The 132207-nt window shown below is 63.5% G+C and overlaps 14 protein-coding genes and 1 pseudogene across 16 annotated transcripts in view; 6 read left to right on the top strand and 9 right to left on the bottom strand.

Annotated features, from left to right (window-relative positions):
* FXR2 (FMR1 autosomal homolog 2) overlaps positions 1–10950 on the bottom strand; it is a 22526-nt gene extending 11576 nt beyond the window's left edge. The window contains exon 1 of the mRNA XM_045001381.1: positions 10846–10950. Coding sequence (XP_044857316.1) covers positions 10846–10899 — 54 coding nt within the window. The 5' untranslated portion in view covers positions 10900–10950. The remainder of the gene's footprint in view (positions 1–10845) is intronic.
* A 6494-nt stretch (positions 10951–17444) lies between these two features.
* On the top strand, positions 17445–28112 carry SLC12A9 (solute carrier family 12 member 9). The gene is given in 15 exon segments (XM_045001380.1): positions 17445–17671; positions 18649–18891; positions 19287–19421; positions 19658–19789; positions 20138–20428; positions 20745–20852; positions 21283–21394; positions 22019–22176; positions 22273–22355; positions 22887–23011; positions 23636–23828; positions 24716–24890; positions 26330–26476; positions 27154–27758; positions 27760–28112. Coding segments are annotated over 14 exon segments (2703 nt in total). The 5' UTR covers positions 17445–17671; positions 18649–18668; the 3' UTR covers positions 27976–28112.
* Positions 28113–29540: 1428 nt separating this feature from the next.
* On the top strand, positions 29541–32936 carry UFSP1 (UFM1 specific peptidase 1 (inactive)). Its single transcript, XM_045001402.1, has 2 exons — positions 29541–29580; positions 30786–32936. The coding sequence occupies exons 1-2, from the start codon at positions 29567–29569 to the stop codon at positions 31477–31479; spliced, it is 708 nt and encodes a 235-aa protein (XP_044857337.1). The 5' UTR covers positions 29541–29566; the 3' UTR covers positions 31480–32936.
* Positions 32937–37015: 4079 nt separating this feature from the next.
* On the bottom strand, positions 37016–39232 carry LOC123361367 (N-acetyllactosaminide beta-1,3-N-acetylglucosaminyltransferase 4-like). Its single transcript, XM_045001382.1, has 2 exons — positions 38500–39232; positions 37016–38105 (listed from the first exon to the last, which is right to left on the bottom strand). The coding sequence occupies exons 1-2, from the start codon at positions 39170–39172 to the stop codon at positions 37642–37644; spliced, it is 1137 nt and encodes a 378-aa protein (XP_044857317.1). The 5' UTR covers positions 39173–39232; the 3' UTR covers positions 37016–37641.
* Positions 39233–45305: 6073 nt separating this feature from the next.
* On the bottom strand, positions 45306–56103 carry LOC123361375 (annotated as a pseudogene).
* A 6446-nt stretch (positions 56104–62549) lies between these two features.
* On the top strand, positions 62550–64327 carry LOC123361370 (UDP-GlcNAc:betaGal beta-1,3-N-acetylglucosaminyltransferase 9-like). Its single transcript, XM_045001386.1, has 2 exons — positions 62550–63238; positions 63625–64327. Exons 1-2 carry the CDS (start codon positions 62677–62679, stop codon positions 64086–64088), a joined length of 1026 nt encoding a protein of 341 aa, XP_044857321.1. The 5' UTR covers positions 62550–62676; the 3' UTR covers positions 64089–64327.
* Positions 64328–67570: 3243 nt separating this feature from the next.
* Positions 67571–69992, top strand: LOC123361372 (acetylgalactosaminyl-O-glycosyl-glycoprotein beta-1,3-N-acetylglucosaminyltransferase-like). The gene is made up of 2 exons (XM_045001388.1): positions 67571–68246; positions 68521–69992. Exons 1-2 carry the CDS (start codon positions 67688–67690, stop codon positions 68982–68984), a joined length of 1023 nt encoding a protein of 340 aa, XP_044857323.1. The 5' UTR covers positions 67571–67687; the 3' UTR covers positions 68985–69992.
* A 9054-nt stretch (positions 69993–79046) lies between these two features.
* Positions 79047–80959, bottom strand: LOC123361368 (acetylgalactosaminyl-O-glycosyl-glycoprotein beta-1,3-N-acetylglucosaminyltransferase-like). Its single transcript, XM_045001383.1, has 2 exons — positions 80204–80959; positions 79047–79512 (listed from the first exon to the last, which is right to left on the bottom strand). Exons 1-2 carry the CDS (start codon positions 80784–80786, stop codon positions 79049–79051), a joined length of 1047 nt encoding a protein of 348 aa, XP_044857318.1. The 5' UTR covers positions 80787–80959; the 3' UTR covers positions 79047–79048.
* A 3131-nt stretch (positions 80960–84090) lies between these two features.
* Positions 84091–85654, bottom strand: LOC123361374 (UDP-GlcNAc:betaGal beta-1,3-N-acetylglucosaminyltransferase 9-like). The gene is made up of 2 exons (XM_045001391.1): positions 85026–85654; positions 84091–84783 (listed from the first exon to the last, which is right to left on the bottom strand). Exons 1-2 carry the CDS (start codon positions 85597–85599, stop codon positions 84251–84253), a joined length of 1107 nt encoding a protein of 368 aa, XP_044857326.1. The 5' UTR covers positions 85600–85654; the 3' UTR covers positions 84091–84250.
* Positions 85655–90543: 4889 nt separating this feature from the next.
* LOC123361371 (UDP-GlcNAc:betaGal beta-1,3-N-acetylglucosaminyltransferase 9-like) lies at positions 90544–92112 on the bottom strand. The gene is made up of 2 exons (XM_045001387.1): positions 91447–92112; positions 90544–91132 (listed from the first exon to the last, which is right to left on the bottom strand). The coding sequence occupies exons 1-2, from the start codon at positions 92006–92008 to the stop codon at positions 90669–90671; spliced, it is 1026 nt and encodes a 341-aa protein (XP_044857322.1). The 5' UTR covers positions 92009–92112; the 3' UTR covers positions 90544–90668.
* Positions 92113–98841: 6729 nt separating this feature from the next.
* On the bottom strand, positions 98842–101374 carry LOC123361373 (acetylgalactosaminyl-O-glycosyl-glycoprotein beta-1,3-N-acetylglucosaminyltransferase-like). 2 transcript variants are annotated; one of them, XM_045001390.1, is made up of 2 exons: positions 100842–101374; positions 98842–99546 (listed from the first exon to the last, which is right to left on the bottom strand). In XM_045001390.1, exons 1-2 carry the CDS (start codon positions 101368–101370, stop codon positions 99083–99085), a joined length of 993 nt encoding a protein of 330 aa, XP_044857325.1. In that variant the 5' UTR covers positions 101371–101374; the 3' UTR covers positions 98842–99082. The 2 variants fall into 2 exon arrangements, with proteins under 2 accessions (XP_044857325.1, XP_044857324.1); XM_045001389.1 differs by lacking the exon at positions 100842–101374 and adding an exon at positions 99788–100656.
* A 2289-nt stretch (positions 101375–103663) lies between these two features.
* LOC123361369 (acetylgalactosaminyl-O-glycosyl-glycoprotein beta-1,3-N-acetylglucosaminyltransferase-like) lies at positions 103664–106241 on the top strand. The gene is made up of 2 exons (XM_045001384.1): positions 103664–105131; positions 105726–106241. Exons 1-2 carry the CDS (start codon positions 104558–104560, stop codon positions 106187–106189), a joined length of 1038 nt encoding a protein of 345 aa, XP_044857319.1. The 5' UTR covers positions 103664–104557; the 3' UTR covers positions 106190–106241.
* A 670-nt stretch (positions 106242–106911) lies between these two features.
* On the bottom strand, positions 106912–121252 carry SRRT (serrate, RNA effector molecule). 2 transcript variants are annotated; one of them, XM_045001393.1, is made up of 20 exons: positions 121179–121252; positions 120572–120703; positions 119970–120098; positions 117096–117245; positions 116824–117015; positions 113656–113825; positions 113174–113343; positions 112854–112955; positions 112596–112704; positions 111788–111963; positions 111641–111702; positions 111439–111517; positions 110786–110977; positions 109990–110160; positions 109710–109863; positions 108680–108873; positions 108441–108597; positions 107946–108035; positions 107280–107376; positions 106912–107174 (listed from the first exon to the last, which is right to left on the bottom strand). In XM_045001393.1, exons 2-20 carry the CDS (start codon positions 120688–120690, stop codon positions 107099–107101), a joined length of 2589 nt encoding a protein of 862 aa, XP_044857328.1. In that variant the 5' UTR covers positions 120691–120703; positions 121179–121252; the 3' UTR covers positions 106912–107098. The 2 variants fall into 2 exon arrangements, with proteins under 2 accessions (XP_044857328.1, XP_044857327.1); XM_045001392.1 differs by having other exon boundaries at positions 116824–117012; positions 121179–121239.
* Positions 121253–122477: 1225 nt separating this feature from the next.
* LOC123361381 (stress-associated endoplasmic reticulum protein 1-like) lies at positions 122478–124235 on the bottom strand. The gene is made up of 3 exons (XM_045001401.1): positions 124084–124235; positions 123580–123655; positions 122478–122905 (listed from the first exon to the last, which is right to left on the bottom strand). Exons 1-3 carry the CDS (start codon positions 124165–124167, stop codon positions 122865–122867), a joined length of 201 nt encoding a protein of 66 aa, XP_044857336.1. The 5' UTR covers positions 124168–124235; the 3' UTR covers positions 122478–122864.
* Positions 124236–130805: 6570 nt separating this feature from the next.
* The window catches only part of LOC123361386 (ephrin type-B receptor 4-like), a gene marked incomplete at its 3' end in the record, with an annotated part of 8508 nt that continues 7106 nt past the window's right edge, over positions 130806–132207 (top strand). The window contains exons 1-3 of the mRNA XM_045001405.1: positions 130806–130831; positions 131480–131635; positions 131685–131694. The remainder of the gene's footprint in view (positions 130832–131479; positions 131636–131684; positions 131695–132207) is intronic.

Genomic DNA, 132207 nt, shown 5'->3' with positions numbered 1-132207 from the left:
GTCTATATTTGTCTCAAGCAGGCAGGCCGGTCCCCTTTAAATGCAGTTGTGCCTGAGGCTATATACGGAGTCAGCCTCATTCCCGAGTTCGCCAACTGACTGGCAACCGGCATCTCATTTATCATTCATTCAGCGTGAAGCAAATCCGCTCCCCTCTCATACCGAAGTGGCACATTTTATCTCCACTTTCCACTCGGCGCCCCCCCCCGCTTCTCAACGCACCCGCTGGGGTCTAAAATAAACAGCGCGTCTCAGCCTCTCTCAGGCAGCAACCCTATGTTGCAACAGGAGAGAGTTTCGGGACAGACCATGAAAGTTTCAGGCGCTTCCCATCTCATCTAGCCATGGAGAACGGGAACATTGTCCTGCTAGTCTCCCACATCCTTCTCCAGGTGGCCAGGACCCCCGGTTTGAGAGCCCATTAAACAAACTAAGCAAAGGTTTCACGCCACTGGCTCTATTAACCAGACAAGTTTCAAACCCTGCAAGATCAGGGTCACTCGGAGAGACCAAGACCGCGTCCAGTTCTTGCGTCCACCTTTTTAAAATAAAGGTTGAACGCTGGACAGCAAAGAACCACACAAATTATTTCAAACCTGGAAAATAAGTGAGACTGAAGACTAGAGAAGATTAAATAGTTGACTTGATCGTGGTGTTTAATACCTGGTATTTTCTCCAAGCTAAAGGGCTTTGTAACCTAGCACGGAAAGGCAGAACAAGAACTAACGGCCAGGAACTAAGGCCGAACAGATTCAAGTTAAAAAAAAAGGCACAAACTCTTAAACAGTGAGGGCGATTAACACCGGAACAAAGTCCCAGGCGGTGGATTCTTCGCCTCCTGAGGTCTTCGTATCGAGAACGGACGGCTGTCTTTCGGGAAGAGATGCTTTAGTGCACCACAGATTATTGGCCTCAGTACGGGAGTCCCCAGATAGCTTGGCTTCCTGTATTTTATCTCTAGTGGTCCCATCTAGCCACAAAGATCTGTTGTGCAGCTCACAATCTGTGAGGAGACATCAGGGGAAATTATGGACCAAAGGACGGTGAGGGCAAACTAGACCTTGGTGCTTCACGCCCGGTAGCCTCCACTCGCCACCCGTCTAGCCGCGCGCGGTCAGCATTTGTTCAATCCCTTCTGGTCTTAATCTTTCTCCAGTCTGTCCTCCTGTGCAGCAGACAGCTGAGAATTTCAGCCAGCGATTCCTCCATCCATCCCAACACATTTGTGGTTGGACTAAAAACATCTCTTTTAGAAAGATATTCCGTCCCGTAAAGAACGGCCATACTGGGGTCAAACCAAGTATCCTGTCTTCTGGCAGGGAACAGTGCCAGATGCTTCAGAGGGAATGAACAGAATGGGGGCATTTTCGAGTGATCCATCCCCAGCTTCTGGAAGTTGGACGTTTAGGGAGCACGGGGTTGCATCCCTGACGGTCTTGGCTCACAGGCATTGATGGACCTGTCCTCCATGAACTGATCTAGTTCCTTTTTGAACCCAGTTATACTTCAATTTAAAAATTCCAAGAGATGGACCAAATCCGCCACAGAAACAGAAACGCAGTGCTGGAAGGGACCTCAGCCAGTCATCAAGTCCAGTGTTCCTCAACCTTTGCTGCCTTCCTAAACTGGGTCGGCGAGATCTCAGGGGACCGGCCCATGTACGCCAGCCCCCCCGTGAAGCTGCTCCAATGGGTAATGACCCTGATGGGCTAAAAACCTGCACCCCGTTTCCAGTTGGGATGTGTCTAGCTTCAGCTTCCAGCCATCGGATCTTGTTCCACTTTAGTCTGTAGGATTGAAGAGCCTTCTGCGCTCAGAGAAGTCACCATACAGAAAGCGGGATTGTCGTAGTTTAACAGAGTTGAGGGCCAGGGAGGGGCGTTAGGCTGTATGATCTAATGCAGGCCACGGAAACCCACCCGCATACCCCTAACCTTGGAGCCCAATTTTAGCTTAATCGAAGCATATCAGTCCTCGGGAGACTAAACTCAGTGAGAGAACAGGAGAGGCCAAAACGCCACCAGTGCCCATGGCCCCTGATACGGCAGGAAAATGATTAGAATCATAGACTCATAGAATATCAGGGTTGGAAGGGACCTCAGGAGATCATCTAATCCAACCCCCTGCTCAAAGCAGGACCAATCCCCAGACAGATTTTTGCCCCAGATCCCTAAATGGCCCCCTCAAGGATTGAACTCACAGCCCTGGGTTTAGCAGGCCAATGCTCAAACCATACCCAGTTGGCCCCAGAAGGCCAACCCCACCCCCCCCTCACAAAAAGTCCCTGCCAATCTGATCTGAGGGAAAGTTCCTTCCTGACCCTAAACGTGGAGATCAGTGAGACCCCGAGCAAAGGAGTAAAACACACCAGCCAAGCCACTAGAAAGGCCTTTCTTTATCACCTCTAAGCACTGGCCCACCCCATCCAGTGTCCTGTCTCCAGTTGCAGCCAATCTCTGATGCTTCAGAGGAAGGCCAAAAAAAACCCCAACCCTGAATAGGTCTAAGCTAATTGTGCTTCGAGGAGAACAATTCCTTCCTGAGCACGTTGACGCACCGCAGGCAAACCTGTACCTAACAGGGACGACACAGGAGATAGCTGTCCCACTCTGGAGGGTCCGCAGCTGCAGTGCTGTGTCCAATTCCGCGTGCCCACACTTTAGGAAAGATGTGGAGAGTCCAGAGGAGAGCACCATAAACGATCAAGGGTTTAGAAAACTTAACCTCAGCAAAGATCAAAAAAACTCGGCATGTTTAAGCCTTGAGAAAAGAAGACTGGAGGGGCGGGTGGGTGAATACCTGATAGGAGTCTTCAAATGTGTTCTACAGAGGACGGGGGACCAATTGTTTTCCATGTCTACTGAAGGTAGGACAAGAAGCAACGGGCTTAATCTGCAGCAAGGGAGGTTTAGGAGCGGGAAATAACCTTGGAAATCTTAACAACTCTCACTCGCAAGACTCCAGAGACCCTTCAACCTTAAACGGGAACGGAAGTCGGCCGGGAATCAGAGACCCCCTACGCATGAAAGGGAGGGACGGCAGAAGCAGCAAGTCCGCTGGGAAAAAAGCCCTCCTTCCCCCTTTCTAAGCAGAGCATTAGCCCATGACGACTTTTTTACACCTTTGATCTGCAGACCCGCTGATGCCAGACCCTTGTTGGTGTTCGACTGTTTCCCCGCGGGGCAAGACAGGTCTAAAATTAGCCCTGTGGCAAAGCGGAGACAATACCACACCCCCCTTTGGTCCAGATCAGGTTACTACAGTCCTGCAACATCCCATTGCTCTCGCCTTTTCCGCACGTCTGGTGCTATTCACAGACATCCAATTCGCGTCTTTGCTTCGCTGTTTCCTGAGGACGGCACCGATCCTCCAATTCCTACAACCAGGGACCCGCGCAAAGCGTTGCCAGATGTCACTAAGAAAAAAGTTATTTCCTTCCCGAGACCCTGGAGAACACGTGTCGGTGCTTAACACCACCCCAGTTTCAGAGAGGCAAGTTTGTCCCTTAAAAGCCCCTTGGTTAATAAAAACCGAGAGCACGTGTGGAGGGTCTGATGCGAAATCTACCTTTTTTACACCGTAAGAAAGTACAAGAAAGCTACAGACCGTCGCAGAAAGCACCTAAAAGTTACTCTTTTTGCACAATACACACCTAGAAGCAAACAACGGATTGCGGATCACAGTGGTTTTCCAACCTTTTTTCATTTGTCGACCCCTAAAAAACGTCAAATGGAGGTGCGGAACCCTTTGGATATCTTAGACAGTCTGCAGACTCCCAGGGATATTATTACAGCAGCACTTACTAAGATCAGGGCTTCGGTGCGCTAGGAGCTGTACATACATGCAATGCAGGAAGAAACAGTCCTGCCCCGAAGACCACCTCATCTAAATTGGCAAGGCAAACAAAGGATGTGCATCCCAAATAGACAAATGAGGCACAGAGACGGAATGACTTGGCCAGAGAGAAAGCTGGGTAGGTGACGTGAGAGAAGGTACAGGTTTCTACAACGGGTCAATCCTTGCGTTCTTCCAATATAGGAAAGAAACACATCCCAAGAGCTAAAATTCCTGACATCTTGTTCTAATTTAACGGAAAGCTTAGATCCAAAATATCCGGGGCTGCAAAAGACACACGACAAACATTTGTTAAAGCTAAAGCAAATTTCAACTGGAACTCGATTGAAAGCTTCGACACAACAGCAAAATGCTAACCTAGGAGAATCTGTTAACGGAACAGATTAGGATCAACCATGAAATGAACCAACCTGGCGTTGCCCGCCCTGAACGAAAGACAAGCCCCTCTCCAAGTTACTCAATTATGAAACATGGACCTGCCGCATTAGCCAGACTAGGGACAGTCTGTCTTTTTCCTCGCAACTGTTTGGACAGGAAATCGACTGAGATTTGCAATCAAAGTGGACATAGGGTTTGGACCAAAATGATGGGTGATTTCAGGCGCTTCAATTCTTGATGTCCCCCTGATTTTCATATGATGGACACTCATTCTTCTAAAAAGACTGTTGAAAAAAGCTGGACAGGGTTACAGAGAAGAGTTACAAAAATGATCAGAGGGACTGGAAAATATGCCTTGTACTGAGAAATGTAAAGACCTCAGGCTGTTTAACTTACCAAAAAGATCAAGAGACGACATGATTACATTGTATAAGTGCCTTCAAAGGGAGAAAATACTGGGTACTAAGAGAGTCATCTAGCGGACTAATCTATTCTAGTCCTACCCTATATTAAAAGCTGTGAAGGGCCATAAAAATAAAATATGTCAAATAGATTGTAAATTCATTGTGACATTTGTACGGCAGTTAACACAAGCTAGGTCTGTCATAGGAGCCCAAAATCAAGATGTTTTTCAAAATATTTTGCTTCAAGCTGCTAACCTCAACATGTTTTGATTTTGGAGCAAACAGGAAAGGAAATATTGAGGGGTAGAGTCCCTGATATTCTCCCGGCGTTTCGCTTTCTGAAGCATTCATTGCTTCACAATCTGAATACGGGAAAGAGCAACTGTCCTAACAGGTTTCATAAACCAATTCCCCATGACCTGTTCGAAAAGAGCTGCAGCTGAAGACAACTAACCCTGTTGAACTTCCTGGTAGTCAGTTTTTGGGCAAATTTACTGTTAAGATGGGTCAGAAAGGAGTCAACGCGTGTCCAAGCCGAGGAGTCTGGGGCTACGAACCGAGGTTGGGCTTGTAGCTAAAACACTGGACTGGCGGATAGAGCACCGGAGAGCTGGATTCTGTTCCTGGATGTGGGGCTGGGTGAGCTTGGGCAAGTCATTTACCCTATCTGGGCCTCAGTTTCCCCATCTTTACAATAGGGAAGATGCTGACACCTACTCTGTAAAGCGCTTTGACTGACGAAAAGCCGGATATATTAAAACACGAATACCAGTCTGAGACGCAGCTCCCCGTGTGTGCAGCAGGGAAAATAATCACCCCTCTAGCTGGTCTATTGAGACTGGGAGCTCTTCAGGGCAGAAATTGTCTTGTATAGGTACACACAGCGCCTAGCATCATGGGGCCCCACTCTTGGTTTAATGACCCTAAGTCACATTATGCCACGTCCGCAATCTCAGTGGAACGAGATCAGACAGGATAACCACAATGGCTTCGGGAAGAGACCGGACAGGTTATTACAGCCGAGAGCATGAAGGGAACACACATGACGGCACTGGGACGCTGGGCCAGCTGTCACCGTGACGGTCTCGCGGCAAGAGACCGGCTTAGGAGGAAATGGGGAAAACTTTAGCCGGTGGAACCCGCTGCCACGTGATATTGCTGATGCCAAGAGTTACCAGGATTGGACATTTATATAGATGACATGAGCATCCATAATCGCAACAGCAAGGACCTGGGGGTTACAGTGGACGAGAAAGCTGGATATGAGTCAGCAGTTGCCCTTGTTGCCAAGAAGGCTAACGGCATTTTGGGCTGTGTAAGTAGGGGCATTGCCAGCAGATCGAGGGATGTGATCATTCCCCTCTATTCGACATTGGTGAGGCCTCATCTGGAGACTGGGTCCAGTTTTGGGCCTCTCACTACAAGAAGGATGTGGATAAATTGGAAAGAGTCCAGCGGAGGGCAAGGAAAATGCTGAGGGGGCTGGAGCACATGACTTATGAGGAGAGGCTGAGGGAACTGGGATTGTTTAGTCTGCAGAAGAGAAGAATAAGGGGGGATTTGATAGCAGCCTTCAACTACCTGAAGGGGGGTTCCAAAGAGGATGGAGCTCGGCTGTTCTCAGTGGTGGCGGATGACAGAACAAGGAGCAATTGGTCTCAAGTTGCAGTGGGGGAGGTTTAGGTTGAATATTAGGAAAAACTTTTTCACTAGTAGGGTGGTGAAGCACTGGAATGGGCTCCCTAGGAGGTGGTGGAATCTCCATCCTTAGAGGTTTTTAAGGCCCGGCTTGACAAAGCCCTGGCTGGGATGATTTAGTTGGGAATTGGTCCTGCTTTGAGCAGGGGGTGGGACTAGATACCTCCTGAGGTCCCTTCCGACCCTGATCTTCTCTGATTCTAAGGATGCAGGGTCTGTAAGACAACCTCTCCTGGCAGTTATCTGGAGGCTGCAGGGTTTCTTGCACCTGCCTCTAAAAAGCAGCTGATACGAGCCCGTCAGAGACCGGAGATCGGGCTAGAGATCAGCTGTGCCAGGGAGATACACATAGTAAGAGGACAGTGCGTGCTCTGCACAGACAGGACAAAGGAAGAAATAGCCTCATTTCCCAGATGCCCAGAGATTAAAGCGATATTCTCAAGGTCCTGCAGAAAGTGTGTGGCAGAGGCAGGAACCGAAACCAGCTCCCCAGAGTCCCAGCTTTTACCACAAAGACCATCTTCACCAGCTGAACTATAAAGCACTTCAATGAGGAGACCAGATTTTTAGACGACACGAGAGGGTCTCCTGCCGCTGGCTCTGCCACGGAGGTGCCGGAAGTGCACAATTGTAGGGTTCGGTCTGCCTGCTAATTGGCCAATCTGACTCAACAACCCTGAGTACTCTGTAACGAAACTCGTTATCATCGGCGTATTTAAACCCGCCACCGAGAGGAGCTTGCAGGAAACGAGACTGTCCGATACCACTACCCGGATCCATTAGCCTGTGCGAAGGCAGCACGATACGGGGAACAGTCGAAAGCCGGTCATAAAACTTAAATAATTCCCGTGGTCCCGCTAAGGCATGGGAAGCCAATAGGATGTAAGAATTCAGTGCTGCAAAGTACATCGAAATCAATCCTCATGCTTTGCCCTACAATCAGCGTATGTTTGCACAGAGGGCTCTGAACCTGGGTGCTGCTGCAAGAGAAAGGAATCGGGGTTAAAGACCCTGACTGCGCGACCACAGGCAAGTCACAAATCCGAGCCTGCCTTTCCCCATCTGGGAATCACAATCCTTCCTGGCTGGTCGGTTTCAGTTGTGAGCAGGGACGCCTTTCCTATGTTTTGGTCAGCCCATAGCATAAGGGGATCCGACCGGCCAGAACTGCGATGCCAGGCCCGCTGGGGGAACAGCAGATTTCGGTTACAAATCTAATACCTCAAATCAGGAAAGGTGCCACCTAACAACGGGCTCTGCCTCTGAGAAACAAGGCCGAGTCTCAAAGGGATTTAGCCTCCCAACGTCCACTGGCCCCTTGGAGGATCTGGACTTAAGTTAGTGACGTTAACCCATCAGGCACCAGAGTCCGATGCAGACACTAGGAATACCCATCAAGGTTCCAGCGGCAACGTTTTGATGGTTTACACAGGGTCATACGTTTACACCCACCCTCCTCCGCAAGACGAGGATGGCGCTCGAGAGCACGCTCCTCGGAGTTCCCCGGCGAAGAACGGCATCTGCGCGTCGCCTTTGGTTCAGGAGCCCGCGGAGAGATTTTACAGGCTTCGATATTCTCAGCCTTCAAAGGCGAAAATAACGCAGCTTGCCAAACCCTTCTCCCACCTTGTTCCGGGGCGGTAAAGGAAAAGCCCCTCTCCTGAATAAAATCGACACCCAGCCACCACCGTGCGAATTACGCCCAAAAGCTACACTTGCGAGGTGGCAAGGGCCAGCAGGAAGTGGACTCGGAGGTACCACCCTGATGTGTGGTTTGGGCAAATCCCCTCACTGCTCAGAGGCGGGTTTCCTCCTATGCTAGGTCTGTTTAGAAAGGGACCGTGCTTGCTATGACTGAGAGTGCCGGACAATGGGGCCCAACCCTGATTTTCAAGGCTCTCTACGGTGGGTACGACCCACATTTTTGAGAGGAGGGGGAAATCACGGTATTTCTCTCCCCACCAGGCGAGAGAACTCAAATCCTCGGTTTCCAGTCCCCTCGCAAAAAACACAGACCGGGGCGCAACCTGATGTCATCAAGGGATCTCACGTCAGAAATCAAGACTGTAGCAAACTGATTAGGCATAAGAAATTGGGGGAGCCAGACGGAAGAGCCACAGCGCAAACGCAAGACTTCTAGGGTGCAGAGGGAAAGGAGGAAAGCGGGGGGCCCCTATGTGGAGCTTAGAGATAAGGGTGAGGTAGGCACAGGGCACCACAGGCTACATTGGGATTCCCCACCCCCACGTGACACTGCATTCTCAGCCCCCCATCGGCACCCTTCTCCAGGTATTTGATCGCCCCACTCACAGTCAGGGCCCCCAAAAGGATCGGGAAGCGGGGTCGCTATCCTAAGGATGCTTACCCAGCTCAGTGACCCTCCGCCCCATATTAGGGAGCGTCCGATCCCCAGTGACCCTGTAAGAGGCTGCATGGGATCCCTAGGAGAAGAAATCCTCATTGCTAATGAGGGGGGGGGGGGCTTCCATCCCCCCTCCCACAGGTCCCTACAGATTTATGCAGAGTCCCAGATCCTTCAGTCACACCCCAGGGGACATCAAGCACCCCAGCCTCTCCCCCATAACCCCCTCTCCCAACATCTTTCCTCCAATCCCCCCATACCTCATGTCCTCCTGTGAGCCCCCACATACCCCCTTCCCCCCACATCTGACCCCCTAGTTACAGCCCTCTAGTCCACTCTGTGCCTCAAAAACCTTCCTGGTTCCTCACTTCCCCCTAACTGACCCCCAAACCACATAGCCCCGCTCCCCAGTTACTGCCCCATAATCCCCCACATCATACCCCAAATTACCTCCCCCTCCCTCCAGAGCACCATGTGCCCACAGCCCCCCCATAAGCCTACCCTCATCATATCCCCCCCATCATAAACCCACAGGCAAGTAACTCCGGTCCCCCCACAGCCCCCACCATAACCCCATTGCCTCAGCCCCCCATCATACCACCCACTTGCCCACAATTTACGCCCCTTTCCCAAGGCCTCCCCAGCCCCCCATTACCTCCCAGCCCATCGCCACCTCCACCCCCCCACTACCTCCCACCCATACATCTCCCCTCCCGCATCCAACCCTCTCTGCCTCCCCTCCCTCTCCCCACCATGCCCCCATTACCTCCCCCTTCCACCACTATGCCCCTTTGTGCCCAACTCCTGCCAGACGCCCCCACACCAGACCTCCATTCCCTCCATCCCCACTTCCCCCAGTTACCCCCTTGCCCCCACCCAGCCCCCTCTGCCTCACCCCATCGCCTCCCCTTCCTTGCCCCCCCTTTTACCTCCCCCTTTGCCTACACCAAGCCCCCCATTTTGTTTCCCCCTGCACCCTATTACCTGCACAACCCCACACCTGACCCCTCTGCCTCACTCTGTTACCAACCTCTGACCCTCCCTCAGCCCATCACCCACCTTCCCACACCCCGTCATACCCCCTCCCCCACACCCCCTTCCATTACCTCCCTGTAACCCCCATAGCCTCCACTCCCCCCTCCAGACCCACCTGTATGACCTCCCTGCTCCCCAGCACCCAACCCCCCACCCCTCAGTGGGACCTGCCCATTCCCTGCCCCCTCCTCCATCATGCCTCTCCCCCCACCCCCTCCTTATCCCCCAGTGGCACCTCCACTGCCCCCCCTTCATACCCCTGGGCCCAAGCCCCTCCCCCACCTTGGGACCTCCCCATTCCTCTCCACCCCACCCTCACACCCCCGCCCCCAGCGGGACCTCCCATGCCCCCCCTTCATACCCCTGGCCCACAACCCCTCCTCCACCCCCCTCATGGGATCTCCTTGTTCCTCCCCCCCACACCCTCACTCCCTCCCTCCCCCATGGGACCTCCCATGTCCCCTCCTTCTTAACCATGGTCCCAAACCCCTCCCCCACCCCCCTCATGGGATCTCCTTGTTCTTCCCCCCCACACACACACCCTGACACCCTCTCCCCAGCGGGACACCACTGCCCCCCCTTCATACCCCTGGCCCCAAACGCCTCCCCCTCTCTCCCCTACCCCACTCATGGGATCTGCCTTTTCCTCCCCCCCCACCCTCACTCCCTCCCTCCCCCATGGGTCCTCCCATGTCCCCTCCTTCATACCCCTGGTCCCAAACCCCTCCCCCACTCTACCCCACCACAGAACCTCCCTGTTCCTCCCCCCCCCACCCTCACACCCCCTCCCCCAGCGGGACCTCCACTGCCCCCCCTTCTTACCCCTGGCCCCAACCCCCTCCCCTACCCTGCCCCACCCCGGGATCTCCCTGTTCCTCCCCCCCCACCCTCGCACCCCCTCCCCCAGTGGCACCTCCACTGCCCCCCCCCACCACGCCCCTGGCCCCAAACCCCCCCAAAGGGACCTCCACGGCCCCCCCCATGATGCCCCCCCCCGCATAGGACGTCCACGGCCCCCCCCCTTCATACCCCTGGCCCCCCCCCCCTCACGGGACCCCCATGCTCCCCTCCCCTCCCCCCCCGCACCGCGCGCGGCGGCCCCGCCCCCCTCACCTTGTAGAAGGCCCCGTTGGAGCCCCGCACCTCCACGGGCAGCCCCCCCTCCATGGGCCCGGCCGCCGCCGCCGCCGCCCCCCCGCCCCGCCGGGGAGGGGCCCGGGCCCCGCCGCCGCCGGCCGGAGCCGCCCGGCCTGGGGGGAGCCCCGCAGCGGGGGGGGGGGGATGGGAGGAGGCGCCGCCCCGGGCCGCTCCGGCTCCGCCACCGTGAGGCCGGGACCGACCCGACCCGCCGCCGCCGCCGCCTCACACCGCAGCGAGCGCGCGCGAGCGGCCGCCCCCCCCCCGCTCTCTCTCCCGCGCGGCGCGAACACACACACACACGCGCACAGCGCGCGCGCAGGCGCGGCCAGGAGGGGGGAGGGGGGAGGGGCGCGCCCGGCCAGCCAATCCGCGCGGAGCCCGCGGCCCAATCGGAGGACGGGGGTCCCCCGCGGGGAGGCGGCCAATGGGAAGCGGAGGTGGGGGGGGCCCAATCGGGGACGACGTTGCGTTGCTGGGCGCGCGCGCGTCCCCGCGGCCAATCGGGAGGCGTCGGTGGGAGCACGAGGAGAGCGGGGCTGGGGGCGGGAGCCAATGGCGGCGGCGGCGGGATCGCTACGCAAGCGCCGCTCCTTCCAATCCGAGGGCGACGCCCCCTATCGAGCCTCGGCCCCGCCCCTTCACCAATCATGAGGCCGCCGTCTGCCCCCCGTTGACCAATCAGGAGGCGCCTCTCTCTTCTGACCAACGTTTGGGGGTGCGAGACCCCCCTCCCCTCAGCCGCTTGCCTCGGCCCGTCCGAGATCGAGGGCGGGAAACGCCCGACGGCTGGGCCACGCCCACGCCTGCCAATCACCGGCCGAGGGCCCGCCCCTGTCGTTCTCCCCCAGTCTCCTGATTGGCTGCGCCGGAATGTCAACCAAAAATGACAGTTGGGACACAATCCCCGCCGCCCCCCCCCCCCCCGGGCACCTCAGGTCACAGGTTCGAATCTCCCCACGCCAGCACGAGGGGGATTATGGGATATGGGGAAAATGGGGCCCGAGCCACTGCTCCATATCCCATAATCCCCTGGGCCCCAAGTGCCCCCGTATCCCATAATCCCCCTGGGCTTCCCCATATCCCACAATCCCCCTGGGCCCAGAGCACCCCCAGTATCCCACAATCCCCCTGGCCCTGAGCACCCCCGTATTCCATAATCCCCTGCCCCCCAATATCCCATAAACCCCAAGCACCTACGTATCCCACAATCCCCTGGGCCTGAGCATCCCATATCCCACAATCCCCTTGGCCCCCATCCATAATCCACCCAAGCACCTCCTTATCCCACAATCCCCTGGGCCTGAGCATCCCCATATCCCACAATCCCCTTGAGCACCCCCATATCCCACAATCCCCTTGGCCCCCATCCCATAATCCACCCAAGCACCTCCTTATCCCATAATCCCCTGGGCCTGAGCATCCCCATATCCCACAATCCCTCTGGCCCCCCCCTATCCCACAAACCCCTGGGCCCGAGCACCCCCAGTGCCCACAATCCCCTTGAGCACCTCCATATCCACAATTCCCTTGGCCCCCCCCATCCCATAATCCACCCAAGCACCTCCTTATCCCACAATCCCCTGGGCCCCAAGTGCCCCTGCATCCCACAATCCCCTGGGCCTGAGCACCCCGTATCCCCCAATCCCTTAGGCCCCGAGCACCCCCGTGTGCCACGGTCCTCCAAGGCCTGAACGGGTGTGAGAGAGAGGACTCTATGGTCCCATGAGGGGCGCTCTAGCAGCGCGTGGCGGGGTAGGAGGGCGGTCTCTATGCTTCCGACTGATCCATTTTAGCTGAAACGTCCCCCCCCCCCCCAAATTTCAGCCGGAGGCCTGGAAAATGTCACCCCAGACGATTACATTTGGACAAAGCTCCAGGGAACCGAAAACAGGGTCTCACGGCGACCATAACTACAGGCGTCGCCTAGCGTCACCAATTCGCCCTGGTGCGTCTCCAGGCACCGCTGGGAGGCCCTGGGGTAGGGTGGTGCTCTGGCACTAAGCGATCCCATTGGTCCCCGCTGGCCTTGGGCTCGATGACGAAGGAGAGAACAGTGTGAAAACGTGACCGGAGGGCCCCCTACAGGATCACAAGTACAGCCGGCCGGGAAATGGGGGTTGGTCCCCGTGTAAAGAAAGGTTGACAAAAAACAAACAAGCAAAGAGACGTTTGTCCCACTTTTCGGTGGGAAAATTTTGGTTTTTGGCAGATGTTCAAATAAGGAGAAATCTACCCGTCCCCACGGACGCACGTTTGTGTGTCCCCGTGCACGACTGGCTATCCCCGTGCACGACTGGCTATCCCCATGAAACGTCTGTCTGTCCCCATGCACGGCATTCAGTCTATCCATCCCCACACACATTCCTCCGTCTGTCCATCCATCCATCGCCACACCCCTCTGTCTGTCCATCCATCGCCACACACACCCCTCTGTCCGTCTGTCCCCACACACACCCCTCAGTCTGTCCGTCCATCCATCCCTACACACACCCCTCTGTCCGTCCGTCCATCCACCCACCCCCCCCATCCACACCCCTCTGTCTGTCCGTCCATCCCCTCCACACACCCCTGTCTGTCCATCCATCCCCCCACACCCCTCTGTCTGTCCATCCATTGCCACACACACCCCTCTGTCCGTCTGTCCCCCCCACACCCCTCTGTCTGTCCGTCCATCCATCCCTACACACACCCTCTGTCTGTCCGTCCATCCACCCACCCACCCCATCCACACCCCTCGGTCTGTCCATCCATCCCCCCCCACCCCTCTCTCTGTCCATCCATCTCCATACACACCCCTCTGTCCGTCCGTCCATCCATCCCCCCACACCCCTGTCTGTCCGTCCATCCCCCCCCCACCCTTCTGTCTGTCCATCCACCCCCCCACACACCCCTCTGTCTGTCCATCCATCGCCACACACACCCCTCTGTCTGTCCGTCCATCCATCCCCACACACACCCCTCCGTCTGTCCATCCATCCCCCCCCACCCCTCTGTCTGTCCATACATCGCCACACACTTCCCTGTGTCCGTCTGTCCCCACACACACCCCTCCGTCTGTCCATCCACCCCCCCACCCCTCTGTCTGTCCATCCATCGCCACACACACCCCTCTGTCCGTCTGTCCCCACACACACCCCTCAGTCATTCCGTCCATACCACCCTACACACACCCCTCTGTCCGTCCGTCCATCCACCCACCCACCCCCATCCCCCCCCCGCTGTCTGTCCGTCCATCCCCTCCACACACCCCTGTCTGTCCATCCATCCCCCCCACACCCCTCTGTCTGTCCATCCATTGCCACACACACCCCTCTGTCCGTCTGTCCATCCCCACACCCCTCTGTCTGTCCGTCCATCCACCCCCCCACCCCCATCCACACCCCTCCGTCTGTCCATCCATCCCCCCCACCCCTCTCTCTGTCCATCCATCTCCATACACACCCCTCTGTCCGTCCGTCCATCCACCCCCCCACACCCGTCTGTCCGTCCATCGCCCCCCACCCTTCTGTCTGTCCATCCATCCCCCCCCCCACCCCTCTGTCTGTCCATCCATCGCCACACACACCCCTCTGTCTGTCCGTCCATCCATCCCCACACACACTCCTCCATCTGTCCGTCCATCCATTGCACACACACCCCTCTGTCGGTCTTTCCATAGCCACACACACCCCTCCGTCTGTCCATCCAACCCCCCCCCACCCCTCTGTCTGTCCATCCATCCCCACACACCCCTCTGTCTGTCCGTCCATCCACCCACCCACCTCCACCCACACCCCTCTGTCTGTCTGTCCATCCATCCCCCCCACACCCCCCTGTCTGTCCATCCATCCCCCCCACACCCCTCTGTCTGTCCATCCATTGCCACACACACCCCTCTGTCCATCCAGCCCTCCCCACACCCCTCTCTCTGTCCATCCATCCCCATCCACACCCCTCTGTCTGTCCGTCCATCCACCCCCCCACACCCTCTGTCTGTCCATCCATCCCCCCACACACCCCTCCAGGGCCTTTGTGTGTGTGTGTGTGTGCACAGAGCAGTGTGTGTGCGCACAGAGCTCTGTGTGTGTGTGTGTGTGTGTGTGCGCGTGCACACAGGCTGTGTGAGCACAGAACAGTGTGTGTGTGCACAAAGCAGTGTGTGTGTGCACAGAGCACTGTGTGTGTGTGTGTGTGCACAGAGCACTGTGTGTGTGTACACACGGGCTGTGTGTGTCCACAGAGCACTGTGTGTGTGTGTGTGCACAGAGCAGTGTGTGTACACACGAGCTGTCAGTGTGTGTTTGCACAGAGCAGTGTGTGTGTGTGTGCACAGAGCACTGTGTGTGTACACACGGGCTGTGTGTGTGGTTGCACAGAGCAGTGTGTGTGTGTGCACAGAGCACTGTGTGTGTACACACGGGCTGTGTGTGTGTGTTTACACAGAGCAGTGTGTGTGTACACACGGGCTGTGTGTGTTTGCACAGAGCACTGTGTGTGTGTGTGTGTGCACAGAGCACTGTGTGTGTACACACGGGCTGTGTGTGTGCAGAGCACTGTGTGTGTGTTTGCACAGAGCACTGTGGTTGTGTGTGCACAGAGCCCTGTGTACCCCCACGTGCTGTGTGTGTGTTCACAGAGCACTGTGTGTGTGTGTGCACAGAGCTCTGTGTGTACACACGGGCTGTGTGTGTGTGTTTGCACAGAGCAGTGTGTGTGTGTGTTTGCACAGAGCACTGTGTGCGTGTGTGCACAGAGCACTGTGTGTACACACGGGCTGTGTGTGTGTGTTTGCACAGAGCGCTGTGTGTGTGTGTGTGCACAGAGCAGTGTGTGTGTGTGTGTGTACACACGGGCTGTGTGTGTGTGTTTGCACAGAGCACTGTGTGTGTGTGTGTGTGCACAGAGCACTGTGTGCACACATGGGCTCTGTGTGTGTGTGTGTAGACACGGGCACTGTGTGCGTGTGTGTTTGCACAGAGCACTGTGTGTGTACACACGGGCTGTGTGTGTGTGTTTGCACAGAGCGCTGTGTGTGTGTGCACAGAGCAGTGTGTGTGTGCACAGAGCACTGTGTGCACACACGGGCTCTGTGTGTGTGCGTGTGTGTGTAGACACAGGCACTGTGTGCGTGTGTGTTTGCACAGAGCACTGTGTGTGTACACACGGGCTGTGTGTGTGTGTGTGCACAGAGCACTGTGTGCACACACGGGCTCTGTGTGTGTGTGTGTAGACACGGGCACTGTGTGCGTGTGTAGCGCAGGCTGCATCTGGCGGCGGCAGGAAGCAGAGGAGGCAGGAGGAGGATGGGGAAGGGCTGGGGGAGGAGGCGGGGGGGGGGCAGGATCTGAGCTCACAGCGGCCCATTAAGTCACACCCAGGGCGGGGGGGGGGCGCTCGTCACATGAGCAGCCTGTGACCCGGCAGCCGGTTCCGGGGAGCCCTGCATGGAGCTGGGGGAGAGACCCAGACCCCCCCCGCCCCGATCGGCCCCCCCACCCCCAGCATCCCCGCTAGAGGTTTGTGCATCTCTGGGCTGGGAGCCCGGACTCCTGGGTTCTCTCCCCGGCTCTGGGAGGGGAGTGGGGGGCTGGTGGGTTAGAGCAGGGGGGCTGGGAGCCAGGACTCCTGGGTTCTCTCCCCGGCTCTGGGAGGGGAGTGGGGACTGGTGGGTTAGAGCAGGGGGGCTGGGAGCCAGGACGCCTGGGTTCTCTGCCCGGCTCTGGGAGGGGAGTGGGGGGTCAGAGCAGGGGGGGCTGGGAGCCAGGACGCCTGGGTTCTCTCCCCGGCTCTGGGAGGGGAGTGGGGGCTGGTGGGTCAGAGCAGGGGGGGCTGGGAGCCAGGACTCCTGGGTTCTCTCCCCGGCTCTGGGAGCGGAGTGGGGGGCTGGTGGGTTAGAGCAGGGGGGCTGGGAGCCAGGACTCCTGGGTTCTCTCCCCGGCTCTGGGAGGGGAGTGGGGACTGGTGGGTTAGAGCAGGGGGGCTGGGAGCCAGGACGCCTGGGTTCTCTGCCCGGCTCTGGGAGGGGAGTGGGGGGTCAGAGCAGGGGGGGCTGGGAGCCAGGACGCCTGGGTTCTCTCCCCAGCTCTGGGAGGGGAGTGGGGACTGGTGGGTTAGAGCAGGGGGGCTGGGAGCCAGGACTCCTGGGTTCTCTCCCCGGCTCTGGGAGGGGAGTGGGGGGTCAGAGCAGGAGGGGCTGGGAGCCAGGACGCCTGGGTTCTCTCCCCAGCTCTGGGAGGGGAGTGGGGACTGGTGGGTTAGAGCAGGGGGGCTGGGAGCCAGGACTCCTGGGTTCTCTCCCCGGCTCTGGGAGGGGAGTGGGGGGTCAGAGCAGGGGGGGCTGGGAGCCAGGACTCCTGGGTTCTCTCCCCGGCTCTGGGAGCGGAGTGGGGGGCTGGTGGGTTAGAGCAGGGGGGCTGGGAGCCAGGACGCCTGGGTTCTCCCCCCGGCTCTGGGAGGGGAGTGGGGGCTGGTGGGTTAGAGCAGGAGGGGCTGGGAGCCAGGACGCCTGGGTTCTCTCCCCAGCTCTGGGAGGGGAGTGGGGGCTGGTGGATTAGAGCAGGGGAGCCCCCCCAGGGGAGCCAGGACTCCTGGGTTCTCTCCACGGTTCTGGGAAGGAGGTGGGGTCTGGTGAATTTAGGGCGGGGCAGGAAATCTATTTAAGCCCCTCCTCTCACCTGATTCCCACCTGGTGGCTAAGTCCCGCCCCCCCCCCACCTGTCTATAACTAACCTCACCCCCTCTATAAATTCCTCCAGCCTCCCCTTTCCCCCTTTCCTGTGCCCTGGGGGGGAGCCTGACCCACTGCGGTAGCTTGTCTCTGGTGAGCATCATTCTCCAGGACTTGGGAACAGTGGGGAACCTGGGGGGTCCCCCTGTCCCCCATCTCTGTGATGGGAGGGAAGGCTGGATTTTGAGGGCCCAGCCCCCCGCTGCTTTGGCTGTTTCTGAGCTGGGTTGGAGCTCCCTTCCTGTTAATTAGATTCATTCCCCCCCTCCGTTTTTAGGGTTCACACCCTGGTTTTTGAGCTGTTTCTCAGGTGGGTTTTGAACCTGTCCACGTATCTTCCCCCCCCACTTTAATTATAAGACTGGGGGGGATAGTTTCTTTGCTCCCCAGCCGGATTTCAACCTGCTTCATGCATCAAAAACCCGGATCCTTCCCCCCCCCCCCATTAATTCAAAGGAGCAGGGTGGGTTTTTAGGGTTCACCCCCCCAGTCTGCAGGCAGGTTCGAAGCTGGGCGTGGCCGACCCCCTGATTTTTCCCGCTGCATCGGTGTCGTTTCGGGGCAGGTGTTGGGAGCATTTAAGGCCGGAGGGAGACTAGCTGGTTAGGTTTTCTTTTCGGGGGGCCAAAGCCGAGTTTTGGGGCCGTCTCGGGGCACCGGTCTGCGTGCACCCTGGGAATACGTTGCTCTCTGGTTCTGTTGTAATTTGGGATCGGGGGGGGGGTCTTCTGTTGGTTCATGGTTGGGGGGGGCGGAGCTGGGGGGGTTGCAGGTGAGGCTGGGGGAGGGGCTGGGAATTTGGGGGGGCTGGGGAACTGATGGGGAGGGGTTGGAGGGGGTGCCTGGAGTTGGGGGGCTGAGGAGACGGTGTGGGGAGGGCTGGAGTGGAGAGCAGGTGAGCGGGCTGAGGAAATTTGGGGTGGGGAAGGAATTTGGGGTGCAGGGGTTGGGGGGAGGAGAGGAGGGAATTTGGGGGTGGGGGGTTGTAGAGAGGGTGGCGGGGTCTGTGGGGGGCACAGGGAGGGGATAACAGGGGTTCCTGCTTGAACCCCTCCTCCCCCCCCCGCCAGGGTGACCGGGCCCCCCTGCCATGTCCACCGAGAGCTCCCCCCTCCTGAGTTACCGGCTCTTCAGTGTGGTGGATGAGGGGGAGATGCCGGGGACCCAGGAAGAGGCCCCCCTGGTGGGGGGGGACATGGGAGGCGCCGCGGGCCCCCCGCACCCCGATCCGGCTCGGCGGCTCTCCACCTTCTTCGGCGTCGTGGTGCCCACCGTCCTGTCGATGTTTAGCATCGTCGTCTTCATGCGTGTGGGTGAGTGACCCCTGCCCCCCCCGGTTTGGGATTCTCCCCCCGTACCCCTAGGGAAATCGCCCCCCGCCCAGGATATACCTGCAAACCGCCATCCCCTGTGGTGGCACGATTCATTTCCAGCCAAAATCATGGAGCGGGGAGGTTCCCCCGGCTATTTCCAGCCGAAATCATGGAGCGGGGAGTTCCCCTGACTAATGGGGGGGGGGGTTAGGCCCATGCTTACCCCCTCTCCTCCTCCCACCCAGCTGTTTGGCCAACTCCTTCCTTGCATTAGCGGCCGATTCATCCCGATCGGGCGGTGCAACTGCAGGGAAACTTAGGCTCCAGCAAAATCATGGGGCGGGGAGTTCCCCTGGATCCTGCCCGACCCGCCGCCCCTCTCTGTCGCCCCCTAGGGTTCGTGGTGGGGCACGCCGGGTTCCTGCAGTCGCTGCTCATGCTGGTGGTGGCGTATGTCATCATCCTGCTGACCGTCCTGTCCGTCTGCGCCATCTGCACCAACGGCGCCATCCAGGGGGGCGGGGCCTACTGTATCCTTCCCCCAATGGGAATTCGGGGGGGCCACGGGGTGCGGGTGGGGGGTGTCGGGAGAGCTCTTGATGGAGGGGATCTTTGGGGAGACACTGGGGGATTGGGGGGGAGGGGATTTGGGGGCTGTCTCTGGAGGGGCAGGGGCTGTGGGGAGCAGTGGGTGGGGGGTGTCGGGAGATCTGTTTATGGAGGGGGTCTTTGGGGTGTTTCCTTAACGACCCCCCCCCCCCTCCAGTCATGATCTCGCGGACGCTGGGCCCCGAGTTCGGGGGCAGCATCGGCCTCATGTTCTACTTGGCCAATGTTTGCGCCTGCGGGGTCTACATCCTGGGGCTGGTGGAGGCCGTGCTGGACGTCTTCGGGGCAGGTGGGCCCGGACGCCTGGGTTCTCTCCCCTGCTCGGGGAGGAGGGGGGGGGGGCTGGTGGGTTGGAGCAGGGGAGGCCGGGAGCCAGGACTCCTGGGTTCTCTCCCCGGCTCTGGGAGGGGAGTGGGGACTGGTGGGTGAGAGCAGGGGGGGCTGGGAGCCAGGACTCCTGGGTTCTCTCCCCGGCTCTGGGAGGGGAGTGGGGGCTGGTGGGTTGGAGCAGGGGGGCTGGGAGCCAGGACTCCTGGGTTCTCTCCCCGGCTCTGAGCAGGGAGTGGGGCCTCTGACGTGGCTGAAGCCAGGATGCCTGGGTTCTCCACAGTCCTGATAGTGACCCCCCCCCCCGCAGAGGGAACGGACCCCCCCGGCGCCCGCGCCCTGCCCCAGGGGTATTTCTACAGCTTCCTCTACGGGTCGGTGGTGCTGCTGCTCTGCCTGCTGGTCTGCCTGGTGGGGGCCCGGATCTACGCCCGGGCCGCCTTCCTCATCTTCCTGGTGGTCAACCTGGTGCTGGTGGCCATTTTCGTCAGCTTCGTGGCCGTGGGGCCCCGCCAGGTCCCCGTCGCCCGGGACGCCAACCACACCTTCAACGCCAGCTTCACCGGCTTCCGCCTGGCCACCCTGCGTGCCAACCTGCCGGGTCAGCGGGGCGGGGGTTGGGGGGGTCCTGAGGGGTGGTTGGGGGGGCTGGGGATGGGGGGGGGCAGAGGGAGACAGGGAGGGGTGGGGGTGTTGAGGGGGGGCACCGGCTGGGGTGATGGGGGGGGCACGTGGCCAGCAGGGGGTGGAGGAGCAAACCCTGGGGGGTGGTGATGGGTTCTGGGGGGGGGGCGCACAACCCGGGGGGGGGCGAGGCCCAGGAGGGGGCTATATGGGGGGGTCTGAGCAGACAGAGGGGAGGGGTCCATGGGAAAGGGGGAACGACCCCCCCGCTCACTTGTCGTCTCCCCCCCCAGCCATGTACTCCCGTGATTACACCACCAACAACGTCATGACGTTCGCCACCGTCTTCGCCGTCATGTTCAACGGCTGCACCGGGATCATGGCCGGCTCCAACATGTCGGGTGAGCCCGGATGCCTGGGTCCCATCCCCGGCTCTGGGAGGGGAGCGGGGGCTGGTGGGTCAGAGCAGGGGGGCTGGGAGCCAGGACTCCTGGGTTCTCTCCCCGGCTCGGGGCGGGGCGGGGGGCGGGGGGGTTAGCGCAGGGGGGGCTGGGAGCCAGGACTCCTGGGTTCTTTCCCCGGCTCCGGGAGGGGAGTGGGGGCTGGTGGGTCAGAGCAGGGGGGGCTGGGAGCCAGGACTCCTGGGTTCTCTCCCCGGCTCTGGGAGGGGAGTGGGGGCTGGTGGGTCAGAGCAGGGGGGGCCGGGAGCCAGGACTCCTGGGTTCTCTCCCCAGCTCTGGGAGGGGAGTGGGAGCTGGTGGGTTGGAGCAGGAAGGGGGGTTCAGGCCAGGACTCCTGGGTCCCATTCCGGCGCTGGGCTGCCGTTTGCAGGGGAGCTGAGGAACGCCAGCAGCTCCATCCCCAAGGGCACCATCATCGCTGTGGTTTACACCTTCATCATCTACTTCCTCCTGTTCCTCATGACCAGCTTCACCTGTGAGAGGTGAGGGGGGGCAGGGGGGGAGTTGGAGATGCTATTGGCACCAAGGGGCGGGGCTAAAACAAGAGGGGCGGGGCGAGAGGTGGGGCTTAAGGAGGAGCTGGTGAATGGGGTGGAGCTAAGGGAGCAGGGGGCGGGGCTAGGACAGCAGGGGGCGGGGTTGGGCGGAGCTTGGGGGCGAGGGGCTGCGGTGAGGGCAGGGTGGGAGGGAAGGTGGAGGCGGGGCTATCAAGGGAGGGGGGGTGACCAGGGGGCGTGGCTAATGAAATAGGGCCAGGTTAGGATTTGGGGGGCAGGGCAGGGCTTGGGGTGGAGTTAATGTGCAGAGGATGAGGAGGTGGGCGGAGCTTAGGGGTGGGGGCGGGGCTATGGATGGGTGGGGCTAGGGGGCAGAGGTGGGGTTCAGGCAGTGAGCTAGTGGAAAAGGGCGTGGCTTGCAGGAGGGGGCGTGGTTTATAGGGAGGGCGTGGCTTGCAGGAGGGGGCGTGGCTTATAGGGAGGGCGTTGGCTTTATAGGGTGGGGCGTGGCTTGCAGGGACAAGGCGGGCCTAGGGGAGCTGGGCTGGGGAGGGGGCGGGGCCAAGGTGGGTGGGCGGGGCTCAAGGCCTGGCTCCGCCCCCTTCCCAGGACACTGCTGAAGGAAGACTACGGCTTCTTCCGTTCCATCAACCTGTGGCCGCCCCTGGTGCTGGTCGGGGTTTACGCCGCCTCCCTCTCGGCCTCCATGAGCTCCCTCATCGGGGCCTCCCGCATCCTGCACGCGCTGGCCAAGGACGACCTGTTCGGTGAGCCCCCCCCCCCGGCCTGCCCATAGGGGCCCCCCCCGTCTCCAGACCTGGGGTCCTTCCCCCTCTCACACACCTGCATTTCTCCCCCGACAGGCATCGTCCTGGCTCCGGCCAAAATCGTCTCCAAAGGGGGTAACCCCTGGGTGGCCGTTCTGTACACCTGGGCCCTGGTGCAGGTAAGCGACCCCCGCCCCCCGCCCCCGCTCTAACCTGATCCCCTCCCAGAGCTGGGGAGAGAACCCAGGAGTCCGGGCTCCCAGCCCCCCCCGCTCCAACCCACCAGCCCCCCTCCCCTCCCCGAGCCGGGGAGAGAACCCAGGAGTCCGGGCTCCCAGCCCCCCCTGCTCTAACCCACCAGCCCCCCCTCCCCGAGCCGGGGAGAGAACCCAGGAGTCCTGGCTCCCAGCCCGCCCTGCTCCAGCCCCCACTCCCCTCCCAGAGCTGGGGAGAGAACCCAGGAGTCCGGGCTCACAGCCCCCCTGCTCCAACCCACCAGCCCCCCCTCCCCTCCCAGAGCCGGGGAGAGAACCCAGGAGTCCGGGCTCCCAGCCCCCCCTGCTCTAACCCACCAGCCCCCCCTCCCAGAGCCGGGGAGAGAACCCAGGAATCCTGGCTCCCAGCCCGCCCTGCTCCAGCCCCCACTCCCCTCCCAGAGCGGGGGAGAGAACCCAGGAGTCCTGACCCCCGCACTTGGCCCCCCCCCCCAGCTGGTGCTGTTCGCGGGGAAGCTGAACACCATCGCCGGGATCGTCACTGTCTTTTACTTGGTGGCCTACGCGGCCGTGGACCTGGCCTGCCTGGCGTTGGAGTGGGCGTCCGCCCCCAATTTCCGGTGAGGGTTGGGTGTGGGGGAGCATGACTAGGGTCGAGGGGTGGCTTGGGGGAAAGGGGGTGGATTTTGGGGAGGGGGCAGTGTCCAGGGCTGGGGAAGGTGTAGGGGGGGGTCATGGGAAATGGGGGCGGGGGAGGTGAGGAAGTGGGGGATGGACTGGGGGGGGGCAGGATCCAATTCAGATTTTCAGAGCTCTGAGGGGGTGTGTCCAGGGGCATCTGTCAGGGGAGCTGGGATTTGGGGAGTCCCTGGCGGAGGGGGGCGGGGGGGCAGGGCAGCTGGGATTTGGGGCGTCCCTGGCGGAGGGGGGCGGGGGGCAGGGCAGCTGGGATTTGGGGCGTCCCTGGCGGAGGGGGGCGGGGGGGGCAGGGCAGCTGGGATTTGGGGAGTCCCTGGCGGAGGGGGGCGGGGGGGGCCGGGCAGCTGGGATTTGGGGCGTCCCTGGCGGAGGGGGGGGGGGTGGGGGGGCAGGGCAGCTGGGATTTGGGGAGTCCCTGGCGGAGGGGGGCGGGGGGGGCAGGGCAGCTGGGATTTGGGGCGTCCCTGGCGGAGGGGAGCCCCTGGGGTGTCTGTGGGGCAGGGGGGTCCTGTCTGTAACCCCCCATCTCTGCTCCCCTGGCCCAGCCCCACCTTCCAGCTCTTCAGCTGGCACACCTGCCTGCTGGGCATCGCCAGCTGCCTGCTCATGATGTTCCTCATCAGCCCGGCGGGCGCCTCGGGCAGCCTGGTGCTGATGCTGGCGCTGCTGGGCTTCATCCACCTGCGGGCGCCCGCCAGCTCCTGGGGCTACATCAGCCAGGCCCTCATCTTCCACCAGGTACCGGGGGACCCAGGCGTCCGGGCTCCCACCCCCCGCTGTCACCCACCAGCCCCCGCTCCCCTCCCAGAGCTGGGGGGAGAACCCAGGAGTCCTGGCTCCCCGCCCCCCCCGCTCTAATCCCCCAGCCCCCACTCCCCTCCCAGAGCCGGGGGGAGAACCCAGGCGTCCGGGCGCCCACTCCCCTCCCAGAGCCGGGGAGAGAACCCAGGAGTCCTGGCTCCCAGCCTGCCCTGCTCTAACCCACCAGCCCCCACCCAGAGCCAGGGGGGAGAACCCAGGAGTCCTGGCTCCCAGCCCCCCCCCCCTGCTCTAACCCACCAGCCCCCACTCCCTTCCTAGAGCCGGGGAGAGAACCCAGGAGTGCTGGCTCGCTTGCTCTTCTGCTCTAAGCCCCCAGCCCCCGCTCCCTTCCCAGAGCCGGGGAGAGAACCCAGGAGTCCTGGCTCCCCGCCCCCCCTGCTCTAACCCCCAGCCCCCACTCCCCTCCCAGAGCCGGGGGGAGAACCCAGGCGTCCGGGCGCCCACCCCCCGCTCTAACCCACCAGCCCCCACCCAGAGCCAGGGGGGAGAACCCAGGAGTCCTGGCTCCCAGCCCCCCTGCTCTACCCACCAGCCCCCGCTCCCCTCCCAGAGCCGGGGAGAGAACCCAGGAGTCCTGGCTCCCAGCCCCCCTGCTCTGACCCACCAGCCCCCACCCAACACACGGGTACTGGGGGGAGGGTCTGTCAGCTGGGGGGGGGATTGATGGGAGGGGGGCTGTGGGGTGGCCCCCAGGAGCGGGGACGGGAGGGGGTCCCTGTGCGGTGGGGCCCGGCTTGGTGGGGTGGGAGTTTTGGGGGGGGGGGGCCTGTGCCCAGCGTCTGGGGTGTCCCCCCCCCCCCCAGGTGCGGAAGTACCTGCTGCTCCTGGACGTGCGCAAGGAGCACGTCAAGTTCTGGCGCCCCCAGATGCTGCTGATGGTGGCGAACCCCCGGAGCGGGGCCCAGCTCGTCCGCTTCGTCAACGACCTCAAGAAGGGGGGGCTCTTCGTGCTGGGCCACGTGGAGATCGGCGAGCTGGGTGAGGGACCCAGGCATCGGGCGCTGGCCACCCCCCCCCCGAAGGAACCCAGGAGTCCTGGCTCCCAGCCCCCCCTGCTCTGACCCACCAGCCCCCACTCCCCTCCAGAGCCAGGGAGAGAACCCAGGAGTCCTGGCTCCCAGCCCCCCCTGCTCTAACCCACCAGCCCCCACTCCCCTCCCAGAGCCGGGGAGAGAACCCAGGAGTCCTGGCTCCCAGCCCCCCTGCTCCGACCCACCAGCCCCCGCTCCCCTCCCAGAGCCGGGGAGAGAACCCAGGAGTCCTGGCTCCCAGCCCCCCCTGCTCCGACCCACCAGCCCCCGCTCCCCTCCCAGAGCCGGGGAGAGAACCCAGGAGTCCTGGCTCCCAGCCCCCCTGCTCTAACCCACCAGCCCCCACTGCCCTCCCAGAGCCGGGAGAGAACCCAGGAGTCCTGGCTGCCAGCCCCCCTGCTCCGACCCACCAGCCCCGCTCCCCTCCCAGAGCCGGGGAGAGAACCCAGGAGTCCTGGCTCCCAGCCCCCCTGCTCCGACCCACCAGCCCCCGCTCCCCTCCCAGAGCTGGGGAGAGAACCCAGGAGTCCTGGCTCCCAGCCCCCCTGCTCCAACCCACCAGCCCCCACTCCCCTCCCAGAGCCGGGGAGAGAACCCAGGAGTCCTGGCTCCCAGCCCCCCTGCTCCGACCCACCAGCCCCCGCTCCCCTCCCAGAGCCGGGGAGAGAACCCAGGAGTCCTGGCTCCCAGCCCCCCCTGCTCCGACCCACCAGCCCCCGCTCCCCTCCCAGAGCCGGGGAGAGAACCCAGGAGTCCTGGCTCCCAGCCACCCTGCTCTAACCCCCCAGCCCCCAGACCCCTCCCAGAGCCGGGGAGAGAACCCAGGAGTCCTGGCTCCCAGCCCCCCTGCTCCGACCCACCAGCCCCCGCTCCCCTCCCAGAGCCGGGGAGAGAACCCAGGAGTCCTGGCTCCCAGCCCCCCCTGCTCCGACCCACCAGCCCCCGCTCCCCTCCCAGAGCCAGGGAGAGAACCCAGGAGTCCTGGCTCCCAGCCCCCCTGCTCTAACCCACCAGCCCCCACTGCCCTCCCAGAGCCGGGGAGAGAACCCAGGAGTCCTGGCTCCCAGCCCCCCCTGCTCTGACCCACCAGCCCCCACTGCCCTCCCAGAGCCGGGGAGAGAACCCAGGAGTCCTGGCTCCCAGCCCCCCTGCTCCGACCCACCAGCCCCCACTCCCCTCCCAGAGCCGGGGAGGGAACCCAGGAGTCCTGGCTCCCAATCCCCCTGCTCCGACCCACCAGCCCCCACTCCCCTCCCAGAGCCAGGGAGAGAACCCAGGAGTCCTGGCTCCCAGCCCCCCTGCTCTAACCACCAGCCCCCACTCCTCTCCCAGAGCCGGGGAGAGAACCCAGGAGTCCTGGCTACCTTCTATTTCTGTCCCCCCCAGACACGATGCCCTCCGACCCCATCCAAGCTCACTACAATTTCTGGCTCAGCCTGGTGGATAAACTCAACGTGAAGGCGTTCGTGGATCTGACCCTCTCGCCTTCAGTCCGGCAGGGGACCCAGCACCTGCTGCGCATCACGGGGCTCGGTGAGTGATATAGTCGGCCGCCCCGCCCCAGAGGTGGGCGCATATCGGCGCTGGGCGAGGGGTCCCTGGGTAACCGGCCGCCCCGCCCCAGAGGTGGGCGCATATCGGCGCTGGGCGAGGGGTCCCTGGGTAACCGGCCGCCCCGCCCCAGAGGTGGGCGCATATCGGCGCTGGGCGAGGGGTCCCTGGGTAACCGGCCGCCCCGCCCCAGAGGTGGGCGCATCTTGACGCTGGGCGAGGGGTCCCTGGGTAACCGGCCGCCCCGCCCCCGAGGTGGGCGCATCTCGGCGCTGGGCGAGGGGTCCCTGGGTAACCGGCCGCCCCGCCCCAGAGGTGGGCACATCTCAGTGCCGGGCGAGGGGTCCCTGGGTCACTGGCCGCCCCGCCCCAGAGGTGGCCGCATTTCCGTGCCGGGCGAGGGGTCCCTGGGTCACCGGCCGCCCCGCCCCAGAGGTGGCCGCATCTCAGCGCCGGGCGAGGGGTCCCTGGGTAACCGGCCGCCCCGCCCCAGAGGTGGGCGCATCTCAGCACCGGGTGAGGGGTTCCTGGGTAACCGGCCGCCCCGCCCCAGAGGTGGGCGCATCTCAGCGCCGGGCGAGGGGTTCCTGGGTAACCGGCCGCCCCGCCCCAGAGGTGGCCGCATCTCAGCCCCATTGACTCTCTCCCCCCCCTCCCAGGCGGCATGAAGCCCAACACGCTGGTGCTGGGTTTCTACGACGCCTGCGTCCCCGACGACTACTTCCTCGGCGACCCGGCCTTCAGCCAGGCCCGGGAGAACGACCACTTCGGGGTGGACCTGCCGGCCCTGCAGGCCCACTTCCCCCCGGTGCGCGGGGCCGGCGCCCCCAAAGCCCTGCCCCCCGCCGAGTACGTGGCCCTGGTCTCGGACGCCGTGAAGATGCACAAGAACGTCTGCCTGGCCCGCTACTTCCCGCGGCTGGAGAAGGAGCGGCTCCTCTCCTCCAAGGCCGAGGGCTGCTTCGTGGACGTGTGGCCCCTCAACCTCCTGCGCCCCGACACCCCGGCCTACGTGGACGTCTGCAGCCTCTTCCTGCTGCAGCTGGCCTGCATCCTCACCATGGTCAGCTCCTGGCGGGCCGCCGGCCTGCGGCTCTTCCTCTGCGTGGAGTCGGGCGACCGCGGCTGGGTGGCCAAGGAGGAGAAGCTGAAGGAGCTGCTGGGCAAGCTGCGGATCAAGGCGGCCATCCGGGCGGTCACCTGGGACCACGTGGTGGCCCTGCACGGCCCGCGGCCGGCGGCCGGCGAGCCCTTCCTCAACCCGGCCGCGCCGGGTGACGGACGAGTACCTGGCGGCCGTCAACGCCTTGGTGCTGCAGCAAGGGGGGCAGGTGGCCGTCCGGTTCCTCTACCTGCCCCGGCCGCCGGCCGACACCTCCATGTACGAGCGGTACCTGGAGCAGCTGGAGATCCTCACCCGGGACTTGGGGCCCACCCTGCTGGTGCACGGCCTCACCCCCGTCACCTGCACCGAGCTCTGAGGGGGGGGGGGCGCCCCTGCACCCCCGGCCGTGCCGGAGGAGGACAGTGGGGCAGGACCTTGGAGATGGTCTCCAGCTCCCGGCGAGGGCCTGGGGAACTCCTGGAGACCGCGCGCCGGGGAGTGGCGGCCTGGATCGGGGGGGACCCACCTCCCGTGGGATTAGCTGGGCCTGGCTTTAGAGCCCCCAAATCCTAGTGCCTGTAATGAGCAGGGGAGGAGAGACGCCCCCCAAACTGAGGTTGCAGTATTGGGGGTCCATTTTCCCCTCATTCAGCTTGCGCTGTATCCCTATTATCGCTGCACCCCCACATTCCTTCGCTGCTTCAAAAGAGGTCTCCATTTTCCCCAAGTACCCCCAAATCAATGCACCCCACATTCCTTCACTGCTTCGTAGGGGGTCCCCATTTTCCCCAGGTACCCCTAAACCGAGGCACCCCACATTCCTTCACTGCTTCGTAGGGGGTCCCCATTTTCCCCAGGTACCCCTAAACCGAGGCACCCCACATTCCTTCACTGCTCGGCCCTCCAAAATGAATGCACTCCACCTTCCTTCACTGCTGAGGGGGTCCCCATTATTTTCCCACGTACCCCCAAATCAATGCACCCTGCCTTCTCAATCTCCTCCCATCACGGCTTGGGAGGGGGTCCCCTTTTTTCCCCCATGGATTCACTGATCTCTTATTTTTCCTCTGCACCTCATTCAGGGCTTAGTGGGGGGGGTTCCCCATTTTTTTCCAGGCACCCTGCAACCCGAATTCTCCATCTTCACCACCCCGAGGCGGGGGTTTTGCCTCCTCTGCACTGCCCGGTCTCTCTTCCGTGGAGGCCCCAGGCCTCGCAAAGCCTGTTGCCTTAGCTCCGTGCCCCCCAACCTTACAGCTCTGGGGTCCCCCCCACCTTGTGTCTGTGGGTGGGGGGGTGTCTAGCACCCTCAGTATTGGGTATCCTACTCCAGCAGGCCACAAGGGGGTGCCCTTAAATAACCCAGCTGGGATTAACACCCGGGGGAGGGGGGGAGAAGCAGCAGGGTCCCCCACAACTGGCCCCCCAAACCAGCCCCCCCCCTACCGGCAGCTTATTTCGGCTGCTAGGACTCTTTTTTTGGTTAATGTTCTCGCGCGGATACCTCATGTAACACAACTGACCAGCGCCCCCCCGGAGGAGGGGGTAATAACACGGGGAAGCTAAGGGGGGGGGGTATTTAGACGTGTATTTTAACGAGCGCAGTCAATAAACGAACAACGCAAAAAAGGACGGGGGCCGGTGAGGCTGTGGTTATTGAGTGAGGGGTTTTTTGTGGGGGCTGGGAGCCCGGACTCCTGGGTTCTCTCGCCGGCTCTGGGAGGGGAGTGGGGGCTGGTGGGTTAAAGCAGGGGGGGCTGGGAGCCAGGACGCCTGGGTTCTCTCCCCGGCTCTGGGAGGGGAGTGGGGGCTGGTGGGTTAGAGTAGGGGTGGGGGAAGTTTTGGGATTTGGGATATGGGGCTGGCTGTGCACAAGCCGCTGGTCACTCAAGAGTTAACCCGGTGGTGGGCGCACGGTGCATGCTGGGAGTTGTAGGCAGACTCCAGCTCCCTGGGAAACCAGCCACATGGAGGGTGCCGGGTGAGATTTCAGCGGGGAGCCCGGACTCCTGGGTTCTCTCCCCGGCTCCGGGAGGGCAGTGGGGGCTGGTGGGTTAGAGCAGGGGGGCTGGGAGCCAGGACTCCTGGGTTCTCTCCGCGGCTCTGGGAGGGGAGTGGGGGCTGGTGGGTTAGAGCAGGGGGGGCTGGGAGCCAGGACGCCTGGGTTCTCTCCCCGGCTCTGGGAGGGGAGTGGGGGTTGGTGGGTTAGAGCAGGGGGGGCTGGGAGCCAGGACTCCTGGGTTCTCTGCCCGGCTCTGGGAGGGGAGTGGGGGCTGGTGGGTTGGAGCGGGGGGGCTGGGAGCCAGGACTCCTGGGTTCTCTCCCATGCCGGAAGGGGAGGGGCCAGCTCTGAGGCTGAGCTGTCACCCAGGAGCATTTCCCTGCTGTTAACCCATTGGGTTGGGCTGGGTTGTCTCTTCTCCTCCTCCCCTCCCCCTTTGTAATGCACCAGCCCCCCTTCCGCTCCCAGAGCCGGGGAGAGAACCCAGGAGTCCTGGCATTAGTGTCCCTTGCTCACGGCAGAGTTGAGGTGTGATTGCCTGCCCCCGCCCCCCCATAGTATTCAGCCCTGACCCAGATTCTCCCTCACTCAATCAGCCCTGCAATTTCAATGGCTTAGATTGTTACTCACCAGTTACACCTGCTCTGCCCCAGAGGTGGCTGCATCTCGGGGCCGGGCGAGGGGTCCCCGGGTAACCGGCCGCCCCGCCCCAGAGGTGGCTGCATCTCAGCGCCGGTCGAGGGGTCCCCGGGTAACCGGCCGCCCCGCCCCAGAGGTGGCTGCATCTGAGCACCGGGCGAGGGGTCCCCGGGTCACCGGCCGCCCCGCCCCAGAGGTGGGCGCATCTCAGCGCCGGGCGAGGGGTCCCCGGGTAACCGGCCGCCCGCCCCAGAGGTGGGCGCATCTCAGCAGCGGGTGAGGGGTCCCTGGGTAACCGGCCGCCCTGCCCCAGAGGTGGGCACATCTCGGCGCCGGGCGAGGGGTCCCTGGGTAACCGGCCGCCCTGCCCCAGAGGTGGGCACATCTCGGCGCCGGGCGAGGGGTCCCTGGGTAACCGACCGCCCCGCCCCAGAGGTGGCCGCATCTTGGCGCCAGGCGAGGGGTCCCCGGGTCACCGGCCGCCCCGCCCCAGAGGTGGCCGCATCTCAGCACCCGGCTCTAATACAATTTCTCTCTCCCTGCAGGGACGTCCCGAGGTCTCTGCTCCCTGACGTTCACCGGGGCCTCCCCTTCCCGGGCTCCCCATCTCGGGCCGCCCTGGTCTCCGGCTCCTACCTCTATTACCACTACGGCTGCGACGGGGTGGACGACCGGGGCTGGGGCTGCGGCTACCGGACCCTCCAGACCCTCTGCTCCTGGCTGGCGGGGGCCGGAGCGGGGCTGGGGGGCTGCCGCCGGCCGGTCCCCACCCTGCCGGCCGTCCAGCAGGCCCTGGTGGAGATGGGAGACAAGCCCCCGGCCTTCGCTGGCTCCCGGGACTGGATCGGCACGGTGGAGGCCGCCTTGTGTGTGGATCACTTCTTTGAGGTGCCGTGCAAAATCGTGCACAGCCCCCGGGGGCGAGGGCTGGGGGGGCAGGTGGGGGCCTTGTACGCCCATTTCCAGGAGGGTGGGGGGCCTGTGATGCTGGGGGGTGACGCCGACAGCTCCTCCAAGGGGTTATTGGGGGTCTGCTCCGTGCCCGCCGGCCACCATCTCCTTGTCCTGGATCCCCACTATTATGGGGGGGCTGGGGGGCTGGGGCGGGAGGGGATGCAGGCGGCGGGGTGGGTGCGCTGGCAGGGCCTGGCCTCTTTTGACCCCGCCTCCTTCTACAATCTCTGCCTGCCGCAGTTCCGGCGGGATGCGGGCAAGGGGGACGGCGCCGGTGAAAACTGAGTCGCACGAGCATCGTCGCCCGGATGGCCGCTGAGGGAGTCACTGGGCCCCCGGGAGCTTTGCACAAGGGTGATGTCCCTGGGACCCGTGAACATTGGTTTGCACGAGCAAGGGTCACCCGGACGGCCGCCAAGAGATTTCCACAAGGAAGATGTCACTGGGACTGGTGAACATTGCTTTGCACGAGTGAGAGTCACCCAGTGGGTCACCAAGGGGGTTTGCACAAGTGGGCCATGTGAACTTGGCTTACAGAAGCGAGAGTCACCGGACGGCCGCCAAGGGCTTTGCACAAGGAAGATGGCACGGGGACTCGTGAACATTGGTTTGCACGAGCGAGAGGAGTTTGCCGAAAGCTGCCGCTCTCCCAGCCCGTCCTGAGGGAATGACGATTCCCGGCTGATTTTGGGCCACATGCTTCGGGAGGGAATGAACAGAACAGGGCAGATAGCGAGTGATCCATCCCCTGTCGTCCACTCTCCGCTTCGGGCGGAGGTTTAGGGACACCCGGAGAATTGCGGGGCGGGGTGGGGGGGTCTCATCCCTGGCCGTCCTGGCTAATAGCCATTGACGGACCAGGAACGTCTCCGATTCGTGTTTGACTCCAACGATGCTTTTGGCCTTCGCCGCGTCCTGCCGCGAGGAGTTCCCCAGGTTAACGGTGCGTTGCGTGACGCAATCCATCCTTCCTGCCGCCTAGTCATTTCAGCGGGCGACCCCTGGTCCTGGTGTGAGCGGCGAACCATCTCCCGCGCTGCCCAAATCGCTTTCACGGCCCATTCAGACCCCTTCCTGCGGGGAGCCCGGCCCTCCTGGCGTCGCCGGGAATCAGTGCTCCATTCGGTAAGGAAAGAGCGCGGCCCGAGATGAAACGCCCGGGAATGCGGCCGGCCGCCCGCTGGGCCGATTTTCTCCCCGCTGCTCGGGGCACAAACCGCGGAGACGCCGGGGAGCCCGCTCCGAGCCCGGACCCCCGAAGAAGGACCCGGGAACGGGCCGGGCACACCCCGGTCCGAAATCAGGGGGCGGGGACAGTTGCAGGTCTCCGCTGGACAGAGGCAGCCGTTGGGGAACTGGAAGGCGGGGGCCGTGGACAGACGTCTCATGCGTATTTACAAATACCCTCGCTGATTGCAGGCAAAACAGAGGAATCACCCCCCCTATTTTCCTGTGGGGTTTTTTTTCGTTCTAGAGGCAGGCCAGGTTTTAATGGTTTTTTTTTTTTAGCCTTTAAGAGTTTTGGGGGAAATTCTTCCATGGCTCCGTCATTACATTCACGAGGCGCCGTGCCTCAGTTTCCCTGCAGCAGACCAGGTTTGTCATGGTTGTTTTCCGGTGGGCGAAGCGTTAGGTTTATTCACAGGTCACGGCTAGAAGCTTCGCCGTGGGGCTTTAAAGGATTCCCCCCCCCCCAAAAAAATGATACCCAAGCTCCGTTGTTACTTATTAACATGACACGTACCCCGCTGTTTAACATTAAACATCGCGGCTATTAAAAGTATCTTGGTCCAGACGGTTTTGGTCTTGAGGCCGGGGTGGTCGCTGTCCTCTGGAAATTGGTGCGGGGGGGGGTTTCATTTCATGAGATGCTTGGGGTTTCGGTGAATGAAAAGGTTGTGGGGCGGGGGGGGTCATGCATATTAGCAGCCCCCTTTCATGCTGTCTTCAGATTTCAGCACGGTGCGCACGCCTGGCTCCGGCGGGGGCAGGGGCAGTGGGGGGGTGTTTGGGGGAGACACTGGGGAAGGGGAGATGGGATATGGGGGGCTGTCTCGGGGGGGCAGGGGCTGTGGGGAGCAGTGGGTGGGGCGTGTCAGCTGTTTATGGAGGAGATCTGGGGGGAGAGGATATGGGGGGCTGTCTCTGGGGGGCAGGGGGTGTTGGGAGATCTGTATATGGAGGGGGTCTTTGGGGAGACTCTGGGGGGAGGGGATATGGGGGGCTGTTTCTGGGGGGGCAGGGGCTGTGGGGAGCAGTGGGGGGGGCGAGTCAGCTGTGTATGGAGGAGATCTTTGGGGAAGCGGGGGAGAGGATATGGGGGGCTGTCTCTGGGGGACTGGGGGTGTTGGGAGATCTGTATATGGAGGGGGTCTTTGGGGAGACTCTGGGGGGAGGGGATATGGGGGGGCTGTCTCTGGGGGGGCAGGGGCTGTGGGGAGCAGTGGGGGGGTGTCAGGAGATCTGTTTATGGAGGGGGTGTTTGGGGGAGACACTGAGGGCTCTGGGGGAGGGGAGATGGGGGGCTGTCTCTGGGGGCGGGGGCTGTGGGGGGGTGTCGGGAGAGCTGTTTATGGAGGGGATCTTTGGGGAGACATGGCAGATAAGCCCCGGAGCCACCAGTGGCCGAAGACCCCTGGCGTGGACTCCCCCTCACCGCTGAAATGCCATCGAAGACCCCCGGAGTCGACCTCCCTGCCGCTGAAGACCCCCCGGAGCAGACCTGCCGTTGCCGAAGACCCCTGGAGCAGACCCCCCCCCGCTGCCAAAATGCTGCCAAAGACCCTCAGAGAGGACCCCCCCACCACTGAAGACCCCTGGAGAAGACACGCCCTCCGCCGAAATCCCGCCGAAGACCCCCCCCCCCGGAGCGGATCCCTGCCGCCGAGGACCCCCGGAGCGGACCGCCGCTGGGGGAGTGGACCACCTCCACCCCGCCCGAATCGGCCCCGTGGCCCCTGGTTTCCCCGCTTCCGAGGTAACGCCCGTCGCAGTAGATCACGCCGGCAGCTGTAACCTTCACGCCGTGCAGCTGAAGAAGAGTTTTTTGGGTTGTTTTTTTTTACCCACGAAAGCTCGTGCCCAAATAAATCTGCTCGTCGTTACGGTGCCACCGGCCTCCTCGTTGTGTTTGTGGTGACGGACTCACCCGGCTGCCCCCCGATACTTGACACCCGTCCAAGTATCGTCCCGGGGAGCTGAAACTTCCTTGTGGCTCTGTGCGGGGGGTCATTCCAGGCAATTTTCGGCCGTCCTGACTCCCAGCCCGACGCGATGATTTACTACCTTCCGCGGCAACTTGCTGCCAAGTTCCCGCTTTGCTCTGAAGACCGGTAACCTCCTCCCCTCAGCCCGACAGACGCGCCCCCAGAGCCTCGGCCGAAAGAGCCTTTTTCTTATCCTGGGGACGCCAGGGAAGCTTCCACCCGCTCCCTGGGTGCCTGGCCAACCCTGCCAATCCCTGGGGGAGGCCGTAAAAGGACCCCCCCCATCTCCCCACCAGTTTATTAATAAACTCCTTAATCGGGGTCGCTGTATCTGGCCCCTTCGACGTACTCATCGAAGCCGTGGCGAGCCGGGGTGATCAGAATCACAGGGGGGGGGGGGGAGCTGAGTTACTACAGAGAATTATTTCCCGGGTGCCGGCGGGTGAGTCTCGCCCACACGCTCAGGGTTTAGCCGATCGCCATAGTTGGGGTCGGGAAGGAATTTGCCTCCAGGGCAGATTGGCCGAGGCCCGGGGGGGGGGGGGGTTCGCCTTCCTCCGCAGTGTGGGGCAGGGGTCACTGGCTGGAGGATTCTCTGCCGCGTGGGGTCTTTGAGCCATGATATGAGGACTTCAATAACTCAGATATAGGTTAGGGGGTTGGTACAGGAGTGGGTGGGTGAGATTCTGTGGCCTGCGTTGTCCAGGAGGTCAGGCTAGATGATCATAATGGTCCCTTCTGACCTTGAAGCTATAGACCTACGAATCTATAGACCATCCGGGTCGGAAGGGACCTCAGGAGGGATCTAGTCCAACCCCCTGCTCAAAGCAGGACCCATCCCCAACTCAATCATCCAACCCCCACCTCAATCAACCAACCTCCAACTCAACCAACCGACCCTCTCCCCTGGGATCCTCTGCGTGACGCCAGCCGGTGGAAGACCAACAGGCGGAGTTGAGTTGACGGGCTCCTTTATGGTTCCCCTCGACCCGATGGCCGAGCGAGCCCCCGGCGGTTAATTACATCGCCCTCTTTTTAGCGAAAGTGACTATGTAAATATCCATGTCTGCTACGCTGCCCCCCCAAAACTCTCCTTTGATCCTGCGACCGCCCATCTCAGGAATATTAATAGCGACGTACGGAATATAATTGAACCCGCCCCGTATACAGCATTGAGCATCTTCTACGGACATTTTTTTCTCCTTGGCTGGTACATTTTTTTGCAGTAATTGTAGCCACAAGTTCCACCGAATCAGCCGTTCCCAGGGGAGGGAGGAAGGAGCCAGGATCCCGAGCACGGTTATGTCGCACGTTCCTCATGCAGCCGCCATGCTTATCTATCTTTGACACGCAGACGGGGAGGGGAAAAGGTGCCTGCTCCCTATTACCGTGCTAGCCGTTACCGAAATATGGGTTTACTTAACCCTGACGTACCCACCCCGACGCAACCCCGTCACCACCGGGAACTCCTGGCGCCCGGGATCCCGCCCGGGGCGCAGCGCTCGAGGGTCTCTCGCCGGCACCCGAAAAGGAGCATCCCGCCCTCTTCAGCGTCTCCGACCCGGGCGCGTTCAACGAGCAACGAGAGAGCCAGACACGCTAGCCCCGTGGGTCCCCAACCTTTTCCCGTCCGGCGGGCGCCCCGGAGGGTCGGGGGCGGCGGACGAAATGCCACCGACGAGCGGCGTCGGCCAGAGGCGGCGACGCCGAAATTCGGGCAGCGTTTTGGCGGCTGCGCGTCCGCCAGCCGGTACGCGGGCGCCCATAGACGCCCCGGCGGGTGCAATGGTGCCCGCGGGCACCGCGCCGGGGACCCCTGCGCTAGCCTGTTGCAAGCCAGACCAAGGTCTAATCTAGGCCGCCAAAGCCGCAGACTTGAACCCAAAACTGCTCAGCAGGTCGCCTGGATCCAGCACCCAGACCCCCAGCTCCCAGTGGGGGCCAAACCCCAAATCAATCCGTTTTCCCCTGTATAAAGCTTATACAGGGGAGACTCACGAATTGTCCGCCCCCTCTAACGCTGAGCGCGAGAGATGCGCGGCTGTTTGCTCCCGCACGTAGTCATCCCTTTGGGTTTATTAACAAACAAAAGTGATTTTATGACGTATAAAAAGGAGGATTTGAGTGATGTCGAGTGACAACAGACCGACCGAAGTCACCCAGCAAAATAACACAAAACCACGCAAGTCTGAGCCTGATGCAGTAAGAAACTGATTACAGGGAAATCCCCCCCCTCGGAGATGTGCCCATCAGCTCCTTTCAGACTAGACTCCTTCCTAGTCTGGGCACAATCCTCTCCCCTGGTCCAGCCCTCGTTCCAGCTCAGGTGGGAACTTGGGGGTTTCTCGTGACGGCCGCCCCCTTTGTTCTGCTCCACCCCCTGTTATAGCTTTGGCACCAGCCAGGAATCCTTCGTCCGTCTGGGTCCTGCCCCCCCCCCCTCCTTCTCAATGGCAAAGCCCCAGGTTTAAGATGGATTCCAGTCCCAGGTGACATGGTCACATGTCCTAGATAGGGGGAGGTCAGGGGGCAGGGAACAGGGGGGTTGGATAGGGGGCGGGGGTCCCTGGAGGGGGCAGTCAGGGGGCTGGGGGGTTGGATAGGGGGCAGGGGTCCCTGGAGTGGGCGGTCAGGAGACAATGAGCAGGGGGGTTGGATGGGTTGGGGGTCTTGAGGGGGGCAGTCAGGGGGCAGGAAGTGGGAGGGGCCGGATACGGGGTGGGGGCCAGGCTGTTTGGGGAGGCACAGCCTTCCCTACCCAGCCCCCCAGACCCGTTTCGAACCCCGATGTGGCCCTCGGGCCGAAAAGTTTCCCCGCCCCTGATCTAGAGTGTAACAGATTATTTTCTTGCTGCCGAGGCCGGCGTCCTTTGTCCCCGTGAGGCGGGGCTGGGTTTCTCCCATCCACGCCCTGATGAGGTGTGAACTGCCCCTCTGCTCTCGGAGAGCTTTTGCCTGGGTTGCTTCAAGCCACGAGGACACACGTTCAGGCTCGTCATTATACACGTGAAATTATAACCTAGGGCCTTTCTATAACATCACCGTAACCACCACGCTCCGTGCACCATGAGCCTGCCGGAGACGGCCGCCGTGACAAACTCTGCATTGGCTCCCACACAATCATTTTACAAAGACGAACATGGGGGTCCCCCCAAAGTACAGAGCATCACACTCACCCAGCCACTCCCCGGTGGCTGGCGCCCCCCAGAGGGGACAGGCCCCTGCCCCATTCCCTGCCCCCCTAAGAGGGGAGAGGCCCCATCCCGTTGCACCGTCGCTCCGTGTACAACCCCCTCCACACCTCCTCCGCCCTGCCCAGCGACACCCCGTGCACCACGAAGGCCTCCCCGTACAGACACAGCTCGTCCTTCACGCCGAACACCCGGAATCGGGCGTCGTGCCGGAACCGCAGCCCGGCGGCCAGCGCCAGGAAGCCCAAGTAGACGTCGTCCAGCGGGAAGACGGGGATGCGCTCGGAGGCCGCGGCCAGGGCCGGGACGCTGGCCCTGGGCAGGAGGAACCCGCCCCCGGCGGGGAAGTCGGGGTACGTGTCCTGGGGGAACAGGGCGGAGGAGACGCGATATTTCCCCCCTCTGAACACGACCGCAAAGCGCTGGATGTTGCCGTGGATGACGTGGGCGGCGTTGGGCGTCTGGCGCAGGTAGGCCACCAGGGCGGGGGGGTTCACAAACTCGTCATCGTCCCCTGCAGGAGAAAAAAAGATGGTGAGGAGGGTGCAGCTGGGGGCTGAATGTCCTCCCCAGAGCCGGGGAGAGAACCCAGGAGTCCTGGCTCCCAGCCCCCCCTGCTCTAACCCACCAGCCCCAACTCCCCTCCCAGAGCTGGGGAGAGAACCCAGGAGTCCTGGCTTCCAGCCCCCCTGCTTCAACCCACCAGCCCCCACTCCCCTCCCAGAGCCAGGGCGAGGACTCAGGCGGCCAGGCTCCCAGCCCCCCCTGCTCTGACCCACCAGCCCCCACTCCCCTCCCAGAGCTGGGGAGAGAACCCAGGAGTCCTGGCCCCCGGCCCCCCCGCTCTAACCCACCTGTACCCCAGTCCCCTCCGAGACCCGGGGCAGGACCCAGGCGTCCGGGTTCACCTTTGAAGATGAAATCGGCCTGCCCGCAGCGCGCCCCCACCCAGCGCAGGAAGCAGCGCTCCTTGAGCGACAGGTTGTGGTGGCTCTCGCCGATATCCCACAGCACCACGTCCCCGAACTCCTGGCTCTCCTCCTCCAGCAGGGCCATGTCCCGGGGCTCGGGGGACACCCCCAGGAGGAAGACGGCTCGGACCCGGTAGCCCCCCAGCACCCCGGGCCGGGCCCACGTGCGGCGGGCGGTGGCCCGTCTGGCGCTGGACGCTGGGTGGGATTTCACGGCCAGGAGCAGCAGGGGCGGCCCCGGGGGCCCGGTGCAAACCCCGTCCCCTGGGATCAGCTCCCGGCACCGGTAGCTCTGCAGCTGGGGGAACTCGGCCCGGAAGGCGGCGGGATCCAAGCGGAAGGTGAAGGTCCCGTGGTGCAGCTCCACCGCGCCGGGGCCAGGGCTGAGGCCGGGGTCGGGGCTGGGGCAAGGGGTCCCCTGCGGGGGCTGCCTCAGTCGGATCCTCACGGCGGGAAACAACCAAAAAAACCCGCCGATCAGGAGGAGCAGGAGCAGGATCCGAATCAGGATCACGGCGTCCCAGAGCTTCATCTCCGCTCCCCTCGGGGCTCGGCCGAAAGTGGGGAAGAAAAAAAAAATCCCGTCGGAAACTAGCCCACGGTGTGACATACAAATCCTGGGGGAGGATTGAATATGGAACCCAGGAGTCCTGGCTCCCAGCCCCCACACTGTAACCCACCAGCCCCTCCCCTCCCCGAGCTGGGTAGAGAACCCAGGGGTCCTGGCTCCCGGCCCCCCCTGCTCCAACCCACCAGCCCCCACTCCCCTCCCAGAGTTGGGGAGAGAACCCAGGAGTCCTGGCTCCCAACCCCCCGTGCTCTGACCCACCAGCCCCCACTCCCCTCCCAGAGTTGGGGAGAGAACCCAGGAGTCCTGGCTCCCAGCCCCCCCTGCTCTAACCCACCACCCCCACTCCCCTCCGAGAGCCGGGGAGAGGACCCAGGCGTCCGGGCTCACCGTGGGAGATGAATTCAGCCTGCCTCCAGCGCGCCCCTGGGACGAAGTGGGAACGTTCTTAATGTTTCCTCTGAAGACGGGGCGGGTGCCTCAGTTTCCCCTCTGCAGTTCTTAAGTCTCTAGCTGGTGGGATACGGGGCTGTGACTGGTGCAGAGCCCTGGGCGGGTGTGATGCCCTCTGCAGAGCGAATGGCCAACGCCCCGTCTCCTGGCAACTGGTGCCAGCTGAAGGTGCTGGAGAACAAAGAGATCAGGTGGTGCCGGGCCCGGGACAGAGAAAGGCAGAGGAGGGGCTGGAGAGTTTCGGTTTGGAGCTGGCAGGGGAAATGGAGGGGGGGCCAGACGGGGCTCTGGCCTGCCTGGTCCCCGAAATTGGACCCGGCTGAGGGGGGGTCCCGTTCTCTGTACCCACAAGCTCTGTTTGGGACGGGGTTCCTGTCGGCTAATAAACCTTCTGTGCTCCCGGCTGGCTGAGAGTCCCGTCTGGCTGCGGCGCTGGGGGGCAGGGCCCCCTGGCCCCCCCAGGACCCCGCCTGTGGGGGAGCGCACGGAGGGGCAGGGGATGGTGGGTGCTCCGGGGTCAGACCCAGGAAGGTGGAAGCCGTGGGAGAATATTCCTGGACCCCGGACACCGCTAACGGACGGTGCTATATTGAGGGAAGAAAACCCGAACGCCCCAATCACTGCCCCGGGGGGGGGGGATTCTGCGCCCCCCAAAAGGAACGATTCTGCGCAGCCTGGTTTCAAATCCTGCACCTCTCGTGTGTCAGAAATAACACGACCGAATCGCGCCCGTTTCAGGTATTGCCAAATCCCCGTCAGCCAGTGCGTCGGGAACAATCCAGCCAACGGAAACGAGGCAGGAAATGCTTTTTTTGGACAAATCGATTCCCTACGGGGCGTACGAGGGCAGAGCTGGGAGTCAGAATTCCTCTAAACTGCACCCCGGACCCGTGTTCCCCGCACCCCTCGGGTGCCCAGCACAGGCTGGGGGGAGTCGGGGTCACGGAGGGCAGTAAATTGCAGGGAAGGAGCCTGGGTGTGAACTTGGAGGGTTTGGGGTGGGGGAAAGCGTGGAACAGGTTTTTGAGGGCTGGGGGGGGGGGGATTGTTAGGGAGCCTCCCCCAGGCTGACCCTGGCTGCCCCTCGCCTCTGCCATTCAGGCAGGCACATCTGCCCCGTCTCCATGTGTCCCTGCACCCCCAGGTGTCCTTCCACCCCAACTGTATGTGTCCCTTAGGGTGACCAGATGTCTCGATGTTATAGGGACAGTCCCGATATTTGGGGATTTTTCTTATATAGGTTCCTATTACCCCCCAAGCCCTGTCCCGATTTTTCACACGTGCTGGTTCATCACCCTAGTGTCCCTCCACCCGCACCGAATGATGGATGGGCTTGTTCGAACCAACCTGCACCAGCAGAACGGCAACACCCTAATGCGTAGAAGGGTTGCACCTCAGTGCAGTCACTGATGCGAAACCTGTTTGTGCCGGCGTATAAAAATGCATCCCTCAGTGGACGTCTTTGTCCGGCCTAGGGGCCAGCGGCAAATCCCGCCACTGGCTGAGCCGCTCCATTGTCGGGGGCACATATTAGTCGTACGTCCCGTAGAGTCCGCGGGGGACCGTTCCTGTGCTTCGTTTGATGATACCCCTGGCCGGGTGCCTTCGTCCCTTAACGGAGTCGGTGGTCATTGGGCGGTTCGCTTGAGCTCCGCCGTGCCAACGAGCTGCAGAGCCGGAGGGAAAACACACGCGCGCCGCCGACCGATACCAACACCGAGCAGAGCAGAGCACCACGCTGCTGCCGTCTGACGACATCGCTGACCCCGACCGCTGGTCTGGTGAGGAAGCGAGCTGGGAACCACCATCTGACGTGACAGAAAACCACGAGCTTAACCCCTTCCCGCAAATCCCCCCCCACAAAAACCATAACGGGGAAGAAACATGGACTGTCCCGTGTAAGGCGAAGGCAGAGACTGTCGCCTTAAAATGTAAACTATTGCAAACGCTAACCCTGGCTGTTAAGCGGTTAAAACGGCCCACCACAAAATTTCCAGGGCAGGGAACAGTAACAAAGAAAGCGTTAAAAGAATCCAAAGAAGTTACACAGCCCTGGGCCAACCCCTTGCGCGGTGGCGTGCAGCCAGCACAGGAGCAGAATAAAACATCGGAAACGGCTGCAAGGAAACCGACCAAAAACATACACCCACGCGCCGTCCCCTGTTATAAATATTGGTGGGAAAAGCAGGCTCCCCCCCCCGGGCCTGAAGAAGGGGGACGGAAGCGGGAAAAGGGAGCCCCTAGGAAAATGAAAAGAGGCGACGTTGCAAAACATTGCAACCGCCCCCTGGTGAGAAAAGCCAGGTTCTGGTACAATGTAAATCAGGACCTGGGCTGGTCCCTGTCGGAACGGGACGGGGAAGTGCCGAGATGGGGGGAATTTCAAAGTAAAAAAAAAACCCGGAAAGGAAGCGGGTTAACACCGATCGTTAATACATTAACACGCGGAGCGGCCCCAAACCAGGTAACTGCCCCCGCTCTCCTCTCAGAGCCGGGAAGAAAACCAGGAGCGCGGTTCCCGGCTGTGAACGGACGATGGTTTGAGCCCACCCGGGGACGGTGGTAACCCTGTGTTACTTCTCAGGCAGGGGGAGAGCTCAGTGCTTTGTGCAATCATCTCCTAAACACAGGGTTGTGAGTTCAATCCTTGAGGGGGGCATTTAGGGATCCGGGTCTGTGGATGGGTCCTGCTTTGAGCAAGGGGTTGGCGTAGATCCCTCCTGAGGTCCCTTCCAACTCTGAGCTTCTATGATTTGACTCATATTTCTCAAATATTTTTACATACCGGTTCACTTGTGTCCGTCATGTGCTTTCATCAGTTTGCTAAACTCGCTGCCGCCGCCCGTACTTTCAAATACCTCGATCGAGTTAATCTCGCTGGGCTCAGGTCTCGCTACCCGACGCGCGGCTCCGGGTCGAAGAAACAGACCGAGTTCTTAACCACGCAAGATCGATTGGAAGGGATTATAAGTCAAAGCACAAGAAGTCGGATTTGGGCCAATGGACTAGACGCGAAACGCACTTCGAAGCTTCTCTGAACGCTTTCGACGCCCTTACACACGTAGAACTCCTCGCCGCAGGCTGCTCAGCGCTTCAGTCGCTGGGCGGGGGTGTCTGGAGATGGATGTGGAAGAGAGAGAACCTGGCAAGCGTCTCTCCCTTTTATCATGGCCTTCCTCCCTCTTGGCTTTCCCCCCCGTTCAGAGTCAGGTGGTGGGTTCGTTCCCAGGGATCCCCACCGCTGACGTGTTGAAATGACCTCGGAGCCCGTTTCCCCCGCCCGCTTGGGTCTCCACAACCCTGCCTTGCCGAGCCAGGCACGCCGGCCTGCTACAACCCAGACCCAGGTCTGCTCCATGCCCGCAAAGCGGCAGGTTTTCACCAAAACCTGCTCAGCAGGTCACCTGGCCCCGGCACCCGGACACCCAGCTCCCCGTGCGATCCAACCCCCCCAGTCCATCCATTTTACGCCGTGTGCCACGGGGCACACTCACCGCCACGGCGCCTCCTGCTGGTCCCCTCGGGAATTAGCTCGTTCCAGCCTCGCCTCCTGCTGGCCGGCGTCTCTCTACCGGTACCTGCTTCCCGGTCTCCACCACCGGACTTCAGGCCCTCCCGGCCGGCCGGCGGTGCCCCTTCTCCTGGGTCCTGCCTGCAGCCGCACTCGGGGTCCTCCCCGGGGAACCCCAAGCCCCTAAACCCACCTCGCCTCCGTGACCCATTTCCAGTCTTCATCTAGCCCAGGGGTGACCGACCTGCGGCTCTTCGGATGTTAACACGCGGCTCCTTGTATAAGCACCGAGTCTGGGGCTGGAGCTACAGGCACCAACTTTCCAATGGTGGGGGGGGCTCACTGCTCCACCCCTGCCCCCCGCTCCACCCCTTCCCTCGGGGGCAAAGTGGAGTCTGAAGTCGGCCAAGGGGTCAGACCTCCTGCCTCTTCCTCCCCTGGCTGCTCCCCTCCCCCCCGAAAGCGAGGGCCCCCCCCCAGCACTGTGCCGTGCAAGGGACCCCGGTCTCCTCCAGACAGCCAGGTCCCTCTCTCCCCAAGGCTGGAGAGAGACTGCCCGTCCGCTGGCCCGGCAGCCCATTTATAGGGCCCCAGCCCGGCCCTGATTGGCTGCCTCCCGCAGCCTCTTCCCGATTGGCTCCCAGCCCCAGCCCGCTCCAAGGGCTGGCGCTTAACCCTTGCTGCGCCGGAGCGGGGTGACTGCCCCGCGACACTCTGGATAAAGCTTAGACGGGGTGAACTCACCAATTGTCCGCCCCCTATAACGCTGATCGCGCGAGACACGGGTCTTAATCGCTCACTCTGGGCTCATTAATCAACAAAAGCGATTTTATTAAGTATAAAAAATATAGGATTTAAGTGGTGTCAAGTCACAACAGACCGAACGACGTCAGCCAGCAAAAGTAACGCAAAACCACGCAAGTCTGAGCCTGATGCAGCGAGAAACCGATTGCCGGGACATCTCCCCCTCAGCGATGTGCCGATCAGCTCCTTTCAGACTAGACTCCTTCGTAGTCTGGGCCCGATCCCTTCCCCCGGCGCCGCCCTCGTTCCAGCGCAGGTGGGAACTTGGGGGTTTCTCATGACGGCCGCCCCCCTTTGCTTCGGCACCAGCCGGGAATCCCTCGTCCCCCTGGGTTCCCCCCGTTCTCAATGGCAAAGCCCCAGGTATAAGATGGATTCCACTCCCGGGTGACTCATAAGCTTTGTACGCAAACCCCACAAGGGGCCTTTCGCACGAAGCATGTTCCAGTGACATCATATTCACACTCGTTAGCATATTTCCATAAAGCGTATGGACCCCACCGTCACAGCGGGGTGACTCCCTTTAACGTGTAACGGATTATTCTGTTGGTGCCTAGGCCAGCGTCCCCGTGAGGCGGGGCTGGGTTTCTCCCATCCACGCCCTGATGAGGTGTGAACTGGCCTCTCTGCTGCCTGGGCTTGCTTCAAGCCACGAGGACACATGTTCAGGCTCATAAACAGCGGGAGGGATAGCTCAGCAGTTGGAGCATTGGCCTGCTAAACCCAGGGTTGTGAGTTCAATCCTTGAAAAGGCCATTATAGGGTTCTGGGGCAAAAAATCTGCCTAGGGATTGGTCCTGCTTTGAGCACCGGTTGGACTAAACGACCTCCTGAGGTCCTTTTCCAACTCTGCTATTCTCTGAACTACCGTCACATTTAACAGGCACGATTTCAGCTTTCCAGTGTCAGACAAAACAAAAAATAGCCATTTTAATACTGTTCCCGTAGGGCGGGCGATTCCGCCCGCCATTGCACTCTGTGTAATTTTGACTCGACGCGGATTTCGCTGGACGCGTTGATGGCAGAACGGAACCGCCGCGTACGATGAGCCTGGCCGGGATGTACCTGGAATTATCATCTTTCTATAATGTGACTGTAATAATTATAACATTACCGTAGCCGCAACGTTCAGGGCATCACGAGCCTGCCGAAGACGCCCGCCATGACAAACTTTGCATTGCATCCCACCCAATCATTTTACAGCCACGAACATGGGGGTGCTGGGTGGCCCCCCGAGGTACAGAGGGTCACATTCAGCCACTCCCTCCCCTGTGGCCGGTGTCCTCTAGAGGGGCCAGGCCCCTGCCCCATTCCCCGCCCCCCTGAGCCAGCCAGTCCCCGCCCTGGGGCCGGGTTGGAGCCGGCGCCCCCCAGAGGGGACAGGCCCCTGCCCCATTCCCTGTCCCCCTAAGAGGGGAGAGGCCCCGTCCCGTTGCACCGTCGCTCCGTGTACAACCCCCTCCACACCTTCTCCGCCCTGCCCAGCGACACCCCGTGCACCACGAAGGCCTCCCCGTACAGACACAGCTCGTCCTTCATGCCGTACACCCGGAATCGGGCGTCGTGCCGGTACCGCAGCCCGGCGGCCAGCGCCAGGAAGCCCAAGTAGACGTCGTCCAGCGGGAAGACGGGGATGCGCTCGGAGGCCGCGGCCAGGGCCGGGACGCTGGCCCTGGGCAGGAGGAACCCGCCCCCGGCGGGGAAGTCGGGGTACGTGTCCTGGGGGAACAGGGCGGTGGCCATGCGATATTTGCCCCCTCTCATCACACGTGCATGGCGCTGGACGTTGCCGTGGATGAGGTCGGAGGCGCTGGGCGTCCGTCGCAGGTAGGCCACCAGGGCGGGGGGTTCACAAACACGTCGTCGTCCCCTGTGTGGCAAATGGCCGGCGCTGTTACGATGGGTCTCACGCTTTCTCTGCTCTGGGGGGGGGGGTCAGGGCGCCATTTCTTGCCCCTGGATTGGAACATTAACTGCCCCACTCGTGTCCTAGGGGAGGGGAGGGGAGAGGGAGGGACCTGGGCCCGCCCTGTACTCCAGGTCCCAGCCCAGGGGCCCTGAGGTTAGTGGTGAACCACTTGAACTGGCGGTTCCTTCCCCTGGGCCACTTCCCTCTCCTGCCCTTCAGCTTGTGGGGGGGCTTCCTGGCCTCCCTCTGCACAAGCCAGGTGCCCCTTTACCTGGGGTCTTGGACTTCCTAGCCCACCGCAGCACTTCTCCAAACTGTCCTCTGCTTCCCTCCAACCTCTTCTCTGCTCCGACACCAACCTCTCTGCTCCGACTCCTCCCTCCTGTTCTCTGCTCCGACACCAACCTCTCTGCTCCGACTCCTCCCAACTGTTCTCTGCTCCGACACCAACCTCTCTGCTCCGACTCCTCCCAACTGTTCTCTGCTCCGACACTAATCCTCTCTGCTCCGGCTCCTCCCTCCTGTTCTCTGCTCCGACACCAACCTCTCTGCTCCGACTCCTCCCAACTGTTCTCTGCTCCGACACCACCTCTCTGCTCCGACTCCTCCCAACTGTTCTCTGCTCCGACACCACCTCTCTGCTCCGACTCCTCCCAACTGTTCTCTGCTCCAACACCAACCTCTCTGCTCCGACTCCTTCCAACTGTTCTCTGCTCCGACACCAACCTCTCTGCTCTGACTCCTCCCAACTGTTCTCTGCTCCGACACCAACCTCTCTGCTCCGACTCCTCCCAACTGTTCTCTGCTCCGACACCAATCCTCTCTGCTCTGACTCCTCCCAACTGTTCCCTGCTCCAACACCAACCTCTCTGCTCCGACTCCTCCCACCTGTTCTCTGCTCCAACACCAATCCTCTCTGCTCCGACTCCTCCCTCCTGTTCTCTGCTCCGACACCAACCTCTCTGCTCTGACTCCTCCCTCCTGTTCTCTGCTCCGACACCAACCTCTCTGCTCCGACTCCTCCCTCCTGTTCTCTGCTCCGACACCAACCTCTCTGCTCCGACTCCTCCCTCCTGTTCTCTGCTCCGACACCAACCTCTCTGCTCCGACTCCTCCCAACTGTTCTCTGCTCCAACACCAACCTCTCTGCTCCGACTCCTCCCAACTGTTCTCTGCTCCGACACCAACCTCTCTGCTCCGACTCCTCCCTCCTGTTCTCTGCTCCAACACCAACCTCTCTGCTCCGACTCCTCCCTCCTGTTCTCTGCTCCGACACCAACCTCTCTGCTCCGACTCCTCCCACCTGTTCTCTGCTCCAACACCAACCTCTCTGCTCCGACTCCTCCCTCCTGTTCTCTGCTCCGACACCAACCTCTCTGCTCCGACTCCTCCCAACTGTTCTCTGCTCCAACACCAACCTCTCTGCTCCGACTCCTCCCTCCTGTTCTCTGCTCCGACACCAACCTCTCTGTTCCGACTCCTCCCACCTGTTCTCTGCTCCGACTCCTCCCACCTGTTCTCTGCTCCGACACCAACCTCTCTGCTCCGACTCCTCCCAACTGTTCTCTGTTCCGACACCAACCTCCCTGCTCCGACTCCTCCCAACTGTTCCCTGCTCCAACACCAATCCTCTCTGCTCCAACTCCTCCCAACTGTTCTCTGCTCCGACACCAACCTCTCTGCTCCGACTCCTCGAACCTGTTCTCTGCTCCAACACCAACCTCTCTGCTCCGACTCCTCCCTCCTGTTCTCTGCTCCAACACCAACCTCTCTGCTCTGACTCCTCCCAACTGTCCTCTGCTCCAACACCAACCTCTCTGCTCTGACTCCTCCCAACTGTTCTCTGCTCCAACACCAACCTCTCTGCTCCGACTCCTCCAACCTGTTCCCTGCTCCGACACCAATCCTCTCTGCTCCGACTCCTCCCAACTGTTCTCTGCTCCGACACCGATCCTCTCTGCTCCAACTCCTCCCAACTGTTCTCTGCTCCGACACCAACCTCTCTGCTCCGACTCCTCCAACCTGTTCCCTGCTCCGACACCAATCCTCTCTGCTCCGACTCCTCCCAACTGTTCTCTGCTCCGACACCAACCTCTCTGCTCCGACTCCTCCCACCTGTTCTCTGCTCCGACACCAACCTCTCTGCTCCGACTCCTCCCACCTGTTCTCTGCTCCGACACCAACCTCTCTGCTCCGACTCCTCCCAACTGTTCTCTGCTCCAACACCAATCCTCTCTGCTCCGACTCCTCCCTCCTGTTCTCTGCTCCGACACCAACCTCTCTGCTCCGACTCCTCCCACCTGTTCTCTGCTCCGACACCAACCTCCCTGCTCCGACTCCTCCCAACTGTTCCCTGCTCCGACACCAACCTCTCTGCTCCGACTCCTCCCTCCTGTTCTCTGCTCCGACACCAACCTCTCTGCTCCGACTCCTCCCACCTGTTCTCTGCTCCGACACCAACCTCCCTGCTCCGACACCTCCCAACTGTTCCCTGCTCCAACACCAACCTCTCTGCTCCGACTCCTCCAAACTGTTCCCTGCTCCGACACCAATCCTCTCTGCTCCAACTCCTCCCAACTGTTCTCTGCTCCGACACCAATCCTCTCTGCTCCGACTCTTCCAACCTGTTCCCTGCTCCGACACCAATCCTCTCTGCTCCGACTCCTCCCTCCTGTTCTCTGCTCCAACACCAACCTCTCTGCTCTGACTCCTCCCAACTGTTCTCTGCTCCGACACCAATCCTCTCTGCTCCGACTCCTCCCACCTGTTCTCTGCTCCGACACCAATCCTCTCTGCTCCGACTCCTCCCTCCTGTTCTCTGCTCCGACACCAACCTCTCTGCTCCGATTCCTCCCAATTGTCCTCTGCTCCAACACCAACCTCTCTGCTCTGACTCCTCCCAACTGTTCTCTGCTCCAACACCAACCTCTCTGCTCCGACACCTCCAACCTGTTCTCTGCTCCAACACCAACCTCTCTGCTCCGACTCCTCCCAACTGTTCCCTGCTCCGACACCAACCTCTCTGCTCTGACTCCTCCAACCTGTTCTCTGCTCCGACACCAACCTCTCTGCTCCGACTCCTCCCAACTGTTCTCTGCTCCGACACCAACCTCTCTGCTCCGACTCCTCCCAACTGTTCTCTGCTCCGACACCAACCTCTCTGCTCCGACTCCTCCCAACTGTTCTCTGCTCCGACACCAACCTCTCTGCTCCGACTCCTCCCAACTGTTCTCTGCTCCGACACCTACCTCTCTGCTCCGATTCCTCCAACCTGTTCTCTGCTCTGACACCACCTCTCTGCTCTGACTCCTCCCAACTGTTCTCTACTCCAACACCGATCCTCTCTGCTCCGACTCCTCCCAACTGTTCCCTGCTCCAACACCAACCTCTCTGCTCCGACTCCTCCCAACTGTTCTCTGCTCCGACACCAACCTCTCTGCTCTGACTCCTCCCACCTGTTCTCTGCTCCGACACCAACCTCTCTGCTCTGACTCCTCCCAACTGTTCTCTGCTCCAACACCAACCTCTCTGCTCCGACTCCTCCCAACTGTTCTCTGCTCCGACACCAACCTCTCTGCTCCGACTCCTCCCTCCTGTTCTCTGCTCCGACACCAATCCTCTCTGCTCCGACTCCTCCAAACTGTTCTCTGCTCTGACACCAACCTCTCTGCTCTGACTCCTCCCACCTGTTCTCTGCTCCGACACCGATCCTCTCTGCTCCGACTCCTCCAAACTGTTCTCTGCTCCAACACCAACCTCTCTGCTCCGACTCCTCCCAACTGTTCCCTGCTCGAACACCAATCCTCTCTGCTCCGACTCCTCCAAACTGTTCTCTGCTCGAACACCAATCCTCTCTGCTCCGACTCCTCCAAACTGTTCTCTGCTCCAACAGCAATCCTCTCTGCTCCAACTCCTCCAAACTGTTCTCTGCTCCAACAGCAATCCTCTCTGCTCCAACTCCTCCCAACTGTTCTCTGCTCCGACACCAACCTCTCTGCTCCGACTCCTCCCACCTGTTCTCTGCTCCGACACCAACCTCTCTGCTCTGACTCCTCCCAACTGTTCTCTGCTCTGACACCAACCTCTCTGCTCCGACTCCTCCAAACTGTTCTCTGCTCCGACACCAACCTCTCTGCTCTGACTCCTCCCACATGTTCTCTGCTCCGACACCAACCTCTCTGCTCCGACTCCTCCAACCTGTTCTCTGCTCCGACACCAACCTCTCTGCTCCGACTCCTCCCAACTGTTCTCTGCTCCAACACCGATCCTCTCTGCTCCGACTCCTCCCAACTGTTCTCTGCTCCAACACCAACCTCTCTGCTCCGACTCCTCCAAACTGTTCTCTGCTCCGACACCAACCTCTCTGCTCCGACTCCTCCCACCTGTTCTCTGCTCCGACACCAACCTCTCTGCTCTGACTCCTCCAACCTGTTCTCTGCTCCGACACCAACCTCTCTGCTCTGACTCCTCCCAACTGTTCTCTGCTCCAACACCAATCCTCTCTGCTCCGACTCCTCCCACCTGTTCTCTGCTCCGACACCAATCCTCTCTGCTCCGACTCCTCCCAACTGTTCTCTGCTCCGACACCAACCTCTCTGCTCCGACTCCTCCCAACTGTTCTCTGCTCCGACACCAACCTCTCTGCTCCGACTCCTCCCAACTGTTCCCTGCTCGAACACCAATCCTCTCTGCTCCGACTCCTCCAAACTGTTCTCTGCTCGAACACCAATCCTCTCTGCTCCGACTCCTCCAAACTGTTCTCTGCTCCAACAGCAATCCTCTCTGCTCCAACTCCTCCAAACTGTTCTCTGCTCCAACAGCAATCCTCTCTGCTCCAACTCCTCCCAACTGTTCTCTGCTCCGACACCAACCTCTCTGCTCCGACTCCTCCCACCTGTTCTCTGCTCCGACACCAACCTCTCTGCTCTGACTCCTCCCAACTGTTCTCTGCTCTGACACCAACCTCTCTGCTCCAACTCCTCCAAACTGTTCTCTGCTCCGACACCAACCTCTCTGCTCTGACTCCTCCCACATGTTCTCTGCTCCGACACCAACCTCTCTGCTCCGACTCCTCCAACCTGTTCTCTGCTCCGACACCAACCTCTCTGCTCCGACTCCTCCCAACTGTTCTCTGCTCCAACACCGATCCTCTCTGCTCCGACTCCTCCCAACTGTTCTCTGCTCCAACACCAACCTCTCTGCTCCGACTCCTCCAAACTGTTCTCTGCTCCGACACCAACCTCTCTGCTCCGACTCCTCCCACCTGTTCTCTGCTCCGACACCAACCTCTCTGCTCTGACTCCTCCAACCTGTTCTCTGCTCCGACACCAACCTCTCTGCTCTGACTCCTCCCAACTGTTCTCTGCTCCAACACCAATCCTCTCTGCTCCGACTCCTCCCACCTGTTCTCTGCTCCGACACCAATCCTCTCTGCTCCGACTCCTCCCAACTGTTCTCTGCTCCGACACCAACCTCTCTGCTCCGACTCCTCCCAACTGTTCTCTGCTCCAACACCAACCTCTCTGCTCCGACTCCTCCCAACTGTTCTCTGCTCCGACACCAACCTCTCTGCTCCGACTCCTCCCTCCTGTTCTCTGCTCCAACACCAACCTCTCTGCTCTGACTCCTCCCAACTGTTCTCTGCTCCAACACCAACCTCTCTGCTCTGACTCCTCCCTCCTGTTCTCTGCTCCGACACCAACCTCTCTGCTCCGACTCCTCCCTCCTGTTCTCTGCTCCAACACCAACCTCTCTGCTCCGACTCCTCCAAACTGTTCTCTGCTCCAACACCAATCCTCTCTGCTCCAACTCCTCCAAACTGTTCTCTGCTCCAACACAAATCCTCTCTGCTCCGACTCCTCCCAACTGTTCTCTGCTCCGACCACAACCTCTCTGCTCTGACTCCTCCAAACTGTTCTCTGCTCCGACACCATCTCTCTGCTCCGACTCCTCCAAACTGTTCTCTGCTCCGACACCAATCCTCTCTGCTCCGACTCCTCCCTCCTGTTTCCTGCTCCGACACCAACCTCTCTGCTCCAACTCCTCCCAACTGTTCTCTGCTCCAACACCAACCTCTCTGCTCCGACTCCTCTCAACTGTTCCCTGCTCGAACACCAATCCTCTCTGCTCCGACTCCTCCAAACTGTTCTCTGCTCGAACACCAATCCTCTCTGCTCCGACTCCTCCAAACTGTTCTCTGCTCCAACAGCAATCCTCTCTGCTCCAACTCCTCCCAACTGTTCTCTGCTCCGACACCAACCTCTCTGCTCCGACTCCTCCCACCTGTTCTCTGCTCCGACACCAATCCTCTCTGCTCCGACTCCTCCAAACTGTTCTCTGCTCCAACACCAACCTCTCTGCTCTGACTCCTCCCAACTGTTCTCTGCTCCGACACCAACCTCTCTGCTCCGACTCCTCCAACCTGTTCTCTGCTCCGACACCAACCTCTCTGCTCTGACTCCTCCCAACTGTTCTCTGCTCCAACACCAACCTCTCTGCTCTGACTCCTCCCACATGTTCTCTGCTCCGACACCAACCTCTCTGCTCCGACTCCTCCCACCTGTTCTCTGCTCCGACACCAATCCTCTCTGCTCCGACTCCTCCCTCCTGTTCTCTGCTCCGACACCAACCTCTCTGCTCCGACTCCTCCCAACTGTTCTCTGCTCCGACACCAACCTCTCTGCTCCGACTCCTCCAAACTGTTCTCTGCTCCGACACCAACCTCTCTGCTCCGACTCCTCCAACCTGTTCTCTGCTCCGACACCAACCTCTCTGCTCCGACTCCTCCCTCCTGTTCTCTGCTCCGACACCAACCTCTCTGCTCCGACTCCTCCCAACTGTTCTCTGCTCCGACACCAACCTCTCTGCTCCGACTCCTCCCAACTGTTCCCTGCTCCAACACCAACCTCTCTGCTCCGACTCCTCCAAACTGTTCTTTGCTCCGACACCAACCTCTCTGCTCCGACTCCTCCAACCTGTTCTCTGCTCCGACACCAACCTCTCTGCTCCGACTCCTCCCTCCTGTTCTCTGCTCCAACACCAACCTCTCTGCTCTGACTCCTCCCAACTGTTCTCTGCTCCGACATCAACCTCTCTGCTCCGACTCCTCCAACCTGTTCCCTGCTCCGACACCAACCTCTCTGCTCCAACTCCTCCCAACTGTTCTCTGCTCCAACACCAACCTCTCTGCTCTGACTCCTCCCAACTGTTCTCTGCTCCAACACCAACCTCTCTGCTCCGACTCCTCCAACCTGTTCTCTGCTCCAACACCAACCTCTCTGCTCCGACTCCTCCCACCTGTTCTCTGCTCCGACACCAATCCTCTCTGCTCCGACTCCTCCCTCCTGTTCTCTGCTCTGACACCAACCTCTCTGCTCCGACTCCTCCCAACTGTTCCCTGCTCCGACACCAACCTCTCTGCTCTGACTCCTCCAACCTGTTCTCTGCTCCGACACCAACCTCTCTGCTCCGACTCCTCCCAACTGTTCTCTGCTCCGACACCAACCTCCCTGCTCCGACTCCTCCCAACTGTTCCCTGCTCCAACACCAACCTCTCTGCTCCGACTCCTCCAAACTGTTCTCTGCTCCGACACCAACCTCTCTGCTCCGACTCCTCCAACCTGTTCTCTGCTCCGACACCAACCTCTCTGCTCCGACTCCTCCCTCCTGTTCTCTGCTCCAACACCAACCTCTCTGCTCCGACTCCTCCCAACTGTTCTCTGCTCCGACATCAACCTCTCTGCTCCGACTCCTCCAACCTGTTCCCTGCTCCGACACCAACCTCTCTGCTCCGACTCCTCCCAACTGTTCTCTGCTCCGACACCAATCCTTTCTGCTCCAACTCCTCCCACCTGTTCTCTGCTCCGACACCAATCCTCTCTGCTCCGACTCCTCCCACCTGTTCTCTGCTCCGACACCAACCTCTCTGCTCCGACTCCTCCCAACTGTCCTCTGCTCCAACACCAACCTCTCTGCTCTGACTCCTCCCAACTGTTCTCTGCTCCAACACCAACCTCTCTGCTCCGACACCTCCAACATGTTCCCTGCTCCGACACCAACCTCTCTGCTCTGACTCCTCCCAACTGTTCTCTGCTCCGACACCAACCTCCCTGCTCCGACTCCTCCCAACTGTTCTCTGCTCCGACACCAACCTCTCTGCTCCGACTCCTCCAAACTGTTCTCTGCTCCGACACCAACCTCTCTGCTCCGACTCCTCCAACCTGTTCTCTGCTCCGACACCAACCTCTCTGCTCCGACTCCTCCCTCCTGTTCTCTGCTCCGTCACCAACCTCTCTGCTCTGACTCCTCCCAACTGTTCTCTGATCCGACATCAACCTCTCTGCTCCGACTCCTCCAACCTGTTCCCTGCTCCGACACCAACCTCTCTGCTCCGACTCCTCCCAACTGTTCTCTGCTCCAACACCAACCTCTCTGCTCTGACTCCTCCCAACTGTTCTCTGCTCCAACACCAACCTCTCTGCTCCGACACCTCCAACATGTTCCCTGCTCCGACACCAACCTCTCTGCTCCGACTCCTCCAACCTGTTCTCTGCTCCAACACCAACCTCTCTGCTCCGACTCCTCCCACCTGTTCTCTGCTCCGACACCAATCCTCTCTGCTCCGACTCCTCCCTCCTGTTCTCTGCTCCGACACCAACCTCTCTGCTCCGACTCCTCCCACCTGTTCTCTGCTCCGACACCAACCTCTCTGCTCCGACTCCTCCCAACTGTTCTCTGCTCCAACACCAACCTCTCTGCTCCGACTCCTCCCAACTGTTCCCTGCTCCAACACCAACCTCTGCTCCGACTCCTCCCACCTGTTCTCTGCTCCGACACCAACCTCTCTGCTCCGACTCCTCCCAACTGTTCTCTGCTCCGACACCAACCTCTCTGCTCCGACTCCTCCCAACTGTTCTCTGCTCCAACACCAACCTCTCTGCTCCAACTCCTCCCAACTGTTCTCTGCTCCGACACCAACCTCTCTGCTCCGACTCCTCCCAACTGTTCTCTGCTCCGACACCAACCTCTCTGCTCCGACTCCTCCCAACTGTTCTCTGCTCCGACACTAATCCTCTCTGCTCCGACGCCTCCCACCTGTTCTCTGCTCCAAGACCAATCCTCTCTGCTCCAACTCCCACATTCTCTGATTGAAGCAGTGGTTTCTATCAGGTGACTGACTGCAGGTGCTCTAATTGGTTTCAGATGCTCTAGTTAATCTATGGCAAAGTTTCTTCCCCTTACAGGGAATAAGGCCCCCTTCTAACCCTCTCCTGCTGCCCTCTGGCCACGCTGTATCACACCTGGAAAAGGGAAAAAATGCTGAGGAGGGTGCAGCTGGGGGCTGGATGGCCTCCCCGGAGCCAGCGAAAGGATCCAGGAGTCCTGGCTCCCGGCCCCCCCTGCTCTAACCCACCAGCCCCCACTCCCCTCCCAGCACCGGGGAGAGAACCCAGGAGTCCTGGCTCCCAGCCCCCTCTGCTCTGACCCACCAGCCCCCACTCCCCTCCCAGAGCCGGGGCAGGACCCAGGCGTCCGGGCTCACCTTTGAAGATTAAATCCGCCTGCCCGCAGCGCGCCCCCACCCAGCGCAGGAAGCAGCGCTCCTTGAGCGACAGGTTGTGGTGGCTCTCGGCGAAATCCCACAGCACCACGTCCCCGAACTCCTGGCTCTCCTCCTCCAGCAGGGCCATGTGCCGGGGCTCGGGGGACACCCCCAGGAGGAAGACGGCTCGGACCCGGTAGCCCCCCAGCACCCCGGGCCGGGCCCACGTGCGGCGGGCGGTGGCCCGTCTGGCGCTGGACGCTGGGTGGGATTTCACGGCCAGGAGCAGCAGGGGCGGCCCCGGGGGCCCGGTGCAAACCCCGTCCCCTGGGATCAGCTCCCGGCACCGGTAGCTCTGCAGCTGGGGGAACTCGGCCCGGAAGGCGGCGGGATCCAAGCGGAAGGTGAAGGTCCCGTCGGGCAGCTCCACCGCGCCGGGGCCGGGGCCGGGGCTGGGGCCGGGGCAAGGGGTCCCCTGCGGGGTCTGCCTCAGTCGGATCCTCACGGCGGGAAACAGCCAAATAAACCCACGGATCAGGAGGAGCAGGAGCAGGATCCGAATCAGGATCCTGGCGTCCCAGAGCTTCATCTCCGCTCCCCTCAAGGCTCGGCCAAAAGTGAAACAAAAAAAAAAAACCAAAACAACAGTCGGAAACTAGCTCACAGTGCTGCACAAACACTGGGGGAGGGCTGAATGTGGAACGCAGGCATCCTGGCTGCCAGCCCACCCTGCTCTAAACCACCAGCCCCCACTCCCCTCCCAGATCCGGGAGAGAACCCAGGAGTCCTGGCTCCCAGCCCCCCCCTGCTCTAACCCACCAGCCCCCACTCCCCTCCTACCACTAGGGAGAGAACCCAGGAGTCCTGGCTCCCAGCCCCTCTGCTCTAACCCACCAGCCGAAAGAACCCAGGCGTCCTGCGGTTCCTTCAAACACAGTAACTCCCCTCAATGTGCCAGACATTTCACCCTGTTACACGAGGCTCCGGGGTCGGGGCTCCGGCGTCCCCTGGCAAATGCGCGCAGGAAAAGGTGGAAAAACCCGGTTTTCGGTGAACTGGCAAGCGGCGGAGACCCCGTCTCTGGGCAGGGTCCGGCCCGGCGTTGATGTTCCCCGCGCCCCGGCACTCGGCGTCCTCCGAGGCCAAAGCAGGGGTCCCGTCGCTGCTCCCCTCCCGGCGGCGCGCGGAGGAAATCGGCGGGAACCCGACACGTCCGCCCGGGCAGAGATTGACCCCAGGGCACCTGCTCTTGTCCGAACCCACAATGGATGAGATTTCAGCCATGGGGCCAGGACGTCCGAAATCGTCACCCCCGAGTCCGAGCCGGTATCGAGTCCTTAGCGGCCGATCCGCGGCACCTGCTCTGTTCCCCGCCGGGGCGTCTGGTGTCGGGAAAAAGTCTCAGCTTCAGACTCTTATCTCGCCTTATTACGACTGACTTTTCCAAACCACAAAGCCTGTAGGACTCCTGTGGGACGGGCTCTGGGAGGGAGTTGGGGGGCAGGGTGTGGGCTGGGGCAGGAGGAGGGGGTGTGGGGGTGGGGCTCTGGGAGGGAGTTGGGGTGGGGGGTCTGGGCTGGGGCAGGCGGAGGGGGTGTGGGGGTGTGGCTCTGGGAGGGAGTTGGGGTGGGGGGTCTGGGCTGGGGCAGGAGGAGGGGGTGTGGGGGTGGGGCTCTGGGAGGGAGTTGGGGGGCAGGGTCTGGGCTGGGGCAGGAGGAGGGAGTGTGGGGGTGGGGCTCTGGGAGGGAGTTGGGGTGGGGGGTGTGGGCTGGGGCAGGAGGAGGGGGTGTGGGGGTGGGGCTCTGGGAAGGAGTTGGGGGGCGGGGTCTGGGCTGGGGCCGGAGGAGGGGGGGCTCTGGGAGGGAGTTGGGGGGCAGGGTCTGGGCTGGGGCAGGAGGAGGGGGTGTGAGGGTGGGGCTCTGGGAAGCAGTTGGGGTGGGGGGTCTGGGCTGGGGCAGGAGGAGGGGGGGTGGGGGTGGGGCTCTGGGAGGGAGTTGGGGGGCAGGGTCTGGGCTGGGGCAGGAGGAGGGGGTGTGGGGGTCGGGCTCTGGGAGGGAGTTGGGGGGCAGGGTCTGGGCTGGGGCAGGAGGAGGGAGTGTGGGGGTGGGGCTCTGGGAGGGAGTTGGGGTGGGGGGGTCTGGGCTGGGGCAGGAGGAGGGGGTGTGGGGGTGGGGCTCTGGGAGGGAGTTGGGGGGCAGGGTCTGGGCTGGGGCAGGAGGAGGGGGTGTGGGGGTGGGGCTCTGGGAGGGAGTTGGGGTGGGGGGTCTGGGCTGGGGCAGGAGGAGGGGGTGTGGGGGTGGGGCTCTGGGAGGGAGTTGGGGTGGGGGGTCTGGGCTGGGGCAGGAGGAGGGGGTGTGGGGGTGGGGCTCTGGGAGAGAGTTGGGGTGGGGGGTCTGGACTGGGGCAGGAGGAGGGGGTGTGGGGGTGTGTCCTGCTGTATCCTGTGTTCCTGTTGTTCAATAAACCTTCTGTTTTACTGGCTGGCTGAGAGTCACTGTGAGCCCAGGAAGAGGGGTGCAGGGCCGGACTCCCCCACACTCCGTGACAACTGGTGTCAGCGGTGGGATCGACTGCACCCCGTGGACGGCGCTTCCTGCAGTAAGTGACTGGGGAGCAGTAAAACGAAGGGGCGATTCACCCCTGGGCGAGTGTGACCAGAGAGCAGGACTTTGCAGTAACAGGGTCCCCCGGGGGATCACAGTGAGCGGTCCCAGGGGCGGAGGAGTCTGCAGCTCGACCCTGGCAAAGAGGGGGTGACCTCAAGGACTGGCACACTAGGGGCCCCCCTGGAACCCGTGGGGAGCGGCGAGCACCCCGCACTGCGAGCGGCCAGCAGGAAGATGTATGCCAAGCGGCGCAGGTGCGACCTGGTGGAGCTGTGCAAGCAGAGGGGGCTGCACTGTGGGAAGCTCACCAAGGCCCAGCTGATTGCCCGGCTGGAGGAGAGAGACCGGCAGATGCAGCACAGGCACCAGTGTCTGTACCCGCTGGGAGTGGTCAGCAGGCCGCTGAGGGCGTCCCGAGACCCCCCAGCCCTAGGCCTAGGGGGAGGGGGAGGAGGGGGAGCCCAGCGACTACCGAGGGCTCAGTGGCCAGCAGGGGATCGTCCCGGCGGAGCTCCCTGCCCCTGGAGCGGAGGCGGCTGGAATATGACAGGGAGGCGCTCGAGTTAAGGAGGCAAGAACTGAGACAGGAGCGGGAGGAGAAGGAGAACCAGCGTAAACACGAGGAGAGGGAGAAGGAGAAGCAACGTAAACATGAGCTGGCCCTGGCCCAGCTGAAAAGCAGGGAGGCCCCGGCTGCGGCGAGTGAGGGGGGGCCCAAGCCTACAAAGAGCTTCGGTAAGAGCTTCCTGGCCCCGCGTAAGGAGGGGGAGGACATAGACACCTTCCTGACGGCCTTCGAGAATGCCTGCGAGCTGCACCGGGTTGACCCTGCAGACAGGATCCGGTGCCTCACCCCCTTACTGGACTCCACCGCCGTGGAGGTGTACAGCCGAATGAGAGGGGAGGAGGCGCGGGACTACAACCTGTTCAAAGAGGCCCTGCTCCGCGAGTTTGGGCTGACCCCGGAGATGTACCGGAAGAGGTTCCGGAGTCAACGTAAGACCCGGGAGGTCACATACCTACAACTGGTCAACCGGGCGCAGGGATATGCCCGCAAGTGGACGGCTGGGGCCCAAACTAGAGAGGACCTGCTTGACCTAGTCATACTGGAGCACCTGTATGAGCAGTGCCCATCTGACCTGAAGTGGTGGCTGATGGACCAGAAGCCGGAGAACCCGCAGCACGCAGGCCAGCTGGCCGACCAATACATGGACAGTCGGGCAGGGGATAATAGGGCGGCGTCTCGAAGGAGCAGGTCTGCCTCAACGCAGAGAGAGAGTCACCATGGGACCTCCCAGAAGGAGCCGAGGGAGGGCCCCCACCAAAGGGAAACATCTGGCGTCAGGTCCAGCCGTCCCACTCGAGGGGACCAACGGGACATGCGCTGCTATCAGTGTGGCCAACCGGGCCACGTACGGGGCCAGTGCCCCAAGCTCCGGGACAAACTGAGCAGACCAACCCCACACCGGGTCAACTTGGTAGAGACCCAGCCGGATGAGGGGCAGCGCTCGCAGGAAAGGGGGGCTGGCCACGTACCACCTGCAAAGGAGGGAGGGGGGCCCCGGGTCGGCCCCTCCGAGGGGCTGGTTGCTCCCCGCCCTGAGTTTTGGGTTTACAGGGTGGGCACGGGACTACCCCTCCGGAGCGAGTGCCTTGTTCCCCTGGAGGTAGACGGGAGGGAGGTCACTGGGTACTGGGACACGGGCGCAGAGGTGACGCTGGCCCGGCCCGAGGTGGTGGACTCAGATCGGATGGTGCCCGACACCTACCTGACCCTGAGGGGTGTGATCGGGACCCCATTCAGGGTGCCTGTGGCGAGGGTGCACCTAAAGTGGGGGGACAAGGAGGGCCCCAAGGACGTGGGGGTGCACCCACATTTGCCCACGGAGGTGTTAATGGGGGCGGATCTCGAGGACTGGCCCAGTAACACCCGGGGTGCCCTGGCCGTGAACCGTAGTCAGAGTCGGCGCAGGGCTCTGCACCCTGACGCCGGGGAAGGTACTCTGCCCGAGGCACCGGACCCTGACCCGGTGGGGAGGAAACGCCCAGGGACAGGGCTCAGAGAGGCTGTGGCCCCAGACCCAGCCGGGGAGAGAGAGCAGATCCCCGCCCCTGCCCCAGCGGCTGAGTACCAGGCCGCGGTGCGGGGAGACCCCTCCTTGCGGAGGATAGGGGACCTGGCCAGCCTCGGGGGGGGGGACAGACCATGGGACGAGGTGGCCGGAAAAGGTTCCTGTGGGAGAAGGGGCTCCTGTACCGAGAATGGGCTCCCCCAGGGAAGATGGAGTCAGGGGGGATCCGGAGGCAGCTGGTGGTACCCCAGGAGTATCGCCACCAGCTGCTGTGCCGGGCCCATGACATTCCCCCCTCAGGGCACCCGGGAGCCTGGCGTACCCAGCAGCGGCTGCTGCAGAACTATTACTGGCCTGGGGTCTTTGCCCATGTCCGGCAGCACTGCCGCTCCTGTGACCCCTGCCAGAGGGGGGGGAAGGCCCGGGACAGGGGGAAGATGGGTGTAGGACCCGGGCCCCGCCCCGAGGAGCCTGTCCAGAGGGGGGCCAGGGTCAGAAGGGGGGCTCTGAACCGAGAGAGCCCGAATCACAGCCCCCCAGACTGGAACGTGGGGAGAAGGCCCCAGCCCCGTGTGCACCCCAGGAGTATTGGGGTGGGGAAAGGGCGCGGGCGGCATAAGGCTTCCCCCCTGCAACCTGCCAGTGCCCTCGAGCCCCCCCGACCTACAGGGGGGCAGGAAACTGGAATGACCTGGGGTAACTCTCCCCCCAGAACGGGGGGGACCCTGGGGCCTCTGTGGGAATGTAGGTGGGTTCGAACTGCCCCAGGTCACTGGCTGGAGTGACCCCGCTCAGTTCGGTCTCGAAGGGGGGAGGGGGTGTGACGAAGTGGGACTGGTCGCACTGGGGGCTGGGGACAGATCCTAAGTATCTAGCAGCAAAAGGCCATGCAGCCAAATGCCTGTCGGTCTGTCTCCTAGCAACGGATGGCCCGGCCCCTCCCTGCAAAGGTGCTGGCTTAAAGGTGTGGGAGACAAAGGGGTCAGGTGACCTCCTGGCCCGGGAAAGGGGCTGAGCAGAGAGGAGGGGCCGGAGGGGGGCTGGGGAGACGGGAGTTGGCTGGAGAACAGGGGGGAGGCAGGGAGACCGGGCTCTGACCCCCGAGGGGGGCTGGGAGGCCCCCAAGATGGACCTAACCGGGGGGATCCTGTTATCTGTGCCTGCAAGACCTGTCCTGGACTGTGTTCCTGTCGTCTAAATAAACCTTCTGCTTTCCTGGCTGGCTGAGAGTCCTGGGGAATCGGCAGGGAGCCCGGGGGTGCAGGGCCGGACACCCCCACACTCCGTGACAGAGAAACAACAAGCCAAAGAGGCTGACCACAAGAGAGAGCTGGAGAAGCAAGAGGCTAACCGCAAAGCCACAGAGGCTGACCACAGGAGACAAATGGAGCTCCAGAGGGAGGCCCACCAGCAGGCCCTGGAATTAGCAAGAGCTACCCCACCTGTTCCAGCCCAACCCAACAACCCTCCTCCAGCCACTGTTCCCCATCCCAAGAAATTTCCCACCTACAGGACAGGTGATGACGTTGAGGCCTTCTTAGAAAACTTTGAAAGGGCCTGCATTGGGTACAGCATCCCTGACAACCAGTACATGGTGGAGCTGAGGTCACAGCTCTGCGGAGACTCATCACAGGTGGCAGCTGAAATGCCTAAGGACAAAATGAACGACTATCAACTGTTCCTAACCAAGGCCAGATACAGAATGGGCATAACCCCTGATCACGCCCGTCAGCGTTTCAGAGCCCAGAAATGGAAACCAGAGGTGTCATTTCCAAAACACGCCCACTACCTTGAAAAGCAGTATTTTTCCTGGTTGTCAGGAGCTAATGTCAACACCATGGACGAACTAAACCTCCTGATACTGATGGACCAGTTCTTGGATGGGGTTCCTGAGAACATTAGACGCTACATACAAGATGGAAAACCAAAAACTCTCACCGAGGCAGGGGAGATTGGAGCCAGATGGATGGCAGTGGCAGAAACCACGAAAGCTACTGTCAAGGGGAGCGAACCCCACAGGGTACACACCGACACTAAACCCTACCATCGAGGGCCAATCAAGCCCACACCTACAACCCAAGGACAGCCGCAAACTACCTATTCTTCTACCTCACCAGTCTCCAGTAATCCACCTCGGACCAGTGACCCGTCCGATGACAGGCCGGGTGGGTTTGGCCCGGCCTGCGCGGCCCCGGGGGGAGGAACGTCTGGGCTGGGGGCAGCGTCGGGGACGGGGCGTTTGCAGAGTCGGAAAAAAGGCTCCGGAGTCCTGCTCCCGTTTCAAAAAAACAGCATCGGAGGCTGGCGACCGAGAACCGCGGCGATTCGGGCGGCTGGATTGGAGCAACCGGCTCGGCTCTCCGGGAGAAGCGACCGCCCGGCGAGTGCTTCAGCCCCCCCAGACAAGCGTCTGGCCCGCGGTCCGGAATGGGCGGGGCTGGGAGCCAGGACTCCTGGGTTCTCTCCCCGGCTCTGGGAGGGGAGTGGGGGCGGGTGGGATAGAGCGGGGGGGCTGGGAGCCAGGACTCCTGGGTCCTACATTTAGTCTTGACCTGCCCATAAATGGTGTGAGTTTGTTTCTTTCTCACACCCCAGCCTGTTTCGCAATTGCATCTCTTTCCCTTTCGGCCGAGCCCCGAGGGAGCGCGCGATGAAGCGCGGCAGCGCCCGGATGCTGATGCTGATGCTGATGATTGGGGGGGCGTTAATTTGGCTCCTTCACACCGTGAGGATCAAAGTGAGACAGACCCCGCAGGGGACCCCTTGCCCCGGCCCCGGCTCGTTGGAGCTGCCCGACGGGACCTTCACCTTCCGCTTGGATCCCGCCGCCTTCCGGGCCGAGTTCCCCCAGCTGCAGAGCTACCGGTGCCGGGAGCTGATCCCAGGGGACGGGGTTTGCACCGGGCCCCCGGGGCCGCCCCTGCTGCTCCTGGCCGTGAAATCCCACCCAGCGTCCAGCGCCAGACGGGCCACCGCCCGCCGCACGTGGGCCCGGCCCGGGGTGCTGGGGGGCTACCGGGTCCGAGCCGTCTTCCTCGTGGGGGTGTCCCCCGAGCCCCGGCACATGGCCCTGCTGGGCCGGGAGAGCGGCTTGTACGGGGACGTGGTGCTGTGGGATATCGCCGAGAGCCACCACAACCTGTCGCTCAAGGAGCGCTGCTTCCTGCGCTGGGTGGGGGCGCGCTGCGGGCAGGCGGATTTCATCTTCAAAGGTGAGCCCGGACGCCTGGGTCCTCGCCCCAGCTCTGGGAGGGGAGTGGGGACTGGTGGGTTAGAGCAGGGGGGGCTGGGAGCCAGGACTCCTGGGTTCTCTCCCCGGCTCTGGGAGGGGAGTGGGGTTGGTGGTTAGAGCAGGGGGGCTGGGAGCCAGGACTCCTGGGTTCTCTCCCTGGCTCTGGGAGGGGAGTGGGGTTGGTGGTTAGAGCAGGGGGGCTGGGAGCCAGGACTCCTGGGTTCTCTCCCTGGCTCAGGGAGGGGAGTGGGGGCTGGTGGGTTGGAGCAGGGGGGCTGGGAGCCAGGACTCCTGGGTTCTCTCCCTGGCTCTGGGGAGGACATTCAGCCCCCAGCTACCCTCCCCAGCGTCTTTTCCCTCCTGCAGGGGATGATGACGAGTTTGTGAACCCCCCCGCCCTGGTGCCCTACCTGCGCCAGACGCCAGACGCCTCCCACGTCATCCACGGCAACATCCAGCGCCATGCGGTCGTGTTCAGAGGGGGGAAATATCGTGTCTCCTCCGCCCTGTTCCCCCAGGACACGTACCCCGACTTCCCCGCCGGGGGCGGGTTCCTCCTGCCCAGGGCCAGCGTCCCAGCCCTGGCCGCGGCCTCCGAGCGCATCCCCGTCTTCCCGCTGGACGACGTCTACTTGGGCTTCCTGGCGCTGGCCGCCGGGCTGCGGTACCGGCACGACGCCCGATTCCGGGTGTACGGCATGAAGGACGAGCTGTGTCTGTACGGGGAGGCCTTCGTGGTGCACGGGGTGTCGCTGGGCAGGGCGGAGGAGGTGTGGAGGGGGTTGTATACGGAGCGACGGTGCAATGGGATGGGGCCTCTCCCCTCTTAGCGGGGCAGGGAATGGGGCAGGGGCCCGTCCCCTCTAGGGGGTGCCGGCCACCGGGGAGATGCTGGGTGAGTGTGATGCTCTGTACCTCGGGGTCATTCTCATCCTTATCAAGGAAGATCAGGGTGGGAAGGGACCTCAGGAGGTATCTAGTCCAACCCCCTGCTCAAAGCAGGACCAACCCCAACTAAATCATCCCAGCCAGGGCTGTGTCAAGCCGGGCCTGAAAAACCTCTAAGGAAGGAGATTCCACCACCTCCCTAGGGAACCCATTCCAGTGCTTCACCCCCCTCCTCGTGAAATAGTGTTTCCTAGTATCCACCCTAGACCTGCCCCACTGCAACCTGAGCCCATCGCTCCTTGTTCTGTCACCTGCCACCACCGAGACCAGCCGAGCTCCAGCCTCTCTGGATCCCCCCTTTCAGGTAGCTGAAAGCAGCTATCAAATCCCCCCTGGCTCTTCTGCAGCCTAAACAATCCCAGTCCCCTGGTGACAGATTTTCGTTACCAATCCGCCTGAGGCCACCGTTGATCCGGCTGTGGCCACAGGATCTTTTTTGGGGGGAGGAGAGGACGGGGCACACCGAGGGTCTCCATTTTAAAGCGTTCTTGATAAAATAAGCTCCTCGCCGCGGAGAGCGCTGGGGACATTCCCACGTCACTCAGGGCGTTAGCGGCCCCCGAGCCCGAACCCCTTTTCAGACTCCCAGACTGGCCAAGCCCGGGGGTAGCGTCCGACGAAGACGGGGTGGGGACGTGCTGTCGGCCAGGTCTGGTGCTGCGCTGCAAATCGCTCCAGCTCGCAGGAGGGTTTTAAGTCCTGGCGCCTCAGAGGGGTGAGGGAGACCCTGCTCTGGGTGCCCTCTGTGCCAGTCCAAACGCGGTTCCTGTGGTCTCGTCAACGTTCCCAAAACAGCCCGGTCCCAGGGACACGAGGCTCGGCTCCCCCTTTCGCTGTCTCGTCCGTGTTTCCCATCCCTGCAGCCCCTGGACTTTGTTTTCCTTCCTGCTGGCAGCTGGAGTTCTTTCTCACGGCCTCTTGGGCACATTCAAGCCACCGACTTCCTTGGCTGTCAGCCGAGTCTCGGCTGGGCTCCGTGTCCTTGGAGAGGGGCCAGCGTCTTATCTTCGCACTGAGCTCGGTAGCTGCCTGTGACAGTGCGGTTCTGGCGGGACCCAACTGAGGTGCCAAATCAGGACCAATTGCTTAAACAGGGCAGTCACAGCCCTAGGCTGGGGTTTTTCCACCTCTCAGGCAAACCAAACCAGCCAGACAAAGAGGACTCTGGTCTCACCCCACTGGCTAACCACAAGTCACACAAGCAATTTCCTTAGACACTCCAGTCTCCCAGCATCACCACCAGTGCACTCGTCCTGGGGATGAATGGTTATGAAAACCAACACCCCAATAAAAGAAAAAGGTTCTCTCGATCCCAAAGGACCAAGCCCCAGACCCAGGTCAATATACACATCAGATCTCACCCACAAATCACGCTGTTGCCAATCCTTTAGAATCTAAAATCTAAAGATTTATTTACAAAGGGGAAAAGGTAGAGGTGAGAGGTAGAATTGGTTAAATGGAATCAGTTCCATACAGTGATGGCAAAGTTCTTAGTTCAGGCTTGCAGCAGTGATGGAGTAAACTGCAGGTTCAAATCAAGTCTCTAGAGAAAATCCCCCGCTGGGATGGGTCCTCAGTCCCTTGTGCAGAGCTTCAGCTTGTAGCAAAGTCCCTCCAGAGGTCAGAAGCAGGGTTGAAGACAAGATGGAGATGATGCATCAGCCTTATATAGGCTTTTCCAGGTGTAAGAACCTCTTTGTCCTGACTGTGGAAAATCACAGCAAAATGGAGTCTGCAGTCACATGGACAAGTCTCTGCAGACCTTTCTGAGTCACAAGGCGTGTCTGCCTTCTCTCCATGGGTCAGTTGTGTAGCTGATGGTCCTTAATGGGCCATCAAGCAGGCTAAGCAGAGCTAACACCAACTTGTCTGGGATATCACCCAGAAGCACATTACCAACTTGAAATACAGACAGTATTGAGCCAATATACTTAACTTCAACTAAAAATGATACAGACATACAGACAGCATAATCATAACCAGCAACCCATAACCTGGTCTTAGACACCTTAGATGACCCCCTTTACCTAAGATTTGGTGCCACTACAGGACCTTGGTTGCAACCCATGTTCTATATGGTCCCAATTTATATCAATAACGTCACACTGCCATGTTGAGTTAACCCCTTCTCCGCTCTTTTCTTCTTCTTCTTCTTCCCCTCCTTCTCGGCCTCGTGTAACCTACAAAGGAAGCTTCCCCTCTCCACTCGCACACCTTTAACCCTCCCCAAAATTGCTCTGCGGTGCTTGCAACGGAGTTCACAAGATACGGCGCTGCTCTACCCGCGCAACGTTTGTCACGTCGGGCGTCTTCGGCAGGCTCCTGATGCACTGAACATTGTTATAGTTAAGTTATGGGTTCTAACAAAGCTCGGCAACCTTTCAGCGGTGGTGTCCCGAGTCTTCATTTATTCACCCTGATTTAAGCTTTCACGTGTCCGTCGTACATTGTAACGTTTTTAGAAGGTCTCTTTCTATAACACACGGGATATCGCAGTCCTTAATGTTCAGGTTTGTTCCTTAAACCCGGGGCAGTCCCCTGTGTCGGAGCCTTGTCGTCTTCGCAGGGTCTTAGTTCCTTGCCTAGGTCCTTCGGAAGGTTTGCTCGGAAGGGGCTGATTGCCCTTCGGAGCGGCTTGTGAAAGTCGGTCGTAAAAAGGCGAGATAAGTGTGAACTTTAGAGCAGCTCTCTGAAGCTGAGACTTTTCCCCGACACCAGACGCCCCGGCGGGGAACAGAGCAGGCGCCGCGGATCGGCCGCTAAGGACTCGATACCGGCTCGGACTCGGGGTGACGATTTCGGACGTCCTGGCCCCGTGGCTGAAATCTCATCCATTGTGGGTTCGGACAAGAGCAGGTGCCCTGGGGTCAATCTCTGCCCGGGCGGAGCTGTCGGGTTCCCCCCGATTTCCTCCGCGCGCCGCCGGGAGGGGAGCAGCGACGGGACCCCTGCTTTGGGCTCGGAGGACGCCGAGTGCCGGGGCGCGGGGAACATCAACGCCGGGCCGGACCCTGCCCAGAGACGGCGTCTCCGCCGCTTGCCAGGAGTTCACTGAACACTGGGTTTTTCAACCTTTTCCTGCGCGCGTTTGCCAGGGGACGCCGGAGCCCCGACCCCAGAGCCTCGTGTAATGTCGGGCACATTGAGGGACGTTTGAAGGAACCGCAGGACGCCTCGGTTCTCTTGGCTGGTGGGTTAGAGCGGGGGGGCTGGGAGCCAGGACTCCTGGGTTCTCTCCCCGGCTCTGGGAGGGGAGAGGGGGGCTGGTGGATTAGAGCAGGGGGGGCTGGGAGCCAGGACTCCTGGGTTCTCTCTCTGGCTCTGGGAGAGGAGTGGGGGCTGTGTGTTAGAACAGGGAGGGCTGGAAGCCAGGACTCCTGGGTTACATATCTACTCCTGCCCCAGTGTTTGTTCAACACACCCCAGGCTAGTTATCACCTGCCTTTGTTTCACTTTCAGCCAAGCCCTGGGGGAAGCAGAGATGAAGCCCTGGGGCACCCGGATCCTGCTGATCGGGGCGTTATTTTTGCTATCATACACTGTGAGGCTCAAGCAGAGACAGACCCCGCAGGGGACCCCCAGCCCCGGCCCCGGCCCCGGCCCCGGCACGGTGGAGCTGCCCGACGGGACCTTCACCTTCCGCTTGGATCCCGCCGCCTTCCGGGCCGAGTTCCCCCAGCTGCAGAGCTACCGGTGCCGGGAGCTGATCCCAGGGGACGGGGTTTGCACCGGGGCCCCGGGGCCGCCCCTGCTGCTCCTGGCCGTGAAATCCCACCCAGCATCCAGCGCCAGACGGGCCACCGCCCGCCGCACGTGGGCCCGGCCCGGGGTGCTGGGGGGCTACCGGGTCCGAGCCGTCTTCCTCCTGGGGATGTCCCCCGAGCCCCGGCACATGGCCCTGCTGGAGGAGGAGAGCCAGGAGTTCGGGGACGTGGTGCTGTGGGATTTCGCCGAGATCCACCACAACCTGTCGCTCAAGGAGCGCTGCTTCCTGCGCTGGGTGGGGGCGCGCTGCGGGCAGGCCGATTTCATCTTCAAAGGTGAGCCCGGACGCCTGGGTCCTGCCCCGGCTCTGGGAGGGGACTGGGGGCTGGTGGGTTAGAGCAGAGGGGGCTGGGAGCCAGAACTCCTGGGAGCCAGGACTCCTGGCTGGGAGCCAGGTTCTCTCCCTGGCTCTGGGAGGGGAGGGGTGGTGGTGGTGGTGGGTTGGAGCAGGGGGGGCTGGGAGCCAGGACTCCTGGGTTCTCTCCCTGGCTCTGGGGAGGACATTCAGCCCCCAGCTGCACCCTCCCCAGTGTCTTTTCCCTCCTGCAGGGGACGATGACGAGTTTGTGAACCCCCCCGCCCTGGTGGCCTACGTGCTCCAGACGCCCAACGCCGCCCACGTCATCCACGGCAACATCCAGCGCCATTCGGTCGTGATGAGAGGGGGGAAATATCGCGTCTCCTCCGCCCTGTTCCCCCAGGGCAAATACCCCAACTTCCCCTCCGGGGGCGGGTTCCTCCTGCCCAGGGCCAGCGTCCCGGGCCTGGCCGCGGCCTCCGAGCGCATCCCCGTCTTCCCGCTGGACGACGTCTACTTGGGCTTCCTGGCGCTGGCCGCCGGGCTGCGGTACCGGCACGACGACCGATTCCGGGTGTTCGGCATGAAGGATGAGCTGTGTCTGTACGGGGAGGCCGTGTTGGTGCACGGGGTGTCGCTGGACAGGGTGGAGGAGGTGTGGAGGGGGTTGTACACGGAGCGACGGTGCAACGGGACGGGGCCTCTCCCCTCTTAGGGGGGCAGGGAATGGGGCAGGGGCCCGTCCCCTCTGGGAGGTGCCAGTAACATGGGAGTGGCTGGATGGCGGCACAGAGACACATGGGGACAGGGGGAGGGGGTGTCTGAGTGGGGGCGGACGGACACATATGAGCCGGGGTGCAAGGACACCTGGGGGTGCAGGGACACATGGGGATGGGGCAGATGTGCCTGCCTGAATGGCAGAGGCGAGGGGCAGCCAGGGTCTGCCTGGGGGAGGCTCCCTAACAATTCCCCCCCCCACCAGCCCCAAAAACCCGTTCCACGCTTTCCCCCACCCAAAACCCCAATTTACTGCCCTCCGTGACCCCGACTCCCCCCACCCTGTGTGGGGCACCCGAGGGGCGCGGGGAACACGGGTCCAGGTTGCAGTTTAGAGGAATTCTGACTCCCAGCTCTGCCTTCGTACGCCCCGTAGGGAATCGATTTGTCAAAAAAAAGCATTCCCTGCCTCGTTTCCGTTGGCTGGATTGTTCCCAACGCACTGGCTGATGGGGATTTGGCAATACCTGAAACGGGCGCGATTCGGTCGTGTTATTTCTGACACGCAAAAGGTGCAGGATTTGAAACCAGGCTGCGCAGAATCGTTCCTTTCTGGGGGGCGCAGAATTCCCCCCGGGAGTAATTGGGGCATTTGCGTTTTCTTCCCTGAATAAAGCACCGTCCATTGGTCTTTGTCCAATTTCAGTCCGGCGGCGACACCCCAGTTCTAGCCAGACCCCTCTGCATTTCAGCTCTGTCCCCCACAACGGGTTGGCAACACCCCTGTGACGGGTGGGGTCCCAGAAACCCCCTTGGGAACGGCCCCCAGATGTGCTGAGAGACCCCCGAGCCCCTTTTCCCGGCCAGCCTGGGACTTCACTGCCCTGCCTGGTCGGAGCCAGACGCGCCGGCCTGCTGCAACCCTGCCCCAGGCCTGACCCACGCCCCCCAGAGCTGCAGGCGTCACTGATCATGGCTTAAGAAATTCTCCTGTCTCCAGCCCCCAGACCCCCAGCTGGCAGTGGGGTCCGACCCCCGACTCGATCTGTTTTACTCTGTATAAAGCCTGCGCAGGGGAATGGGACCAGGCGACTCTCGGCCCCAGGAAGCGAGACAAAGGCCCCAGCCCAGACCCCCCCACCCCAACTCCCTCCCAGAGCCTGACCCCCAACCCCCCCTCCTCCTGCCCCAGCCCAGACCCCCCACCCCAACTCCCTCCCAGAGCCCGACCCCCAACCCCCCTCCTCCTGCCCCAGCCCAGACCCCCCACCCCAACTCCCTCCCAGAGCCCGACCCCCAACCCCCCTCCTCCTGCCCCAGCCCAGACCCCCCACCCCAACTCCCTCCCAGAGCCCGACCCCCAACCCCCCTCCTCCTGCCCCAGTCCAGACCCCCCACCCCACCTCCCTCCCAGAGCCCAACCCCCACACCCCCTTCTCCTGCCCCAGCCCAGACCCCCCCCAACTCCCTCCCAGAGCCCGTCCCCCCACACCCGCTCCTCCTGCCCCAGCCCAGACCCCCCCACCCCAACACCCTCCCAGAGCCTGACCCCCAACCCCCCCTCCTCCTGCCCCAGCCCAGACCCCCCACCCCAACTCCCTCCCAGAGCCCAACCCCCACAGCCCCCCCTCCTGCCCCAGCCCAGACCCCCCACCCCAACTCCCTCCCAAAGCCCGACCCCCAACCCCCCTCCTCCTGCCCCAGCCCAGACCCCCCACCCCAACTCCCTCCCAGAGCCCAACCCCCACACCTCCTCCTCCTGTCCCAGCCCAGACCCCCCACCCCAACTCCCTCCCAGACCCTGCCCCCCAACTCCCTCCCAGAGCCCATCCCCCACACCCCCTCCTCCTGCCCCAGCCCAGACCCCCCACCCCAACTCCCTCCCAGAGCCCGACCCCCACGCCCCCTCCTCCTGCCAGAGCCCAGACCCTGCCCCCCAACTCCCTCCCAGAGCCCCACCCCCAGACCCCCTCCTCCTGCCCCAGCCCAGACCCCCCACCCCAACTCCCTCCCAGAGCCCCACCCCCACACCCCCTCCTCCTGCCCCAGCCCAGACCCCCCACCCCAACTCCCTCCCAGAGCCCGACCCCCAACCCCACCTCCTCCTGCCCCAGCCCAGACCCTGCCCCCCAACTCCCTCCCAGAGCCCAACCCCCACACCCCCTCCTCCTGCCCCAGCCCAGACCCCCCCCCCCCCACTCCCTCCCAGCTCCCACCCCCCACACCCCCGTCTCCTGCCCCAGCCCAGACCCCCCACCCCAACTCCCTCCCAGAGCCTGTCCCCCCAACCCCCCTCCTCCTGCCCCAGTCCAGACCCCCCCACCCCAACTCCCTCCCAGAGCCCGACCCCCAACCCCCCTCCTCCTGCCCCAGCCCAGACCCTGCCCCCCAACTCCCTCCCAGAGCCCGACCCCCAACCCCCCTCCTCCTGCCCCAGCCCACACCCCCCACCCCAACTCCCTCCCAGAGCCCCACCACCCCACCCCCCCTCCTCCTGCCCCAGACCCCCCCCCAACTCCCTCCCAGAGCCCCACCCCCACACCCCCTCCTCCTGCCCCAGCCCAGACCCCCCACCCCAACTCCCTCCCAGAGCCCCTCCCCCACACCCCCTCCTCCTGCCAGAGCCCAGACCCCCCCCAATTCCCTCCCTTAGCCCGACCCCCAACCCCCTCCTCCTGCCAGAGCCCAGACCCCCCCACCCCAACTCCCTCCCAGACCCTGTCCCCCCACAACACCCGGCCCAGCTCAGACCCCCTGTGATGGAGTAGGGGCTGCCTATGTGGGGGATGGGAAAACCAGGGAGGATTTTAGGTGGGACACAGGTATTTAGACTGTAACATGAGCTAGGCCTGGGGAAGGCGTTTCCTGCAGTAAGTGACTGGGGAGCAGTAAAACGAAGGGGCGATTCACCCCTGGGCGAGTGTGGCCAGTGAGAAGGACTTTGCAGTAACAGGGTCCCCCCGGGGGATCACAGCGAGCGATCCCAGGGGCGGAGGAGTCTGCAGCTCGACCCTGGCAGAGAGGGGGTGACCTCAAGGACTGGCACACTAGGGGCCCCCCTGGAACCCGTGGGGAGCGGCGAGCACCCCGGCCTGCGAGTGGCCAGCAGGAAGATGTATGCCACGCAGCGCAAGTGTGAGCTGGTGGGGCTGTGCAAGCAGAGGGGGCTGCACGGTGGGAAGCTCACCAAGGCCCAGCTGATTGCCCGGCTGGAGGAGGGAGATCGCAGGAATGAACCGGTCCCTGTCTCTGAGGGAAGCAGCCGGGCAGATGCAGCGCAGGCACCAGTGTCTGTCCCCGCTGGGAGTGGTCAGCCGGCCGCTGAGGGCTCCCCAAGACCCCCCACCCCTAGGCCTAGGGGGAGGGAGAGGAGGAGCCCAGCTACCGAGGGCACCGTGACTCCCCCGACCAGCCGGGGATCGGCCCAGCGAAGCTCACCCCCCAGCCGGGGATCGGCCCGGCGACGCTCGGCCTCCGTGGAGCGCAGGCGGCTGGACTTGGAGAGAGAGATAAAACTGAGAGAGCTGGAGGAGCGTAAGGAACAGAGGGAACATGAGGAGAGACAGAGGGAACGTGAGCTGGAGGAGAAGCAGAAGCTCCGGACCCAGGGTTTCTGGTCTACAGGGTGGCCACGGGGCTGCCCCTCCGGAGTGAGTGCCTTGTGCCCCTGGAGGTGGATGGGAGGAAGGTCACTGGGTACTGGGACACGGGCGCAGAGGTGACGCTGGCCCGGCCCGAGGTGGTGGCCCCAAATCGGATGGTGCCCAACACCTACCTGACCCTGATGGGCGTGAGCGGGACCCCATTCAAGGTGCCCGTGGCGAGGGTGCACCTGAAGTGGGGGGTCAAGGAGGGCCCCAAGGATGTGGGGGTACACCCCCATTTGCCCACGGAGGTGCTAATGGGGGGGGGACCTCGAGACCTGGCCAGGCAATGCCCGGGGTGCCCTGGTCGTGACCCGTAGTCAGAGTCGGCGCAGGGCACTGCGCCCTGACAACGGGGAAAGTACTCTGCCCGAGTGCCTGGCGGGGAGGGAACGCCCAGAGACCCGGCCCAGAGAGGCTGCGGCCTCAGACCCAGCCGGTGAGAGGGAGCAGGTCCCCATCCCTGTCCCAGCTGCTGAGTTCCAGGCCGAGGTGCAGAAGGATCCCTCCTTGCAGAAGCCCAGGGACCGGGCTGACCTCAATGCAGCGCAGACCATGAGGAGAGGTTGCAAGGAGAGGTTCCTGTGGGAGAAGGGGTTCCTGTACCGAGAATGGGCTCCCCCCGGGGAGGTGGAGTCATGGGGGATTAGGAGGCAGCTGGTGGTTCCCCAGAAGTTTCGCCACAAGCTGCTGTACCTGGCCCATGACATCCCCCTCGCAGGGCACCAGGGAATCCAGCGCACCAGGCAGAGGCTGCTACAGAACTTTTACTGGCCTGGGGTCTTTACCCATGTCCGACAGTACTGCCAATCCTGTGACCCCTGCCAGCGGGTGGGGAAGGCCCGGGACAAGGGGAAAGCAGCTCTGAGGCCTTTGCCCATCATAGAAGAACCTTTCCAGAAGGTGGCCATGGACATGGTGGGGCCTCTCAGCAAGGCGACCCGGTCAGGGAAGAACCACATCCTGGTGGTGGTAGATTTCGCCACTCGCTACCCCGAGGCGGTGGCCTTGTCCTCTACCGAAGCAGACACCGTGGCAGATGCGCTGCTGACCATTTTCAGCCGGGTGGGGTTCCCCCAGGAAGTCTTAACGGACCAGGGGTCTAACTTTATGTCAAAATTGCTCCAGTCCCTGTGGGAGAAATGTGGGGTCCGACCCAGCTGGGCCTCCGCGTATCACCCCCAGACCAACGGGCTGGTGGAGAGGTTCAACGGGACGCTAAAGATGATGCTAAAAACATTTATGCACCAGCACCCACAGGACTGGGACAAGTACTTACCTCACCTGCTGTTCACGTACAGGGAGGTACCCCAGGAATCTACCGGGTTCTCGCCTTTCGAACTGTTGTATCGAAGGCGGGTGAGGGGGCCCCTGGACCTGATGAGAGACGAATGGGAGGGGAAGGCCGCTCCCGATGGAGAGTCAGTGGTGGAGTATGTCCTGACCTTCCGGGAAAGACTTGCCGAGCTCATGGGCCTGGCCAGGGAGAATCTGGCCCGAGCCCAGAGGAAGCAGAAGGTCTGGTACGACCGCACGGCGCGGGCCCGCGCCTTCGCCACCGGGGACCAAGTGATGGTTCTCATCCCCGTGAGAAAGAACAAACTCCAGGCCGCCTGGGAAGGGCCCTTCAAGGTTGTCCAACAACTAAATGAGGTAAACTATGTGGTGGAGCTGTCTAACCGGGCGCACCACCGCCGGGTGTACCATGTGAATATGATGAAGCCATATTATGACCGGGGGAATATGGTGTTGGCCGTGTGTGGACACTGGGAGGAGCCGGGAGATGACCCTTTAGTGGATCTATTCCCAGGGACAAAGGCTGGTTCCCCCCTGGAGGCGATTCCCCTCTCTGATCAGCTGACCCCGGCCCAGCATGCTGAGATCAGAGGGGTGCTGCAACTGTACCGACCGTTGTTTTCCAACCAGCCTGGGCGCACTAATTTGACTGTCCACCGGGTGGAGACTGGGGCGCACACCCCGATACGCTGCTCCCCTTTTCGGGTTACCGGGAAGACTGCCCAGGACCTGGAAAGAGAGGTCAGGGACATGCTGGCTTTAGGGGTGATCCAGCCATCCGCCAGCCCCTGGGCCTCCCCAGTGGTGCTGGTCCCCAAGAAGGACGGGTCGATCCGGTTCTGCGTGGACTATCGAAAGCTCAATGCCATCACCGTATCTGATGCCTACCCCATGCCAAGGCCTGATGAGCTCCTAGACAAGCTGGGAGGCGCTCGGTACCTCACCACCATGGATCTTACAAAGGGCTACTGGCAAGTGCCGCTGGACGCAGATGCCAGGCTGAAATCGGCCTTTATCACCCCTCTGGGGCTCTATGAGTTTCTGACCCTGCCCTTTGGCCTCAAGGGAGCGCCGGCCACCTTCCAGCGCCTGGTGGATCAGCTACTGAGGGGGATGGAGAGTTTTGCTGTGGCGTATATTGATGACATCTGCATCTTCAGCCAGACCTGGGAGGATCACGTGTTCCAGGTTAGACGAGTGCTGGACCGACTCCGGGAGGCGGGGTTAACCGTAAAGGCTGAGAAGTGCAAGGTGGGGATGGCTGAAGTATCTTACCTGGGCCATCGGGTGGGGAGCGGCTGCCTAAAGCCAGAACCAGCCAAGGTGGAGGTGATCAGAGACTGGCCCGCTCCCCAGACCAAAAAGCAGGTCCAGGCCTTTATTGGGATGGCGGGGTACTATCGGAGGTTCGTGCCCCACTTTAGTGCCATAGCCGCCCCCATCACTGAGCTGTGCAAGAAGGGGAAGCCAGACAAGGTGGTCTGGACCGAGCACTGCCAGGAGGCTCTCCAGGCGCTGAAGGAGGCTCTGCTCAAAGGCCCAGTTCTGGCAAACCCAAACTTTGACAAGCCCTTTATGGTGTTTACCGACGCCTCAGACACGGGGCTGGGGGCGGTGTTGATGCAGGAGGATGAAAAGGGGGAGAGACACCCCATCGTGTACCTGACCAAGAAGTTGCTACCCCGGGAGCAGAACTACGCGGCCATCGAGAAGGAATGCCTGGCCATGGTGTGGGCCCTGAAGAAACTGGAGCCATATCTCTTTGGGCGCCACTTCACCGTGTACACCGACCACTCTCCCCTGACCTGGCTGCACCAGATGAAAGGAGCCAACGCCAAGCTCCTGAGGTGGAGCCTGCTCCTGCAGGACTATGACATGGACGTGGTCCACGTGAAGGGAAGTGCCAACCTGATAGCGGACGCGCTGTCCCGGAGAGGAGGCCCTGAACTTCCCCGGGTCACTGGGCAGAGTGACCCCGCTCAGTTCAGTCTCAGAGGGGGGAGAGGTGTGATGGAATAGGGACTGTCTGTGTGGTTGATAGGTGAGAGCAGGGACTGTCTGTGTGGTTGATAGGTGAGAACCAGGTATTCAGCTGTAACATGAACCTGGCCTGGGGGAGGGGAGGTCATCACCTCTGGCTGGGGCTAGACAAAGGGAAGGGTGGTGTGGAGTCAGTTTCGGTTTAGGAGCTGGGTGGTGGGTTTACAGGGGAACCCATGCTGGATTCCAGACACCCTGAACCCCCAGAAGGGCCAGATTGAGGGGTCCTGGCGCTGAACACGAGCTCTGCTGTATCCGGTGTTCATGTTGTCCAATAAACCTTCGGTTTTACTGGCTGGCTGAGAGTCGCTGTGAGTCCCAGGAAGAGGGGTGCAGGGCCGGGCTCCCCCACACTCCGTGACAAGGGGTCAGGTGACCTCCTGGCCCGGGAAAGAAGCGGAGCAGAGAGGAGGGGCCGGAGGGGGTTGGGGAGACTGGAGTTGGCTGGGGAACAGAGGGGAAGCAGAGAGAGAGGGCTCCGATCCCCGAGGGGGGTTATGGGGCCCCAAGATGGAGCTAACAGGGGGGGATCCTGTTATCTGTGCCTGCAAGACCTGTGTTGGACTGTGTTCCTGTCGTCTAAATAAACCTTCTGCTTTACTGGCTGGCTGAGAGTCCTGGTGAATCGGCAGGGAGCCCGGGGGTGCAGGGCCGGACACCCCCACACTCCGTGACACAAGGTCCCTCACCAAAGGCTCTTACGTAAATTAAGCTGTCATGGGATAAAGGGGAAGGTCCTTTCATGGTTTGAGAACTGGTTAAAGGACAGGGAACAAAGGGTAGGAATTAATGGTAAATTCTCAGAATGGAGAGGGGTAACTAGTGGTGTTCCCCAGGGGTCAGTCCTAGGACCAATCCTATTCAATTTATTCATAAATGATCTGGAGAAAGGGGTAACAGTGAGGTGGCAAAGTTTGCAGATGATACTAAACTGCTCAAGATAGTTAAGACCAAAGCAGATTGTGAAGAACTTCAAAAAGATCTCCCAAAACTAAGTGATTGGGCAACAAAATGGCAAATGAAATTTAATGTGGATAAATGTAAAGTAATGCACATTGGAAAAAATAACCCCAACTATACATACAACATGATGGGGGCTAATTTAGCTACAACGAGTCAGGAAAAAGATCTTGGCGTCATCGTGGACAGTTCTCTGAAGATGTCCACGCAGTGTGCAGAGGCGGTCAAAAAAGCAAACAGGATGTTAGGAATCATTAAAAAGGGGATAGAAAATAAGACTGAGAATATATTATTGCCCTTATATAAATCCATGGTACGCCCACATCTCGAATACTGTGTACAGATGTGGTCTCCTCACCTCAAAAAAGATATTCTAGCACTAGAAAAGGTTCAGAAAAGGGCAACTAAAATGATTAGGGGGTTAGAGAGGGTCCCATATGAGGAAAGATTAAAGAGGCTAGGACTCTTCAGCTTGGAAAAGAGGAGACTAAGGGGGGATATGATAGAGGTATATAAAATCATGAGTGATGTTGAGAAATTGGATAAGGAAAAGTTATTTACTTATTCCCATAATACAAGAACTAGGGGTCACCAAATGAAATTAATGGGCAGCAGGTTTAAAATAAATAAAAGGAAGTTCTTCTTCACGCAGCGCACAGTCAACTTGTGGAACTCCTTACCTGAGGAGGTTGTGAAGGCTAGGACTATAACAGCGTTTAAAAGGGGACTGGATAAATTCATGGTGGCTAAGTCCATAAATGGCTATTAGCCAGGATGGGTAAGAATGGTGTCCCTAGCCTCTGTTCGTCAGAGGATGGAGATGGATGGCAAGAGAGAGATCACTTGATCGTTGCCTGTTAGGTTCACTCCCTCTGGGGCACCTGGCATTGGCCACTGTCGGTAGACAGGACATTGGGCTGGATGGACCTTTGGTCTGAGCCGGTACGGCTGTTCTTATGATGCAGAGTCTGGCCTGGGGCCATTGTCTCGCTTCCTGGGGCCGAGAGTCGCCTGGTCCCATTCCCCTGCGCAAACTTTATACAGAGTAAAACAGATCGAGTCGGGGGTGGGACCCCACTGGGAGCTGGGGGGCTGGAGGCTGGAGAATTTCTTAAGCCATGATCAGTGACGCCTGCAGCTCTGGGGCGCACGGGTCAGGCCTGGGGCTGGGTTGCAGCAGGCCGGGGCGTCTGGGTCAGACCAGGCAGGGCAGCGAAGTCCCAGGCTGGCCGGGAAAAGGGGCTCGGGGGTCTCTCAGCACATCCGGGGGCTGTTCCCAAGGGGGTTTCTGGGACCCCACCCGCCGCAGGGGTGTTGCCAGCCCGTTGTGGGGGACAGAGCTGAAATGCAGAGGGGTCTGGCTAGAACTGGGGTGTCGCCGCCGGACTGAAATTGGACAAAGACCAATGGACGGTGCTTTATTCAGGGAAGAAAACGCAAATGCCCCAATCACTGCCCAGGGGGATTCTGCGCCCCCCAGAAAGGAACGATTCTGCGCAGCCTGGTTTCAAATCCTGCACCTTTTGTGTGTCAGAAATAACACGACCGAATCGCGCCCGTTTCAGTTATTGCCAAATCCCCGTCAGCCAGTGCGTCGGGAACAATCCAGCCAACGGAAACGAGGCAGGAAATGCTTTTTTTGACAAATCGATTCCCTACGGGGCGTACGAAGGCAGAGCTGGGAGTCAGAATTCCTCTAAACTGCAACCCGGACCCGTGTTCCCCGCGCCCCTCGGGTGCCCCGCACAGGCTGGGGGGAGTCGGGGTCACGGAGGGCAGTAAATTGCAGGGAAGGAGCCTGGGTGTGAACTTGGAGGGTTTTGGGTGGGGGAAAGCGTGGAACGGGTTTTTGGGGCTGGTGGGGGGGGATTGTTAGGGAGCCTCCCCCAGGCAGACCCTGGCTGCCCCACAGCCTCTCCCAATCCGGCAGGCACATCTGCCCCCAGCCCCATGTGTCCCTGCACCCCCAGGTGTCCTTGCACCCCGGCTCATATGTGTCCGTCCGCCCCCACTCAGACACGCCCTCCCCCTGTCCCCATGTGTCTCTGTGCCGCCATCCAGCCACTCCCATGTTACTGGCACCTCCCAAAGGGGACAGGCCCCTGCCCCATTCCCTGCCCCCCTAAGAGGGGAGAGGCCCCATCCCATTGCACCGTCGCTCCGTGTACAACCCCCTCCACACCTCCTCCACCCTGTCCAGCGACACCCCGTGCACCACGAAGGCCTCCCCGTACAGACACAGCTCGTCCTTCATGCCGTACACCCGGAATCGGGCGTCGTGCCGGTACCGCAGCCCGGCGGCCAGCACCAGGAAGCCCAAGTAGACGTCGTCCAGCGGGAAGACGGGGATGCGCTCGGAGGCCGCGGCCAGGCCCGGGACGCTGGCCCTGGGCAGGAGGAACCCGCCCCCGGCGGGGAAGTCGGGGTACGTATCCTGGGGGAACAGGGCGGAGGAGACACGATATTTCCCCCCTCTGAACACGACCGCAAAGCGCTGGATGTTGCCGTGGATCACGTGGGCGGCGTTGGGCGTCTGGCGCAGGTAGGACACCAGGGCGGGGGGGTTCACGAACTCATCATCGTCCCCTGCAGGAGGGAAAAGACGCTGGGGAGGGTGCAGCTGGGGGCCTGATGGCCTCCCCAGAGCCAGGGAGAGAACCCAGGAGTCCTGGCTCCCAGCCCCCCCTGCTCCAACCCACCAGCCCCCTCTCCCCTCCCAGAGCCAGGGAGAGAACCCAGGAATCCTGGCTCCCAGCCCCCCCTGCTCCAACCCACCAGCCCCCACTCCCCTCCCGGAGCCAGGGAGAGAACCCAGGAATCCTGGCTCCCAGCCCCCCTGCTCTAACCACCAACCCCCCTCCCCTCCCAGAGCCGGGGAGAGAACCCAGGAGTCCTGGCTCCCAGCCCCCCCTGCTCTAACCCACCAGCCCCCACTCCCCTCCCGGAGCCAGGGAGAGAACCCAGGAATCCTGGCTCCCAGCCCCCCTGCTCTAACCACCAACCCCCCTCCCCTCCCAGAGCCGGGGAGAGAACCCAGGAGTCCTGGCTCCCAGCCCCCCCTGCTCTAACCCACCAGCCCCCACTCCCCTCCCAGGGCCGGGGAGAGAACCCAGGAGTCCTGGCTCCCAGCCCCCCCTGCTCTAACCCACCAGCCCCACTCCCCTCCCAGAGCCAGGGAGAGAACCCAGGAGTCCTGGCTCCCGGCCCCCTCTGCTCTGACCCACCAGCCCCCACTCCCCTCCCAGAGCCGGGGCAGGACCCAGGCGTCCGGGCTCACCTTTGAAGATGAAATCCGCCTGCCCGCAGCGCGCCCCCACCCAGAGCAGGAAGCAGCGCTCCTTGAGCGACAGGTTGTGGTGGCTCTCGGCGATATCCCACAGCACCACGTCCCCGAACTCCTGGCTCTCCTCCTCCAGCAGCACCATGTGCCGGGGCTCGGGGGACACCCCCAGGAGGAAGACGGCTCGGACCCGGTAGCCCCCCAGAACCCCAGGCTGGGCCCACGTGCGGCGGGCGGTGGCCCGTCTGGCGCTGGACGCTGGGTGGGATTTCACGGCCAGGAGCAGCAGGGGTGGCCCCGGGGGCCCGGTGCAAACCCCGTCCCCTGGGATCAGCTCCCGGCACCGGTAGCTCTGCAGCTGGGGGAACTCGGCCCGGAAGGCGGCGGGATCCAAGCGGAAGGTGAAGGTCCCGTGGTGCAGCTCCAACGCGCCGGGGCCAGGGCTGGGGCCGGGGTCGGGGTCGGGGCCGGGGCCGGGGCCGGGGCCGGTCTGCAGGGTCTCTCTCTGCTTGAGCCTCATGGTGTGAAGGAGCCAAAAAAAAACCCCAATCAGCAGGATCCGGGTGCCCCAGCGCTTCATCTCTGCTCCCCCCGGGGGTTTGCCTGAAAGTGAAACAAAGGCCGGCGGAAACTAGCCTGGGGTGTGTTGAACAAACACTGGGGCAGGAGTGAATATGTAACTTCGGAGACCTGGCACCTCCCACGCTCTCCCCCACCACCTGGGAAAAGAACCCAGGAGTCCTGGCTCCCAGCCCCCCCTGCTCTAACCACCAGCCCCCTCTCCCCTCCCCGAGCCGAGAGAACCCAGGCGTCCTGCGGTTCCTTCAAACACGGTAACTCCCCTCAATGTGCCCGACATTCTGGGGTGTTACACAAGGCTCCGGGGTCGGGGCTCCGGCGTCCCCTGGCAAACGCGCGCAGGAAAAGATTGAAAAAAAAAACGGTTTTCAGTGAACTTCTGGCAAGCTACGGAGACCCCGTCTCTGGGCAGGGTCCGGCCCGGCGTTGATGTTCCCCGCGCCCTGACACTCGGCGTTCACAGAGCCCAAAGCAGGGGTCCCGTCGCTGCTCCCCTCCCGGCGGCGCGCGGAGGAAATCAGCGGGAACCCGACAGCTCCGCCTGGGCAGAGATTGATCCCAGGGCGCCTGCTCTTGTCCAAACCCACAATGGATGAGATTTCAGCAATCATTACCCCGAACCTGAGGCCGTATCAAGTAATTGCCACTCATTAGCGATGCCTGGTCTCTTCCCTGCCAGGGCGTTTGGTGTCGGGAAAAAGTCTCAGCTTCAGAGAGCTGCTCCAAAGTTCACTCTTATCTCGCCTTTTTACGACCGACTTTTACAAGCCGCTCCTAAGAGGAATCAACCGCTTCCGAGCAAACCTTGCGAAGGACCTACGCAAGGAACTAAGACCCTGCGAAGACGACAAGACTCCGACACAGGGGACTGCCCCAGGTTTAAGGAACAAACCTGAACATTAAGGACTGCAATATCCCGTGTGTTATAGAAAGAGACCTTCTAAAAACGTTACCATGTACGACGGGCACGTGAAAGCTTAAATCAGGGTGAATAAATGAAGACTCGGGACACCACCGCTGAAAGGTTGCCGAGCTTTGTTAGAACCCATAACTTAACTATAACAATGTTCAGTGCATCAGGAGCCTTCCGAAGACGCCCGACGTGACAAACGTTGCGCGGGTAGAGCAGCGCCGTATCTCGCGAAGGCCGTTGCAAGCACCGCAGAGCAATTTTGGGGAGGGTTAAAGGTGTGCGAGTGGAGAGGGGAAGCTTCCTTTGTAGGTTACACGAGGCCGAGAAGGAGGGGAAGAAGAAGAAGAAGAAAAGAGCGGAGAAGGGGTTAACTCAACATGGCAGTGTGACGTTATTGATATAAATTGGGACCATATAGAACATGGGTTGCAACCAAGGTCCTGTAGTGGCACCAAATCATAGGTAAAGGGGGTCATATAAGGTGTCTAAGACCAGGTTATGGGTTGGTGGTTATGATTATGCTGTCTGTATGTCTGTATCATTTTTAGTTGAAGTTAAGTATATTGGCTCAATACTGTCTGTATTTCAAGTTGGTGCTGTGCTTCTGGGTGATATCCCAGACAAGTTGGTGTTAGCTCTGCTTAGCCTGCTTGATGGCCCATTAAGGACCATCAGCTACACAATTGACCCATGGAGAGAAGGCAGACATGCCTTGTGACTCAGAAAGGTCTGCAGAGACTTGTCCATGTGACTGCAGACTCCATTTTGCTGTGATTTTCCACAGTGAGGACAAAGAGGTTCTTACACCTGGAAAAGCCTATATAAGGCTGATGCCTCATCTCCATCTTGTCTTCAACCCTGCTTCTGACCTCTGGAGGGACTTTGCTACAAGCTGAAGCTCTGCACAAAGGACTGAATGACCCAGCCCAGCAGGGGATGTACTCCAGAGGCTTGATTTGACCCTGCAGTTTACTCCAGCACTGCTGCAAGCCTGAACTAAGAACTTTGCCATGACTGTATGGAACTGATTCCATTTAACCAATTCTACCTCTCACCTCTACCTTTTTCCCTTTGTAACTAAACCTTTAGATTTTAGATTCTAAAGGATTGGCAACAGCGTGATTTGTGGGTAAGATCTGATGTGTATATTGACCTGGGTCTGGGGCTTGGTCCTTTGGGATCGAGAGAACCTTTTTCTTGTATTGGGGTGTTGGTTTTCATAACCATTCATCCCCAGGACGAGTGCACTGGTGGTGATACTGGGAGACTGGAGTGTCTAAGGAAATTGCTCGTGTGACTTGTGGTTAGCCAGTGGGGTGAGACCAGAGTCCTCTTTGTCTGGCTGGTTTGGTTTGCCTGAGAGGTGGAAAAACCCCAGCCTAGGGCTGTGACTGCCCTGTTTCAGCAATTGGTCCTGATTTGGCACCTCAGTTGGGTCCCGCCAGAACCGCACTGTCACAGGCAGCTACCGAGCTCAGTGCGAAGATAAGACGCTGGCCCCTCTCCAAGGACACGGAGCCCAGCCGAGACTCGGCTGACAGCCAAGGAAGTCGGTGGCTTGAATGTGCCCAAGAGGCCGTGAGAAAGAACTCCAGCTGCCAGCAGGAAGGAAAACAAAGTCCAGGGGCTGCAGGGATGGGAAACACGGATGAGACAGCGAAAGGGGGAGCCGAGCCTCGTGTCCCTGGGACCGGGCTGTTTTGGGAACGTTGACGAGACCACAGGAACCGCGTTTGGACTGGCACAGAGGGCACCCAGAGCAGGGTCTCCCTCACCCCTCTGAGGCGCCAGGACTTAAAACCCTCCTGCGAGCTGGAGCGATTTGCAGCGCAGCACCAGACCTGGCCGACAGCACGTCCCCACCCCGTCTTCGTCGGACGCTACCCCCGGGCTTGGCCAGTCTGGGCCGCGCGTGCGGGAGTCTGAAAACGGGATCGGGCTCGGGGGCCGCTAACGCCCTGAGTGACGTGGGAATGTCCCCAGCGCTCTCCGCGGCGAGGAGCTTATTTTATCAAGAACGCTTTAAAATGGAGACCCTCGGTGTGCCCCGTCCTCTCCTCCCCCAAAAAAAGATCCTGTGGCCACAGCCGGATCAACGGTGGCCTCAGGCGGATTGGTAACGAAAATCTGTCACCAGGGGACTGGGATTGTTTAGGCTGCAGAAGAGCCAGGGGGGATTTGATAGCTGCTTTCAGCTACCTGAAAGGGGGGATCCAGAGAGGCTGGAGCTCGGCTGTTCTCAGTGGTGGCAGGTGACAGAACAAGGAGCAATGGGCTCAGGTTGCAGTGGGGGAGGTCTAGGTTGGATATTAGGAAACACTGTTTCCCTAGGCGGGTGGTGAAGCACTGGGATGGGTTCCCTAGGGAGGTGGTGGGATCTCCACCCTTAGAGGTTTTTAAGGTCAGGCTTGACACAGCCCTGGCTGGGATGATTTAGTTGGGGTTGGTCCTGCTTTGAGCAGGGGATTGGACTAGATACCTCCTGAGGTCCCTGCCAACCCTGATCTTCCTTGATAAGGATGAAAATGACCCCGAGGTACAGAGCATCACACTCACCCAGCATCTTCCGGGTGGCCGGCGCCCCCTAGAGGGGACAGGCCCCTGCCCCATTCCCTGCCCCCCTGAGAGGGGAGAGGCCCCGTCCCGTTGCACCGTCGCTCCTCGTACAACCCCCTCCACACCTCCTCCGCCCTGTCCAGCGACACCCCGTGCACCACGAAGGCTTCCCCGTACAGACACAGCTCGTCCTTCATGCCGTACACCTGGAATCGGGCGTCGTGCCGGTACCGCAGCCCGGCGGCCAGCGCCAGGAAGCCCAAGGAGACGTCGTCCAGCGGGAAGACGGGGATGCGCTCGGAGGCCGCGGCCAGGGCCGGGACGCTGGCCCTGGGCATGAGGAACCCGCCCCCGGAGGGGAAGTCGGGGTACGTGTCCTGGGGGAACAGGGTGGAGGAGACGCGATATTTCGTGGTTCTCATCACGGGTGCATGGCGCTGGACGTTGCCGTGGATGACGTGGAAGGCGTTGGGCGTCTGGCGCAGGTAGGGCACCAGGGCGGGGGGGTTCACAAACTCGTCATCATCCCCTGCAGGAGGGAAAAGACGCTGGGGAGAGTGCAGCTGGGGGCCAGATGGCCTCGCCAGAGCCAGGGAGAGAACCCAGGAGTCCTGGCTCCCAGCCCCCCCTGCTCTAACCCACCAGCCCCCACTCCCCTCCCAGAGCCGGGGAGAGAACCCAGGAGTCCTGGCTCCCAGCCCCCCCTGCTCTAACCCACCAGCCCCCACTCCCCTCCCAGAGCCGGGGCAGGACCCAGGCGTCCGGGCTCACCTTTGAAGATGAAATCCACCTGCCCGCAGTGCGCCCCCACCCAGCGCAGGAAGCAGCGCTCCTTGAGCGACAGGTTGGGGTGACTCTCGGCGAAATCCCACAGCACCACGTCCCCGAACTCCTGGCTCTCCCCCTCCAGCAGCACCATGTGCCGGGGCTCGGGGGACACCCCCACGAGGAAGACGGCTCGGACCCGGTAGCCCCCCAGCACCCCGGGCCGGGCCCACGTGCGGCGGGCGGTGGCCCGTCTGGCGCTGGACGCTGGGTGGGATTTCACGGCCAGGAGCAGCAGGGGCGGCCCCGGGGGCCCAGTGCAAACCCCGTCCCCTGGGATCAGCTCCCGGCACCGGTAGCTCTGCAGCTGGGGGAACTCGGCCCGGAAGGCGGCGGGATCCAAGCGGAAGGTGAAGGTCCCGTCGGGCAGCTCCACCGCGCCGGGGCCAGGGCCGGGGCCAGGGCCGGGGCCAGGGCAAGGGGTCCCCTGCGGGGTCTGCCTCAGTCGGATCCTCATGGTGTGAAGGAGCCAAATTAATGCGCCCCCGATCAGCAGGCTCCGGGCGCCCCAGCGCTTCATGGTCCGCTCCCTCGGGGCTCGGCCGAAAGGGGAAGAGATGCAATTGTGAAACTGGCTGGGGTGTGAGAAAGAAACAGTCTCACACCATGTATGGGCAGGTCAAGACTAAATGTCCTCTGGAGCTCGCTGCTGCTGGGGGGCAGAGGGCTGGGGGGGGGGGTCCTCCTCTCTGGCCCCAGCCGGGGGCCGCCTGTCTGCACCCCAAACTCCCCCTCCCCCGGCCTGTGACGCAGTCGGGTGTTAGTCACGTTATGTCGGCGAATAAACCTTCTGTGGCTGACAGTCCCGTCTGACGGGGGAGATGGGGGGCAGGACCCCCTGGCCCCCCCAGGACCCCGCCTGCCCGACTTTGTCGGGGGCAGGTCCAGAGCAGCGCCCGGGGCCCCCGTGACAGCGCCCCAGCCCAGAGCCCTCACCCCCCCACACCCTAAACCTCTGCCCCCTCCTGCACCGTGAACCCCACATCCCCGGCCCCACCCCACAGCCCTCACCCCGGCACCTAACCCTCTGCCCCAGCTCTGAACCCCCTTCTGCACCCCAATTCCCTGCCCCAGCCCAGACCCTGCCCCCCAACTCCCTCCCAGAGCCCCACCCCCACACCACCTCCTCCTGCCCCAGCCCAGACCCCCCACCCCAACTCCCTCCCAGAGCCCCACCCCCACACCCCCTCCTCCTGCCCCAGTCCAGACCCCCCACCCCAACTCCCTCCCAGAGCCCATCCCCCACACCCCCTCCTCCTGCCCCACCCCAGACCCCCCACCCCAACTCCCTCCCAAAGCCTGTCCCCCACACCCCCTCCTCCTGCCCCAGCCCAGACCCTGCCCCCCAACTCCCTCCCAGAGCCCCCCCTCTTCCTGCCCCAGCCCAGACCCCCCACCCCAACTGTCACAGAGTGTGGGGGTGTCCGGCCCTGCACCCCCGGGCTCCCTGCCGATTCACCAGGACTCTCAGCCAGCCAGGAAAGCAGAAGGTTTATTTAGACGACAGGAACACAGCCCAGGACAGGTCTTGCAGGCACAGATAACAGGATCCCCCCCTGTCAGGTCCATCTTGGGGGCCTCCCAGCCCCCTCAGGGATCAGAGCCAGGTCCACCTGCCTCCCCCCTGTTCTCCAGCCAACTCCCATCTGCCCAGCCCCCTCCGGCCCCTCCTCTCTGCTCTGCCTCTTTCCCGGGCCAGGAGGTTACCTGACCCCTTTGTCTCCCACACCTTGAGATGCACCTTTGCAGGGAGGGGCCGGGCCATCCGTTCCTAGGAGACAGAGTGACAGATATTTGCTGCATGGACTTTTGCTGCTAGATACTTAGGATCTGTCCCCAGCCCCCAGTGCGACCAGTCCCACTTCGTCACACCCCCCCCCCCCTTCGAGACCGAACTGAGCGGGGTCACTCCAGCCAGTGACCTGGGGAAGTTCGAACCCACCTACATTCCCACAGAGGCCCCAGGGTCCCCCCCGTTCTGGGGGGAGAGTTACCCCAGGTCATTCCAGTTTCCTGCCCCCCTGTAGGTCAGGGGGGCTCAGGGGCACCTGCAGGTTGCAGGGGGGAAGCCTTATGCCGCCCGCGCCCTTTCCCCACCCCAGTACCCCTGGGGTGCACGCGGGGCTGGGGCCTTCTCCCCACGTTCCAGTCTGGGGGGCTGTGATTCGGGCTCTCTCGGTTCAGAGCCCCCCTTCTGACCCTGGCCCCCCTCTGGACAGGCTCCTCGGGGCGAGGCCCGGGCCTTACAGCCATCTTCCCCCTGTCCCGGGCCTTCCTCCCCCTCTGGCAGGGGTCACAGGAGCGGCAGTGCTGCCGGACATGGGCAAAGACCCCCGGCCAGTAATAGTTCTGCAGCAGCCGCTGCTGGGTACGCCAGGCTCCCGGGTGCCCTGAGGGGGGAATGTCATGGGCCCGGCACAGCAGCTGGTGGCGATACTCCTGGGGTACCACCAGCTGCCTCCTGATCCCCCCTGACTCCATCTTCCCTGGGGGAGCCCATTCTCGGTACAGGAGCCCCTTCTCCCACAGGAACCTTTTCCGGCCACCTCGTCCCATGGTCTGTCCCCCCGCCCCCCCGAGGCTGGCCAGGTCCCCTATCCTCCGCAAGGAGGGGTCTTCCCGCACCGCGGCCTGGTACTCAGCCGCTGGGGCAGGGGCGGGGATCTGCTCTCTCTCACCGGCTGGGTCTGGGGCCACAGCCTCTCTGGGCTGTGTCCCTGGGCGTTTCCTCCCCACCGGGTCAGGGTCCGGTGCCTCGGGCAGAGTGCCTTCCCTGGTGTCAGGGTGCAGAGCCCTGCGTCGGCTCTGACTACGGTTCACGGCCAGGGCACCCCGGGTGTTACTGGGCCAGTCCTCGAGGTCCCCCCCCATTAACACCTCCGTGGGCAAATGTGGGTGCACCCCCACGTGCTTGGGGCCCTCCTTGTCCCCCCACTTTAGGTGCACCCTCGCCACAGGCACCTTGAATGGGGTCCCGATCACACCCCTCAGGGTCAGGTAGGTGTTGGGCACCATCCGATCCAGGCCCACCACCTTGGGCCGGGCCAGCGTCACCTCTGCGCCCGTATCCCAGTACCCTGTGGCCTCCCTCCCGTCTACCTCCAGGGGAACAAGGCACTCGCTCCGGAGGGGCAGCCCCGTGCCCACCCTGTAAACCCAAAACTCAGGGCGGGGAGCATCCAGCCCCTCGGAGGGGCCGACCCGGGGCCCCCCTCCCTCCTTCGCAGGGGTTACGCGGCCAGCCCCCCTTCCCTGCGAACACTGCCCCTCATCCTGCTGGGTCTCTACCAAGTTGACCCGGTGTGGGGTTGGCCTGCTCAGTTTGTCCCGGAGCTTGGGGCACTGGGCCCGTACGTGGCCCGGTTGGCCACATTGATAGCAGCCCATGTCTCGTGGGTCCCCTCGAGTGGGACGGCTGGACCTGACGCCAGATGTTTCCCTTTGGTGGGGGCCCTCCCTCGGCTCCTTCTGGGAGGTCCCATGGTGACTCTCTCTCTGCGTTGAGGCCGACCTGCTCCTTCGAGACTCCTCCCTGCCATCCCCCGCCCGACTGTCCATGTATTGGTCGGCCAGCTGGCCTGCATGCTGCGGGTTCTCCGGCTTTTGGTCCATCAACCACAGCCTCAGGTCCGACGGGCACTGCTCATACAGGTGCTCCAGTACGAATAGGTCAAGCAGGTCCTCTCTGGTTTGGGCCCCAGCCGTCCACTTGCGGGCGTACCCCTGCGCCCGGTTGACCAGTTGGAGGTATGTGACCTCCCGGGTCTTACGTTGACCCCGGAACCTCTTCCGGTACATCTCCGGGGTCAGCCCAAACTCGCGGAGCAGGGCCTCTTTGAACAGGTTGTAGTCCCGCGCCTCCGCCCCTCTCATTCGGCTGTACACCTCCACGGCGGTGGGGTCCAGTAAGGGGGAGAGGCACCGGATCCTGTCTGCGGGGTCAACCCGGTGCAGCGCGCAGGCGTTCTCGAAGGCTGTCAGGAAGGTGTCTATGTCCTCCCCCTCCTTACACCGGGCCAGGAAGCTCTTATCAAAGCTCTTTGTAGGCTTGGGCCCCACCTCACTCGCCGCAGCCGGGGCCTCCCTGTTGTTCAGCTTGGCCAGGGCCAGCTCATGTTTACGTTGCTTCTCCTTCTCCCTTTCCTCGTATTCGCGTTGCTTCTGCTTCTCCTCCAGCTCACGCTGGCTTTGTCTCTCCTCATGTTCCCTCTGTTCCTTACGCTACTCCAGCTCTCTCAGTTGTATCTCTCTCTCCAAGTCCAGCCGCCTGCGCTCCACGGAGGCCGAGCGTCGCCGGGACGATCCCCAGCTGGGGGGTGAGCTTCGCCGGGCCGATCCCCGGCTGGTCGGGGGGGTCACGGTGCCCTCGGTAGCTGGGCTCCTCCTCCCCCTCCCCCTAGGCCTAGGGTGGGAGGTCTCGGGGAGCCCTCAGCGGCCGGCTGACCACTCCCAGCGGGGACAGACACTGGTGCCTGCGCTGCATCTGCCCGGCTGCTTCCCTCAGAGACAGGGACCGGTTCATTCCTGCGATCTCTCTCCTCCAGCCGGACAATCAGCTGGGCCTTGGTGAGCTTCCCACAGTGCAGCCCCCTCTGCTTGCACAGCCCCACCAGGTCACACTTGCGCTGCATGGCATACATCTTCCTGCTGGCCGCTCGCAGGCCGGGGTGCTCGCCGCTCCCCACGGGTTCCAGGGGGACCCCTAGTGTGCCAGTCCTTGAGGTCACCCCCTCTCTGCCAGGGTCGAGCTGCAGACTCCTCCGCCCCTGAGACTGCTCGCTGCGATCCCCCGGGGGACCCTGTTACTGCAAAGTCCTTCTCTCTGGCCACACTCTCCCAGGGGTTAATCGCCCCTTCGTTTTACTGCTCCCCAGTCACTTACTGCAGGAAGCACCGTCCACGGTGTGCAGTCAATCCCACCGCTACCACCAGTTGTCACGGAGTGTAGGTGAGTCAGGCCCTGCACCCCCGGACTCCCTGCCGATTCACCAGGACTCTCAGCCAGCCAGTAAAGCAGAAGGTTTATTTAGACAACAGGAACACAGTCCAACACTGGTCTTGCAGGCACAGATAACAGGATCCCCCCCTGTCAGGTCCATCTTGGGACCCCACAACCCCCATCGGGGATCAGAGCCCTCTCTCCCTGCTTCCCCTCTGTTCCCCAGCCAACTCCGGTCTGCCCAGCCCCCTCCGGCCCCTCCTCTCTGCTCAGCTCCTTTTCCGGGCTAGGAGGTCACCTGACCCCTTTGTCACCTTTAGATGCACCTTTGCAGGGAGGGGCCGGGCCATCCATTGCTAGGAGTCAGAGCTTCAGGCATTTGGCTGCATGGCCTTTTGCTGCTAGATACTTAGGATCTGTCCCCAGCCCCCAGTGCGACCAGTCCCACTTCGTCACAATGATTTAGTTGGGGTTGGTCCTGCTTTGAGCAGGGGGTTGGACTAGATACCTCCTGAGGTCCCTTCCAACCCTGAGATTCCTTGATAAGGATGAAAATGACCCCGAGGTACAGAGCATCACACTCACCCAGCATCTCCCGGGTGGCCGGCACCCCCTAGAGGGGACAGGCCCCTGCCCCATTCCCTGCCCCCCTAAGAGGGGAAAGGCCCCATCCCGTTGCACCGTCGCTCCTCGTACAACCCCCTCCACACCTCCTCCACCCTGTCCAGCGACACCCCGTGCACCACGAAGGCCTCCCCGTACAGACACAGCTCGTCCTTCATGCCGTACACCTGGAATCGGTCGTCGTGCCGGTACCGCAGCCCGGCGGCCAGCGCCAGGAAGCCCAAGTAGACGTCGTCCAGCGGGAAGACGGGGATGCGCTCGGAGGCCGCGGCCAGGGCCGGGACGGTGGCCCTGGGCAGGAGGAACCCACCCCCGGCGGGGAAGTCAGGGTACGTGTCCTGGGGGAACAGGGCGGAGGAGACACGATATTTCCCCCCTCTGAACACGACCGCATGGCACTGGACGTTGCCGTGGATGACGTGGAAGGCGTTGGGCGTCTGGCGCAGGTAGGCCACCAGGGCGGGGGGGTTCACAAACTCGTCATCGTCCCCTGCAGGAGGGAAAAGACACTGGGGAGGGTGCAGCTGGGGTCTGAATGTCCTCCCCAGAGCCAGGGAGAGAACCCAGGAGTCCAGGCTCCCAGCCCCCCTGCTCTAACCCACCAGCCCCCACTCCCCTCCCAGAGCCGGGGAGAGAACCCAGGAATCCTGGCTCCCAGCCCCAGAATCTAACCACCAGCCCCCACTCCCCTCCCAGAGCCGGGGAGAGAACCCAGGCGTCCGGGCTCCCGGCCCCCCCTGCTGTAACCCACCAGCCCCCACTCCCCTCCCAGACCCGGGGCAGGACCCAGGCGTCCGGGCTCACCTTTGAAGATGAAATCCGCCTGCCCACAGCGCGCCCCCACCCAGCGCAGGAAGCAGCGCTCCTTGAGCGACAGGTTGTGGTGGCTCTCGCCGATATCCCACAGCACCACGTCCCCGAACTCCTGGCTCTCCTCCTCCAGCAGCACCATGTGCCGGGGCTCGGGGGACACCCCCAGGAGGAAGACGGCTCGGACCCGGTAGCCCCCCAGCACCCCAGGCCGGGCCCACGTGCGGCGGGCGGTGGCCCGTCTGGCGCTGGACGCTGGGTGGGATTTCATGGCCAGGAGCAGCAGGGGCGGCCCCGGGGGCCCGGTGCAAACCCCATCCCCTGGGATCAGCTCCCGGCACCGGTAGCTCTGCAGCTGGGGGAACTCGGCCCGGAGGGCGGCGGGATCGAAGCGGAAGGTGAAGGTCCCGTCGGGCAGCTCCACCGCGCCGGGGCCGGGGCCGGGGCCGGGGCAAGGGGTCCCCTGCGGGGTCTGCCTCAGTCGGATCCTCATGGTGTGAAGGAGCCAAATTAATGCGCCCCCGATCAGCAGGCTCCGGGCGCCCCAGCGCTTCATGGTCCGCTCCCTCGGGGCTCGGCCGAAAGGGGAAGAGATGCAATTGTGAAACTGGCTGGGGTGTGAGAAAGAAACACGCTCACACCATTTATGGGCAGGTCAAGACTAAATGTCCTCTGGAGCTCGCTGCTGCTGGGGGGCAGAGGGCTGGGGGGGGTCCTCCTCTCTGGCCCCAGCCGGGGGCCGCCTGTCTGCACCCCAAACTCCCCCTCCCCGGCCTGTGACGCAGTCGGGTGTTAGTCACGTTATGTTGCTTGTGAGTCAGACTGTGCCTCAGTTTCCCCGTGTGCTGCACCGACACTTCGGGGGTGGGAATTGGGGGGGGGTGCTGAGGGCCTGGGGCAGGTGAGGCCGCCTGGCTGTTTGCACGGGTGTAAGCTGGGACCCAAGAGGGGGGTGGGACCAGGGACACCGGGGGAAGGGAGAGGCACGAAGGGGGGTGTCGGGGGGGGGGGTGGCAGGCTGCGTGGGGGGGACCGGAAGAAGGGGAGTCCAGGGGGACCGGCCCAGGACACCCCAAGATGGACTTGGCTGTAAGTCACTGATTTCTGTGCTAACGAGCTCTGCCCTACGCTGGGTTCCTGTCGGCGAATAAACCTTCTGTGGCTGACAGTCCCGTCTGACGGGGGAGATGGGGGGCAGGACCCCCTGGCCCCCCCAGGACCCCGCCTGCCCGGCTTTGTGGGGGGCAGGTCCAGAGCAGCGCCCGGGGACCCCATGACAGCGCCCCAGCCCAGAGCCCTCACCCCCCCACACCCTAAACCTCTGCCCCCTCCTGCACCGTGAACCCCACATCCCCGGCCCCACCCCACAGCCCTCACCCCGGCACCTAACCCTCTGCCCCAGCTCTGAACCCCCTTCTGCACCCCAATTCCCTGCCCCAGCCCAGACCCTGCCCCCCAACTCCCTCCCAGAGCTCCACCCCCACACCCCTCCTCCTGCCCCAGCCCAGACCCCCCACCCCAACTTCCTCCCAGAGCCCCCCCCACACCCCCTCCTCCTGCCCCAGCCCAGACCCTGCCCCCCAACTCCCTCCCAGAGCCCCACCCCCACACACCCTCCTCCTGCCCCAGCCCAGACCCCCCACCCCAACTCCCTCCCAGAGCCCCACCCCCACCCCCTTCCTCCTGCCCCAGCCCAGACCCCCCACCCCAACTCCCTCCCAGAGCCCGACCCCCACACTCCCTCCTCCTGCCCCAGCCCAGACCCTGCCCCCCCCCTCCCTCCCATAGCCCCACCCCCACACCCCCTCCTCCTGGCGCTTCCGTTTCCCTGCCCCCCAACTCCCTCCCAGAGCCGGTCCCCCACACCCCCTCCTCCTGCCCCAGCCCAGACCCCCCACCCCAACTCCCTCCCAGAGCCCCACCCCCACACCCCCTCCTCCTGCCCCAGCCCAGACCCCCCACCCCAACTCCCTCCCAGAGCCCCACCCCCACACCCCCTCCTCCTGCCCCAGCCCAGGGCCCCCCCAACTCCCTCCCAGAGCCCCACCCCCACACACCCTCCTCCTGCCCCAGCCCAGACCCCCCCAACTCCCTCCCAGAGCCCCACCCCCACCCCCCCGCGTCCGGCCCCATCCCAGTCGCCCCCCCCCTACGCCCTCCCAGAACCCATCCCCCACACCCCCTCCTCCTGCCCCAGCCCAGACCCTGCACCCCAACTCCCTCCCAGAGCCCCCCTCCTCCTGCCCCAGCCCAGTCCCCCCTCCCCTACTCCCTCCCAGAGCCCGTCCCCCACACCCCCTCCTCCTGCCCCAGCCCAGACCCCCCCACCCCAACTCCCTCCCAGAGCCTGTCCCGCACACCCACTCCTCCTGCCCCAGCCCAGACCCGGCCCCCCAACTCCCTCCCAGATCCCCTCCCCCACACCCCCTCCTCCTGTCCCTGCCCTTACCCCCCATCCCAACTCCCTCCCAGAGCCCCACCCCCACACCCCCTCCTCCTGCCCCAGCCCAGACCCCCCCACCCCAACTCCCTCCCAGAGCCACCCCCCCCCCCCACCGTCCTGCCCCAGCCCTGACCCCCCCACCCCAACTCCCTCCCAGAGCCCCACCCCCACACCCCCTCCTCCTGCCCCAGCCCAGACCCCCCACCCCAACTCCCTCCCAGAGCCCCCCCCCCCCCCCCCCGCCTCCTGCCCCAGCCCAGACCCCCCACCCCAACTCCCTCCCAGAGCCCCACCCGCACTCCCACTCCTCCTGCCCCAGCCCAGACCCTGCCCCCCAACTCCCTCCCAGAGCCCATCCCCCACACCCCCTCCTCCTGTCCCAGCCCAGACCCTGCCCACCAACTCCCTCCCAGAGCCCCCCTCCTCCTGCCCCAGCCCAGACCCCCCACCCCAACTCCCTCCCAGAGCCCGTCCCCCACACCCCCCTCCTCCTGCCCCAGCCCAGACCCCCCACCCCAACTGCCTCCCAGAGCCCCACCCCCACACCCCCTCCTCCTGCCCCAGCCCAGACCCTGCCCCCCAACTCCCTCCCAGAGCCCCACCCCCATACCCCCTCCTCCTGCCCCAGCCCAGACCCCCCCCAACTCCCTCCCAGAGCCCCACCCCCACACCCCCTCCTCCTGCCCCAGCTCAGACCCTGCCCCCAACTCCCTCCCAGAGCCCATCCCCCACACCCCCTCCTCCTGCCCCAGCCCAGACCCTGCCCCCCAACTCCCTCCCAGAGCCCATCCCCCACACCCCCTCCTCCTGCCCCAGCCCAGACCCTGCCCCCCAACTCCCTCCCAGAACCCATCCCCCACACCCCCACCTCCTGCCCCAGCCCAGTCCCTGCCGCCCCAACTCCCTCCCAGAGCCCTTCCCCCACACCCCCTCCTCCTGCCCCAGCCCAGACCCCCCACCCCAACTGTCACGGAGTGTAGGTGAGTCAGGCCCTGCACCCCCGGGCTCCCTGCCGATTCACCAGGACTCTCAGCCAGCCAGTAAAGCAGAAGGTTTATTTAGACGACAGGAACACAGTCCAGGACAGGTCTTGCAGGCACAGATAACAGGATCCCCCCCTGTCAGGTCCATCTTGGGGGCCTCCCAGCCCCCCTCGGGGATCAGAGCCCGGTCTCCCTGCCTCCCCTCTGTTCTCCAGCCAACTCCCATCTTCCCAGCCCCCCTCCGGCCCCTCCTCTCTGCTCAGCTTCTCTCCCGGGCCAGGAGGTCACCTGACCCCTTTGTCTCCCACACCTTGAGATGCACCTTTGCAGGGAGGGGCCGGGCCATCCATTGCTAGGCGACAGAGCGTCAGGCATTCGGCTGCATGGCCTTTTGCTGCTAGATATTTAGGATCTGTCCCCAGCCCCCAGTGCGAACAGTCCCACTTCGTCACACACCCCCCCCTTCGAGACCGAACTGAGCGGGGTCACTCCAGCCAGTGACCTGGGGCAGTTCGAACCCACCTACATTCCCACAGAGGCCCCAGGGTCCCCCCCGATCTGGGGGGAGAGTTACCCCAGGTCATTCCAGTTTCCTGCCCCCCTGTAGGTCGGGGGGGCTCAGGGGCACCTGCAGGTTGCAGGGGGGAAGCCTTATGCCGCCCGCGCCCTTTCCCCACCCCAGTACCCCTGGGGTGCACGCGGGGCTGGGGCCTTCTCCCCACGTTCCAGTCTGGGGGGCTGTGATTTGGGCTCTCTCGGTTCAGAGCCCCCCTTCTGACCCTGGCCCCCCTCCGGACAGGCTCCTCGGGGCGGGGCGAGGGTCTTACAGCCATCTTCCCCCTGTCCCGGGCCTTCCTCCCCCTCTGGCAGGGGGCACAGGAGCGGCAGTGCTGCCGGACATGGGCAAAGACCCCAGGCCAGTAATAGTTCTGCAGCAGCCTCTGCTGGGTACGCCAGGCTCCCGGGTGCCCTGAGGGGGGAATGTCATGGGCCCGGCACAGCAGCTGGTGGCGATACTCCTGGGGTACCACCAGCTGCCTCCTGATCCCCCCTGACTCCATCTTCCCTGGGGGAGCCCATTCTCGGTACAGGAGCCCCTTCTCCCACAGGAACCTTTTCCGGCCACCTCGTCCCATGGTCTGTCCCCCCGCCCCCCCGAGGCTGGCCAGGTCCCCTATCCTCCGCAAGGAGGGGTCTTCCCGCACCGCGGCCTGGTACTCAGCCGCTGGGGCAGGGGCGGGGATCTGCTCTCTCTCACCGGCTGGGTCTGGGGCCACAGCCTCTCTGAGCCCTGTCCCTGGGCGTTTCCTCCCCACCAGGTCAGGGTCCGGCGCCTCGGGCAGAGTGCCTTCCCTGGTGTCAGGGTGCAGAGCCCTGCGTCGGCTCTGACTACGGTTCACGGCCAGGGCACCCCGGGTGTTACTGGGCCAGTCCTCGAGGTCCCCCCCCATTAACACCTCCGTGGGCAAATGTGGGTGCACCCCCACGTGCTTGGGGCCCTCCTTGTCCCCCCACTTTAGGTGCACCCTCGCCACAGGCACCCTGAATGGGGTCCCGATCACACCCCTCAGGGTCAGGTAGGTGTTGGGCACCATCCGATCCAGGCCCACCACCTTGGGCCGGGCCAGCGTCACCTCTGCGCCCGTATCCCAGTACCCTGTGGCCTCCTTCCCGTCTACCTCCAGGGGAACAAGGCACTCGCTCCGGAGGGGCAGCCCCGTGCCCACCCTGTAAACCCCAAACTCAGGGCTGGGAGCATCCAGCCCCTCGGGGGGGTCAACCCGGGGCCCCCCTCCCTCCTTCGCAGGGGTTACGCGGCCAGCCCCCCTTCCCTGCGAACACTGCCCCTCATCCTGCTGGGTCTCTACCAAGTTGACCCGGTGTGGGGTTGGCCTGCTCAGTTTGTCCCGGAGCTTGGGGCACTGGCCCCGTACGTGGCCCGGTTGGCCACATTGATAGCAGCCCATGTCTCGTGGGTCCCCTCGAGTGGGACGGCTGGACCTGACGCCAGATGTTTCCCTTTGGTGGGGGCCCTCCCTCGGCTCCTTCTGGGAGGTCCCATGGTGACTCTCTCTCTGCGTTGAGGCCGACCTGCTCCTTCGAGACTCCTCCCTGCCATCCCCCGCCCGACTGTCCATGTATTGGTCGGCCAGCTGGCCTGCATGCTGCGGGTTCTCCGGCTTTTGGTCCATCAACCACAGCCTCAGGTCCGACGGGCACTGCTCATACAGGTGCTCCAGTACGAATAGGTCAAGCAGGTCCTCTCTGGTTTGGGCCCCAGCCGTCCACTTGCGGGCGTACCCCTGCGCCCGGTTGACCAGTTGGAGGTATGTGACCTCCCGGGTCTTACGTTGACCCCGGAACCTCTTCCGGTACATCTCCGGGGTCAGCCCAAACTCGCGGAGCAGGGCCTCTTTGAACAGGTTGTAGTCCCCCGCCTCCGCCGCTCTCATTCGGCTGTACACCTCCACGGCGGTGGAGTCCAGTAAGGGGGTGAGGCGCCGGATCCTGTCTGCAGGGTCCACCTGGTGCAGCGCGCAGGCGTTCTCAAAGGCCGTCAGGAAGGTGTCTATGTCCTCCCCCTCCTTCCGCCGGGCCAGGAAGCTCTTATCGAAGCTCTTTGTAGGCTTGGGCCCCCCCTCACTCGCCGCAGCCGGGGCCTCCCTGTTGTTCAGCTGGGCCAGGGCCAGCTCATGTTTACGTTGCTTCTCCTTCTCCCTCTCCTCGTATTCGCGTTGCTTCTGCTTCTCCCTCTCCTCGTATTCGCGTTGCTTCTGCTTCTCCTCCAGCTCACGCTGGCTTTGTCTTTCCTCATGTTCCCTCTGTTCCTTACGCTCCTCCAGCTCTCTCAGTTGTATCTCTCTCTCCAAGTCCAGCCGCCTGCGCTCCACGGAGGCCGAGCGTCGCCGGGACGATCCCCGGCTGGGGGGTGAGCTTCGCCGGGACGATCCCCGGCTGGTCGGGGGGGTCACGGTGCCCTCGGTAGCTGGGCTCCTCCTCCCCCTAGGCCTAGGGGTGGGGGGGTCTCAGGGAGCCCTCAGCGGCCGGCTGACCACTCCCAGCGGGGACAGACACTGGTGCCTGCGCTGCATCTGCCCGGCTGCTTCCCTCAGAGACAGGGACCGGTTCATTCCTGCGATCTCCCTCCTCCAGCCGGGCAATCAGCTGGGCCTTGGTGAGTTTCCCACTGCGCAGTCCTCTCCGCTGGCACAGCCCCACCAGGTCGCACTTGCGCTGCGTGGCATACATCTTCCTGCTGGCCGCTCGCAGGCCGGGGTGCTCGCCGCTCCCCACGGGTTTCAGGGGGACCCCTACTGTGCCAGTCCTTGAGGTCACCCCCTCTCTGCCAGGGTCGAGCAGCAGCCCCCTCCACCCCTGGGATCACTCACTGTGATCCCCCGGGGGACCCTGTTACTGCAAAGTCCTGCTCTCTGGTCACACTCGCCCAGGGGTGAATCGCCCCTTCGTTTTACTGCTCCCCAGTCACTTACTGCAGGAAGCACCGTCCACGGGGTGCCGCCGATCCCACCGCTGCCACCAGTTGTCACGGAGTGTAGGTGAGTCAGACCCTGCACCCCCGGGCTCCCTGCCGATTCACCAGGACTCTCAGCCAGCCAGTAAAGCAGAAGGTTTATTTAGACAACAGGAACACAGTCCAGCACTGGTCTTGCAGGCACAGATAACAGGATCCCCCCCTGTCAGGTCCATCTTGGGACCCCACAACCCCCATCGGGGATCAGAGCCCTCTCTCCCTGCTTCCCCTCTGTTCCCCAGCCAACTCCGGTCTGCCCAGCCCCCTCCGGCCCCTCCTCTCTGCTCAGCTCCTTTTCCGGGCTAGGAGGTCACCTGACCCCTTTGTCTCCAACACCTTGAGATGCACCTTTGCAGGGAGGGGCCGGGCCATCCGTTGCTAGGCGACAGAGCGTCAGGCCTTTGGCTGCATGGCCTTTTGCTGCTAGATACTTAGGATCTGTACCCAGCCCCCAGTGCGAACAGTCCCACTTTGTCACAATGATTTAGTTGGGGTTGGTCCTGCTTTGAGCAGGGGGTTGGACTAGATACCTCCTGAGGTCCCTTCCCACCCTGATCTTCCTTGATAAGGATGAAAATGACCCCGAGGTACAGAGCATCACACTCACCCAGCATCTCCCGGGTGGCCGGCGCCCCCTAGAGGGGACAGGCCCCTGCCCCATTCCCTGCCCCCCTAAGAGGGGAAAGGCCCCATCCCGTTGCACCGTCGCTCCTCGTACAACCCCCTCCACACCTCCTCCGCCCTGTCCAGCAACACCCCGTGCACCACGAAGGCCTCCCCGTACAGACACAGCTCGTCCTTCATGCCGTACACCTGGAATCGGTCGTCGTGCCGGTACCGCAGCCCGGCGGCCAGCACCAGGAAGCCCAAGTAGACGTCGTCCAGCGGGAAGACGGGGATGCGCTCGGAGGCCGCGGCCAGGGCCGGGACGGTGACCCTGGGCAGGAGGAACCCGCCCCCGGCGGGGAAGTCGGGGTACGTGTCCTGGGGGAACAGGGCGGAGGAGACACGATATTTCCCCCCTCTGAACACGACCGCATGGCACTGGATGTTGCCGTGGATGACGTGGGCGGCGTTGGGCGTCTGGTGCAGGTAGGCCACCAGGGCGGGGGGGTTCACAAACTCGTCATCGTCCCCTGCAGGAGGGAAAAGACGCTGGGGAGGGTGCAGCTGGGGGCTGAATGTCCTCCCCAGAGCCAGGGAGAGAACCCAGGAGTCCTGGCTCCCAGCCCCCCCTGCTCCAACCCACCACCCCCACTCCCCTCCCGGAGCCAGGGAGAGAACCCAGGAGTCCTGGCTCCCAGCCCCCCCTGCTCCAACCCACCAGCCCCCACTCCCCTCCCAGACCCGGGGCAGGACCCAGGCGTCCGGGCTCACCTTTGAAGATGAAATCCGCCTGCCCGCAGCGCGCCCCCACCCAGCGCAGGAAGCAGCGCTCCTTGAGCGACAGGTTGTGGTGGCTCTCGCCGATATCCCACAGCACCACGTCCCCGAACTCCTGGCTCTCCTCCTCCAGCAGGGCCATGTCCCGGGGCTCGGGGGACACCCCCACGAGGAAGACGGCTCGGACCCGGTAGCCCCCCAGCACCCCGGGCCGGGCCCACGTGCGGCGGGCGGTGGCCCGTCTGGCGCTGGATGCTGGGTGGGATTTCACGGCCAGGAGCAGCAGGGGCGGCCCCGGGGGCCCGGTGCAAACCCCGTCCCCTGGGATCAGCTCCCGGCACCGGTAGCTCTGCAGCTGGGGGAACTCGGCCCGGAAGGCGGCGGGATCCAAGCGGAAGGTGAAGGTCCCGTCGGGCAGCTCCACCGCGCCGGGGCCGGGGCAAGGGGTCCCCTGCGGGGTCTGTCTCAGTTTGAGCCTCACGGTGTGAAGGAGCCAAATTAACGCCGCCCCGACCAGCAGGATCCAGGCTCCCCAGCGCCTCATCTCCGCTCCCCCCTGGGCCTCGGCTGGAAGTGAAATGGGCCCGGGGGGTGTTGCACAAACCCGGCGGGTGTTGCACCCTTTGACCCTCACGGGGTGAAGCAGCCCCCCCCCCCCCCCCCGCTATCAGGCAGCAGCATCAGGGCGGGGGCTTCGGTTTCAGTTCCTCCCGGGCCTTGGCCACAAGGGAACGAAAGGCAGATGCCAGAGATAGAGAGATGTGTTCAAATACTTGTGCACAGGCAAAGACTGAACAGAGAACCCAGGAGTCCTGGCTCCCCACCCCCTCTGCTCTAACCCACCAGCCACCAGTCCCCTCCCAGAGCTGGGGAGAGAACCCAGGAGTCCTGGCTCCCAGCCCCCCCTCTGCTCTAACCCACCAGCCCCCACTCCCCTCCCAGAGCCGGGGAGAGAACCCAGGAATCCTGGCTCCCAGCCCCAGAATCTAACCACCAGCCCCCACTCCCCTCCCAGAGCCGGGGCGAGGACCCAGGCGTCCGGGCTCACCTTTGAAGATGAAATCGGCCTGCCCGCAGCGCGCCCCCACCCAGCGCAGGAAGCAGCGCTCCTTGAGCGACAGGTTGTGGTGGCTCTCGGCGATATCCCACAGCACCACGTCCCCGAACTCCTGGCTCTCCTCCTCCAGCAGGGCCATGTCCCGGGGCTCGGGGGACACCCCCACGAGGAAGACGGCTCGGACCCGGTAGCTCCCCAGCACCCCGGGCCGGGCCCACGTGCGGCGGGCGGTGGCCCGTCTGGCGCTGGACGCTGGGTGGGATTTCACGGCCAGGAGCAGCAGGGGCGGCCCCGGGGGCCCGGTGCAAACCCCGTCCCCTGGGATCAGCTCCCGGCACCGGTAGCTCTGCAGCTGGGGGAACTCGGCCCGGAAGGCGGCGGGATCCAAGCGGAAGGTGAAGGTCCCGTCGGGCAGCTCCACCGCGCCGGGGCTGGGGCAAGGGGTCCCCTGCGGGGTCTGTCTCAGTTTGAGCCTCACGGTGTGAAGGAGCCAAATTAACGCCCCCCCAATCATCAGCATCAGCATCAGCATCCGGGCGCTGCCGCGCTTCATCGCGCGCTCCCTCGGGGCTCGGCCAAAAGGGTGCGAAAAAGAAACAAACTCACACCATTTATGGGCAGGTCAAGACTAAATGTAGGACCCAGGAGTCCTGGCTCCCAGCCCCCCCTGCTCTAACCACTAGCCCACAATCCGCTTCCAGCGCTGGGGAGAGAACCCAGGAGTCCTGGCTCTCAGCCCCCCACTCTCCTCCCAGAGCCAGGGAGAGAACCCAGGAGTCCTGGCTCCCAGCCCCCCCCATTCCGGACCACGGGCCAGACGCTTGTCTGGGGGGCTGAAGCACTCGCCGGCCGAGCCGGTTGCTCCAATCCAGCCGCCCGAATCGCCGCGGTTATCGGTCGCCAGCCTCCGGGGCCGATTTTCCGACACGGGAGCAGGACTCTGATGCCCCGTCCCCGACGCTGCCCCCAGCCCAGACGTTCCTCCCCCCGGGGCCGCGGAGGCCGGGCCAAACCCACCCGGCCGAACCTCGAGCCGTGCGCGGCAGACGCCGGTGTGCCCGGCGAGAGGCTACGGTGAGGGGGCCACACGTGTGCTGCCGAGGGGAAAGGGGGGCCCTCCCCCGGAGCTCGCTCGCTGCTGCTGGGGGGCAGAGGACTGGGGGGGGGTCCTCCTCTCTGGCCCCAGCCGGGGGCCGCCTGTCTGCACCCCAAACTCCCCCTCCCCCGCCTGTGACGCAGACCCTGCCCCCCAACTCCCTGCCAGAGCCCGACCCCCAACCTCCTCCTCCTGCCCCAGCCCAGACCCTGCCCCCCAACTCCCTCCCAGAGCCCCCCCCACAGCCCCTCCTCCTGCCCCAGCCCGGACCCTGCACCCCCTCCAGGCCGGCTCTGAACTTGGAAACTCAGCCAGGCCGAGATCCCCGCGGACGATCAAAAACCGAAGCCTGGGCCGTGTCCCCGAACATCACAACGGCCGCACGGGGTCAGAGCAAAGGTCCATCTACCCCCGGGTCCCGTCTGCTGACAGCGGCCGACGCCGGGTGCCCCGGAGGGAACGAACAGAGCCGGGAATCCCCAAGTGACCCACCCCCAGCCGCCCATTGCCAGCTCCGGGCAAACAGAGGCAGGGACCCCCTCCCTGCGCAGCCTGGCTCATCGCCACTGACGGACCCGTCCTCCGTGAACTTCTTCGACCCCTGGTCTAGTCAGCGTCCCCCGGCGAGGAGTTCCCCAGGTTAACAGGGCGTCGGGTGAGGAAATAGGTCTCTGGGTTTGTTGGAAACCTGCCGCCTTTTGGTTGCATTGGGTGACCCCCCAAGTCCTTGTGTAAACCACACTTCCCCACCCACTCTCTCCGCACCAGCCCCGAGTTTATCGACCGCTCTCCTACCCCCTCTTCGCCGTCTCTTTTCCGAGCTGAGGTTCTCGGCTCCTGGGTTCTCTCCTCGGCGCTGGGAGGGAGTGGGGGCTGGTGCGTTGGAGCAGGGGGGGCTGGGAGCCAGGACTCCTGGGTTCTCTCCCCGGCTCTGGGAGAGGAGTGGGGGCTGGTGGGTTAGAGCAAGGGGGGCTGGGAGCCAGGACTCCTGGGTTCTGTCCCTGGTGCTGGGAGGGAGTGGGGGCTGGTGGGTTGGAGCAGGGGGGGCTGGGAGCCAGGATGCCTGGGTTCTCTACCGGCTCTGCGAGGGGAGTGGGGCCTGGTGGGTTAAAGCAGGGGGGCTGGCAGCCAGGACTCCTGGGTTCTTTCCCCAGTGCTGGGAGTGGAGTGGGGGCTGGTGGTTAGAGCAGGGGGGGCTGGGAGCCAGGACTCCTGGGTTCTCCCCCCAGCTCTGGGAGGGGAGTGGGGGGCTGGTGGTGAGAGGAGGGGGGGGGGCTGGGAGCCAGGACTCCTGGGTTCTCTCCCGGGTGCTGGGAGGGGAGTGGAGGCTGGTGGGTTAGAGCGGGGGGGCTGGGAGCCAGGACTCCTGGGTTCTTTCCCCAGTGCTGGGAGTGGAGTGGGGGCTGGTGGTTCGAGCAGGGGGGGCTGGGAGCCAGGATGCCTGGGTTCTCTACCGGCTCTGCGAGGGGAGTGGGGGCTGGTGGGTTAGAGCAGAGGGGCTGGCAGCCAGGACTCCTGGGTTCTCTCCCCGGTGCTGGGAGGGGAGTGGAGGCTGGTGGGTTAGAACGGGGGGCGCTGGGAGCCAGGACTCCTGGGTTCTCTCCCCGGCTCTGGGAGGGGAGTGGGGGGCTGGTGGTGAGAGGAGGGGGGGGGGCTGGGAGCCAGGACTCCTGGGTTCTCTCCCCGGCGCTTGCTAATCTCTCCTTGTACGGCAGCCGTTCCAGAGCCCAAATCCGTTCCCTTGCCCTTTTCTGTCTGTCTCTGATCTTTTTCTGAGCTGGGACGAGCACATGTGCTCGCAGGACAACTCTGACGCCTGGTGGCCGAAGGGAGCCAGCGGTCGTCGTCCCGGACTCCTGGGTTCTGACCCGGGCCGCCCCCCTTTTCGATCGAGTGAATTGCGGCTCTATTGCGGTGGGACTGCCCCGAGACCAGACGCCCCGGCGGGGAACAGAGCAGGCGCCGCGGATCGGCCGCTAATGACTCGATACCGGCTCGGACTCGGGGTGACGATTTCGGACGTCCTGGCCCCGTGGCTGAAATCTCATCCATAAGAGGAGGCGCCCTGGGATCAATCTCTGCCCGGGCGGACGTGTCGGGTTCCCCCCGATTTCCTCCGCGCGCCGCCGGGAGGGGAGCAGCGACGGGACCCCTGCTTTGGGCTCGGAGGACGCCGAGTGCCGGGGCGCGGGGAACATCAACGCCGGGCCGGACCCTGCCCAGAGACGGCGTCTCCGCCGCTTGCCAGGAGTTCACTGGACACCGCGTTTTTCCACCTTTTCCTGCGCGCGTTTCCCAGGGGACGCCGGAGCCCCGACCCCGGAGCCGCGTGTAACAGGGCGAAATGTCGGGCACATTGAGGGGAGTTACCGTGTTTGAAGGAACCGCAGGACGCCTGGGTTCTCTCGGCTGCTGTTCGGCAGGGGGGCTGGGAGCCAGGACACCTGGGTTCGTTCCCCGGCTCTGGGAAGGGAGTGGGGGCTGGGGGGTGAGAGCCAGGACTCCTGGGTTACATAACTACTCCTCCCCAGTGTTTGTTCAACACACCCCAGGCTAGTTCTCACCTGCCTTTGATTCATTGACATTCAGCCAAGCCCTGGGGGGAGCGGAGATGAGGCGCTCGGGCACCCGGATCCTGCTGATCGCGGGCCCATTAATTTGGCTCCTTCACACCATGAGGATCCGACTGAGGCAGACCCCGCAGGGGACCCCTGGCCCCAGCCCCGACCCCGGCCCCAGCCCCGGCCCCGGCACGGTGGAGCTGCACCACGGGACCTTCACCTTCCGCTTGGATCCCGCCGCCTTCCGGGCCGAGTTCCCCCAGCTGCAGAGCTACCGGTGCCGGGAGCTGATCCCAGGGGACGGGGTTTGCACCGGGCCCCCGGGGCCGCCCCTGCTGCTCCTGGCCGTGAAATCCCACCCAGCGTCCAGCGCCAGACGGGCCACCGCCCGCCGCACGTGGGCCCGGCCCGGGGTGCTGGGGGGCTACCGGGTCCGAGCCGTCTTCCTCGTGGGGGTGTCCCCCGAGCCCCGGCACATGGCCCTGCTGGAGGAGGAGAGCCAGGAGTTCGGGGATGTGGTGCTGTGGGATATCGGCGAGAGCCACCCCAACCTGTCGCTCAAGGAGCGCTGCTTCCTGCGCTGGGTGGGGGCGCGCTGCGGGCAGGCCGATTTCATCTTCAAAGGTGAGCCCGGACGCCTGGGTCCTGCCCCGGCTCTGGGAGGGGACTGGGGGCTGGTGGGTTACAGCATGGGGGGCTGGGAGCCAGGACTCCTGGGTTCTCTCCCTGGCTCTGGGAAGGGAGTGGCGGCTGGTGGGTTAGAGCAGGGGGGCTGGGAGCCAGGACTCCTGGGTTCTCTCCCCGGCTCTGGGAGGAGAGTGGGTGCTGGTGGGTTAGAGCAGGGGTGGCTGGGAGCCAGGACTCCTGGGTTCTCTCCCCGGCTCTGGGAGGGGAGTGGGGGATGGTGGGTTAGAGCAGGGGGGGCTGGGAGCCAGGACTCCTGGGTTCTCTCCCCGGCTCTGGGAGGGAAGTGGGGGCTGGTGGGTTAGAGCAGGGGGGGCTGGGAGCCAGGACTCCTGGGTTCTCTCCCCAGCTCTGGGAGGGGAGTGGGGGCTGGTGGGTTAGAGCAGGGGGGGCTGGGAGCCAGGACTCCTGGGTTCTCTCCCCGGCTCTGGGAGGGGAGTGGGGACTGGTGGGTCAGAGCAGGGGGGGCTGGGAGCCCGGACTCCTGGGTTCTGACCCAGCTGCACCCTCCCCAGCGTCTTTTCCCTCCTGCAGGGGACGATGACGAGTTTGTGAACCCCCCCGCCCTGGTGCCCTACCTGCGCCAGACGCCCAACGCCGCCCACGTCATCCACGGCAACATCCAGCGCTTTGCGGTCGTGTTCAGAGGGGGGAAATATCGCGTCTCCTCCGCCCTGTTCCCCGAGGACACGTACCCCGACTTCCCCGCCGGGGGCGGGTTCCTCCTGCCCAGGGCCAGCGTCCCGGCCCTGGCCGCGGCCTCCGAGCGCATCCCCGTCTTCCCGCTGGACGACGTCTACTTGGGCTTCCTGGCGCTGGCCGCCGGGCTGCGGTACCGGCACGACGCCCGATTCCGGGTGTACGGCATGAAGGACGAGCTGTGTCTGTACGGGGAGGCCTTCGTGGTGCACGGGGTGTCGCTGGACAGGGTGGAGGAGGTGTGGAGGGGGTTGTACACGGAGCGACGGTGCAACGGGATGGGGCCTCTCCCCTCTTAGGGGGGCGGGGAATGGGGCAGGGGCCTGTCCCCTCTGGGGGGCGCCGGCTCCCACCCGGCCCCAGGGCAGGGACTGGTTGGCTCTAGGGGGGGCGAATTTGGCGCGGGGGCTTTTTCCCAAGTATCTGGATTAAATGTGATTTCTTGTGCCCTACTTTTGACTCATTATTGTCAGGATTCAGAGTCTGCTGGGGGTGGGTGTTTGGGGGGTATCTCAAAATTCTGGGAATTAAGCACAGGGCCCCCGTATCCCCCACTCCCCTGGGTCACCCCAATGCTGGCAAGAAAGATTTTCCTACCAGCCATCATTAGGTTTCAGAGTTAACACCTCCCCAAACTAATAGACTCATCCGTGTGTGTGGTCAGCGTGACGACAGCTCTGTGCCTCGGTGCGCAACGGCAATGCCAGCAGAGGGCGCGGCTGCGCACGCGGCCGGGTGCCTCGACTGTAGGACCCACAAAAATGGCTGCCTATGGGAAACGGGCAGGTGGGGAGCCGAGGAGGGCTCCACCGCCGAGCTCTCAACTGCTGTGCAGCTCTGGCAAAGGGAAGCGGAGTCAAGGCAGCAACATGATGCTGTTCACTCTGGTCCCTAATGATGGCTGATTTGAAGTGTCCGGGCACATAAGGCATTTGAGGTATAAAATCCACCCCCCCATAGAGAACAAAGCCCCCCCCGACCCACCCATGACCCCGTTGCTAAGTGACACACGATACCCAGCTGGCGTTTACATCCAGGTATTTATTGAAATCGCGTAGGGACCAACAAGGTGAAATATACAAACAGTCGGCGGTGGGGTGAGGTGGGGAATTCGGTGGCGGAGACTCGTATAAAAAACCGGGCGGGGGGTGAGAGGGGCAGTTTGTGGGGAACAGGGCGGGGCTTAAAACGAGGGGGGGCCGTCTCACTCAGAAGAAATCCACGTCTTCGGGGGCGTCCAGGTCTCTGTACTCGACGATCGCGCGGGGGTCGCCCCGGACCATCCTGGGGGGGGAAGAGACGGAGTGGGTGAGAGCCACGGGCCCGTCCTGCCCCAGAGCCACCCCCCGGCCAGGCCTCTCTCCGACGGGTTCACCGCTCCCCACCTACCTGTTGCGGGGTTTGTTGAGGTAGCCGCCCTGGCCCCGGAAGGTGTCGTAGTTACCGCGGCCGGCGGCGTAGGGGGCGTGAGGGTAGGGGGGGCCGCCTGCGGGGGGGGGACAAACGGACACGCGTCAGCAGAGAAAACTTCTTATCCGGTGACCCCTCGGCCAGCGCCGAGATGCGGCCACCTCTGGGGCGGGGCGGCCGGTTACCCAGGGACCCCTCGCCCGGCGCTGAGACGCGCCCACCTCTGGGGCGGGGCGGCCGGTTACCCAGGGACCCCTCGCCCGGCGCTGAGATGCAGCCACCTCTGGGGCGGGGCGGCCGGTTACCCAGGGACCCCTCGCCCGGCGCTGAGATGCGCCCACCTCTGGGGCGGGGCGGCCGGTTACCCAGGGACCCCTCGCCCGGCGCTGAGATGCGGCCATCTCTGGGGCGGGGCGGCCGGTTACCCAGGGACCCCTCACCCGGCGCTGAGATGCAGCCACCTCTGGAGCGAAGCGGCCGGTTTCCCAGGGATCCCTCGCCCGGCGCTGAGATGCAGCCACCTCTGGGGCGGAGCGGCCGGTTACCCGGGGACCCTTCGCCCGGCGCTGAGACGCGCCCAGCTCTGGGGCGGGGAACCCCTTGCCCAACACTCAATCCCCTACTGAACCCCGCATCCCAACTTACCACCGTATCCCATAATAGGCGGGCGGGGCTGTCCGTACGGCATCAGCCCCTGGGGCGTCTGGTGCGGGTAGGGCAGCCCAGGGGTGAGACCTGGAAGGAGGGGCAAGAGCAGAGGTGTAAGACACGGGGGTGTCCCGCCCCTGCTGGGGAGAGAACCCAGGAGTCCTGGCTCCCAGCCCCCCCTGCTCCAGCCCCCCCCAGCCCCCACTCCCCTCCCAGAGCTGGGGAGAGAACCCAGGAGTCCTGGCTCCCAGCCCCCCCTGCTCTAACCCACCAGCCCCCACTCCCCTCCCAGAGCCGGGGAGAGAACCCAGGAGTCCTGGCTCCCAGCCCCCCCTTGCTTTCACTCACTACCTCCCCCGGGGGTGGGAGAGGAGAACGCAGCTCCCTGCCCCATAGAGAGCAGGGTTCCCGTGTGAGACCCAGGAGGGCAGATGAACCCCAGGGGCACGACCCCCCCCCCCGCCCTCTCCCTGGTGGGGGGGCGCCACGTACCCTGCCCGGGCCCGGGGGGCTGGTTGGGTTTCATCTCGGGCAGCGCCGGGCGCTTGGCGTCCATGAGGAAGCTGTTGAAGAAGGACACCTCCTTCTTCACCTCCTCGATCTTCTCCGCGTGCTTGTTGAAGATGTGTTTGCGCACGAACTCGGGGCCCTGCGGGAGGAGGACGGGGGTGAGTTGGGGAAACCGAGGCAGGGGAGCCCCTCACCCCCCCCCCCGATCGCCCCCCAGGCACCTTGAATTTCTTGCCGCTCAGCGGGCAGAGCCATTTGTCCTTGCCCAGCTCCTGGGTGTTGGCCGTGACGAACTTCTCCACCTCCTGCTCCGGGTCCTTCCTCCCCATCTTCTGCGCCTCCTCGTCCGACAGCGACTCCCGCACGGTGGAGAGCGGGGCCAGCTTCTCCTCGAAGGTCTTCTGCCACTCGGCCACTGCGGGGGGGACCCAGGAGTCCTGAGCGCCGGCCCCCGCTGCGCTCCCGGAGCCGGGGAGAACCCAGGAGTCCTGAGCGCCGGCCCCCCCCTGCCCTCCCGGAGCCGGGGAGAACCCAGGAGTCCTGAGCGCCGGCCCCCCCTGCCCTCCCGGAGCCGGGGAGAACCCAGGAGTCCTGAGCGCCAGGCCCCCCCGTTCTGAGCGCCGGCCCCCACTGCCCTCCCGGAGCCGGGGAGAACCCAGGAGTCCTGAGCGCCGGCCCCCCCCGTTCTGAGTGCCGGCCCCCGCTGCCCTCCTGGAGCCTGGGAGAACCCAGGAGTCCTGAGCACCGGCTCCCCCTGTTCTAATCACTAGTTCCCGCTGCCCTCCCGGAGCCGGGGAGAACCCTGGAGTCCTGAGCGCCGGCCCCCCCCGTTCTGAGCGCCGGCCCCTGCTGCGCTCCCGGCTCCTGGGAGAACCCAGGAGTCCGGGCTCCCAGCCCCCCTGCTCTAACCGCCCCCACTCCCCTCCCAGAGCCAGGGAGAACCCAGGAGTCCTGAGCGCCGGCTCCCCCCTTCTAACCACCAGCCCCCGCTGCCCTCCCAGAGCCGGGGAGAACCCAGGAGTCCGGGCTCCCAGCCCCCCTGCTCTAACCCACCAGCCCCCACTCCCCTCCCAGAGCTGGGGAGAGAACCCAGGAGTCCTGGCTCCCAGCCCCCCTGCTCTAACCCACCAGCCCCCACTCCCCTCCCAGAGCTGGGGAGAGAACCCAGGAGTCCTGGCTCCCAGCCCCCCCTGCTCTAACCCCCCAGCCCCCCCCTCCCGGCGGGGGGGGGACCCAGGCGTCCGGCGGTACCTTCCCCGTGGCTGACGCGGTTGGGGGGCATGGGCCCGCGCACGTGGAGGATCCCGCAGCGGTTCGGCATCTCGTCCTCGTTGAGATACTCGGAGGTGTTGTAATAATCCACCGAGTGCACGAGCCGCAGGTAGAGCAGCAGCTTGTCCAGCACCTGGGGGGGGCACGGGGGGGGGTCAGGTCCGGAGCCGGCCCCCGCCCCCTTCCCCGCCCCCCACAGCCATAGGGTGGGAGCCGGCGCCCCCCAGAGGGGACGGGCCCCCTGCCCCGCCCCCCTCACCTTGATGAGCTTCTCGTCCCTCTCCACGTTGATCTCGGCCGGGTTCCCCTCCTTGGGGGGCTCGTCGGCCGCCTCCCCAGCCTTGCCCAGCAGCTCCTCCTCCTCGGCGCTCACCTCCTCGATCAGATAGTCCGTGATGTTCTTCAGGACGGGGTTCTGGGAGGGCAGGCTCTGGGGGCGGGGGCACGGGACAGCTGAGCCAGCGGGGCCCACCCAGGAGCCCGCGGGGCGGGGCGGGGCTCCCTCCTTAGCCGCCTCCCACGAGCCCGCGGGGCGGGGCTCCCTCTTTAGCCGCCTCCCACGAGCCCGCGGGGCGGGGCTCCCTCTTTAGCCGCCTCCCACGAGCCCGCGGGGCGGGGCTCCCTCTTTAGCCGCCTCCCACGAGCCCGCGGGGGCGGGGCCTCCTCTTTAGCCGCCTCCCACGAGCCCGCGGGGCGGGGCTCCCTCTTTAGCCGCCTCCCACGAGCCCGCGGGGGCGGGGCCTCCTCTTTAGCCGCCTCCCACGAGCCCGCGGGGCGGGGCTCCCTCTTTAGGCGCCTCCCACGAGCCCGCGGGGCGGGGCTCCCTCTTTAGCCGCCTCCCATGAGCCCGCGGGGGCGGGGCTCCCTCTTTAGCCGCCTCCCACGAGCCCGCGGGACCATCTGGGAAGGGGGGCGGATAGACGGTCCCCATGGCCATAGGTCACGCCCCAGGATCCTTTGCAGGGTCTCCCTGGGATGCCGCGGTGAGGGGGCAGGATGGTGGGAAGCCGTGGGGCAGAGGCCGTGACTCCCCCCCACTCCCCCCGGGGACTGACCGAGACCTGGGGGGCCTCGCGGGGCTCCCCCGCCCCCCACAGCTGGGTGCGGTCGTCCAGGGTGTGGATGAGCTTGGCCGCCAGCTTGATGTCGTTGCGGACGATCTGCTTGTGCTGCGTGATCCCGTTGATGTTGCGGACGCGGCGGGTCAGGTCGCGGTTCACGCCGGGGCTCAGCTCGCACTCCCGCAGCTGGGGGGGGGGGGGGGGGAGACACGGACTGAGCCGAGACGCGGCCACCGCTGGGGCGGGGCGGCCGGTGACCCGGGGACCCCTCGCCCGGCGCTGAGATGCGCCCAGCTCTGGGGCGGGGTGGCCGGTTACCCAGGGACCCCTCGCCCGGCGCTGAGATGCGCCCACCTCTGGGGCGGGGCGGCCAGTTACCCAGGGACCCCTCGCCCGGCGCTGAGATGCGCCCACCTCTGGGGCGGGGCGGCCGGTTACCCAGGGACCCCTCGCCCGGCGCTGAGATGCAGCCACCTCTGGGGCGGGGCGGCCGGTTACCCAGGGACCCCTCGCCCGGCGCTGAGATGCAGCCACCTCTGGGGCGGGGCGGCCGGTGACCCAGGGACAAGGACTTAGGTGTTCATGGACAGAGCCCGCCCCCCAAATCTCCACTCAGGGGCGCAGCCCCCCCCGGGCCGCGGCCTTACCCGGATGTTCTGCAGGCTCCAGCAGATCTCCTTGATGTTGACGCTCCGGTTGAAGGTCACCCAGCCCCTGCGGAAAAACCTGCCGACGCCCGGAGTTAGCGCCCGGGCACAAGGAACCCCCCTGCCCCCCAGCGCCCGCCTCTCCCCCCCCCAGCCCCCTCCTCTGCCCGGTTCCGCCCCCCCCCCGGCGGGCGCCACCTACCTCCTCTCGGGCTGGGGGTCGGACAGGGCCACGCGCATGAAGCCGGGGTACCGCTTGCAGAGCTGGGGGGACAGAGACGGGGGGGGGTGTTAGGAAGGGGACTGGATCTACGCCCCCCCCCCCCGGATCGCAGCCCCCCCGGCTCACCGCCACGATCTCGGCCTGGGAGATGTTGGGGGCGATGTTGCGCATGAAGAGGGAGCAGGTCTTGTGGAGGGGGCGGGGTTTGCACGCCCCCCCCTCCTTCTCCTTCTCCTTGGCCTTCGGCGCCGCCGCCTCGTCCTCCTCCTCCGCCGCCGCCTTCTCCTCCTCGGGCTTCTCCTCTGCACCCCGCGCCGCAGAGTTAGGGGGGTCCCGTTCCCTGCCCCCCGCGAGCCGGCCAATCGCTGCCCCATAGCCCGTTCCCCGCCCCCCGCGAGCCGGCCAATCACTGCCCCATAGCCCGTTCCCCGCCCCCCGGAGCCGGCCAATCGCTGCCCCATAGCCTGTTCCCCGCCCCCCGCGAGCCGGCCAATCGCTGCCCCATAGCCCGTTCCCTGCTCCCCGCGAGCCGGCCAATCGCTCCCCCATAGCCCGTTCCCCGCCCCCGCCCTGAGCCAGCCAGTCCCTGCCCCATAGCCCGTTCCCTGCCCCCCGCGAGCCGGCCAATCGCTGCCCCATAGCCCGTTCCCCGCCCCCCCCCGCGAGCCGGCCAGTCCCTGCCCCATAGCCCGTTCCCTGCCCCCCCGCGAGCCGGCCAATCGCTGCCCCATAGCCCGTTCCCCACCCCCCCGAGCTGGCGCCCCCCAGAGGGGACAGGCCCCTGCCCCATTCCCAGCCCCCGCCGCGGGGAGGAGCCGGCGCCCCCTAGCGGGGACAGGCCCCTGCCCCATTCCCCGCCCCCCTGAGCCAGCCAGTCCCCGCCGCGGGGAGGAGCCGGCGCCCCCCAGCGGGGACAGGCCCCTGCGTCTCTCACCCTCCTTGTCCTCGGCACGGCCGCTCTCGGACTCGCTCTCGGACTCGGAGACGCTCCCCTCGTCGTAGCTGTCGTCCCCGCTGCGCTTCCGCTTGCGCTTCCTGCTGGCCTGAGAGGGGAAGGGGGCGCCCGGTGAGCCGGAAAGGGGCGGAGCCTATGGACAGGGGGGCGGAGCCTGCAAAAAGGGGCGGAGCCTGCAAAAAGGGGCGGAGCAGAGGGCAGGCAGGGACGGGCATGGGGTGGGGCTCCAGGACCCACCTTTTTGGGCTCTTTCTCTGCTTCTTCCTCCTTCTCCGGCTTCTCCTCTTCCTCCTCCTCGGACTTCTTGGCTTTCTCCTCCGCCGGCTCGTCGCCGTCAGCCTGGGGGAGCGGGGCGGCACCCGTCAGAGACCCTGCACCCCCCCCAACAAGCCGGCCCTCCAGCCCGAGGGACCCCGCCTGCCTCCCCCCCCCAAAGGTGACGGGATCACGGCTGGCTACCCGGCCCCTTCGGATAGCGCCCATCACCCTGGCGCCTGGGCGCCCGGTGGGGAAACCGAGGCACGGCGGCGCCGGGAGGCGGCGGCGCCCCCCCTGACCTTTTTGCCGTCCTCCTTCTTGTCCTCTTTGTCCGAGCCCTTGCGGTCGGCGTCGGACACCCGGGCCTCGTCCTTCTTCCCCGCCTCGGCCTTGTCCTGCCTCTCCTCCTCCTCCTCCTGATCCAGGATCTTCAGGTCGGTCTCGGTGCCTCCCTCCATCTTGATAACGGCTGGAGGAGGAGGAGGAAAAAAAAAATGGGCGAGGGTCAGTCTGGGGTCGTCGGCGCGGCCGAGACCCCTGCTCCGCCGCGGCCGAGACGCTTCCCAATAAGAGAAAAGAAGCAGCGGATAAAAGACCTACTACTGCTGCCGCCGGGGGAGGATCTCCCTTCAGCTCCAGCGGTAGGAGGCGCCCGTCGTTGGCCTCCGAGGTCGGGCGTTTCCAGCCCTTTCGGCTGGAGCCGAACGATGTGGGTTTCGGGGCGCCCCCCCCCGATACCGTCGAAACCAACGCCCGCCCCGTTCCGGGCCCCCCCCCTTACCGGCGTCCAGCATCTTCACGATGGCGGCGGCCTTGTCGATGTCCAACTGCAAGTTCTCGAACCAGCCGTTGTCCATGAGGTAGAGGAAGACCCGGAGCCGGTTCTGCAGGGCGCCGTGGGCCTCCTGTTTCCTCCTCCCCGCTTCGTCCGGGTGGTACTTGGAGCGAAACCTTCGAGCCGGCAGGGAAGGGCGGGCGGGGAGGGGGGGGGGGAAAAGGCAGACGAGGAAAGATCAGAACGGGGCTCGGGCCTCTAAAAAGGAGCTGCACATGCAGGTTGCGTTGGAAAAAATTCGGGGCGGGGGAGGACGGGGGGGGAAGCCGGGACGACCCCCCCCCGCCCCGGCCCCTGGATCTTATTTATTGACGATTCGCGCCGGACGCCGGGGAGGAAACAATCATTTCGCCACGTCGGGTTCGCTACCGGGCAGGTTCGACCCTCTCAGCCGAGTGCCTGCCGGGGGGGACGCCGTTCGAATTGGATCCTCGCTCGGATTGCACAGAGGCAAGGGAGCCGAGGGGGGGGGGGGATCGGGGCGGATTGAGGGTTCAGATGCCTGGGGTCGCTCCCCAGCACTGGGAGGGGAGCCCGGACTCCTGGGTTCTCCCCGCTGCTGTTCAGACGGGGAGCTGTGTGCGTGTGTCTGTCGGGATCAACCAACCATCGCTCTGCGGGGCAGAACGAGGGGGGTGGGAGGGGGGCAGATTCCTCCCCGGACGCCCGGGTTCTGCTCTTCGCTCTACGGCTAGTCTCACGCCAATCGCTTCCCCTGGCCTGTGGCTAGCTGGAGGGCGCGGTCTTTGGGGTCTCCACACCAAGATTCGGGGCTGGAATTTACGTTTTCGCCCTGGTTTTCAAAGGCGGGGGGGGGGGGGCGGCAATCGAGACCCCCCCCCCCGCCCCCGTTCCCACCTCGGAAGGAGGAGGGGAGGCAGAGCTTTCTCGTACTGTGCTGGCCGCTTGGTCGGTTGGTGTTTTTTTTTTTTAAAGAGCTGAGGTCCGATCGAATAAGACAGAACGTGTGTCATACATACACTCAGGATCAACTCCAGCTTTTTCCGACGGGCGCCTGAGAAATTCCTTCGGTGGTTTTTTGGTTTTTTGGTTTTTTTTTTTTAAAAAACCACTGGGCGCTTTATTTTGGCTACGGAGTGGCGAGCCCTCGCTCTCTCTCGCCGGGCGGTGTGAGTGGCCACCGAAAACAAAACAAACGGAAAAAAAAACAAAAAAAAAACCAACCCCCGGGTCGGGTGGGTTTGGGTGGTTTCCCCCGCGGCTGGCTGGCTGAGTCCTGACCACGGTACATTCAGCTAGGCACTGCATTGTGCGCAGTGCGCGGCCCTGGCTATCTAGCTAAAAACCAAAAAAAAATCACGGGCGAGAGAGAGGCGCCGGAACGAAAAAAAACACCAGAAAAATCAAGAGAGATTTAGATTCTCCAGGCGGACGGCAAAAGTGACTTCAGAGTTTGAATTCTCTTGGTTCTGGCACTTGGGAGGAGGGGAGAAAACGGTCAGTTAACAGTTATCAGCCCCACACACGCACACCCCCTCCGCGCGCCCCCCCCCCCCCCGAAAAGAAGAAAGAAATTAAGAGACGCGTGTAGGCTGGGACCCAAGAAACACACGCAGAAGTCGGCACGCAGACAACGCTCCGACATTCACCGCGGTCGGGGGGGGCGGTACAGCTGATTTGTCGGCAGGGGAAACTGAGGCATGGTGCATTATGCCCTCGCTCTGGAAGGGATGTGGGGGCTTAGAACGGGGGGGGGGCTGGGAGCCAGGACTCCTGGGTTCTCTCCCCGGCTCTGGGAGGGGAGTGGGGGCTGGTGGGTTAGAGCAGGGGGGCCTGGGAGCCAGGACTCCTGGGTTCTCTCCCCAGCACTGGGAGGGGAGTGGGGGCTGGTGGGTTAGAGCAGGGGGGCCTGGGAGCCAGGACTCCTGGGTTCTCTCCCCAGCACTGGGAGGGGAGTGGGGGCTGGTGGGTTAGAGCGGTGGGGGCTGGGAGCCAGGACTCCTGGGTTCTCTCCCCGGCACTGGGAGGGGAGTGGGGGCTGGTGGGTTAGAGCGGTGGGGGCTGGGAGCCAGGACTCCTGGGTTCTCTCCCCAGCACTGGGAGGGGAGTGGGGGCTGGTGGCTCAGAGCAGGGGGGGCTGGGAGCCAGGACTCCTGGGTTCTCTCCCCGGCTCTGGGAGGGGAGTGGGGGCCGGTGGGTTAGAGGGGTGGGAGCCAGGACGCCTGGGATCGATACCCGGCTCAGATAAGTGGCTGTGGGCAAACCATGTCTCGCCGTGCCTCAGTTTCCCCTCCCGCCCTGTTGCCTATCTGGACTGGAAACGTTGGGACAGGGCCTGTGGCTTGCTGGTGCCTGGCACAAGCCCCCCTCCCCCCCACCTCAGCGGGGCCTTGTCATCGGTGGTTCTCTGATGCGGCCAGCACAACGGGACCCCCAATCTCCTTCCTCTGTCACACGTCCAACAAACCCTGCCTGTTTCACAGAGGGGGAAACCGAGGCAGGAGGAGCCACTCGGCAGAATCGAGAGGGCTGGCTCCTACCCCCTCCCCCCCCGTTCTCTCCGCGCTCGCCTGCTCTGGGCCGATCCCAATCAGGAGCCCGCAAGGCCGACGCCCGCTCCGGCGCGGGCACCGAGCGCCGGGGAGCCAGGATCAGCTCATGGGGAGCTTCCAGCCTGCGGAGACGGGGGGAGGGGGCGTCTCTTCGCTCGAACGAACGAGGCCTAAACCGACACCCCCCCCAAGCCCTTTTCCAGGGGGGGAACCACGGGAGAGATCGGACCCCCCCAGACCTCTCGGGAACTGGCGCGGGCCCAGAGCTGGGCTCGGGGGGTGGAATAGCTAAGACAGAAGAGGCGAGGAATGTGGCCGCGGGGTCAGCCGCACCCGGTCAGGGATCGGAACCACCGGGCCCAGAACCGCCGGCCCGTGGGCGGCAGCCGTCCCGGCTCCCCTCCGCTGGAGCAGAACCGCCTGGCCGACTCCCCCCACAACCGGATCAGAACAGCAGCACCCCCCCTCCAGCCACCTCCTCGCGGCGCTGGATCGGCACGCGCGGCCTCCTCGGCCCCGAATCCCGCCCGCGCCCCAGATCTCACACACACGCACACGGGGGGGGGAAGCCGGGGGGGGCCGCGCCCCGAGGCGGACGTACCACTCCTCGTCCTTGTGCGCCAGGAAGAAGTCCTGCATCTGCTGGCGCCGGAAATCCAGCTTGTAGTCGTTGTAGCGCTTGACGGCCGCCGTCTCGTCCACCGAGTCGTCCAGGGAGAGCAGGAACTCCTTGAAGCTCTTCATGACGGGCGGGGCCATGCCCACGTCCACCTCCGCGATGTTGCCCAGTCTGCTTCGGGGGGGGGAGGAGACCGTCAGCGGGCGCAGGGAAAGCTGAGGTGTGGGAGGCGGGTCGGGAGGTGGGGTATTTACCTGGCTTGGATGGGCAGGAGATGGTGCTGCTGCATGACGTGCATGTCGGGGTGCGCCCAGGGCTGGGGGGGCCCGTAGGTGGGGCCGGCGGTCGCCCCGCTGTACGGCATCTCGTACCCGCTGTGGTAGGGGTCGGCGCTGTGCTCATCCCTGTGGGGGGGGGGATAGGCGAGGGGTCAAAATCGCTTTGGGCGAGGCTGGGGGGTCTGCTAGGAAGTCCCGGGGGTGGGGTGGTTATCAATTAGTTCGTTTATCGGGTGAGGTCACGATTCACTAACGCGTCCCGTGTAATCGTCCCAGGTTGGCTACGGTTCAGCTGCAGGATGACAGACGATGAGTAACTGGAAGGGACCGACGCGGCGAACGCAAACAAGGACGCGTGGTTTCCTCCTCCTCCTAACGCACCAAGTAGGGGTCACCCAATGCAAGGAAGAGGCAGCGGGTTGGAAAGAAACCAAAGGGGGGATTTCTTCACGCAAAACGCACCGGCAACCCGGGGAACTCCTCGCCAGAGGACGCCGCGAAGGCCAAGACCAGAACAGGGGCACGCAGAGGTCTTCCAGGGGGTCCATCCACGGGGGTCGGCAACCGGCCAAAGGCGGCCCGGGGGCTGATTTTTTTAGTGGCACGCTTCTGCCAGCCGGGGTCCTGGCCACCGGCCCCGCGGCTGGAACCCCAGACTGGCAGGGGGCTGAGCGGGGCCGGCACCGCGGCTGGCAGGGGCTAAGCGGTCTGGGGTTCCGCCTGCCGCCAGCGCTGCCGGTCTGGCACGCGAAACCTTTTACTCCCACGCAAAACCCATAAATTAACCCAGACTCGGCCCACCCCTTCTCACAGGTCGCCGACCCCCCGCTTCCGATATTTGCCTAGTTTAAGACAAGACATAAAAAGCCCCGGCGAAGCCAGTACAAACTGAGATTTCCTACAGACGGTGATACGGCTCCATAGACTATACGCTGAAGGGAAGTCCGGTATTTATATTCCAATTGATTCATTTTATAATTATACGGTAACGACGAGAAAATCAGCCGGTTTTCGGGATTAGCGTGGCTGGGACCCTTGCATTTGGATGTCTGATTTTTGCAAGCGCGTCGTTTTAAAGTGAGGTGTGACTTGGGGGGTACCCGAGAGAAATCAGACTCCTGAAAGGGGGCCGGCAGTCTGGGAGGGTCGCGAGCCACCGATACAAGTGACCAACGAATGCCCCAGGATTACAAGGAAAACGTGTACTGGGAAAAATTGACCGTAAGGTTGATTTTGGATGCCAAGACGCCCGGTAGTCACATTTTAACCGACGTGCGTAAATACCAGTGACACTCAAAAACTATAACCCTATGGAAAAGGGGGGCACCCCAATATTCTTGGGGGATAATACAAAGAAGGAAAAAACGTCGCCTCTTCGAAAGTGAACCCTTGCAGAGAAGGAGGAGGGTGACGGAGGGCCCTGTCTTATGAGGGGAGACGGGATGCATCAGGCGAGGTATTTCCAGCCGAGATAAGGAGGTGTTAGTGCCGTTGTACGAGGCACTGGGGAGACCTCGTCTGGAATCCTGTGTGCAGATCTGGTCTCCCGTGTTTAAGAAGGATGAATTCAAACTGGAACAGGTTCAGAGACGGGCTACCAGGATGATGCGAGGAATGGAAAACCTGCCTTATGAAAGGAGACTCAGAGCTCGGCTCGTTTAGCCGAACCAAGAGAAGGCTGAGGGGAGATGACTGTTCTCGATAAATAGATCAGAGGGATAAATCCCAGGGACGGAGAGGAATTATTTAAGCTCAGTACCAATGTGGACACAAGAATAAATGGATATAAACTGGCCAGCAGGAAGTTTAGACTTGAAATTAGACGAAGGTTTCTGACCATCAGAGGAATGAAACAGCCTTCCAAGGGGAGCAGTGGGGGCAAAAGACATATCTGGCTTCAAGACTAAGCTTGATAAGTTTATGGAGGGGATGGGATGATGGGATGGACTAATTTTGGCAATTAATTGGTCTTTGACTATTAGCGGTAAATATACCCAGTGGTCTGGGATGGGATGTTAGATGGGATCTGAGTTACTACAGAGAATTCTTTCCTGGGTGCCGGCGGGTGAGACTCGCCCACATGCTCAGGGTTTAGCCGATCCCCATATTTGGGGTCGGGAAGGAATTTTCCTCCAGGGCAGATTGGCAGAGGCCCTGGGGGGGGTTTTCACCTTCCTCTGCAGCGTGGGGCACAGGTCACCGGCTGGAGGATTCTCTGCAGCTTGGGGTCTTTGAACCACGATTTAAGAACTTCAATAACTCAGACACAGGTTAGGGGTTTGTTCCAGGAGCGGGTGGGTGAGATTCTGTGGCCTGCGTTATACAGGGGGTCAGACTAGATGATCATAATGGGCCCTTCTGACCTTTAAGTCTAGGAATCTGACTCGTTTAGGCTCACAAACTGAGCGGGGGCTGCTCGCTTTCTGGGAATACGTCACGGCAGGCGAAGAGCTACTGGAGCTTGGGTTAGTGGGGGGCTGGACTTGGCAGCGCTGGGGGGGTGCCTTTATGTTCCCAATGCTCATGCGTCAGGGCTGCGGCCAGCCAGCGTCCGAGGTCAGGAAGGCTTTTTAAAAAAATAAAACCTCAATGTATTCAGGGAGATTATTTTTAAATTTCCTTCTTCCTTCTCTTGGGTACTGGGCTGGCTGGGGAGGGTTTCTCCTTCCTCTGCAGTATGGGGCACAGGACCCTTGCTAGGATTGTCGGGGTCCCTCTCCCGCGGGCACCTCGCCCCACCTACTCTCCGCCTGGGGCGCGTAACAGTCTAGCTTCCTTGGGCCCCGCTCCAGCCGCGGCCCGTGCGCCCGCCAGGTCGGACCCGCCTGGGCCTCTGCGGGGCTCACTCACCAGTCCCGGCGCATGCGCTTCTGGGGCGGGCTGAGCTCGTGCCGGGGGGGCGAGAAACGCTCCCGGCGGTTGCGGTCGTAGTCCCGGTACTCGCCCCGGCTCCGGCGCTCCCGGCCGCGGTCCCATTCCCTACAGGGGGGGGGGGGGGGAGACAGACTGATCACACCCTGATGTATCCCTGCACCAGGGGAGCAACTACACCCCTCCCCCCACCCCCGATACACATCTCTGCCGGGGGGGGGGGAGCTGCATCCCCCCCCGATACACGTCTCTGCCCGGGGGGGGCAGCTGCATCCCCTCCCCGATACACGTCTCTGCCCGGGGGGGGGGCAGCTGCATCCCCCCCCGATATACGTCTCTGCCCGGGGGGGGGGCAGCTGCATCCCCCCCCGATACACGTCTCTGCCCGGGGGGGGCAGCTGCATCCCCTCCCCGATACACGTCTCTGCTCGGGGGGGGGGGGGGGGCAGCGGCCACCCCACCCCGATACACGTCTCTGCTCGGGGGGGGCAGCTGCATCCCCCCCCATACATGTCTCTGCTCGGGGGGGGGGGCAGCCGCACCCCCTGCCCCCGATACACGTCTCCCCCCCCCGCACCCACCGGTCGCTCCAGTCGTCTCGCCGCCGCTCGTCGCGCTCCCGGGATCGCTCGTAGTCGCTGCGCTCGCGCCGGAACTTGTCGCGCCGCCGCCGGTCGTACTCGTCATCGCTGTCCGCCATGGCGGGGGGGGGTCTGCGGGGGTGGGGGTGGGGCGGGGGGGTGAGACCCGGGGAAATCCCGGCCCGGCTCCGCCCCCCGCTCAGCCCCGCCCCCGAGCCTGGCCCCGCCCCCTGCCCCGGCCCGAGCCTGTCCCCGCCCCCACTCAGCTCAGCTCCGCCCCCCGAGCCTGGCCCCGCCCCCACTCAGCTCAGCTCCGCCCCCACTCAGCTCAGCCCCGCCCCCACTCAGCTCAGCCCCGCCCCCGAGCCTGGCTCCGCCCCCTGCCCCGCCCCCCGAGCCTGGCCCCGCCCCCACTCAGCTCAGCCCCGCCCCCCGCGCCTGGCCCCGCCCCCACTCAGCTCAGCCCCGCCCCCCGAGCCTGGCCCCGCCCCCGGCCCAGCCCCAACCCCCCCCCGAGCCTGGCCCCGCCCCACCCAGCCCCCCCCCGGCTCGGGCCCCCCGGCCCCGCTCAGTTCAGCGGCCCCGGCCCCGGCCCCGCGTGTCTCACTCTCGGCCCCGCGCTGCTGCTGCTGCTGCCTCCGGCTCCGGCTCCTTCTCCCGCACGCGCGCGCCCCGCCGGGTCCCCGGATGCAGGAGCCGGAAGCGGAAGCGGGGGGGCACCGGAAGCGGCCGCGCCGCCGCGACTCTATGGTAAAGGAGGCGGCTCGAGAGACGCTCTAGGCCGCGGGTGCAGCCCCCTCTATGGTGCAGGCGAGGGAGACGCTCTAGGGCAGCTGTCCTCCGCTCTATGACACGGGGTGAAGGCGGAGCCGTTCTAGGGAAGCGGTCTCGCTGGTGCGGGCAAAGGACAGTCTAAGTCGGGAACTCTCTATGGTGCGGGAGGCAGGGACGCTCTAGGTCGGGAGAACTCTATGGTGCCGGAGGCCAGGACGCTCTAGGTCGGGAGAACTCTATGGTGCCGGAGGCCAGGACGCTCTAGGTCGGGAAAACTCTATGATACTGACGGAAGGGACGCTCTAGGCCGCCGAAAACTCTACGGTACATGCGAGCGACGCTCTAGGACAAGGCGCCAACTCTATGTTCCGAGCAGGCAGGTGAGTGGGGCGGTTCTCTGACAGGCGGAGGGGCGGGGAGTGTGGACGCTCTAGGGCGCTGGGACTCTATGGTGCGGGGCAGGAGCGCGGCTCTAAACCACAACCCAACTCTATGGTGCAAACAGAGACGCGCTAGCCCACCCCCACTCTATGGTGCATGAGGGGACACTCTAGGGAGGGAAAAAAACTCTATGATGGTAAAGCCCCCGCCTCCCCCCCGGACTCCTGGGTTCTCTCCCCGGCTCTGGGAGGGGAGTGGGGGCTGGTGGGTCAGAGCAGGGGGGCTGGGAGCCAGGACTCCTGGGTTCTCTCCCCGGCTCTGGGAGGGGAGTGGGGGCTGGTGGGTTAGAGCAGGGGGTGCTGGGAGCCAGGACTCCTGGGTTCTCTCCCCGGCTCCGGGAGGGGAGTGGGGGCTGGTGGTTAGAGCAGGGGGGCTGGGAGCCAGGACTCCTGGGTTCTCTCCCCAGCTCTGGGAGGGGAGTGGGGGCTGGTGGTTAGAGCAGGGGGGCTGGGAGCCAGGACTCCTGGGTTCTCTCCCTGGCTCTGGGAGGGGAGTGGGGGCTGGTGGTTAGAGCAGGGGGGGCTGGGAGCCAGGACTCCTGGGTTCTTTCCCTGGCTCTGGGAGGGGAGTGGGGGCTGGTGGTTAGAGCAGGGGGGCTGGGAGCCAGGACTCCTGGGTTCTCTCCTTGTGCTCAGTGCCCCCCCCCCCCCATCTTCCTGGCCCTGGGGGGACACAAAGCACCCAGCGGCTGTTTTATTAAAAATTCCAACATTTAATGTATTTCCAGTAAACAATCAGACATTGCGAAACCCGGGGGTGGGAATCAGATTTTAAGGGAAAATCCTCCCCCCCACACACACCATGACCGAACTCCAGGCTGCCTTCACAGGACCTCAGGGGGACACCCCCACTTTGTGCGGGGGGGGGGAACGCAAGGGGAGTCGCCCTCTTCCCCCCCCCCCCCCCCGGGGCTGGAAACATACAAGGAAGCAAAAAGAAGGGGGGAAGCATTGGCAGGCGGACACGGGGGGGGGGTTAGGGAGCGCGGCAGCAACACATCACAGAGGGTCACTGGAGGTCCAGGAGGTATCCCAGAATTCCCTGAGAAGAGGAGCGGCAGGGAGAGCGGCGTTTCCCATCATCCTCCGAGGCGGATGCTCTGGATTATCTGGAAGATAGCTGGGGAGATAGGGGGCAGAGTGAGGCTGGTGGGCGGGGGGGCTCTCAGGGGCACAGCTTGGAGTAATGGGAGGGGCTTATTCTCTGGCTCCACCCCCTCCCAAGGCCAGTTGGGTTGTGCACCTACCACAGGGACGAGCAGGCCAAGATCCAGAGGAACCTCAAGGAGCCGAAGCCTTAATTCAGAGCCTGCCTCTCTGGTCCCATCAGTAGGGTCCAGAGTCAACACATTTGCATGGAGCATCCACCTGTCTCTAGCTCCCAACAGGAAATTTCGGGACTAAGACGACATATGGGGCTGAAGAGCATCAGGCTCCCCATTACTAGGTTCAAGAGTTAACACCCCCATTGCCTTCATTCTTAGCTTCTTGTGTAGGTGCCTCAGATAGGGGGTGCTCCTGCCTCTACTCCCAATCATTAGGTCTCGGGGTAAACAGCCTCTTGGATTCCCACCGTTAGGTTTCAGGGTAAACGCCGTCCAACAGACCAGGATGCCACAACAAAAAAAGCAGCCTAACACTCCCCTGCAGCTCTCCCACCACTAGGCTTCAGGGTGAACACTCTGAATCCTTCCCAATGGAAGGTGTCAAGTGAACAGGCCCCTAATAGGCAGATCTCTATCCCTGCCCCCATCATTAGGATCCAGAGTGAACAGACCATCCCACCCGACTCACCTGAGCCACAGACCACGAACACGAAGAGGGCCAGCAGCCACGGCCCCACGGCGGCTTTCTCCTCTGGGGGGGCTTTCTGTGTGGGGCGGAGAGAACATTAGAGATAGGAACTCGCACCCCCCGACCCGGTTCTGCCGGTGCCCCTCACTCCCGACCTGCAGCCCCCCACAGCCCTGCCGGTGCCCCTCACTCCCGACCAGCAGCCCCTGCCCCCCCCAGACCTGCCACTGCCCCTCACTCCAACCCGCAGCCCCCCCAGCTCTGCCGGTGCCCCTCACTCCCGACCCGCAGCCCCTGCCCCCCCCCAGCTCTGCCGGTGCCCCTCACTCCCGACCCGCAGCCCCTGCCCCCCCCAGCCCTGCCGGTGCCCCTCACTCCCGACCCGCAGCCCCTGCCCCCCCAGCTCTGCCGGTGCCCCTCACCCCCGACCCGCAGCCCCTGCCCCCCCGCCCAGCCCTGCCGGTGCCCCTCACTCCCGACCCGCAGCCCCCCCCCGTCCCGTACCGGGGCGCGGTGCAGCCCCCCCCGCTGGGTGATGCTCTTGCTGTGTCTCTCGTTCGCCACCCTCATGCGCTGCACCCCGGACATGATCCCACCGGGGCCCCCCCCCGCCCGGACTGGTCTAGACGCCACGTCACCAACCGCGCATGCGCCGGGGAGAGAGACCGAAAAAAGTCGCGGGGCGCCGCAGGGCGCATGCGCCGCACCGGGACGGGAGCGGCGCGCCGGCTTTTGCGCGGCCCTGACGTGGCGAACTTTGGTCGGACACGTGACGCCTTTAGGCCGCGCTCCTCCGCCGGGCGGCCCTACTGCGCATGTGCGGCACGTCCCGCGTCTTGTCCCGGGGAGGCCGTCACTGATATTTTCGAAAGGCTCTTCTCACGCGCATGCGCAGAAGGTTGAAGCCAACACGAACGTAGTCATTGGTCCGGGCATATCACGTGACAGGAAACCAGTGAAGCCATTTTGCACCGCGGCCCCATTGGGCGCGGCCATCTTGGTTTCTGCAGCCGCCATGGGTCACGTGTTCCGCGAGCGATGCCAACCTGGGGGAGGCCATCTTGCCTCCCAGTTGTCATGTGATAAAGGGAAAGAAATAGCCCCGCCCCTTGTGAAAATAACGTGAAGGGAACCCAGGAGTCCGAGCTCCTCCTTCCCCCAGCAGCACCCCTACAGCCGGGGAGAGAACCCAGGAGTCCTGGCTCCCAGCCCCCCCTGCTCTAACCACCAGCCCCCACTCCCCTCCCAGAGCCGGGGAGAGAACCCAGGAGTCCTGGCTCCCAGCCCCCCTGCTCTGACCCACCAGCCCCCACTCCCCTCCCAGAGCCGGGGAGAGAACCCAGGAGTCCTGGCTCCCAGCCCCCTGCTCTAACCCACCAGCCCCCCCTCCCCTCCCCTCCCAGAGCCGGGGAGAGAACCCAGGCGTCCAGGCTCCCACCCCCCTGCTCTAGATAGATTTGGGCTGTTTCGGGGTATTTGTCCCTAAATTCACGGCGGCCACAAGAAGATCACCTGCCCCCCGGCTCTCCAACCCCCCCCCCACACACACACCCCCCTCAGGTCTGCCAGCCCCTCCGCCTCCCTGCTGTAAGCTGACAGTCAGCAGAATCTATTGTGTTTTATTTTTCCCTCTGTCCAGGAAATTCCACCTCTGGTGCCAGACATTCATCTGCCCAGATAATGGTTAGGTTCCTGCAGGGTTGGGGGAGCGAGGGGAGGTGTGATTCCTCGCCCGGCGCTGAGATGCGGCCACCTCTGGGGCGGGGCGGCTGGTTACCCAGGGACCCCTCGCCCGGCGCTGAGATGCAGCCACCTCTGGGGCGGGGCGGCCGGTTACCCAGGGACCCCTCGCCCGGCGCTGAGATGCAGCCACCTCTGGGGCGGGGCGGCCGGTTACCCAGGGACCCCTCGCCCGGCGCTGAGATTCGCCCGGCGCTGAGATTCGCCCGGCACTGAGATGCGCCCACCTCTGGGGCGGGGCGGCCGGTTACCCAGGGACCCCTCGCCCGGCGCTGAGATGCGCCCACCTCTGGGGCGGGGCGGCCGGTTACCCAGGGACCCCTCGCCCGGCGCTGAGATTCGCCCGGCGCTGAGATTCGCCCGGCACTGAGATGCGCCCACCTCTGGGGCGGGGCGGCCGGTTACCCAGGGACCCCTCGCCCGGCGCTGAGATGCGCCCACCTCTGGGGCGGGGCGCAGCTGCTCTGTTATGGAAGCAGCCAGGGCTGGAGTAGTGGGAGCCCCGCGGCAGGTCAGGGGCCGCGGGACTGGCGGAGGCGGAGGAGCTGGGGAAATGAGGTGTCACATCCTGCCCTGACCCCGCTCCCCTCCCACGGAAACGGCAGAACAAAGGGAGTTTCCTGACTGCCGGGAGAATAGGGAGCGGGGGCCAATGGGTAGAGCAGGGGGCTGGGAGCCCAGACTCCTGGGTTCTGGGCCTCGCCAGGACCGGCTGTGCTGAGCAGGGGTTGGCAGCTCTAGCCTGGGACACACACACCCCCCACCAGGGGCTGAGAGAGACCAGACCCCTTGGCTTCCCCCTGTCCCCGGCTTTGACCCGGGGGGGGGGGGGGGCCGGTGGTTCGCTCTTCTCTGAGCAGGTTTCCTGCCTGGCTCCAACCAGCCCAAGGAAAACAGGCCCAGGACACCCCGCCCTGCCCCTTCCGCTGCCCCCCGCCTCCGCGCGGCGGCAGGGCCAGGGGGGCACATCAGAGAGAAGCCAGGAGGGAATCTGGTGTCTGCACCCCGGCTGTGGGCAGAAGATACCCGCCTCAGAGCTGGGGAGAGAACCCAGGAGTCCTGGCTCCCAGCCCCCTGCTCTGACCCACCAGCCCGCACTCCCCTCCCAGAGCCAGGGAGAGAACCCAGGAGTCCGGGCTCCCAGCCCCCCCTGCTCTGACCCACCAGACCCCACTCCCCTCCCAGAGCCGGGGAGAGAACCCAGGAGTCCTGGCTCCCAGCCCCCTGCTCTGACCCACCAGCCCCCACTCCCCTCCCAGAGCCGGGGAGAGAACCCAGGAGTCCTGGCTTCCAGCCCCCCCTGCTCCAACCCACCAGCCCCCACTCCCCTCCCAGAGCCAGGGAGAGAACCCAGGAGTCCTGGCTCCCAGCCCCCCCCCCACTCTGACCCACCAGCCCCCACTCCCCTCCCAGAGCCGTGGAGAGAACCCAGGCGTCTGGGCTCCCCGGCTGAGATCGGGATGGTTATAACAGCTGGGGTCACCGGGCAGGGAGTGGGGAGGGTGGCACGGTGCGGGGCTGGGGGGGTTGATGGATGGAGCTGGAGGGGGGAAGACGGGGTGTGGGGGGATGGAGATTTTATACCCAACTCGGCCCAGACCAAGATCTGGGGGGGGGCCGTGCGCGGAGGGGGCTGCGGGGCGGGGGCTGGGGGCCGTGTCCTCGCTGCCCCCCCCATCAGAGACCAGGCCAACGAACGCTTATTTCCCCCGATCCTGGCCCCGGCCCCATGGAAACTCCCCCCCCGGGGGGTCCCTGGGAGGCACCAGCGCAGACAGACCCAGGGGTGCCCCCCCCCCCGGGCTCCCCCGGCCTTATCTCCCCACCCGGCCCTGCCAGGCCAGAGGGGTCAGGAAACAGACCCCGGGCCGGGGGGGGAGTGGAGAGGGGGGGGCGGCTCCTTCAATCACCCTATAAATTGGGGCTGCTTTCAATTAAAAGGGGGGGGTGAGGGCTGGGCTGGCAGGGGCTGTGGGTTGGGAGTGAGGGGCACCGGCAGGGCTGGGGGGAAGGGGCTGCAGGTCGGGAGTGAGGGGCACCGGCAGGGCTGGGGGGGGGCAGAGCTGGGGGGCAGGGCTGGGGGGGCAGGGGCTGCAGGTCGGGAGTGAGGGGCACCGGCAGGGCTGGGGGGGGGCAGAGCTGGGGGGCAGGGCTGGGCGGGCAGGGGCTGCGGGTCGGGAGTGAGGGGCACCGGCAGAGCTGGGGGGGGCAGGGCTGGGCGGGCCGGGGCTGCGGGTCGGGAGTGAGGGGCACTGGCAGAGCTGGGGGGGGCAGGGCTGGGCTGGCAGGGGCTGCGGGTCGGGAGTGAGGGGCACCGGCAGGGCCGGGCTGGCAGGGGCTGCGGGTCGGGAGTGAGGGGCACCGGCAGGGCCGGGGGGGCAGGGGCTGCGGGTCGGGAGTGAGGGGCACCGGCAGGGCTCCGTGCAGCGGGAGCTGGGAGGGGGCGACTGGGAATTGTTTATAGTAAATAACGCAGCCCAGATGGGATGGGCTGAGCCCGGCTGGGTCTCGTGAGCCGCCCCGATAGCCATCGGCCACCAAGTCCTTGAACCAGCCGTAAACAGCTGTGGAGGTCATGGGGGAGGAGGGAGGCTGGAACCCTAAAGCACGTGCCGGTGCCCCTCACTCCCGACCCACAGCCCCCGCCGGCCCAGCCCTGCCGGTGCCCCTCACTCCCGACCCGCAGCCCCTGCCAGCCCAGCCCTGCCGGTGCCCCTCACTCCCGACCCGCAGCCCCTGCCAGCCCAGCCCTGCCGGTGCCCCTCACTCCCGACCCGCAGCCCCTGCCAGCCCAGCCCTGCCGGTGCCCCTCACTCCCGACCCGCAGCCCCTGCCAGCCCAGCCCTGCCGGTGCCCCTCACTCCCGACCCGCAGCCCCTGCCAGCCCAGCCCTGCCGGTGCCCCTCACTCCCGACCCGCAGCCCCTGCCAGCCCAGCCCTGCCGGTGCCCCTCACTCCCGACCCGCAGCCCCTGCCAGCCCAGCCCTGCCGGTGCCCCTCACTCCCGACCCGCAGCCCCTGCCAGCCCAGCCCTGCCGGTGCCCCTCACTCCCGACCCGCAGCCCCTGCCCCCCCAGCCCTGCCGGTGCCCCTCACTCCCGACCCGCAGCCCCTGCCAGCCCAGCCCTGCCGGTGCCCCTCACTCCCGACCCGCAGCCCCTGCCAGCCCAGCCCTGCCGGTGCCCCTCACTCCCGACCCGCAGCCCCCGCCGGCCCAGCCCTGCCGGTGCCCCTCACTCCCGACCCGCAGCCCCTGGGAGTCCGGCTTGCCAGCGTGGCCGGACACAGGTCACCAGCTCTGACCCTCAGGCCCAGACTTAAATTGCACCATGACCCCAAGGACTGTTAGACTCTGCAGAGCTGAGATAAGGTGCCTGGGGAATCTGGTGCAATAGATACACCCCCCCCCCCCCGCTCCTCGCCCCCCCCGCACCAGGCAGGGGGCCTGAAGAAACACAAGGCCTGTCCCTGACTGGGGAGGGGAGTGAGGGGCTGCGGGGGGGGGGGGGCAGGGCGGGGCTAACCGGGGCTGCGGGTCGGGAGTGAGGGGCACCGGCAGAGCTGGGGGTGGGGGGGAGCAGGGATGTTCCTTCGTCTCTTTGACACATCTGTCCAGATGTTCCTTATTGGGCCGCATTTGCGGGGTGTTTTTAACGTCTCTTTTTATCTTCCCCTCTCTGTCACCCTCAGGGAGGAGGAGACCAGAGCCTGGAGAGAACCCAGGCATCCGGGCTCCCAGCCCCCCCCCCCCCAACCACCAGCCCCCACTCCACTCCCAGAGCCGGGGAGAGAACCCAGGAGTCCTGGCTCCCAGCCCCCCTGCTCTGACCCACCAGCCCCTGCTCCCCTCCCGGAGCCGTGGAGAGAACCCAGGAGTCCTGGCTCCCAGCCCCCCTGCTCTAACCCACCAGCCCCCACTCCCCTCCCAGAGCCGGGGAGAGAACCCAGGAGTCCTGGCTCCCAGCCCCCCCTGCTCTAACCCACCAGCCCCCACTCCCCTCCCAGAGCCGGGGAGAGAACCCAGGAGTCCTGGCTCCCAGCCCCCCTGCTCTAACCCACCAGCCCCCACTCCCCTCCCAGAGCCGGGGAGAGAACCCAGGAGTCCTGGCTCCCAGCCCCCCCTGCTCTGACCCACCAGCCCTCGGCCACCTCTGGGGCAGGGTGGCCGGTTACCCAGGGACCCCTCGCCCGGTGCTGAGATGTGGCCACATCACCCTCGGGTGTCGGCAGTACAGGGCTTTTGACACACAGGGGCAGTTCCCATGGCAGCCAGCAGGGGGGACACGCCCCGTTCACTGCACCTCCCTCCCCAACGCACACACAGAGCACAACACAACACCACAACACGGGCTCATTGAACCACAGACTATCGGGGTGGGAAGGGACCTCGGGAGGTGTCTAGTCCGACCCCCTGCTCAAAGCAGGACCCACCCCACACAGCGCAGCCTGCCACAACCCCTCTACACACACACACACACACACACACACACACACACACAGAGCACCTCACGCTGCCCCAGTACACACAGTGCAGCCTGCAACAACCCCTCTGCACACACACACACACACACAGCACAACACCTCACGCTGCCCCAGTACACACAATCCCTACACACACACACATCCCGCAGCCTGCAACAACCCCTCTGCACACACACACACACACACAGCACAACACCTCACGCTGCCCCAGTACACACAATCCCTACACACACACACATCCCGCAGCCTGCAACAACCCCTCTGCGCACACACACACACACACACAGCACAACACCTTACGCTGCCCCAGTACACACGATCCCTACACACACAGAGTCTGCAACAACCCCTCTACACACACACACACAATACAACACAACACCTCATGCTGCCCCTGTACACACAGCGCAGCTTGTAACAACCCCTCTGTGCACACACACACACAGCACAACACCTCACGCTGCCCCAGTACACACAATCCCTACACACACACACATCCCGCAGCCTGCAACAACCCCTCTGCGCACACACACACACACACAGCACAACAGCTCACGCTGCCCCCGTACACACAATCCCTACACACACACACATCCCACAGCCTGCAACAACCCCCCTGCGCACACACACACACCACCTCACACTGCCCCAGTACACACACACAAACACACAGAGCACACCTCACACTGCCCCAGTACACACACACACAAACACACAGAGCACACCTCACGCTGCCCCAGTACACACACACACAAACACACAGAGCCTGCAACAACCCCTCTCCACACACACACACCCCACACCCACACCCTGCTACAACCCCTGTACACAGACACACAACTCAACACAACACATCGCGCTGCCCCGGTACACACAGCGCAGCCTGCAACACCCCTACACCCGTACACACACACACACACACGCCCCCCACGCCCCCCCTCGCGTAAACACCCCCCCACACCCCGCCCCTCCGCAGACCCCTCCCCTCCCCCCCGCCGCCGGGCTCAGAAAGTTGCAGCCGCAGCCCGGGGTGAGCGGGGGGATCTCGGGGGCTGCGCGGGGGGGTTTGGGGGGATCCCCAGGGCGGGAGCGAGGGGGGGCTTTGGGGGGGGGATTTTCTCCCCCCACCGCTTTGCACCCGGGAGCTCAGGGCAGGGGCCCGGGGCAGCGACTCGCGGCTGGGAGGGGGAGGGGGAGGGGGCGGGGGCGGGTTTGCAAACTTTGGGGTCCCCCCGAGCCAGGATCTCGGGGTGCTGTCGGGCAGGGCGAAGCCTCATTCTGGGGGGGCCCCAAGATTTTGGGGGGGGTGGGGCTGAGTTGTGCGCAGATCTGGGGGGGGGGGTGAGAAACTTATTGCAAAGAGTTTCGGGGGGGGGTTCTCAGCAAGATTGGGGGGACCCCTTTGCGGGCAGCCGCTTTGGGGGACTGGGAAAAACTTTTGGGGGGCACCTCTGCAAAAGGCCTTGCGTGCCCCAGGTGGGAGGGAAGGGGGGCTCGCCGGCCAGAGGCAGTGCTAGCCCATGTTTGGGGGGGGGCTATATATTTGGGGGGACATGGGAGGAAATTGGGGGTGCTTCTTGCAAAGAGCTGGAAGTGGGGGGGCAGAATCCTGAGCCAAGGCCAGACGCCTTCCCCCTGCCTGGATGCTAGTTGGTTTTGTCTTTCTTTCTTTTTCCAGCTGCCTCCAAAAATCTTGGGGTCCCCCCTCGCCCCCCAGTTTCTGCAGTTTTGGGGCTTCCTTTGTCCACCGGGACCGGGCTCGGGACCGGCTCGTGGGAGCGCGTCTAGGCCGGCCGGGCGGCTTCACTTTTCTGGACTCACCCCATTGTTTCGGGACCAGCTATTCCGGAGACGGGCCCTTGGCCGGGGCTCGAAGCGTCCCCGACTCGAGAGGTTTCTGGACCCCCTGCTCTAGACCCACCGCTTTTCGGGAGCGCCGAGACGCCGGACTTTTCTAGGGGATCCCGGCTCAGGAATTTCTCCAGAACCAACTTTTGGCCAGGGTCGGCGAGTTTGGGAGAATCCAGGTTTTCTAGCCGGACGGTGTTTGGCTCCGTTGATTTGCCAGAGTCCACGTTTGTAGGGAAACCTGATTCCCCCTCCGACAAGAAACTTATTTTTGAGATTATTTTTTCTAGATTCAGAGGCAAATCTGGATTTGTTCCCACCCTCCTTGACTGGGCAGAAATCTGGGGTAATTTTATAGCTTGGGGTGAGATCTGTGTTTAATATTTCTAGATGGGAAGAAATCCAGGTTTAATTTTTCTGGATCAGGAAGAAATCCAGGTTTAATTTTTCTGGATCAGGGCAACATCTGGGTTTATTTTTTTTCTAGATTGGGAAGAAATCCAGGTTTAATTTTTCTGGATCAGGGCGAAATCTGGGTGTATTGTTTCTGGATTGGGA

Source organism: Mauremys mutica, unplaced genomic scaffold (genome assembly GCF_020497125.1).
Source record: "Mauremys mutica isolate MM-2020 ecotype Southern unplaced genomic scaffold, ASM2049712v1 Super-Scaffold_100475, whole genome shotgun sequence".
NCBI classification, from domain to species: Eukaryota; Metazoa; Chordata; order Testudines; family Geoemydidae; genus Mauremys; species Mauremys mutica.
Note: the sequence above shows the minus strand (reverse complement) of the source record. Positions and strands in the feature narration are given on the sequence as shown.

What these genes read in the sequence shown, in the direction of transcription:
- LOC123361367 (XM_045001382.1), bottom strand. Translation starts at nt 39,172, where the DNA reads ATGTCACACCGTGGGCTAGTTTCCGACGGGATTTTTTTTTTCTTCCCC. An exon ending in GGCCGATTTCATCTTCAAAG is followed by an intron (nt 38,106 to 38,499) that starts GTGAACCCGGAC and finishes TTTCTCCTGCAG; the next exon opens with GGGACGATGACGAGTTTGTG.
- LOC123361370 (XM_045001386.1), top strand. Translation starts at nt 62,677, where the DNA reads ATGAAGCGCGGCAGCGCCCGGATGCTGATGCTGATGCTGATGATTGGG. An exon ending in GGCGGATTTCATCTTCAAAG is followed by an intron (nt 63,239 to 63,624) that starts GTGAGCCCGGAC and finishes TCCCTCCTGCAG; the next exon opens with GGGATGATGACGAGTTTGTG.
- LOC123361372 (XM_045001388.1), top strand. Translation starts at nt 67,688, where the DNA reads ATGAAGCCCTGGGGCACCCGGATCCTGCTGATCGGGGCGTTATTTTTG. An exon ending in GGCCGATTTCATCTTCAAAG is followed by an intron (nt 68,247 to 68,520) that starts GTGAGCCCGGAC and finishes TCCCTCCTGCAG; the next exon opens with GGGACGATGACGAGTTTGTG.
- LOC123361368 (XM_045001383.1), bottom strand. Translation starts at nt 80,786, where the DNA reads ATGAAGCGCTGGGGCACCCGGATCCTGCTGATTGGGGTTTTTTTTTGG. An exon ending in GGCGGATTTCATCTTCAAAG is followed by an intron (nt 79,513 to 80,203) that starts GTGAGCCCGGAC and finishes TCCCTCCTGCAG; the next exon opens with GGGACGATGATGAGTTCGTG.
- LOC123361374 (XM_045001391.1), bottom strand. Translation starts at nt 85,599, where the DNA reads ATGAAGCGCTGGGGCGCCCGGAGCCTGCTGATCGGGGGCGCATTAATT. An exon ending in GGTGGATTTCATCTTCAAAG is followed by an intron (nt 84,784 to 85,025) that starts GTGAGCCCGGAC and finishes TCCCTCCTGCAG; the next exon opens with GGGATGATGACGAGTTTGTG.
- LOC123361371 (XM_045001387.1), bottom strand. Translation starts at nt 92,008, where the DNA reads ATGAAGCGCTGGGGCGCCCGGAGCCTGCTGATCGGGGGCGCATTAATT. An exon ending in GGCGGATTTCATCTTCAAAG is followed by an intron (nt 91,133 to 91,446) that starts GTGAGCCCGGAC and finishes TCCCTCCTGCAG; the next exon opens with GGGACGATGACGAGTTTGTG.
- LOC123361373 (XM_045001389.1), bottom strand. Translation starts at nt 100,337, where the DNA reads ATGAGGCGCTGGGGAGCCTGGATCCTGCTGGTCGGGGCGGCGTTAATT. An exon ending in GGCGGATTTCATCTTCAAAG is followed by an intron (nt 99,547 to 99,787) that starts GTGAGCCCGGAC and finishes TCCCTCCTGCAG; the next exon opens with GGGACGATGACGAGTTTGTG.
- LOC123361369 (XM_045001384.1), top strand. Translation starts at nt 104,558, where the DNA reads ATGAGGCGCTCGGGCACCCGGATCCTGCTGATCGCGGGCCCATTAATT. An exon ending in GGCCGATTTCATCTTCAAAG is followed by an intron (nt 105,132 to 105,725) that starts GTGAGCCCGGAC and finishes TCCCTCCTGCAG; the next exon opens with GGGACGATGACGAGTTTGTG.
- SRRT (XM_045001393.1), bottom strand. Translation starts at nt 120,690, where the DNA reads ATGGCGGACAGCGATGACGAGTACGACCGGCGGCGGCGCGACAAGTTC. An exon ending in CCCAGGCCGAGATCGTGGCG is followed by an intron (nt 111,703 to 111,787) that starts GTGAGCCGGGGG and finishes CTGTCCCCCCAG; the next exon opens with CTCTGCAAGCGGTACCCCGG. An exon ending in CCGCGTCAGCCACGGGGAAG is followed by an intron (nt 108,874 to 109,709) that starts GTACCGCCGGAC and finishes TCCCCCCCGCAG; the next exon opens with TGGCCGAGTGGCAGAAGACC.
- LOC123361381 (XM_045001401.1), bottom strand. Translation starts at nt 124,167, where the DNA reads ATGTCCGGGGTGCAGCGCATGAGGGTGGCGAACGAGAGACACAGCAAG. An exon ending in GGGGGCTGCACCGCGCCCCG is followed by an intron (nt 123,656 to 124,083) that starts GTACGGGACGGG and finishes CGCCCCACACAG; the next exon opens with AAAGCCCCCCCAGAGGAGAA. An exon ending in GTTCGTGGTCTGTGGCTCAG is followed by an intron (nt 122,906 to 123,579) that starts GTGAGTCGGGTG and finishes CTATCTCCCCAG; the next exon opens with CTATCTTCCAGATAATCCAG.